This window comes from Haliotis cracherodii, unplaced genomic scaffold, assembly GCF_022045235.1.
Source record: "Haliotis cracherodii isolate W230 unplaced genomic scaffold, xgHalCrac1.p SCAF_13, whole genome shotgun sequence".
Classification (NCBI taxonomy): Eukaryota; Metazoa; Mollusca; class Gastropoda; order Lepetellida; family Haliotidae; genus Haliotis; species Haliotis cracherodii.
The window spans coordinates 20062226-20184121 of record NW_027266268.1 but is presented as its reverse complement, the minus strand read 5'-3'; the positions used below and the strand labels follow the sequence as shown (position 1 = coordinate 20184121).

General features: G+C 42.2%; 3 protein-coding genes across 3 annotated transcripts; 1 reads left to right on the top strand and 2 right to left on the bottom strand.

Annotated features, from left to right (window-relative positions):
- The first annotated feature begins 272 nt into the window (after window positions 1-272).
- Window positions 273-35565, top strand: LOC139459757 (syntaxin-binding protein 1-like). The gene is made up of 18 exons (XM_071241419.1): window positions 273-337; window positions 3010-3144; window positions 4804-4880; window positions 5151-5229; window positions 6113-6216; window positions 6475-6623; window positions 8458-8542; window positions 9575-9705; window positions 10123-10230; window positions 12737-12944; window positions 13735-13873; window positions 15661-15770; window positions 19675-19740; window positions 23017-23088; window positions 29546-29656; window positions 31344-31426; window positions 31954-32117; window positions 33375-35565. The coding sequence occupies exons 1-18, from the start codon at window positions 310-312 to the stop codon at window positions 33434-33436; spliced, it is 1911 nt and encodes a 636-aa protein (XP_071097520.1). The 5' UTR covers window positions 273-309; the 3' UTR covers window positions 33437-35565.
- Window positions 35566-44493: 8928 nt separating this feature from the next.
- LOC139458512 (fap1 adhesin-like) lies at window positions 44494-51970 on the bottom strand. The gene is made up of 6 exons (XM_071239948.1): window positions 51792-51970; window positions 49268-49459; window positions 49044-49151; window positions 48549-48956; window positions 46943-47074; window positions 44494-46465 (listed from the first exon to the last, which is right to left on the bottom strand). The coding sequence occupies exons 1-6, from the start codon at window positions 51968-51970 to the stop codon at window positions 44494-44496; spliced, it is 2991 nt and encodes a 996-aa protein (XP_071096049.1).
- Window positions 51971-56118: 4148 nt separating this feature from the next.
- On the bottom strand, window positions 56119-77637 carry LOC139458511 (repetin-like). Its single transcript, XM_071239946.1, has 4 exons — window positions 77577-77637; window positions 74692-75961; window positions 73441-74188; window positions 56119-56178 (listed from the first exon to the last, which is right to left on the bottom strand). Exons 1-4 carry the CDS (start codon window positions 77635-77637, stop codon window positions 56119-56121), a joined length of 2139 nt encoding a protein of 712 aa, XP_071096047.1.
- Window positions 77638-121896: the final 44259 nt, after the last annotated feature.

Below are 121896 nucleotides of genomic sequence, written 5' to 3'. Positions count from 1 at the left end.
AATACCTCGTGAAATAAGTATAGCCGGAAATATATTTCGTTTCGCATTATGTATTCCGTTCCCATTTATGGAAATATTCATCACCCCGAAACAAAATAGAAATATTTTGACAAAAATCATAGAACATATTATGGAATCGTTTTGAAATAAAAAGCATTATATTCGATACATTTAAGTTGGGTTTTAATTTGAATATTTCTTTCCCAGCGAGCACTTGCATTAGGCTCCAGACAAGGATAACCGAAACCGTTATAGATTTGCACGAGCAAGAAAACGCTGCGAGGAGCTTCACAGGGTTACTCATCCAAGATGGCGTTGAAGAGGGCAGTTCACGACAGTAAGAAATATGATAATGTCTATATATCGTGGCAGTTCAGTTAATCAAATGTGAAACTGTATATTCAGATTTCCCCATTACTACACTGTACAAAGCATCTTTGAAAATCCGTGTTTACACTCTCAGACTAAAATATTTTTGATCTGATTTGCTGTCACTGTAGATGATAAATATGCAGTACATTAACATATTGACACTGTATTTGACATTGGTCGAAAGAACTCCATTCGTATAACAGATTGAGTAAATGAATATACGTTTTTAACAATATGTCGAATAAATCACTGCCTGTCATACAAATTAGATGATCCATTCGAAATAATACGACCTCTTCTCCTGGTTACTGATTTTTTGACAGAAAATTAACATGCGATCGTATGATTTCTAGGTCATAAGGAAAACAAGAATATGGCCTCCTGTTGTGTTTGTTGGTTAGGCCAAACACATATATACAATCTATCTATATGTGTCTTTGGTTAGGCGATCAGGAATTGCATTGTACATTTAAGAAAGATGAACGCTTCATCATGTTCATGAAACAGGTTTATACAATTTTGTGTGCCACAACAAATACCTGAAAATGAACAGTGGTATGGATTGATAGAGTATTATGGCATTGATGTAATATTGCATTATTGATGTTGTCAATAAATAATCCCAATCAGCATGATCTGTGTAATGCCTTTTGCATAAATAAAATATATCTTATCAGCGGTAGAAACAGTTTTAGCCCACTAGTCCATATAATCAGCAGGGCAGTCAGGTAGTTTAGTGGTTATAGCGCCATGCTGAAGACCCTGGTTCGATTCCCAACATGGGTTCAATGTGTGAAGCCCATTTCTTGTGTCCCCCACCGTGATATGGCTGGAATATTGCTAAAAGCGGCGTAAAACCATGCTCACTCACTTAAAATCAGCTGATAATGATAACACAAAGCAAAACCATTGAAAAAGACAAATTTCTACTAGCCTTAAGGATACCTTAACTATTGGGTAGTTTGGCAAGGACTATTGGACAAGTGACAATTTCTAATGCTGCTCATTATCATGCAAAGTATTTGCAGGTAAACATGGTAAAGATTGATATGATCAGGATGATGATAATGAGAATGTTTAATAGGCGCTTTATTGCCCATAAACAGGTCTGGACCACTACCCTCTTGTATTATTTCGATAGGCTTGGAACACAATCATCACATACTACCATGTATATCTAAAAAATACCCCAAAGTTTTGTTTTCAGCACATTCAGTTTACAATTTATCGCGATATGATGTCATAGAATCCAGATAAACCAATCAAATCATTACCTCACTAGTGAATCAGGTCACCAGATGCCGTATTCAAACTTCGATGTACAATCCATTTTTGAAATGGGAGAAGTTTTAACGCAGGAAATAACATTAGAGATGTATGTAATACACTTTGCAATTTTGCCCTTTTGAAGTTTTTAGCTCTTAAAAGAGAAAATATGTCTGAAAGATTTCTGGTGCTCGTAACAGTGTCGCCACTTTGAAAAGACACCATGGGTTACCTCCCTTGCCTTGTGATTACAAGGTGTACAGTGATTTGAGTATAATTTCAGCGGTAGAAACATTTTTGGTCAACTAGTCCTTATAATGATAACATAAAGCAAAACCCTTAAAAATGGCAAATATCTCCTAGTCCTTATGATACATTAACTATTGGGCAGATTGGCAAGGACTACAGAACTAGTGCCAATTTCTAACCCTGGATATTAACTTACCTAGTAATTTGAAGGCATCACTGAAAACTCAAGGCAAATGTGCGAATAAAGACTTACACCCCTTTAAGGAGAGTTACCGTTCTTTTCGCACTTATCAAATAAACCTCAACACCAGCATGACCAGGTAATCTGAGCGCAGCATTGATTTTGCGTTCACCTTGAACATGTTGAAATCTGGCATTGCGTCCGGACCTGGTAAGAGACTTGATGAATTATTTTTTGTGTTCATTTACATGTCTGCAATGAACCATGGAAATAGCTGAATATATTTAGTTTAATTACTCAAAATCCTGATACAGATAAGTACATATTGCTTATACTATGAACCCTTAGTGTGTCTTGTCCAGAATAGTTAATGGCGACCATGATATAATGATATATTGCTGACAGCCTCTGTGGTTTAGTGCATAGTGTCTGCCTGGAGAGCGAAAAGTTGGTGGTTTGATCCCTGGCGGTGTCAGACGAAAAGACATTAAAATATGGTACTTCTTGTTACCCAGCCTGGCTCTCGGGATTCAGGGTATAAAACAAGAACTGATCAACTCAGAGTCAGGATACTGTATCTGAGTGGGATATTCATGTTTAACTGCGGCATGCTGTCTCAGCTCATTGGGCTAGCACTATAAAAGCATATTAGTCCGGACTAGATCAAGCAGACACACACGCATGTTGCTATAGAAGTTCAAATATTTTGAACGTGAGGTCACATCCTATTCCACCTGACCTGTTATAATAGTTACTGCAATGTAATACCTAATAACACTGAATAATTCATTGTTTGCATTTTACCATAACAGCCACTGACACACAAGTTGATATATCAAGGTTAATGGCTTATTTGTTGTGTATCTTCAAAATGCTAATGAACCTTGAATTAAAGTGATGTCATGTATCCATGGTAACTCTCTTTTCTGCTCCATTTTCAGAGATACTCAATGATGTGATCCTGTCTGTGAAGAAGACAGGATCGGACTGGAAGGTGCTGGTTGTGGACCAGCTGAGTATGCGCATGATCTCAGCATGTCTTAACATGACCGAGATCATGTCCAGTGGCATAACATGTATGTGGAACTTTGCGATGCAAATTGGTGAAATTGATTTGGAGTTATGACCTTTTATGACCAGATATGTATGTTTGATGACCAGATATATATATTCGATGGCCAGATATATATGTTTGATGAGCAGATATGCATGTTTGATGAGCAGATATGCATGTTTGATGAGCAGATATGCATGTTTGATGAGCAGATATATATGTTTGATGGGCAGATATATATGTTTGATGAGCAGATATATATGTTTGATGAGCAGATATATATGTTTGATGTGCAGATATGCATGTTTGATGAGCAGATAGGCATGTTTGATGAGCAGATATGCATGTTTGATGAGCATATATATATATATATATTTGATGAGCAGATATGTTAGTTTGATGAGCAGATTATGCATGTTTGATGAGCAGATATGTTTGTTTGATCAACACCTAAAGTTTTATATTAATTATTAACATGAATATTTCTGTCACACATACTGTTTTAGGTATTTTTGTTTTATTGTCTTTACATACTTCTGCCTAAAAAATAGGAGAGCATGAAAATATGCTGGTCAATGATTAACATTGCCTGTTGCTGGAGAGCAGGAATTTCAAACTCTGGCCTAGACCTACCGTATTCGACGTAATAAGCGCCCCGCTCTAATAAGCGCCCATGGCGATATTTGCTAATATATATGCTAGTGAACAATCCCAATTAGAAACCCTTCCGATTGATCAATGTACACAAGACTTATTGATTCGTGTATAATACTCACTCGTGTGTTATATGCACCCTTAATTGTGGGCAATTAAATTCTAGAAAATATATCTCTCGTGTATGATACGTACATACTTTTCTTTTGAATCATTTCAGACTGTCAGCATAAACCACTGTACGAAATTTAAAATTTTTCAACTCTGTTTTTGTTCTCACCAAAATTATATTCTAATAGGAGCCCACTATTTCCAATTTTGAGAGCGCCCCGGGCGCTTAATACGTCGAATACGGTACATCAGATTCACTTAGCAAAAGTTGATAAATTACTTTTTGTTGTTAAACCCCACACTCAGCAATTTTCCAGCTATATGACAGCGCTCTGTAAATAATCAAGTCTGGACCAAACAATCCAGTGACTGACAGCATGAGCATCGATCTATGCAATTGGGATATGATGACATGCATCAACCAAGTCAGCAAATCTGACCACCCGATCCCGTTGGTCGTCTCTTACAACAGGCATAGTTGCCTTTTACAGCAAACCTGGGTTGCTGAAGACCAATTCTATCCCAGATCTTCATGGGTCAATACAATTACTGAATGACACATGCTAATTGATGTGGATTTGTCCTATGGTATATTCTAGTAGTACATGTATCATGGTAATACAATGTCATTATCAGAATATATTCCATGACAGTCTGTAGCCATCTGGTAGTGGTTTTATGATACATCGATACAGTATTGTATCCCGATATGTGATACATGATACAATGTGATACAAAAAAATGCTTACATCATGTACATAACACAAAAAGATTTCTGAAATAAAAGTACTGTAACGGGATACGAATCATATTGCAGCCATAGTATCAGGATACGTACCGTATCACGACGCCACCATGTCGATACATCTCCACTGTCTGGAAATATGATGTAATTGTTTCTGGTTCTCCTTTACAGTGGTTGAAGATATCAACAAACGACGAGAACCATTGCCGAATTTGGAGGCTATATACCTTATAACTCCAACAGAAAAGGTTAGTTTGGGTGTATTTTGAATCAGCTTGTAATTAATTTTCCAATACACAACTAACACAGTTAATACCTGCAGAATTTTGAAATGTAGACTTTGAAGATGTTTCCGAATATTTGTGAAATATTAATATCCCTGCGTATTTGTGATTTGTAAGTGTTTCATGCAGAACTGGTAAAGTTGATTTGAAATGAAACTGTTGTTGTAGAATTGTAGCATCTTTTTATCTCTTAAAAAAACCCAATTACATGAGACTTTGTATTTTAATCCTCAGTCGGTGAAGGGTCTGATTCAAGACTTCCAGAATATCCACTCGACACAGTACGCTCTTGCGCATGTTTTCTTCACGGAAGGTACGTTACCATGGTTCCACAAGAGCAAGTATGATGCTCATAATTTGCCCTGAACAAAACATATTTAGTAAATTTATTGAATCACATTAATTAAGAATGTTAACAGAGCATCAGAAAGTGGTATTTTACAATTGATTTTTAATTCACCTTGACATTGAATTTGGTTGACTTTTTCGTGACCTGTCATTGTCAAGGCCAATAGAAGCCAAAAAGGAAATTATCAAAGCATCCAAAGATAATGTTTGGAACTGAGAAATGTTTCAAATGTTTCTATGCTAAAATATTAAGATGCGTCTATTACTGTACTTGAGAAATCTTTCATACTTAGAAACTCAAAATTATGATTTGACTTGTGAGTGAGTGGAGGCTGAAGTTAAACAGCCTGGTTTGTTGAAGTTTACTAGCGCCATTCATTAACATGCTGGAGTCCTTGTGCTTTGTATGAAATACAATTTCTGAAGTCCACTCACTGTATTCAATGCTTTTGTCAGGTGGCAATCTTACATTGGTTTCCTTTATGGACATAGGGGCATGAATGGCCATTTAAATTTGAATGTGCAGCGTTGCGTCCCATGGACATGCCAGGAACCTGTGATTGTGGGAATAGATTCCCCTTCACCCCTGTTATGTATCTAGGTTTGTCAGCACCTACCCACGCTTGTGGGTTTCATCAAGGTGGTAAACACCTGAGACCTGCATCACTTAGGTCTTTACTTCTACATGAGACTGACACGCCGTGATATAACTGGAATACTGTTCAGATCATTGTTAAATCTAACTCACTCACTTACAAAAGTAAATTTTTGACATACATCCCTGAATCTAATCGCAAAGAAAATGGAGCTGCAACAGTTCAGGTATGTAACTTGTGTTTTGTCTCCAGCATGTCCTGACGAGCTGTTCAACGAGTTGACTAAATCCAGTGCAAGCAAGAGAGTGAAGACTCTGAAGGAGATCAACATTGCTTTCCTCCCATATGAAGCACAGGTAATGAAACACTGACTCTAACAATGTAGTGAGGGAACTCCTAGAGATGTTTATATGGGGCGCAGGGCACCTAATAGCATAAAGAAGTTGTCATCCATAAAATGCCTCCTGTTAATTGTCACTTACCAACTCTTAAAATACCAAACAGTACATATCTCCTGCTATAGCTGAACATTGCAGACTTAAGCCTAAAACATGTAAACCAAACAAAGAAGCTCAGTGTTTGTCATGACTGGTCATACTGCTTCCTGGCTGCAGGTGTTTTCCCTGGACTCGCATGACACCTTCCAGTACTACTTCAACCCCCAGAGGACAGGTGGCAGGACCATGAACCTGGAGCGCTGTGCGGAGCAGATCGCCACGCTGTGTGCCACGCTGGGGGAGTACCCTGCTGTCAGATTTAGGAGGTGAGACATCAGTGTTCGAAATACATGTATGTGAAAGAAATAAGGTACATCTTATATCAGGCTTGTAGTTTCAAAGTTGTATGCGTCCTTTCGCCTGCAGTAAATTACGTGTCTATCGTGTCTCTGTATTGGTATAAGCTGCAGTCTCTTTTTAAAAACGGTGGCCTGTAGAGTTTTTTTGGGCCTGCAGTTTCTGCAGTCTGTGGGTCCTGATGGCAGCCTGGCATTTGTTTTGACTTTTTACACTGGAAGACCTTCATTCCTAAAAATGGTTATGTGTGCCACAGGGCACCCCTAGAGATGTTTATGTGGTCCACAGGGCACTCCTAGAGATGTTAATGTGTGTCACAGGGCACTCCTAGATATGTCTATGTGTGTCATAGGGCACCCCTAGAGATGTTTATGTGTGTCACAGGGCACTCCTAGAGATATTTATGTGTGTCACAGGGCACCCCTAGAGATGTTTATGTGTGCCACAGGGCACCCCTAGAGATGTTTATATGTGTCACAGGGCACCCCTAGAGATGTTTATGTGTGTCACAGGGAACCCCTAGAGATATTTATGTGTGTCACAGCGCACCCCTAGAGATGTTTATGTGTGTCACAGGGCACTCCTAGAGATATTTATGTTGTCCACAGGGCACCCCTAGAGATATTTATGTGGTCCACCAGGCACCCCTAGAGATATTTATGTGGTCCACCAGGCACTCCTAGAGATGTTTATGTGTGTCACAGGGCACCCCTAGAGATATTTATGTGTGTCACAGGGCACCCCTAGAGATGTTTATGTGTGCCACAGGGCACTCCTAGAGATGGTAATGTGTGTCACAGGGCACTCCTAGAGATGGTTATGTGTGTCACAGGGCACTCCTAGAGATGGTAATGTTCTCACAGGGCACTCCTAGAGATGTTTATGTGTGTCACAGGGCACTCCTAGAAATATCTATGTGGTCCACAGGGCACCCCTAGAGATATTTATGTGGTCCACCAGGCACCCCTAGAGATATTTATGTGTGCCACAGGGCACCCCTAGAGATGTTTATGTGTGTCACAGGGCACTCCTAGAGATATTTATGTGGTCCACAGGGCACCCCTAGAGATATTTATGTGGTCGACCAGGCACCCCTAGAGATATTTATGTGGTCCACAGGGCACCCCTAGAGATCCCAGCTTCTGCAGTCTGTGGGTCCTGATGGCAGCCTTGCAATTGTTTTGACTTATTACTCTGTAAGACATTCACAACAGGGAGTGGGTTGGCATTAGTCTGCTTGCCTGAGTTAATTTTATTGACTTTTAGGTGAAAATTCCAGTCTACTTCCTTCTGTATCACAACTCTGGCCAGTTAATATTTCAGGTTATTTTGCATCCCAGGAAGGCTTCTTGGGCAAAGCATTTACGCATCAGGTCACAGTGAACTGTAAAATGGCTGATGTGGTGTGTTGAGGATATTTGAGTGTGGGCGACAAATGCGAAAAAAATTGCCTATTGTCCTGATCATATGATATAATCATGATAATGTTTACTATATCGAAATAGATTCACTTTCTTCACAAATGAATTTTGGAAATTTTGAAACACGTGGGCAGCCCTTTTGTTAGAATGGAAAACTATTATTAAAAGTATCAAAAGTCGCTGTTTTTAAGCAGAAATAAATGTTATCGTTGACGGTGATTCTCAGGTGAAGCAAAGACTGCATACCAGTGACAGGAAATATTATGCTTCTCTTGTAAAACGTGAGTGACCAATGTTGAGTGTTGAGAATTACCACGGACAGAAGTATGTTGTAAAATGCTTGTGTTTTATGTTTTTGACAATGACAATTCTAATATTCCAGTGACTTTGATCGCAATGCTGAGTTTGCTCAGATGGTGCAGCAGAAGATTGATGGCTACAAGGCAGATGACATCACCATGGGGGAGGTTGGTCACAATATAACCGCTTTCTTACTTCACAGATTTAGTTTTTCAACTAGCTTGTATTTTACCGATTCTGATAACTACTTTCAGTCATGAAAAGCAGGATGCCCACAGTGGAACTAAAGTAGCCCAGCTACTTGTCCTCCCCAACATTCCAGTAAAAGTCTGCTCACCCACGTAGTCAGAAGGCCCGTACAGTCACAGCAGTGGTGGCAAATACTTAACACGTTTGTGACTAACTTGTTTCATTCCGGGATGTGCCGAATAGCGACTCGTGTCCCTCTCATGGCTATTTTTACGACTGGGTTCTGCCTTAGCACAAACGGGCATAGCTAAAAGAATTGTCAACTTGTGTAATGATTCATATATATTTCCCCCATATATCGAATATATTTCAGATGCTCTTGTAAACACATGGGAACTTACATTTGTATACGGTATGGTTGAACACATTTGACTGTGTCTTGGGTACATTTTTAAATGCAAGACATATGTAAAATAAAAAATTATTCCTGAGGGATTCTTTGACTGAAATACTTGAAGTCATATTCTCATTCTTATTGGTTTGTCATATTTTCTCACATAACATTCATTGATAGGGGGACGAGTCTTCTTGCTGGTTACGGAAAGGGCGAGTGGTGACGAATGTACATGACACTGCGCATTTACTTTCAGAAGGTTGCGCTATGTTGTGTGACAACACTTAGGACCTGTAAATCTTTGTTGTTTACCTGACCTTTCTCATTTGAATATGCGTTAACTGGAAATTCCTGCTTTTAATATCATGGAAGTTAGGTCACATGTTCAGCAGTTAAAGTTATGTTGTGAAGGTAGCAAGTTACATAAGCCCATACTGTAGCATGGCATTCTCAGTCTTGGTGTTATCGTTTGCTGATTAGATAGGAAGGGCTCCTCGTATTAATTTCTTGATGCATTTTAGGCCAGGGGTTGATACTTGTATTAATTTGGTGCCCTTTTTATTTCATGATTTTACAATAATTATCTTTGTTACTGATGACGTTGTATGTTAAACAGGGTATTGCCAAGGACAGGTCTGTCCTGTTGATTCTGGACCGAGGATTTGACCCCATCTCTCCTCTCCTGCATGAGCTGACCTTCCAGGCCATGGCCTATGACCTTCTGCCAATAGAAAATGATGTCTACAAGTGAGTGATCATTTGAAATCAAAACTTGAATCTGACAGTGATCAAATGTAATTTCACATTAATCTCAAGACAAGAAATGTTTTTTGTTTGTTTGTTTGTTGTTCAACACAGCACTCAGCAATATTACAGCTATATGACGGCGGACTGTAAATCATTGAGTCTGGACTAGACAACCAGTGATTGACATCATGAACATCAATCCACGCAGTCAGCAAGCCTAACCACCTGATCCTGTTAGTCGCCACTTACTACAAGCATAGTCTCCTTTTAAAGCAAGGAATATTGCTGAGTACAGCGTTAAACAACAAACAAACAAAACAAAAAAAGCCTCTGCCACATCACCCTTTGTTAAGCTGAATGAATAGATGCAAGATTTGTATCTATAAAGTATAAATACACATGGTCCACCTTCCACAGGTACGAAAACACTAGCGGCAGTGATGTCAATGAGAAAGAGGTTCTCCTGGACGACCATGATGAGCTCTGGCTGGAACTACGACATCAGCACATTGCTGTGGTGTCTCAGTGAGTAGATATATAATCATGTACAGTGGAACCCAGATACCCAGAAACCTCGAATACCGGACAATATTTAGATAAAACTAGATAAATACTATGTAAAATGCTTCTCTTATCCAGACATCAGGGTGCCGATGTACAAAGCGATCTTAGTGCTAAGGTGATTGTAACTCTCATACCTTAACACAGACTTACGACAGTCTTAGTGCTAAGGTTGTTTTGTACAACGTCACCCAGTACTTTAACACAGACTTACGACAGTCTTAGCGCTAAGGTTGTTTTGTACAACGTCACCCAGTACTTTAACACAGATTTACGACAGTCTTAGCGCTAAGGTTGTTTTGTACAACGTCACCCAGTACTTTAACACAGACTTACGACAGTCTTAGCGCTAAGGTTGTTTTGTACAACGTCACCCAGTACTTTAACACAGACTTACGACAGTCTTAGAGCTAAGGTTGTTTTGTACAACGTCACCCAGTACTTTAACACAGACTTACGACAGTCTTAGCGCTAAGGTTTTCTTTGTACAACGTCACCCAGTACTTTAACACAGACTTACGACAATCTTAGAGCTAAGGTTGTTTTGTACAACGTCATCCTGGTTTCTGGGTCTGGACAGTGAGTTTTAATTACCAACAGTGCAATATACACACTCTTGTTTCCCACTTACCAGACAGCGACCATGCTTGATGATGTTTGTTTTGCCTGTAATCACCAGGCATCCAACATCATAGGGGCAGGTAGCATGGGATCACTGTTTATTAGGTACACATCTTGATTGTTAGTTGGGCAGGCATTGTCATTTGACATTGAGGTGCATCTTCCCGAGGCAAAGGAGTTAACTGACTATAAAAGTCCAGTTTCCACCCTTGCCGAACGAGGCTGGAAATTCTATGCTCGATCGCAGCGTCACCATTGGCTATTACGAGTTATGTCTCTTCTGTGTCTCTTCTATTGACCAATCAGTTACCATCATTCATATCACTTTCATTGCTTCAAATAAAATGGTGGCGCCAGTCAAGATGATCTGATCAATAATCACGATCTACCTTGTAATAAAATGGGTCTTATCCTGCTTAATGCATCAGATCACTTGAGCACATTGATTAAAAACATGAAATGATTTGGAAAATATATGTCGACGCCCAGTTGACGTTGAAACTGATGTTGTTTATGAACTGGATGACTAGTTTGTTTTGGAATTTTGGACTATGCGTAGACTTGTTAGTCCAGCCAAAATGTAACTCCGGAATTGCAGCCTAGTTCGGCAAGGGTGGAAACTGGACTTATAAGGTCAGTCAATGCCCTTGCCTCAGGAAGATGAGTGAGGTGAGGTTTGAGATGATCCCATCAAATAGCATGCATGACAAAAGTTGATCGAGTGTCTGCGCATTGTATCACAGCCAACATTACAATTGCAGAAACGAAATGCAGTGACAGCTACGGAAAAGAAGGAAATCTGTCACTATGAAATAAAAATTCCCAAAGCCAGACTTGACTTTTTGAGTAAACACTTTGGTAACCAGTTTAGATAGAACATCGGAAAAAAACCCCATTTGGTGACATTTATGAAAATAGAAAATGGTTGACCCTATAGAAAGATATTTCTAGTAAAAATGTTTATGGTGAAAAACTGTTGATGACTTCTCCAACATAGACACGACTCAACTGGACATTCAATTGGTTGTGTCACTCACCAACCCACTGACTGTGACAACCCACTGACAACCCACTTACTGTGACAACCCACTGACTGTGACAACCCACTGACAACCCACTGACTTTGACAACCCACTGACTGTGACAACCCACTGACTGTGACAACCCACTGACAACCCACTTACTGTGACAACCCACTGACTGTGACAATCCACTGACAACCCACTTACTGTGACAACCCACTGACAACCCATTGACTGTGACAAACCACTGACTGTGACAACCCACTGACTGACAACCCACTGACTGTGACAACCCACTGACAACCTACTGACTATGACAACCCACTGACAACCCACTTACAGTGACAACCCACTGACAACCCACTGACTGTGACAACCCACTGACAACCCACTGACTGTGACAACCCACTGACTGTGACAACCCACTGACAACCCATTGCCTGTGACAACCCACTGACTGTGACAACCCACTGACTGTGACAACCCACTTACTGTGACAACCCACTGACAACCCACTTACTGTGAGAACCCACTGACAACCCACTGACTGACAACCCACTGACTGTGACAACCCACTGACAACCCATTGACTGTGACAACCCACCGACTATGACAACCCACCGACTATGACAACTCCCCAACTATGACAACCCACCGGCTATGACAACCCTGCGACTATGACAACCCACTGACAATGACAACCCACTGACCGTGACAACCCACTGACCGTGACAACCCCAGAAACAGTAGCAATGATAAAACTGTCATCATTGTCTCATGTAAACTTTCTAAACCTTTCTAATTGTCTTTATACGTTTTTTTTCCAGACAAGTTACTAAAAAACTAAAACGCTTTGCTGAGGATAAGCGTCTGACCACCCCGGACAAGGCGAACATCCGAGACCTGTCACAAATGTTGAAGAAGATGCCTCAGTACCAGAAGGAGCTGAGCAACTACTCCACACACCTCCATCTTGCTGAGGACTGCATGAGACAGTATCAGAAACATATAGACAAGCTGTGTAAAGTAGAACAGGTAAGACAGTGTTGGGAGTTGTGATAGTACTCCACACACCTCCATCTTGCTGAGGACTGCATGAGGCAGCATCAGAAACATATAGACAAGCTGTGTAAAGTAGAACAGGTAAGACAGTGTTGGGAGTTGTGATTGTACATGTGGTAGAGTCCTTTAGGACAATGACTAATATTTTCAGATATTGTTTTACCTTTGACACTGTAAAAAAACAACCATCACTGATGTTTAGAATCAGTCTGTGACTTCAGCCACTTGTCCCAAGCTAGTGTCCTGTAAAATTCTCTTGATCTAGTTAGCTTTGCTTGTAAAGGTCCATGCATTAACACAAAGGCTCGGTCTAGTTGACAAAATATTTTTGGCATGAACTCAAAGCACTACATCATTACCGCAGTCAATGGATCAGTGTGCACTTGATTGAGGGTGTCGACCCTCTTTTGGTACGCCAGATGACGAGCGTTATTAAGTGGTGTTCTGGATGACGCAGTGTAGTATATTGGAGGTCATGAAATGTATTTCTGGTAAGCAGATGCCAATATTTCAACGTTAAACTTTATTTTTTAGTCTTTTTTATTCCTTGCAATGCAATATTTAGCCCTAAGCTCATAAGCGTGCACTTTAAAGTCCCAGTAATAACTTGTATTGGTTATGTATGCTGATATGACTAAAGTGTTCTTAAATTGGATGCGAAGGCAAGTTTAGTGGTTTACCAAATGCCATTGGGGGCAGGTTGGCACCCTCTTGATTTTCATTCTCATCAAGGGACTCAGGGAGTACTCTTTGTAATTGTCAGGATCTTGCCATGGGAACTGATGCAGATGGAGAAAAGGTGAAGGATCATATGCGAAACATCGTCCCAATCCTACTGGACCAGAACATCACAGCCTATGACAAGATCAGGATTATCCTCCTTTACATCATTCACAAGGGAGGTGAGTCAGGTCGGGCGAGTCAAAAATAATAATCTCCTCGTTGTGGAAAGGTTCGTCACCATGTGTGTAAGTACTACTAACAATAATGGGCTAGCTCAGATGGGAAAGGCGTCGGCTCTTCACATTCAAGATCAGGATTTGAAGCTGTTAATGTATACACTGTGCTAAGCCCATTCTCAGTATCCCCTGTCCTGTTATTACCACAGAGCTCTAATGAGCATTATGAGGCCAGCTTTATATTGATAGACTCAGGGTAGAATGGGTTGCCATATATATTTTACCAGTCAACTCAATGGACTCGGTTGGAATAGGTCGCCATGTGGTAGCAGCCAACTTAGTGGACTTGGTTGGAATAGGTCGCCATGTGTATTGTAGCAGCCGACTCAATGGAATAGGTTGCCAATGGGACCCGTGAAGATCAGGGGTAGAATAGATCCTCAGCAACCCATGCTTTCCGTAAAAGGCGACTTTACTTTCGTAAGAGGCGACTGACGGGATAGGAGGGTCAGGCTCGCTGACTTGGTTCATGCTTGTCACCATATCCCAAATGAATGGATCGATGCTCATGATGTCAATCACTGGATTGTCTGGTTCAGACTTGATTATTTACAACTGCCAGAATATAAAGCTGGAATATTGCTGAGTACGGCATTGAACAACAAACAAACAAACAAACAAACAAAGGTCTCCAATGGACATCTTAATTGGGTAAATTGTCTATTGTCTGTAGTGCAATGGTGTCATTATGTCTTGTCTCCAACCTCAGTATTGTTGTCCTAATCAAGCATGATAAGTTTTGTGACAATATTTATATCTTATTTAACATGCGTGACTTCCGTTAAATAGATGCAGACATGCTCTATTGATTCAGTTGTACATGTCATATGACTTGAAATACGTATGAAAATGTCATTTGAATTTTGTGTGATGGTATCACAAGACTTGTGCAGTGTGCACGTCCGACTCTATGTATCACGTGACTTTGCTCTGACCGTCTTTCAATAGGTATCACGTGACTTTTATATATGAACATCCTACATTGTATGTATCATGTGACTTGATGTGACATGGTTTCACATGACATTGGCGTGTGACTGTGTGACACTGTACATATTTTGTCATATGACTTTGATGGGACAGTATCATGTGATTTTGACGTGTGACTGTACGACACTGTACTTGTGTCATATGACTTTGATGTGACATAGTATCACGTGGCTTTGACGTATGACAATACGACATTGTACCTGTGTCATATGACTTTGATGGGACAGTATCATGTGATTTTGATGTGTGACTGTACGACACTGTACTTGTGTCATATGACTTTGATGGGACAGTATCATGTGATTTTGATGTGTGACTGTACAACACTGTACCTGTGTCATATGACTTTTATGTGACACAGTATCATGTGACTTTGATGTGTGACTGTACAACACTGTACATATGTCATATGACTTTGATGTGACATAGTATCACTTGACTTTGATGTGTGACTGTACAACACTGTACATATGTCATATGACTTTGATGTGACATAGTTTCATATGACTTTGATGTGTGACTGTACTACACTGTACATATGTCATATGACTTTGATGTGACATAGTTTCATATGACTTTGACGAGTGACTGTACTACCCTGTACATATGTCATATGACTTTGATGTGACATAGTTTCATATGACTTTGACGAGTGACTGTACTACCCTGTACCTGTGTCATATGACTTTGATGTGACATAGTTTCATATGACTTTGACGTGTGACTGTACTACACTGTAGGTATCACGGAAGAGAACCTGGCCAAGCTGCTCCAGCATGCCCAGATTCCCATGGAGGAGAAGTGCATCGTCACCAACATGCAGAACCTCGGCATCCCCATCATACAAGATGTAAGTACTCTCTGCCTCTCTACTGCTCTACTCACCTCATGTCACATGGACACACATAGTATCACATCACAGACTTACCCGACTCACATAGACTTGCACATGACACACATGACTCGCATGATGCATGACACACATGTGACATGGACCCACATGACTCACATGGACACATGACACATGACACACGTCACATGGACCCACATGGACCCACATGACTGACATGACTCGCATGATGCATGACACACATGTGACTCACAGACTTGTACATGACCCACATGGACACATGGACCCACATGTCACATGGACCCATATGACTCATATGGACACACATTACCCACATGGACCCACATGACTCACATGGACTCACATGGACCCACATGACTCACATGGATTCATCACATGGACACATGACTCACATGGACCCACATTGACACATGTCACATGGACCAACATGACTCACATGGACCCACATGACTCACATAGGCCCACATGACTCACATGGACCCACATGACTCACATGGACCCACATGACTCAGATGGACACATGACTCACATGGACACACATGACTCACATGGACACACATGACTCACATGGACACATAGCACACGTCACATGGACCCACATGACTCATATGGACCCACATAGCTCATATGTACACATGTCACATGAACCCACATGACTCACAAGGAACCACATGGACTCACATGGACCCACATGACTCACATGGACCCACATGACACACATGTAACTCACAAACTTTCACATGACTCACATGGGCACATGACACACGTTACATGGACCTACATGACTCACATAAACTCACATGACTCACATGGACCCACATGACTCACATGGACCCACATGTCTCATATGGACACACATGACCCACATGGACCCGCATGGACCCGCATGGACCCACATGACTCACATGGACCCACATGGATTCATCACATGGACACATGACTCACATGGACCCACATTGACACATGTCACATGGAGCAACATGACTCACATGGACCGACATGACTCACATGGACACATGACTCACATGGACACACATGACTCACATGGACACATGACACACATGTCACATGGACCCACATGACTCACATGGACCCACATGACTCACATGGACACATGACTCACATGGACCGACATGACTCACATGGACACATGACTCACATGGACACATGACTCACATGGACACATGACATATGCCACATGGACACACATGACTCACATGGACACATGACACACATGTCACATGGACCCACATGACTCACATGGACCCACATGACTCACATGGACCCATATGACTCACATGGACACACATGACTCACATGGACACACATGACTCACATGGACACGTCACATGGACACATGACTCACATGGACACATGACACACAGACTTGCACATGACTCATGCATGACCCACATGACACACATGGACACACGGACACACAGACTTGCATCAAAATAGAGCTTGTTAGAATGTCATCCAGTTTCTAGAAAAGTCTTTGATCCTCACTTTTATTTTGAATGAAAACCTAGTTGATTACATTTGGCCTCATTTAGAATACTTTAAAGCCAATTCAGGCTGAGTAAGGTAAAAATACTTTTATGAATATATATTTTTTTGCACGATTTCGTGCGATATGTGAGGGAACAATTTGTTAATGCATGTAAGACTGCCTATGTGCATGTTATTTAAAATGGGATGAGACAAATGCATGGAGCACAAGGACCCAGACCCTAGCTATTATGGTTATTCCATTGCCCTCATACATACTGTTTACATTTCAACAACGTACACGGCTGTTGATGGGAACTATTCTGTGTTTGTTGTAAGTCCTGTGGGATTGCTATGTTACCACTACACACATTGAATCTGCTTACCAAACTCTCCCAGTGCCAGAACTGATAGACTAGAGTGGTCATCATTTCAGTAGGTTTTAGTATTATTCACTAAGCCTATTAGACAGGAATAACTCTCACTTAACTTGGGTTTCACTGACCTTGGGTATGAATGTTCAGTCTTGTGATTTTTTGAAGGATTAATTAACAGATATAGATTAAAACATATACGTTACTGGTGAAGTATTTGATATTTTGCATACATATAATATAATGATATACAATATCTTCTTATGTTATAATCCTGGTTATGTTAGAAAATGCTAACTAAAAATGAGTTCTTATGAACAAGAACCTGATTGTTCGTCCTCTCAATATTTGTACATCTTGCACACTTATCAAGCATTTTAAGATTTATGAAATACTCTAGCCTTTTGTGATCAATGTGATAATTTTTCATCAATTATTTATTTTCTTTGGCTATGCATATAATATGTAATATTCTATCTGATCATTTAGAAGAAAAAAACATAAAATTGTAGTTTTACTTTCTATGTTTAATGTCTTGTTTCTTATTCACAAGTTTTATATATGTAAGATTATATACTGAAATAAACTTTGTAAATTTCACTTTGAACTGTAACTTGTTGGTGATAAGTTTATCATGTCTGTAATAGAAACCTTTGAAAGCCGTTACTCCACTTGTAACCATGGTAACCCTATTGGAAATCATCATCATCAGTCATAAAACAAGCCATACCTTTTATCTGACAGAATAATTCATTTTAATCCACATAGCAGGATCATAAATATGTGTTAATGAAGCAAATGACATGGAATCACTAACAGTTTGTTTTTAGGAATGTGAAATAATTGGCAGTTAAGGATTTCTGATTACAGCTGGAGGTTAGCATATTACTTGTAACCATGGTAACACAATGTCAAATTATTTATACAAGGCTGGGGATAGAGAACATCATCTGTAGGTTGTGGATTAATAGAGTATTGTTGGAAATAGAAATAGTTGATATTTGGCCCTCACTTGTGATTATTTAAAGAAAGAAAATGATTAGAAAATAAAAACTTTGACACTAACTTGGCAGACCTGTGAAGATCTGGGTTAGAATAGGTTTTCAGTAACCCATGCTTGCCGTAAAAGGCGACTATGCTTGTCGTAAGAGGCGACTAACGGGATCGGGTGGTCAGGCTCGCTGACTTGGTTGATCGATGGCATCATATCGCAATTGCGTGGATTGATGCTCATGATGTCAATCACTGAATTGTCTGGTCCAGACTTGATTATTTACAGACCTCCGTCATATAGCTGGAATATTGCTGAGTGCGACGTAAAACAACAAACAAACAAACAAACAAAACTAACTTGCCAGTGACCTTAGACTGTTACTATGTAAATGCTGATAAGTTGTATGAGAGTTCATTTGTTCAGTTTTCATTTGTTTAAGACATCAGTAGATTGTTAACACTTTACTTACTTTAGTGATGCAGTAATAGTATGTACTTAACAAAGTAGCTACATAATCTGAAGATATTGTGATGCATTTTTGTGGGGTATGCAGGCCATTATCTAGGTTTGTCTGAATGTACTCCAGTATCTCCCTATCATCGCGATTATTTTCGACATTGATGTCTTTTAAACAGTATTTTTGGATTCCATAATTATTTTCCTAACCATTTTTATGCTTATATTAACTGCCAAAAATGCTAACTTATTTTGTTTTTCAGAAAATTTGAATTAATTTTTCTTATACCAAGGTCATTAAATGATTTAATGATTATTGACAGTAGCACAATCTTTGATGTTAAGGGGCTGTTTCATAAGTTTTCCAGATTTGTTCTTTATTTGAAAAACTAAAAGAAAACATTGACAACATAAAACCATATAAATTTTTTGTGATATAGCATCCTTTAATCTAGTTAAGATTATACAAATACCTGTGAAAAAACATAACTAGTCCGTAACTAATATTACCTGGAGACTCATTACACAGCCCCTTATGTGACCTTGACCTTGACCTTGACCTTACTACCAGGATGGCTCTGATGGAGGCAAAGGGCTCAAAGCTACCAGCCCACTAAATTTAGTCTTGTGTGGAGGGGTGTGTATTTTAACAATTTCTGGTTGGGTGTGTCTGTGGGAGAGGTGGACACGAGACTTGATATGTGGCGGCGGGAATTATCCATCACTGGACTTTGTTTTGTGTTACTCTCTAGCTTCTTTTGTTTTTCTTTTATCAAATCATTTGAGTCTCTGTTTTTACTTTTGTCCTAAGTTGCTTGGATTTAGGTGCAATGCAGCAGAGCTGTGGTTTATCCAGACAAGACAATAACATTTTTTATTGCTTCTATGCATGTTTATAGGTTTAAACCACAAACAAGCCAAAACATTTAACTAAATATTTGAAAAGTAAGAATATTGATGTGATAAATATCTCCACATAGAATTGTAGGTTATATACCTTGTATATCTCAGGGCCCGTGAAGATCCGGGGTAGAAAAGGTCTTCAGCAACCCATGCTTGTCGTAAAAGGCAAAATGCTTGTCGTAAGAGGCGACGGGATCGGGTGGTCAGACTCTCTGACTTGGTTGATGCATGTCATCGATCCCATTTGTTCATATTGTCAATCACTGGATTGTCTGGTCTAGATTTGATTACTGACAGACTGCTGTCACATAGCTGGAATATTGCTGAGTACGGCGTTAAACAACGAACAAACAAACAAAGTATATCTCAGTAGGGATTCCAGGCATGAGTTGGCCCCAGTTATTGATGCTTGTCATACAAGGTGACAAAGTGGATCGGGTGGTCAGTGACTTTGTGTATAATTGTACCCCAACAAAGTGGGATGTTGATCAAAGTATCCACCGTGAATATACGCTTTTTCACAGATTAAATTATTTTCAATCAGGATTCAATGAAGTGCGTTATGTTATGAATCAAATAGCAGTGATCCACATGTCTTTGTGATTTAGTCTTGTAAATTTGTTTAAGGACTATATCAGCAGATTTCACAATGTCTAAATAATTTAGTCTTGTTAATTACCGGTGGGTAAATAATCCTGCATGAATCTGGTCTGGGATATTGTCATAAGCTTTTTATTTTTGCCAAAGTTCTGCAAACTCTTTTGGAAATTTCTTGTTTTGATTTCATAGTTTTGCTTACCATTAAATCCTCCACTCTATCAAATCAATTTTAGCTCCCGCAAACTGAATGTTTGTGTGGGCCTGTGACTTGTTGTTCGACCGTCATCCACTCTTCAGTTTGATGCCCATACCAAAAGAGACCTGTGAAGATTCCGGGGTAGAATAGGTCTTCAGCAACCCATGCTTGCCGTAAAAGGTGACTATGCTTGTCGTAAAAGCGACTTACGGGATCGGGTGGCCAGGCTCGCTGACTTGGTTGATGCATGTCATCGATCCCAATTGCGTGGATCGATGCTCATGATATTAATCACTGGATTGTCTGGTCCAGACTCGATTATTTACAGACTGCTGTCATATGGCTGGAATATTGCTGAGTGCGGCTTTAAACAACACACCAACCAACTAACACCAAAAGACATTAAAAAATGGTACTTGTTGTTACCCTGTCTGGCGCTCGACATTTAGGGGCTAAAACAAGAACTGGTCGGCTCAGAGTCAGTATTCTGTGTCTTTGTGGGGTATTCATGTTAAACTGCAGCATGGTGTCTCAGTGAGCTAGCACTATAAATCGGCATCAGTCCAGACTAGTACTAGCAGCCACACACACACACACGGGCATGCACATCGCTCTATAAGTGCAATAATCTTGGACGCAATTTTACCCCACCTCACCTCATCCACTCTTCATGGGCCTTTACAATTCTCTGAAACTGTGTGGCAGCCATGTTGATATCCTACCTTGACATTTTACTCAATGCATCACTCTGTAAGTGGGTGAGTGAGTTGGGTTTGAACATGCTTTAAACATGCTTTAAATGGTATTCCAGTTACATCATGGCATGGCAGCTTGATTTGGGAGTAAAGCCCGAAGTGATGCAAGGGGTTAGACGTTTACCACTTTGGTGAAACCCATGAGCATGGGTATGGTGCTGACAAACCTAGAAACATAATCTGGGAAGCTTGGATTTGAACCCACGATAATAGATTTATGGTGTGCACCACAGTGGCCATATTGAAAATGTTGTTTAGCCCAGATACTAAGTCATTTGTACAGTTGCTTTATCCCGGAGATATTGCCAATACAACGTTAAAAAAAGAAATCAAATTCAATGGGACCAGCAGTTTACCCTTTTTGAGTGATAACATGTGTTTTACATTTCTATTTCACCGGGGTCAGTGGCATTGCCTAGTGGTTAAAGCGATCGCTCGCCATGCCAAAGAACCGGGTTCTATTTCCCACATGGGTGCAAGGTGTGAAGCCCATTTCTGGTGTACTGGAATGTTCCAAGTTGAAATAATTTCTGAATCATTTAGCATTTAGATAGTTAAACCACCCCTACCCAATAAGGTTTTCCTCTGTCAAACAAGATTCATTTTATCTTTATTAGTGAAAGTGTCATGAAAAAGAAGATGTTAACTTATTTTAATTTTGTATTTGGGGGCACGGGTGGGCCAGTCGTCTAAGGTTGAGCAATTCGATGTGCAGAGTTGCGTCCCTTGGGTACGCCAGAAACCAATGATTGTGGGTTCGAATCACGGTTCGCCCCGATTATGTTTCTAGGTTTGTCAGCACCATACCCGTGCTCATTGGTTTCACCGAAGTAGTAAACGTCTGAGACCTGCATCACATCGGGCTTTCCTCCTACATTAAGCTGACACGCCGTGATATGACTAGAATAATGTTAAAAGCAGCGTTAAACCAAACTCACTCACTCAAAATTTTGTATTTCAAATTCAAAATGTTGCAAATACCTTATATTAAGGTGAGCTACTGAGCTTTATGGCACCATTCCTGTGATAAATTATAACGTAATGTTTCTAACACTAAACAGCTATGCTCTGAGTTTCTATGTAGTATAAATGCTGTATGTTCAGACTGATGCTTCTCAGATCCATGTTTTGATATTTATTTAAATTACGTTCATCTCACTTTTAGAAATTATTATTGTCACATAGCATGCAGTTGGTCACTTAAATATCTTCTGTATTGTTTGTTTTTATGAATCAAAGGAAGCTTTGATACTGGCTTACAAAACTTACAAAACTTTCAACGATTCTGTTATTTTCTTTCTTCATGCACCATTCATTATAAAGGGGCAAGGAAAAAACTATAGCCGTCTAGACGAAAGTTCTTTTAGAATTCTGGAGGTAAATATACAAACAAACGAAGATTATTATTTCATTTACATACATTCTGTCTTTCTTTTCCTTCATGCCACTTATTATTAAGGGTCAAGGAAAAAACTATAGCCGTCTTATTCAAGACTGCTCTAGTTATGGGACGTTTCAGGGCGGTCTACAGGTGAGATGGAGCATAGCTGTGATAACGTTGCCCTCAAAACACTGAAACTCTGGAATTTGAATGGGCTTACGTTTTTGCAGCTAGATTTATTACTAGATCCTTGGTTTCTAGATTTGATTCTGTTCTTTCGACTGTGATGGTGAGGTACTGTGTGTAGCAGCACCTTTATTTCCGTTGGGTTTCGTTCCTCTCTCGGCTTTATGTTTTGGTTTATTTAGTTTCAGCAGTAGCAGAGATGAGGATTGTGTCTCAGACTGGCGCTTCGGGGTTGGCCATCAGGATGAGGGGATGACAGGTTAACTATCAGTTTTAGGGTCAGGAATAGGGGCCTGCTTGATTAATTGTCAGGATTAAGGGCTGACAGGTATCGAGATTAAGGTCTGACAGGTATCGGGATTAAGGTCTGACAGGTATCGGGATTAAGGTCTGACAGGTTTCGGGATTAAGGGCTGAAAGGTATCAGGATTAAAGGCTGACAGGTATCAGGATTAAGGGCTGACAGGTATCGGGATTAAGGGCTGAAAGGTATCGGGATTAAAGGCTGACAGGTATCAGGATTAAGGGCTGACAGGTATCGGGATTAAGGTCTGACAGGTATCGGGATTCAGGTCTGACAGGTATCGGCATTCAGGTCTGACAGGTATAGTGATTAAGGTCTGACAGGTATCGGGATTCAGGTCTGACAGGTATCTGGATTAAGGTCTGACAGGTTTCGGGATTAAGGGCTGAAAGGTATCAGGATTAAAGGCTGACAGGTATCAGGATTAAGGGCTGACAGGTATCGGGATTAAGGGCTGAAAGGTATCGGGATTAAAGGCTGACAGGTATCAGGATTAAGGGCTGACAGGTATCGGGATTAAGGTCTGACAGGTATCGGGATTAAGGTCTGACAGGTATCGGGATTAAGGGCTGACATGTATCGGGATTAAGGGCTGACAGGTATAGGGATTAAGGGCTGACAGGTATCGGGATTAAGGGCTGACAGGTATCGGGATTAAGGGCTGACAGGTATCAGGATTAAGGGCTGACAGGTATCGGGATTAAGGGCTGACAGTTATCAGGATTAGGGGCTGACAGGTATCAGGATTAAGGGCTTACAGTTAAGTGTCTATATTAAGTGCTTACAGTTCGGTATCAGGATTAAGGGCTTACAGTTAGGTATCAGAAATAAGGGCCTACAGTTAGGTGTCGGGATTAAGGGCTTACAGTTAGGTATGGGCATTAAGGGCTTACAGTTAGGTATCAGGATTAAGGGCTGACAGTCAGGTGTCAGGATTAAGGGCTTACAGTTAGGTGTCACAATTGCGGGCTTACAGTTAGGTATCAGGATTAACGACTGACAGTTTGGTATCAAAATTAAGAGCCGACAGGGATGTTGAAGTATCAGGATTAAGGAATGTCAGGCTGCTTGTGGGGATGACAGGCTACATTAAGGGGTGACAGTTAGGTATCAGGATTAAGGGCTTACAGTTAGGTATCAGGATTAAGGGCTTACAGTTAGGTGTTTACAGTTAATTGATTAACCATCAGGATTAAGGTTTAACCAGATTAATCACCAGGATTTACTGTTATGATTAAGGGTTAACTGGCTATTATTATTAAACTGAATCTCATGTTTAGGTTTTGCTTGTCTTAAAATATTAATATATATTTCTTAGCAATCAAAATGCTCCAAGTATCCCCTCTTCTACTATAGGACTATTTTTTTAAATATAGGAAATAATGATTTATTTACAAAACTTTAACCAATGTTTGGAAAAATGACAATCTTTTAAAACAATTTTGTTCTATTTCACAAACATTACATCAAGATTTCTAACTTAAATATTCACAAACATGTATATATATGACTTGAGGGATAGCTGTCTTAATCATGTTCATAACATAATGTTATCTTATTTTCAGGACAAAATAATATCCTTTGTCATTTTGTGGAACATTGCTAGATTTATGGTTTATACAAGAACCTGGTACAAAGGATAATTTAATTACAAAACATTTACTCAACATGAATCTGCTTCAAGGTGAATACACAATCTACAATAAAAGCCCCAATAATAATAAAGTTTTTGTGATTGAAGGCTGGCACTTATGTTTCATGTTTTTCAGGCCTTTGAAACTTCTACAAAATTTAGTGTCTGCACTCTTTTTAAACCTCAATTTCACACTTTTGTTACACATGGTTTCCATGACAATGAGATGACCAAAGATCCGGAATGAGATAATCCGAACTTGGATCCATTTTGAAAAATGTATCTTTCTTAATTTTGTTTGTTTAGTTTTGGAATTTTGAATTTCTATCTATTCATTATCTAGAAAGTGAAATATGACAATAACATTTGTTTGATTTGTAAAGGAATCTTCCCAGGAAATTAGCAGTACAAAAAGTTCTTTTTTTTAAATTCATTATGAATTTTATGCATGGTAGAAATATAAGTGAACTATTCTGTTAAAAAAGTTCTGTATCATTGTAAATTAGGTACTGATAGTGTGGATGTTAGCAGTCGATGGAAGCGGTTTGTTTGCAGTACTCTGTATGTTGTCATGGTAATAGGGTTGATAGTGTCGTCATGGTAACAGTAAAGTGGCGTCGTGGTAACAGACTGTTTTGTCATGCTACAGGATCTAGCCTCAGACTCATCTTTGCTATTTGCTGACCATCTGGCCGTGTTATTGTGCACGATTATGCATTGTTGCACTGCATGAGTGTGGAAGCATGCGTTGTCTGCACATCTGGTAATACACAAGTCACAATTGAAAAAATAACCGAGAAACTTCCAATGGTGCTGTGTTACTGGTGACATCATCTCAAATTATTACGGCTTTTGAAATGCAGTTTATAAAAATTGAATGTCATTGTTTGAAGACTTCTTACTTCATGCAATGGGTATGTTACTTGTATGAGAATGTCAGCATATTCACGTGTGGGATAGGGATATTGAAACAATCTTATGATTTTGCATGGGGCCTTTGATTTGCACTTATTGATGAAATGATTGTCCTTGAACTTTCCCTTTCACCTCTGAATTCTGTTTCCTGCACTTCACTATAACACAGAATGGATGTGTCCTGACCTTGGCGTTATAATGGAGATTTCTTTTTTCCACACTTCCTAGTCTGTGTTTTTGCATGAAGTTGATTATGGGCAGGATAGTCTCCAGTTTGATACACACATGACAAATCTTTATTATAAAAATATGTAAGAAATCCGCTGGTGTTGAATCTGTCATATTCTGTAACAGGAGGCACAGGTCGCCCAGTAGTCTGGGGTGCAGAGTTGCATCCCTTAGTCGTGCTAGGATTTGCTGATCATAGGTTCAATGCCTAGATTCACCCTGATCCCTTGGGTTGTCAGCACCATGCATGTAAATGTCTACGATCAGCCACACTTTGGGCTTTCTTCCCACGTGAAGCTGACAAGTCGTGATGTAGTTGAATACTGTTAAAAGCAATGTTAAGCTCTCTCACTGTCTCGGGGCCACGGGTTGCCCAGTCATCTAAGGCGCAGCGATTCGCTGTGCAGAGTTGCATCCCTTGGGCATGCCAGAAACCTATGAATGTGGGTTGGAATCCCGGTTCGCCCCGATTATGTTTCTAGGTTTGTCAGCACCATACCTGTGCTCGTGGGTTTCACCGAAGTGGTAAACGTCTCAGACCTGAATCACTTCGGGCTTTCCTCCCACATTAAGCTGACACGCCGCGATATAACTGGAATACTGTTAAAAGCGGCGTTAAACCCAACTCACTCACTCACTCACTCTCACTGTCTCACTCACTCACTAAGTGTCAAGTTGCACCACTGCCAGTGGAAGTGTCCATTCCGAGCTATGCTGCACATACTTCTCACAACATGTTTTTTGAGACTATATTTTAAGGACATGGTATGATATGGATCCTCTGTGGCCCACTGAAGCTGCTTTATTAAAAAAGTGAAACATACTTTCAGAAACTGTTACAATAAATGTTTTCAGGTGTGTAGTTAGTTGTACCTAGCTTCTGCTTATGACATTCCCCGATGTTAAGATATGGGTACAATGTTTCTGATTTTATAGGTGGACAGGAAATATTTGTTTAACATTAATTGTTTGACCAAAGCTGATATACGAAGGAAATGTAGGTTAAACAGTCCCAGGGTCCTGTTCCTCAAAGCGATCTTAGCGCTACGATGATCGTAAGCCTATGTTAGAGTATTGGACTTACGATCACCTTAGCACTAAGATCGCTTTGAGGAACGGGACCCAGATGTGGTTGCAGATGTTCCCAGGTTGCCATTCATTACTCAGCCCGTGAAGACTTCGAGGTAGAATAGGTCTTCAGCAACCCATGCTTGCCGTTACAGGCGACTATGCTTGTCGTAAAAAGTGACTAACGGGATCGGGTGGTCAGACTCGCTGACTTGGTTGATACATGTCATTGATCCCAATTGCGTGAATCGATGCTCACGATGTCAATCACTGTATTGTCTGGTCCCGACTCGATTATTTTACAGACCGCAGTCATATAGCTGGAATATTGCTGAGTGCGGCGTTAAGCAACAAACAAACAAACAAACAAACAAAAAAACCATTCATTTCTCTACTTGTAAATATCACAAGTCCCAAAAGTGTTACTGATAAACATGGCTGATATTTAGTCATTTGAACGTGATGATGTCGTTAATAACGATAATAACGATAATTACAATTTTGCCATTATGTTTAATTTTGACATTTCCTGTGCACCAGAAGGGCTCCTGTCATACCGTGCCCTTCATGTAAATGCATGTTACTGTCAGCGGAGAGAGTTCTGGTTACCATTTGTCAAAGAAAAATACTCTTTGAATCTTCTGGCCCATGGGAATTTGACGAGGAGAATTTGGTCCATTATGCATGTATTATGATCCATGTGGTGTGACTGATTTAACACAGCTATGAACACCCTGAAGCATGAGTTTGATGATAAACAAGCTGGTGTTTTTGAGTTATACACAACAGGGGTTACTGTGGTGTCTAGTTTGTAGGTCAAGACATTATTAAAACATCAAGAGTTGGTGCACTAGTCCTTTCAGTGAGTGGGGGGCATGGGTGGCACGGGTGGCCCAGTCGTCTAAGGCACTGCAATTCACTGTGCAGAGTTGCGTCCCTTGGGCACGCCAGAAACCTATGACTGTTGGTTCGAATCCCGGTTCGCCCCAATTATGTTTTGGTTTGTCAGCACCATACCTGTGCTCATGGGTTTCACCGAAGTGGTAAACGTCTAAGACCTGCATCACTTCGGGCTTTCCTCCCACATTAAGCTGACACGCCGTGATATAACTGGAATACTGTTAAAAGCGGCGTTAAACCCAACTCACTCACACACATTCAGTGAGTGTAGGACTAAGGAGAGTTTCGCACTGTAGGCCTGATCACATCACGTAAACTTTGGTAAAACGAGAACTGGTGGTCAGGCGATCTGACTTGGTTGATTTATGTCATCTTATCTCAATTACGTAGACCAATGCTCATTATGTAGATCAATGGATTGTCTGGTCCGGTTTACAGACCACCACCATATAGCTGGAATATTGCTGAATGCGGCATTAAACAGCAATCAAATAAAATGTAAGTTTTGATGAGACTAGGAAAGGCTCTGTTCCTTGATACTTATTACTAACTGAAAAGAGAACTATTTCATTTTGGAATATTGGTTGTGAAACTCGGACATTATTTCATTTCATATTTCTCTATCTGCACATTTTTCTCTTGTTTTTGAATAAATATTCTTTTTCAGACATGACCTAGTTTATTATATACCCGGTATTTATTTGCAATGTTTACATTAAATTTTGCCAGGGAAGTACTACAATAATGCTTTATACACCCATTTCATTTGTTATCACGACATGCCATATGATGCCTCCTGTGTCAAGGTCATCTCTTTATGTTAACCTTGACCTTGACCTAAACCCTTTTTAATCTGAATACACTCTTGATATTTCAACATTTAGCTGAAAATTGACTTGGCAGCATTGCTGAGTGCGGTGTTAAATAAAAAATACCCCAAAAAACAAACTAACATTGTAAGAAACACTTTTTCTTTTTCTTTTGACATTCCTTTACGGGGTCACTTAAAGTGTTTTTGTTTTTTCAAATGTTATTCACCTCCTCGTACCTTAGTTTTAGAAACATATGAAGTGTTAAAACAGCGTTACAAACTAACAGTTTTAGTCCACTAATCCTTATAATGATAACATATAGCAAAACCCTTAAAAATAGCAAAATTCTCCTTGTCCTTATCATACCATAACTATGAGGCAGTTTGGCAAGGACTATAGGACCAGTGCCAGTTTCTAATGATGGTTTACACAAAGAAGCCTTCAAAATCAGTCAAGGTTTCCCAGGGACCAGCAACATGATGGGTTCACTGCCGAGAGAATTGTTTTGTGTGAAGGCGTGAGAATGTGATGGTATGTTTATACCAAGGGTTGGTGTTGCAGGGCGGACGGCGCAAGGCCCAGCCCTACCAGCCGTACAACCGCAAGGAGAGGACAGCCGAACACTCGTACCAGCTGTCACGATGGACGCCATACCTCAAGGACATTTTAGAGGTAGGCACACAGAGTCAGGCCTAAAGTGGGATTTTGTGCCAGATAGCCCGAGCTCCTTCTGATCCAGACCCAAGTTTCTCATGTACGGGTGGCCCAGTCGTCTAAGTCGCCACGATTCGCTGTGCAGAGTTGCGTCCCTTGGACACACCAGAAACCAATGATTGTGGGTTCAAATCTCGGTTCGCCCCGGTTATGTTTCTAGGTTTGTCAGCACCATACCCGTAGTCGTGGGTTTCACCGAAGTGGTAGAGGTCTGTGACTTGCATCACTCTGGGCTTTCCTCCCACATTAAGCTGACACGCTGTGATATAACTGGAATAATGTTAAAAGCGGCGTTAAACCCAACTCACTCAATCATCTATTCCTGGAAGAGTCATAGGATTATGAAAACTTATACCGCCTGGATGCGCTATGTCCATGTGTTTGTCAAGCTGTTATTCTTAATGACCCCGCATGTACAACATGCTGAGGTTAGATGATTTGATTCAGACAAGAGGGGAGCCCTTGAGGAGGGCACTAATCTAAACATCAATTTTTCCCAAAGTCACCTAAAGTTATGATGCTGAATGATATGATTAGCCTTAGGAAGTAAAAAATCCATGTCACTATGACCTGTTTGATCTAAACTCCAAACATTGCTAACCAATGCTTATATATGCACAAGGTTCAGTTGTGGCCACAACCATCAGTGTGTGGAGCTTACAATGCCGGCAGTTTGGCAGAAGAATGATAAAATGTGGAACCTATATTATCATGATTATGAAATATACTTCTCAAAAGAAGTTAAGGAGCACCTGATTCTTTCATATTACTACATCATGCCATGTAATGTTAAAGAATCGGATGTTTTGCTTAGTATTACAGTTATTATGGAGCAGTTCTACAAATTTGATCATTATAATTGGGTGAGATAATAGTGTTCCATGAAAGCAAGGGGAGATTTTGACATAATATTTAATAAGTTCCTCATGGCTGTTCCTTTGACTGGCTGCTCCACCTCCGTGGTCTAGTGGTAGAGCTTCCTCCCAGAGAGCGGAAGGTCCGGGGTTCGATCCCCGGCCGCGTCATACCTTAAGACGTTAAAAGATGGTACTTGTTGTTACCCTGTCTGGCGCTCAGCATTAAGGGGCTAAAACAAGGACTGACAAGTCTGAGTGGGGTATTCATGTTAAACTGCAGCATGGTATCTCAATGCTAGCACTATAAATCGGCATCAGTCCGGAATAGTACAAGCAGCCACACAAACACACACACGTAAATGCACGTCACTATATACATGATATAAGTGCAATAATCTTGAATGCTACGTAAAACCCCATTTCACCTCACCACCTCCTTTGACTACAAGTGGTTTTGTAAATATGACCAGATTTACAAATGTCCATCTGTTCCACCATCCTTGACAGGCTAATGCCATGAAGGATGGGCAAGATTAAAAAAAAGTTACTTATCCTATGGACAGGCCACATTTTTCTTCCAAGTTCTGACAACTACCTACACTAGTTATGGAGATCTAGTTATAATTGCAACAGACAAAAATGATCCTTTGAACAGGGCTGGTAAGATTTTCATGTAGCCAGTCCTGAGGTCTGGGGAATGTTTTGACTGACAAGTTTGCAGCTCTAGTATAACCAGGTAAGATCATCACCTGGAGCAGATGTTCACACTGTTGTTACTGTTGCTATAGGATGCGATAGATGAGAAGCTGGACGGGAAACACTTCACCTTTCTGTCCGGGGGCGTGTCACGGTCTGCCATGTCTGCTCGAAGGTAATGTCTCCTCTTGCAACGCTTACAGAGAGTTGTCTTGTAAACAGCATTGAAACTGACCCTTATTGATTACAATGGTATTTAGGATGAGACTTCAATTAAGAATTGACTTAAGATGGATATATGCAAAGTGTGCATGTTATATTTTACATATACAGTGATCCCTCGCTACAACGCTACCTTGTAGGTCGTAGGTGGTAGATGACCAACAAAACAGTATACATGCTCTGCTCTGTATTATGCAAGAAATATTGAAATCAATTCTTATAAATAAAATAAATCAACAATAATAAATTCACAGACTGCTTATTTAATCATTAACACACTAAAGTGTATGCCACGATTCACTGACATCAATCTTTGCAGTAACGTAACACAAGCCTCCCAAAGTAGGCATGGCCAAATATTTTAGATTTATGGTAACAAAACCACAAAAAAATATTGCTTCATTGCTCAATTAAATGCCATGGAATCACATGCACTTTATTTGTAAATGGAAGACTCTATACTGGTTTCTTGTCTTCCAGTGTTCCAAGCGCGCGATATGGCCACTGGCACAAGGAGAAGGGTCAGTCAAGTGCTCGGAGCGGACCTCGACTCATGGTCTTCATCATGGGGGGGATGACGTACTCGGAGATGCGGTGTGCATACGAAGTCACACAGTCAGTCAAGAACTGGGAAGTCCTCATAGGTAAGTGAGAATGGCAATGCAGGAAGTCAATGGTTATGCTACAGATAATGGGCTCCCCTAAGCTTTGTATGAACCAAATTTTTCAAGAAACACACAATTGTAATTTTAATTTGGTATTTGTTATTTTAAATATCAATATCAAATAGACAACTTAAAGTGTTGTGATCGTATCATTTGGTGTACCGTCAGTTTTAAATGAGGTAACACAGTGTCTACTCACACAGACATCTTATATTGGTATGACTTCTTTGATAGGCATTTAGAAGTTGGAGTACTAAGTAAGGATAAGAATTTATGGATGAACAACTTCTTTATTACAATTGTAATTGTAATAAAGAAGTTGTTCATCCATAAATTCTTATCCTTACTTATATTGGTATGGTTCATGTTTAAGTTAGGAGAGGATACTTTCTCTCTCTCTTGAACGTACACACTCTCTCACCCGCTCACTGACTCTCACACATACACTCACTCTCTCACACACATTCACACATTCTGTCACCCACTAATTCACTCTCACTCACACACACACACTCTTTCTCTCAAACAAACACACACACACACACACTCTCCCACACCTACCCACAAACACACACCCACTTACTCACATACATAAACAAACACACACACACTCTCTCCCACACCTACCCACAAACACACACCCACTTACTCACATACATAAACAAACACACACACACACACACACACACTCTCCCACACCTACCCACAAACACACACCCACTTACTCACATACATAAACACACACACATACTGTCTCTCTCTCTCTCTCAAACAAACACACAGACACTCTCCCACACCTACCCACAAACACACACCCACTTACTCACATACATAAACACACACACACACTGTCTCTCTCTCTCTCTCAAACAAACACACACACACTCTCCCACACCTACCCACAAACACACACCCACTTACTCACATACATACCGTGTAAACACACTCACACACTGTCTCTCTCTCCCAAACAAACAAACACACACACACTCTTTCTCCCAAACAAACAAACACACACACACTCTCTCTCTCTCCCACAAACACACACGCACTTACTCTCTCACACACTCACTCTCTCACACATTGCCTTCATAGAGCTGGAATAGTACTGGGTGTAGCGTTAAAAAACAATCAAACCCACTCACTAACTCATACCAATCCTGCCATCAAGTCACCCACCCATCAACTCTCTCCCATTCATTCACCCACCACTCAATAATGCATCTTCACTCCCAGGTGCGACGAGTGTGTTGACCCCAGAAGGCTTCCTGAGTGACCTGCGTGACGTCAGCTGCTGAACCGTGCACCCAGTGACCCAGCTGGGACCGCACACCAGGACGTGTGCAAACTGAGGGACCACTAGCCACACTCTTCTAGGGCTCTAGCTGTTATATCCTGCCTGCAAGCATCAGTGGTGCTGTGTAGCTGTGTAGTACCCCAGGGCTACCGTTGGACATTGGCTAACTTCAGACGGGATAACATACATACACAGATTTACGGAACTGAAATGACATGTTTAAACAGTGAAATCTTCGTTAACTCATGCCTAAGAAGGAAGTGCTGTGACCCAGTTGTCTTAGGTGCAGGCTGAGCAGTTGTGTGCCTTAAGCCGGGAAATTTATGATCATGGGTTCGAATCCCAGATTCGCCCTGATTATTATTCTCGGTTTGTCAGCACCATGCCCGTGCTTGTGGGTGTCACCAGATTGGTTAACAGCTGACAAGCCATGATGTAACTGAAGTACAATTCAAAGCAGCATTAAACCCACTCACTCCCTCCTGAGTCTACATTGAAGGTGCAGTGAAACTCGTTAAAACATCTTTATGAAGTTGACATGTTTTGTTTCAGACTATGTTATCTGATGGTTCTGGTCAAATCCAAATATGTTGTGTAATGTAAAATTGAGATTGGCCCAGCCGTCTGAAGCGGCACCATTCACTGTGCAGAGTTGCGTCCCTTGAGCAAACCAGAAACCTATCATCTTTGGTTCGATATCCCGGTTCGCCCCGATTATGTTTCTAGGTTTGTCAGGACCATACCCATGTTTGTGGGTTTCACCAAAGTGGTAAACATTACTTCAGGCTTTCCTCCCACATCAAGCTGACATGCCGTGATATAACTGGAATACTGTTCAAAGCGGCTTTAAACCAAACTCATTCACTCACTCCTTGTCTCAGACTATGATGTCTGGATATATCCCACCCAGGTCCTTGAGGTATCGTATTTGACGTAATAAGTGCCCAGAGGTAACAGGGTTTCACTGTACAAGATGACAACCTGAGTAAGTCTCAGTGAGAAGAAAGTCTGAATTCCCAACCCAAAGATGTCGAAAACTGGAGTCCTGGATTAAAGACAACGGTTCACAAGCTTTATGTCACTGTAGCACAGGCAGAATAGCCAATGATTTCTTACTGTACTTTAACTCTAAAAGTCTTTGAAACATGCACTCTTCTCATTAATTCCAATTTCATATATTCATAATGTTTTACTCAATTTTTAAGGTAATTAGCACCTTAGTGTGTCCATTTATGTTTATGATGTACATATATTATCAATTTACACATTCCCATTTAATATGAACTTCAATATGTATTTTTTCTTATCATGATAACTTCACGCACCCTTAAAACTAGGCTGGGGTCAAGGAAGTCCAAGGCGCTGTCATTAACTGTGCAGAGTTGCGTCCCATGGCCATTCCAGAAACGTTTTATCGTGGGTTCAAATCCCGGTTCAAACTGATTCTGTTTCTAGGTTTGTGAGCACCATACTGTGCTCTGAGTTTCACAGACCTCTGTAAAACAAACCACAAGAAACAAACACGATCCAAGTGGGTATAGCCCTGGTTTTAAGGATTGCCATTCCATGCTGAAGTTGATACGGTAGAAAGTGTTATTATAAGCCAATATGTCCAAACTGTTTTGACTAGATGTCAACACATCCATCAAGTAATGGGTGGTGGGGTAGCCTACTGGTTGAAGCGTTTGCTCGTCAAGCCGAAGCCCCGGGTTCAATTCCCGACATGGGTACAATGTGTGAAGCCCATTTCTGGTATCCCCTGTCACTCACTTACTCCATCAAGTAAAATGGAACCCTGTTAGTCTGGATCCTGCTCCTTCAGGACAGTTGTAGTCATCTACATACATGTTAAGGGGTTACTGGAAGTTTGCTAATCGGAACAGTTCAACTGGAGAGGGTACAGTTCGGAGGTAACTGTTTTGAAATTTGAGGTAATCTCACTGTATTTGAAACCTCTTATTTTAATTTGGAAGTGAACGCCAGCAGGAATCACATATTCTTCAATGGCATGGTAGAATCCCTGATAATAGGGTTTGACTTACTTTGCATGTTGTGATGGGTTTTGCCTGGGAGTTAACATTCCCATCTTCTAGACAGACAGGATATTCTGATGTGTAGTAGGCATAGTAAGATGTCTATGAACATTTGATGTTAGGCCAGTTCAGAAATATTTTTGTTTCTCGTGACTTTTTCCAAATTGATGTTAGAGGGAGGGATGATTAATATTTTTTAATGTATTTTTGAGTAGTTACAAATCCATGTAAGTAAACATAACCTTTTGTTGACATGGAATTCGAGATGGACACAAGGGCAATGGAAGGCATGGAGAGTGCAATAAGTTAGAATCTCCTGCTTAAATGAAATTTCATTGGAAAATGTATTCTTAACAATGTTTGAGAAAGATGGGAATCTGAGAAACAAGAATATTTTTGAACAATTTTCTTCAAGAGACTGATCTACGGGCATAGAAGTGACAAGTAGCATGTTGTAGCTCCGATCAATTATTACCCAAAGCTTTTACTTCAGGTTCTGAAGTATTGTGTATCTATGGTAACTGTTTTCATGAATACAAAGTATTATTATTTTGTACGTTTACTGTCAGGTTGTTGAAGAATGTTATATCCAATTCCTTGATGTGATGAGTTGGCACAATGGCAGGTAGGTTGTTGCGAGTAGATAGTGCCGAGGTTGTATGTATTTGTTACATGTACAACATTGTACAACATTGTACAACAGCATTCTATCCTTGATTGTACGGTATATGTATACATGTATATTTAGTCCAGGCTGAGATAATGTCTCAATATATCCTGTGTAGGAGAAACTTTTTTCCCGTAGTATTTCACTTTTGATCAAGGAAGGAAAGACAAAATTGGTTTTAGATTTAAGGGAATATAATAACTTACTGTGATATAACTGAAAGACTGTTCAAAGCAGCGTTAAACCCAACTCTCTAACTCACTTACTATAAATATTTGTCTTTGACCGACATTTTACACTAAAGACAACAAAATTAGACAATTTTTGAAAGAATTCTGTTGTACACTGTAGAATATTTGTGTAGATAGGTATTCCATTATGTACTGACATGTGCAATACAATTTCTGTGATTCTAGTCTGATAAAGACTAACACCCTTACATGCAACTTGTGCTGACTTTGTTTTATGTAATTTGTTTCGAATGTTACCATGGTTACATTTAGGAGTACCGGTACATTATTATGGTGAAAATATGAACAGTACGAGTTTGTTCATCAGGACCATGTTTGTCTGTTTTTAGGTTATGTTTTATTTGTGATTGTATATATTGTTTTCACCCTAACAGGGTTCTCATGAAAATGAATTTTAGAAAAAAATTGAAGAGAATGAGAGTTCCTTTTTTTTCAGAGAAATGAGCATATTTCCCATTGTTTTGTTACATCATAGAAGATCACATTTCTTCTACTTCTTTCTCTTTATACACGTTTTGTCATTTTATTACTATTTGCCTACACATTTCTTACTGCAATCGAAAAAAATGAGTGTATGATCAAAGAATATTTGGGAAATTTTGGGCAAAAATGTAATTTATATTGTATAGGTTTTGTCAAACATTTCCAAAATATCCATTACCAAACAATATGGGGTTTTAAACTTGAGAAAACAGCTTCGGCTGATTTGGGCGTAGTCTATGACATGAAGAATGAAGCCAATGCGATCAGTGTTTTGTACGTTTGCTATTTATTCACTGCCATGCTAGGGTCTGTAAGTCCTGTCAGCATTTCACCAGTCCTATGCATGTCTGAAGTTGTACAGATTCAGTACTCTGTTAGAAGCTCAACTGTATATAATGTGTTGTCAAATATAAAACAGTGTCTTACACTTGCAGTCTTGTGTCATGTCTTGGTTGGGGTGGGGGTGTTGGTTTGTTGGTTTGTTTGTTGGTTTGTTGTTTAACGCCGCACTCAGCAATATTCCAGCTATGTGACGGCGGTCTCTAAAAAATCAAGTCTGGACCAGACAATCCTGTGATTGATATCATGAACATTGATCCACGCAATTGGGATCAAAGACATGCTTCAACCAAGTCACTGGATTGTCTGATCCAGACCGCCGTAATATAGCTGTAATATTGCTGAGTGCGGCGTTAAACAACCAAGTCAGCGAGCCTGACCACCCAATCCTGTTAGTCGCCACTTACGGTGGGTGTGTTGAGGGGGTTTGGTTTCTGGGGTTGTGCTGGGGGGGTGGGGGGGGGTGGGGGGTGGCAGGTGCCAAGGAGGCGAGGGCTCAGTTGCTGGGGTCCTAGTTGAGGGATTTGGGTTACTGTTGAGTGGCTGGGGTAGAAGACAAGAGGGTGTAATGTAACGCAACTTGGTAAGTGTGTAGTTTGTGGGCTCAAAAGTCACGGTTTTTTTCCTGATAATATAAATTTTGACCTTGTAACCATGCTCCTAAATTCACTGAAAATGCATTTCCTCTCACTGTAAACATCTCAGAAACCACTGATATTGAAACTTCACACCAATAAACCATCTGATTTTCAAATAGGGCCATTTCAGCTCAAAAGTTATGGTAATGCTCTTATGACAAAAGGCAGCTTTTTCATTGTGAACATCTCTGAAATTGCCAGAGTGAGGATGCTGAAGTTTGGCATGTGTGGTTCTCCTAATGAGGACTCATTAGTCTTTTACTGTTTTGAGATACAATTGGAGAATGTGTTTGCTTTAGAAACTTCTCCGCAGGTTTGCAACTAAACTTGTGCAATGTATAGCAACATTGTTCTTCAACATTACCATATTTTCTTGAGTACAATGCACAAAAACATTTGAGTGGCAATGCCGTCAGTAACTTTATTTCTTGTACAATGGCGTTCTCCGCAATATTTCAGCTATACGACGGTCTGGACAAGACAATCCAGTGACTGACATGAGCATCAACCAAGTCAGCGATCATTCCCCCCCCCTCCATCCTGTTGGTTGCCTAAGTGGTTGTTTACATTTTATATACTGTTTACTACATATCCTGGTGAGCTATAGTGCCGTTGTACTATTTTAATGTGCAATCTGAATCATGGCCAAATCCAAATGCGTCTTGAATAAGGTAAACCAGTGTTTGATAGCATGAGCACATCTTTAGGGCCTGACAAGCAACCAAGTCTAACAATGTAGCCACCTGATCTTTTACTCATTTGTTTAACGGGGCACTTGGCAATATTCCAGCTATTCGACGGCAGTCTCTAAATAGTCATGTCTGCCCCAGACAATCCAGTTATTGACATGAGCATCGCTCTACGCAATTGGGATACAATGACATGCACCTGCCAAGTTGGGAGTCTGACCACCTGATCCCGTTTTAGTCGCCTCTTACAAGCATAGTTGCTTTTTATGGCAAGCAGGGGTTGCTGAAGACCTATTTTAACCCAGATCCCGTTACTTGGGTCAAGCACCGACTACTTTGGCACCTGTTCCGACCCTAATTCCCAGGGCGTTCTCGGGTCTTGTATAACTTGACCATTCCATGGTGCCCCAGGGAACTCCATGATTCCTTGGCTATGTAACAGAGGTGAGGTGAAATGGGGTTTAACGTTGCATCCAAGATTATTGCACTTATATAGCAACGTGCATGCACGTGTGTGTGTGGCTCTTGGTACTAGTCCGGACTGATGCTGATATATAGTGCTAGCTCACTGAGATACCATGCCGCAGTTTAACATGAATACCCCTCTCAGACACAGTATACTGACTCCCAGCCGACCAGTCCTTGTTTTAGCCCCTAAATGCCGAGCGCCATACAGGGTAACAACAAATACCATCTTTTAACGTCTTTTGGTATGACGCGGTCGGGGATCGAACCCCGGACCTTCCGCTCTCTTGGCGGACGCTCTACCACAAAACTACAGAGGCGGTTCTATGTAACAGAAGTTATGAACACTTTCAACATGTAATTAAGTGTTTATTGCAAATATAAGATTGGTTCAAACAGAACAAGTGTAAAGTTGTCCCTTAATTATAAAATCAGATTTCAACAAGCCTGTTTTGTACATAAACATACAAATAAAATGTCCAACAAATCGTGAAATGATAAAATAAATTAAAATAACTCAACATTTTAAGTCCATCTTTGGACTGTCTTGTCCATTTCAAGTCCGACTTTTTGGACAGCTGAATGTAGCATTACATGAAATTGGCAAGAAAATAGAAAAAAAAAGTCTTTCGAATACAAATTAAAATGATTTTCATAGAATCAGAAATATACTTCCATAATATTACATTATCAGAGTTGATGTAAATGGAAAGAAAGCCATCACGTTGAAACAGTTCTTACAAACTGAGGGCAAAGTGTCGAGGCAAGGACCAGCGCAAGTCAATCCTACGCTTGCGTGTCGGCTCCACGAAGGCACCAAACAGTGGCCACACAGAGAAAGGGTTATCCTTGGCTCTGAACAGCTTGCGGACTTTTCCAAAAACATCTGGAGCAGATTCTTTCGGATCCTTGTCTTCAACATTTGGTGTGCTCGATGCTGGAACTTGGGTTTTGCTTCTTGGTTTCCGGGCTCCATTGGGCGAGGATCTGGCTCCCACTTTATGAGTTTTGGCAGCACGTCTTGCAAGAGGCGAATCTTTAGTGACGTAGATGGTCGTGTTGGGGTGATCTGGACTCTCAATTGGAATCAGGAATGGGCCCCTGTCCCTCTCGTAAGGGCACTGTCGTCGGATGTGCCCAATATGTTTGCAGTAGAGGCACATAGACTCCCTGTCTCGCAGGGTAATAAGACATTCGTGTGTTTGGACTTCAATCCGGTGGGGCAGTTTGCAGAGTTGAAACCAATTCATCTCAACCAGAACGTTCCGAACAACTCGCGGCTTGCGGCGTTTGTAGTCGACCTTCTCTCTCGTTATCTTCACCACCTTGTCAACGTATTCTTTCAGCGCATGGGCGACGAGTGTGTCGGGGACTCGCGGAGGAAGGCGATGGATGCGGAGCGCGTACTGAGCCCCCTGGTGGGGCGAGACGCTGTAGCGAGAACCCTCCGAACTGAACGGGGATAACTTTGACAGTTCCTCCAGGGCCGACTTGTCGTTGAAAGTTAATGCCCATTTCTGTATCATGGACGTACGGACAAATGCTTCGACGCTCTTATGGAGATTCTTACTCTCCAAATACCGGAACACACATTCCTTGTCGAATTTTCCTTCAATGCAAAGGATGTCAGCAGTACGGCTTAGTAATTCTTTGTTGAAAAATTCTTCAGGTATTGCGCTAACGTAAATGATGCTTTGTTCAGACATGTTGCAAGATTTCATCAATTAACAGTAGCAATGTTCATCAGAAAACTCACCACGTGTGCTGTCCACGTGCTCTCTCGTGCCGACTCGACTGACGACTGAGGACAAAATGCCTCTTCGCGCGTGCGCGAATGACACAATCGTGTGAAAATCGTGCAAAGTCTTCCTGCGCTCGTCTGCGGTTCAGAGTTCAAAACGGCTCTTGTCTTTTGTTGTCTTTCTTTTCTTATAAATATTTTGTAATCATTTTAAGTATTTCATTATCTTATTCACCAACACAACATTTTACAAGCATTTGTTTTGGAGAACTATCTGTTTGAGTCATTTCAGTAACTGAAATTGAGGTGAAGGTTAAAAGAACGTTACTCGAAATTCGATGAAGTCCCTAACACCAAATACCACCTCTGTTGCCCCACACAAACAGTAAACTGTATATCAACCTAGAGGTTATGGTAATCCTAAAAGTATGCCAGTTTCACACGTCGTGTTTATGACGTCGTGGGTGCCGCTGCACAAAACAACCTTTGCTCTACGACTGTCGTAAGTCTATGTTAAGGTATGGAGGTTATAATCACTTTAGTAGTACACACTTTAGTGCCAAGATCCTTTGTACAACGCCACCATCAACTAGACTGCAAATGGAGCAGGGACCGTGATATAGGTCAAAGGGCTGCGAAGACCTACGAACTCACTCACATTCGGGTACCAGCTTGGCGTATGATTATTCGTTTGCTCTCTGTACCGACGTTTGACTAATATTTTAGAAATATTTGAGCTAACATACATTTATATTTTATTTCATCACAAAATAGTATATCCAGAGTTGATGTGATATATTCCAACATGATAAGTGTGAAATCTCAAATAACATTGGCCCAGTCGTCGAAAGCGCCGCGATTCGATGTGCAGAGTTGCGTCCCTTGGGTACGCCAGAAACCTATGATTGTGGGTTCGAATCCCGGTTCGCTCCAATTTTGTTTCTAGGTTTGTCAGCACCATACCCGTGCTCGTGGGTTTCACCGAAATGGCAAACGTCTGAAACCTGCATCACTTCAGGCTTTCCTCCCACACTGACTGGAATAATGTTAAAAGCGGCGTTAAACCAAACTCACTCACTCACACACTACCATTGCTTTGTAGTTATGTGTACATTATGTATTATATAAAATACAAGCCTCGGTTATTTGTAACTTTTTGTATCAATGAGTCTTGATATATTTGATCTGGGAAGCACTTGGATGAGATTCTCTGTTGTGACTCGGACCACATCCTCCATTGTACGATCCCGATCACACCATTCTCGTGTATTTATTTGTTTGTTTGTTGTTTAACACCGCACCCAGCGATAGTCCAGCAATATGACAGGGTCTGTAATTCTCAATTCTTGACCAGATAATCCCGTGATTGATATCAAGCGCATGGATTCACGCAATTGGGATACGATGACATGCATCAACAAAGTCAGCGAGCCTGGCCACCCGATCCCGTCAGTCGCCTCTTACGACAAGCATAGTCGCCTCTTACGGCAAACATGGGTTGTTGAAGACCTATTCTACCCCGGATCTTCACAGGTGTATATGTTTACGAACCACGATCAAATAGTGTTGGTACCTGTCGTTCGCGAAAAGGTGAGAGTATCCTACCCCACCGGTGGCACCCGTCACAAACACATGCAAGGGCGAGTCAAGTATTCACCTGAACAAACACTTACATATGGTGCAAGTCAAAATAGGAAATGGCATCATTTTGGTCACCGATGTGTCAAATTTAGAATGTCCTCCTCGTGTCTACCATAAACGTTCTGAAAACTAAAGCCTTGAATGTTGTAACCCTGGTCAAACAGCTTTTGAGCAAAGTAACGTCAAGATATGTAATAAGTAATATGAGTACAATTAACAGTTTTTGTTGGGCGCAAATACACCTTTTTTGGTCGGAGATCGCCTATATTCTTAAAATAGTGCCACGTCACTTAAGCTCATCTAGATATGTAGTCAACACTTAATAAACGCTGCTGTCAGTATTGGTGTTCAGATGTTCAAACGTGTTGAATCCCACAACAAACTAAACAAATACCAAATTTGAGTCCATTTTGTGTAAAACCTGACGAGTACTAGCCATAAATAGCTTTTTAACTCTGTCTGCAATTCTAGCTATATACGTACCACTAAGTACACATACATTAAATTTGATTACATTTTGAAAGAAAATGTTTTACTAATTACCATAAAATGTTTCAGCTTTCAGTATGGTCAAAAGGGCGAAGGTCAAATCAAAGTTAAATTGAGAATATAGTGAAAGACGGAACATCCATGTAGAGCCCCAATACAAACTACTCATGAACCAAATTCTATTCCAGTGTGAACAAAAATGACTAAGTAATACACTCTAAATCTATGTGTTATTATATTTCTGTACTGTGGAAGCACGTGTCTGATTTTAACGTGTAGTGTTCTGAATCTTTACAGACGTTCTAAAAGTGTTACATCGTCAGAACACGTTGAAACGTTATAAATATGTTTGTAGAACACACCTGTTCTGGGCCGAGAACATCAACGTTCAGAATATTTTCAGAACACATGGACGCGTTCTAAAAGTGTTATATTCATGTGTTCTGTCTAGTGTTCAGTAGAAGAACACTTGGGTTAAGAGTGTAGCCATGTATACATTTTTTTTCAATGTGTGAAAATCCGATTCAAACCATTTGAATTTAGGTGCCATCATTCGTGGGAAAAATCACCTGACGCTTCAGCATCTTCCGTCAACTTTTTCTTTTATATTAGGTACAATGTTTACAGTGCGAGAATGTTTTTCCAATTTGATCAAAAATGAGTAATGAACACAAATAGGTTTTTCAATATGGCTTCCGTGGCCATATTGAAAATCGGATACGTCGGACGACGGGTGAGTCAAGTGAGCGAAAATCCATTTCCTTATCCCTTGTGTCACTAGGCTTACATTGCTCCTTGTGTTACTGACTTATTTGTTGTGGGGGCCATGTGGTTAAAGCGTTCGCGTTCGATTCCTCACACTGAAGGGGCACGGGTGGCCCAGTCGTCTAAGGCGCCGCGATTCGCTGTGCAGAGTTGCGTCCCTCGGGCACGCCTTAAACCTATGATTGTGGGTTCGAATCTCGGTTCGCCCCGATTATGTTTCTAGGTTTGTCAGCACGATACCCGTGCTCGTGGGTTTCACCGAAGTGGTAAACGTCTGGGACCTGCATCACTTCGGGCTTTCATCCCACATTAAGCTGACACGCCGTGATGTAACTGGAATAGTGTTAAATGCGGCGTTAAACCCAACACACTCACTCACTGACTCACTCGAAAAATAGCAGACGACAGAAATCAAACATAGAGTTATTCCCCCTTGATCTGTTTTATTCGGAAAATATCGTAAAATTCCGGAGAATGGCGTCTAACATAATTAATTCGAGATACAAAATTTGGGTTGGTATGTGGCAAATGTAATGTCAACAGTTCGGCAGTTCTAGCGAGGAACTTAAGGATATTCTTTACATGTTAGCGGGATACATTGAAAATAATAGAATGGGTCTCAGCCAACCAGAATCCGACATTCATGTCTTCATGTCATCCGTGTCTTTCTCGAACAGCCTGTCTAGGGCCGAAAGTCCCATAGTTTATTGTTGACTCCAACACGGTTAGTTATTGAATTAATGTGGCTACTTTATATAGCGAATAATATAGTCTTTCTTTTCTAGGACATGAAATTGAAATTTGCACAGTTACGACTGATCTCGTTTCCGTCGACACAATAAATGAAGCAACCCGAATTACAGACCGCATACACCTGAGTGGCACCCCCGACAGGACAGGAGTACACGCAGTTGAAGGGGTCCGTTGTGGTTGCCGATGTTGTCGGCGATGTTGTTTTTGACGTCGTTGCTGAGGTTGTTATGGACGTTGTTGCGGAGGTAGTTTTGGACGTCGTTGGTGAAGTCGTGGCTGAGGTGGTTGAAGACGTAGTAGGTGATGTGGTTGCAGAGGTTGTAACTGACGTTGTAGGTGACGTCGTAGGTGACGTGGTTGCTGAAGTTGTTAAAGACGTTGTAGGTGAAGTTGTAGGTGACGTGGTAGGTGAAGTCGTAGCAGAGGTAGTAGCAGAGGTTGTTATTGACGTTGTAGGCGAAGTCGTAGGTGACGTGGTAGCAGAGGTAGTAGCTGATGTGGTTGCAGAGGTTGTTACTGACGTTGTTGGTGAAGTCGTAGCTGACGTGGTTGCAGAGGTAGTAGCTGATGTGGTAGCAGAGGTTGTTATTGACGTTGTAGGTGAAGTCGTAGGTGACGTGGTTACTGAAGTTGTTATAGACGTTGTAGGTGAAGTTGTAGGTGACGTGGTAGGTGAAGTCGTAGGTGACGTAGTAGCAGAGGTTGTTATTGACGTTGTAGGTGAAGTCGTAGGTGAAGTGGTAGCAGATGTAGTAGCTGATGTGGTAGCAGAGGTTGTTATTGACGTTGTTGGTGAAGTCGTAGGTGACGTGGTTGCAGAGGTAGTAGCTGATGTGGTTGCAGAGGTTGTTATTGACGTTGTAGGTGAAGTCGTAGGTGACGTGGTTGCTGAAGTTGTAGGTGATGTTGTTGCAGAGGTTGTAACAGACGTTGTAGGTGAAGTCGTCGGTGACGTGGTAGCAGAGGTTGTAGGTGATGTGGTAACAGAGGTTGTTATTGACGTTGTGGGTGAAGTCGTAGGTGATGTGGTAGCAGACGTAGTAGCTGATGTGGTTGCAGAGGTTGTTATTGACGTTGTTGGTGAAGTCGTAGGTGACGTGGTAGCAGAGGTTGTAGGTGATGTGGTAGCAGAGGTTGTTATTGACGTTGTAGGTGAAGTCGTAGGTGACGTGGTTGCTGAAGTTGTAGGTGACGTGGTAGGTGAAGTCGTAGGAGATGTAGTAGCAGAGGTTGTTATTGACGTTGTAGGTGAAGTCGTAGGTGACGTGGTAGCAGAGGTTGTTATTGACGTTGTAGGTGAAGTCGTAAGTGACGTGGTAGCAGAGGTTGTTATTGACGTTGTAGGTGAAGTCGTAGGTGACGTGGTAGCAGAGGTTGTTATTGACGTTGTAGGTGAAGTCGTAGGTGACGTGGTAGCAGAGGTAGTAGCTGATGTGGTAGCAGAGGTTGTTATTGACGTTGTAGGTGAAGTCGTAGGTGACGTGGTAGCAGAGGTAGTAGCTGATGTGGTAGCAGAGGTTGTAACTGACGTTGTGGGTGAAGTCGTTGGTGACGTGGTTGCAGACGTAGTAGGTGACGTGGTAGCAGAGGTTGTTATAGACGTTGTAGGTGAAGTCGTAGGTGATGTGGTAGCAGAAGTTGTTATAGATGTTGTAGGTGAAGTCGTAGGTGATGTGGTAGCAGACGTAGTAGGTGACGTGGTAGCAGAGGTTGTTATTGACGTTGTGGGTGAAGTCGTAGGTGACGTGGTTGCAGACGTAGTAGGTGACGTGGTAGCAGAGGTTGTTATAGACGTTGTTGGTGAAGTCGTAGGTGATGTGGTAGCAGAAGTTGTTATAGATGTTGTAGGTGAAGTCGTAGGTGATGTGGTAGCAGAGGTTGTTATTGACGTTGTAGGTGAAGTCGTAGGTGACGTGGTAGCAGAGGTTGTTATTGATGTTGTAGGTGAAGTTGTAGGTGACGTGGTTGCTGAAGTTGTAGGTGATGTGGTAGCAGAGGTTGTTATAGACGTCGTAGGTGAAGTCGTAGGTGACGTGGTAGCAGATGTTGTAATTGATGTGGTGGGAGACGTAGTAGCTGTAGAAGAGAAACATGCAACACTTAGCACCAGACAATCAACTATTTCAAACACTGAACGAGTGGATGGAGTGAGTATTGTTGTACGCCGCTTTCAGAGTGAGTGAGTGAGTGAGTATGGGTTTACGCCGCTTTTATCAATATTCCAGCAATATCACGGCGACACCAGAAATGGGCTTCACACATTGTACCCATGTCGGGAATCGAACCCGGGTCTGCCGCTTTCAGAAATATTCCAGAGATATCATGATGGGGATTCACTCATTGTACCCATATACAGAATCGAACCCCGCACGCCTCTTATCACTCGGCTACAAGTACACCCAGGGTCCACTTGCACCAGCGATCTTAGCTCTAAGATGATCGTAACTCCCATACTTTAACATAGGCTTACAATAGTTGTAGCGCTAAGATCGCTTTGTGCAAGTGGGTCCAGGATGGTTCGAAGCTGGTTGATAATGTTGTTTCCCTGCTTACCGCTTGTGGTAGCTGATGTTGTTGCAGAGGTGGTCGCTGAAGTGGTCGCAGATGTTGTCCTGGATGTAGTAGCTGACGTGGTTGCTGAAGTCGTCACGGATGTAGTAGCTGATGTTGTTGGCGACGTGGTAGCTGATAATGTGTAAGAAAATACATTTAATTCCTATGAGGGATTACGCTTTGGCGGTGGGGAGTTTAGTTTATCCCTGATTTTAACTGTCAGGTCAGAATCGGACCTCCGTAACCTATGTTTGTCGTAAGAGGTGACTGTCTGGAACAGGGAAGTCACTCCCGGTGACGTTCCTGATATCAACGCCGTAGTGGGACGTTGCTCGTAATATCAATCACTGAATTGTCTGATCCAACTCGATTATTTACTGGCCGACGTCGACATATAGCTTGAATATTGTGCAGCGTTAAACAACAGACAAACGAACGAACGAATAAACGAACAAATAAACGAACGAACGAACGAACAAGCAAGCAACTGTATTTCAGTGAAATGAAAGTGTGCGAGAACGCCCCAAGTTAAGCAGGTCGTTGATTTGATAAAACCAGACATACGTGGATATAGTGAAAGACCAAGGTTCATCAGCAAGGCAAATCGATCAGCGGATCCTGATACATAAAAGGGACAAAACTCCTTTGAGTCTATACACGTATTTTGAAATCTATCAGTTTACAAAATGATATGTTTTTAATCATTCTTGATAATTCAAACACTCACGGCTAGTTGTAACAGATGTGGTTGCCGACGTTGTGGGTGAGGTTGTTGCTGACGTTGTTGCAGATGTGGTAGCTGAAGTAAAGAGAAGGCGATATCGTGAACATGTTTGTTGGAAACGCCGCCCAATGCGTTCCGAAATGTTTAAACTGCAACGTTACTACCCTTGGAAGAGGTCCCCTGCCATCTTCCACTGCCGAGGGGGCGGTCGGGTAGCCTAGTGGTTAAAGCGTTCGCTCGTCACGCCGAAGACCCAGGTTCGATTCTTGACATGGGTACAATGTGTGAAGCCCATTCCTGGTGTCCCCCGCCGTGATATTGCTGGAATATTGCTAAAAGCGGCGTAATACTCACTCACTCACTCCAGTACAGAGATTCTTAAGGAGGAAAACTTCAAACATTCTTTGTGTTAGGTATTCATTGCTAATAAGGGCCTATTGTTTTGGTTGACTGATATTGATGTGGTCGGTAGGTCGAAAGAAATAAAATACATGTACCCGAATTTTTATTTGTTCCGGCAGGTAATAAAAAACCGAAATCTGGTTAGGGTTATTATAAATATTTTTTTAAAGTAAATCTGACAGCGGTGCTTCAAAGTCGCTTTTATTGTCAATGAGGTCATTACCATCGTCGGTAGAAAAAAAACCCTTTCTGATTTATGTTTTTTCTGAATTGTCGATTTTTAAGATTGTCGAATCCGTAAACCAAGCGTAAGACATGAAGTACAAAGAACATAAAAACAACAATCTGAAAACCACACCAACTCACCTTTGACTAAAACACAAACAAAACTAAGTCCAAACATCAAGATCTAAGCTGGACCATATCATATCCTGGTTAATGATTAATGACGGATATCCAATAGAATGAGGTAGTAATTACCACTTGTAGTTGCAGACGTTGTTGCAGAGGTTGTGGCTGATGTTGTGGCAGAGGTTGTGGCTGAGGTTGTGGCAGAGGTTGTGGCAGAGGTTGTGGCTGAGGTTGTGGCTGAGGTTGTTGCAGAGGTTGTGGCTGAGGTTGTGGCAGACGTTGTTGCAGAGGTTGTGGCTGAGGTTGTGGCTGAGGTTGTGGCCGAGGTTGTGGCTGATGTTGTGGCAGACGTTGTTGCAGAGGTTGTGGCTGATGTAGTGGCAGACGTTGTTGCTGAGGTTGTGGCTGAGGTTGTGGCTGAGGTTGTGGCAGAGGTTGTGGCTGAGGTTGTGGCAGAGGTTGTAGCAGAGGTTGTGGCCGAGGTTGTAGGAGAGGTGGTTGCTGAGGTTGTCTGTGAGGTTGTTATCGATGTTGTGGCTGATGGCGATATGAAATCACAGTATTAAAAGAGCTTTTTTTATACATGTGTGCATGTTTGTTTAAGAAATGAATGTATGTACTTACGACTTGTCGTTGCAGATGTTGTCTTTGAAGTTGTTTGGGATGTAGTTACTGAGGTTGTTGGGGACGTTGTTGCTGAAGTTGTTGAGGATGTCGTTGCTGAGGTAGTTGCTTAAGAAGAGGAAGAATCATCATCATTACAATGGCAATGCTAGGTTGTTTACTGACGTCTAGTTCAGTCCCGAAAAACAACAAAAAACAAGAAGGGTCGATTAGCTACTCACGACTAGTTGTTGCTGATGTGGTAGCCGAGGTCGTTGCTGATGTGGTAGCCGAGGTTGTTGCTGATGTTGTGGCAGATGTCGTTGCAGACGTGGTCGCTGAAGTAGTCACCGAGGTTGTTGGCGAAGTTGTGGCTGATGTGGTAGGTGAAGTGGTGGCCGAGGTTGTTGCTGATGTAGTAGGTGAGGTTGTAGTTTCTGGAATGTGGAAAAATATTAATGACTCTGCTGTCGTATTCCCAGAGACACACGTGATAGAGCGTGACTCTTCAATTCGCAGCGCAGGGTTGCGTCCCTTAACTTTTCCAGGATCCACTGACCGTCCATTCGAATCATAGGTTCATCCTGTTTTTGATCCTTACTCATCACATATTCCTACTTATTGACTTCAACAAACTGGTATACGTTCAAGACTTTCGGCGTTAAACCCAAACTCACTCACTCACTATACGCCGCAGTCTGTAAGCTACACTTGCCGTGGGATGCACGCCCAATGACCTTGTATATTCGTCACCCTTTATGCTCTTACAGGGGGCACGGGTGGCCCAGTCGTCTAAGGCGCCGCGATTCGCTTTGCAGAGTTGCATCCCTTGGGCTCGCCAGAAACCTATGATTGTGGGTTCGAATCCCGCTTCAGCCCAATTTTGTTTCTAGGTTTGTCAGCACCATACCCGTGCTCGTGGGTTTCACCGAAGTGGTAAACGTCTGAGACCTGCATCACTTGGGGCTTTCCTCCCACATTAAGCTGACACGCCGTGATATAACTGGAATACTGTTAAAAGCGGCGTTAAACCCAACTCACTCACGCACTCATTCACTATGCTCCTACAGGGCAGTTAACCCCACTTCTGATGTCGTTATCCGAGCAACCGTGAAGACCCGGGTTAGAATATGTCTTCAGCAACCCTTGCTTGCCGTCACAGGCGATTATGCTTGTGACAGGCGATTATGCGTGTCGTAAGAGGCGACTTAAAGGGATCGAGTGATCAGGCTCACTAACTTGGTTGATGCATGTCATCGTATCCCAATTACGTAGATCGATGCTCATGATGTCAATCACTGGATTGTCTGGTCCAGACTCGATTATTTACAGACCTCCGTCATATAGTTTGAATATTGCTGAGTGCGACAATAAACAACAATCAACCAACTAAACAAACGTTATCCGTCGGATTACAGGACGAAGCTTATCTCCCTTCCCACCTACACTTTTCACATGCTACCGTTTAAATTTCTTACAACTCCGGGGGCACGGGTGGCCCAGTCGTCTAAGGCGCCGCAATTCGCTGTGCAAAGTTTCGTCCCTTGAGCATGCCAGAAACCTATGATTGTGGGTTCCAATCCCGGTTCGCCCCGATTATGTTTCTAGATTTGTCAGCACCATACCCGTGCTCGTGGGTTTCACCGAAGTGGTAAACGTCTAAGACCTGCATCACTTGGGGCTTTCCTCCCACATTAAGCTGACACGCCGCGATATAACTGGAATACTGTTAAAAGCGGCGTTAAACCCAACTCACTCACTCACTCATTAGAGTAACAAAGTAAAGTATAAAAATCATACTCACGACTAGTTGTCACAGACGTTGTTGGGGATGTAACGGCAACAGCGACAGCTAATGGTGACGCATTTCTGTTTAAACACATGAATTAATTGTTTACAGACAACGATTATCCAAATTACACAGTCATACAGACAATACCTCAGTTTGACTACAATGTCTCGACCTAGACTTAGACCAAGAGGCCCCAGCAGAGATAATAAGATTTTCTTAGCCCTACGACTGTCGTAAGTCAGTGTTAAGGTATGGTACTTACGATCATCGTAACACTAAGATGGCTTTATGAAACAAGGCCCTGGGTCGCAATCCATAAAAAGTTACGATCTATCGTAATAATATAGTTCATCATAGGCTTACGAATGTGACCCGTGAAGACCCGGGTTAGAAATGTTCTCCAGCAACCCATGTTTATCGTAAGAGGCAAATAATGGGATTGGGTGGTCAGGCTCGCTGTCTTGGTTGATGCATGTCATGGTATTCCAATTGAGGAGGTCGATACTCATGATGTTAATCACTGGGTTGTCTGGTCCAGACTCGATTATTAACAGACAGCCGTCATATAGCTGGAATATTGCTGAGTGCGGCGTTAAACATCAAACAAACAAACAAGCGAACGAATGTGGCAGTGCAACTTTGCAGATGACATGGACCACTTTGCACAAGGCGATCTTACGCTGTGACCGTAATGACTCCCTTACATAAACATAGATTTACGACAGTCGTAGAGTTACGCTCGCTTTGTGTAGCATGTCCATGAACTATCATTTAGTCCGGGACTGACATTTAGTCCCAGAAATAAAGTCATTTTTTATATATGTGCAAAAACGCAAAAAAATATGCAAATGGAGCCAAGAACAATAATACTTCGCGGAGCTGAGCCAATCTAGACTTGCCAAATCATTCTAGACTTGTGTTGGATTTATTTGGTTATTTATTTTCTAGGGTCTGGAGAAAAACTTGGGATGACGTACTCGCAGTTGTTGACGGAGTTGTAGTCGCACTGACCCTTCCTAGCGTTGTACAGCAATGGGCGGCAGTCCACGCTCATGCTGTTTCCATCGCCACAGATGTAGAACTTCCGGCAGGGGTCCGAGCAGTCTGGGTAATATCCTCGTGGTTTCCCTGCACACCCGTCTTGTGTACACGACATGATATCTGTCAACAGTCGTAGTCATGGTAACCCAAATTGACACAGTGAAACTTCGTTAGTCCAGACCCCGTTAATATAACCTTGCTTATAGGAACGCCGTCATCTATACACGGGATCGGGTGATCAGACTCGCTGACTTGGTTGATGCATGTCATCGTGTTACCATTATGGAAACCCCCGATCGATGCTCCTGATGTCAGTCCCTGGATTGTCTGGTCCAGACTCGATCATTTACAGACCACCGTCATATAGCAGGAATATTGCTGAGTGCGGCGTTAAACAACAAACAAACAGACAATCTGCTGTAGCTGGCGCAGGTGTTGCCCTTTGTCACCATGTTAATAATGCATGTAAGGTTACAGGGAGTTAGGGGTATTTTTCAAACTATCACAATATTACCGAAATAATACCTATTTTTCAAATGTATGGCATTAGTGTTTCTAACTATCGCAATACTATAGCAATAGTTGGAATGCCCTCAATAGCAACCCTTATTTACGACTGCCCCAAGGTCTTGATACGACTTCTTCTTTGATAGGCATTTAGAAGTTGGAGTACTAAGTAAGGATAAGAATTTATGGATGAACAACTTCTTTCTTTTATTAATTGTAATAAAGAAGTTGTTCATCCATAATTTCTTATCCTTACTCTTTATACGGCATTAAGCTATCTTTAATATGTTTGTTGTGCTCAGGGTCGTTCAAACTTTCAACACCGATACAGCAAACTTTGCATATGCATGTATACTATATATATGGATAATTTTTTTTAAAGAACACCCGCTTGTTTCAAATTGTGATAGTGAATCGGTCCTGGCATGAGGCAGGCTTTTCTTCCGCCCGCAGCCAGCATCTGAAGCTGAGCATCGAGGTGTGAAACACACGAGAAAAAAAGGCAATTTGCATCATACTGTGGAATTTGCAGTGCTCCATCTATTGGGCCACGGTGCCATTTCAGTAATTCGAGAGAGTAGCTTTAAAGTTCAATGGGGTTTATCAAATTGAACGATGTAATGTACTTTTTAGTATCGCGGCAGAAGGCTTAGCTGACGTAGTTGTAGAAGTTGCAGAGGTTGTTGCTGACGTTGTGGCTGATGTTGAAGCTGAGGTTGTAGGGGTTGTAGTTGAAGTAGTAGGAGAGGTCGTAGCCGTAGTAGTTGCTGACGTTGTGGCAGATGTTGTAGCTGAGGTTGTTGGCGGGGTTGTAGCTGAGGTAGTAGGGGAGGTAGTAACCGTAGTTGCTGACGTTGTGGCAGATGTTGTAGCTGAAGTAGTAGTAGGGGATGTGGTAGCAGAGGTAGTTGCTGATGTTGTAGCTGAGGTTGTTGGCGGGGTTGTAGCTGAGGTAGTAGGGGAGGTAGTAACCGTAGTTGCTGATGTTGTGGCAGATGTTGTAGCTGAGGTTGTTGGCGGGGTTGTAGCTGAGGTAGTAGGGGAGGTAGTAACCGTGGTTGCTGACGTTGTGGCAGATGTTGTAGCTGAGGTTGTTGGCGGGGTTGTAGCTGAGGTAGTAGGGGAGGTAGTAACCGTGGTTGCTGACGTTGTGGCAGATGTTGTAGCTGAGGTTGTTGGCGGGGTTGTAGCTGAGGTAGTAGGGGAGGTAGTAACCGTAGTTGCTGATGTTATGGCTGAAGTGGTAGTTGGGGATGTTGTAGCAGAGGTAGTTGCTGGTGTTGTTACAGAAGTAGTAGGAGGCGTCGCTAGAGATGTTGTAGGTGATGTTGTTCTGGACGATGTTGTAGTTGCCGACGTGATAATTACTGCAGCTTCATTTAGTCGGGCTACAGGTCCTTGTAATGTTGTCCTAGGAAATCAAATGTTCATTGCATTGCATCAACAGAGACCTAATATTAATACTAAGTCAACATCAATACATGTGGATAAATTAAAACATCGGTCTACATTTCTTTATCAAACCAGGGGGGCACAGGCGCAACAGTGGCCCTGTGTCCCATAGCCTAGTCTGTCATACAGACCCTGAAACAAATATATCCATACAAGTACGCCAGTCTATAATATTTGGCAAGTCTAGATTACTACATTATCTGAAAATGAAGATAATCTTTAGGCTCATTTTTATTATATTATATTACTAGAATTTAACAACTGTTTTTCATCTGTAAAATAGGTTCATTTCAGAGACTAGATGTTAGTCTATCCATAGCCATGCACAGCCAGATTCATGGGTTCCCGAGTATATCCCTTGGTCTCTGAGAACCAAACCTGAACTCGTAGGATTCCCCCAAAGCTTTGTTTTTTCGAAAATCCCTTTACAGTTACAAGATGCCAGCTCACTGTACAGCCTAAAAGACGTTGTACGCTACTTTATACGCTACTATTTCGTAAATCAAGACATGATATGCCCGGCTGCCTTGGGATTCCTGGTTGGAATCCCCGGAGGCGTTGATCGTTACTCACTATATCGATCACTGGAGCGCGGCGTTTAAACCCCCCGCCAACCCAGAAATAATAATAATAATAATAATAATGATGATGATGATAATAATAATAATAATACTCATCATCATCATCATCATCATCATCATCATATGCCGGCCCCACAGCGGCAACGTGACAATACCATGACGTCAGTACTTACGCGCATTTCGGCACATTCTTTGGCCAATCACAGTTCGCTGTGACGTAATTGTAGACGAGAGGTTCTGGACACGTGAACACCGACATGTTTTCGTAGCAGACGACGTACTTCCTGCAGTCGCCGCAGAAGCCGTAGTAGCCCTTGTCGCGACCGACACAGGTACTTGTGCAGACGTCATACACAGCTGCAATGGATGATAAATCTGACAATTTGTTAAAGTTTATGAATGATGGAAACTAAAAAACACACCAAAAACAAAACCTTGAAATGAACCTATGTATGACAGCCATGGAGATCTGGAGGATTACCTTGTTATCCAGAGCCCGTTCCACAAAGCGATCTTAGCTCTAAGATTGTCGTAAGTAAGCATAGTCTCATCTCCCTGAGGCAAGGGAGCTAACTGACTCTAAAAGTCCAGATTCCACTTGACTTTTATAGTCAGTTAACTCCCTTGCCTCGGGAAGACGTGATAATGTTAGCACTATGTTTCCCGCTCCACAAAGCGACCTTAGCACTATGACATCATGGGAGCTGCGATCGTTTATAGCGCTAAGATATATAGCGTTACAGCGCTCTGTGAAAAATGGCACGTTCGCTTGTCAGGGGGCGGTCGGGTAGCCTAGTGGTTAAAGCGTTCGCTCGTCACGAAGAAGACCCGAGTTCGATTCCCAACATGGGTACAATGTGTGAAGCCCATTTCTGGTGTCCCCCGCCGTGATATTGCTGGATTATTGCTAAAAGCGGCGTAAAACCGAAATATTCACTCACTCGCTCGTCAGACCGAACGCCTTGGTTCGATTCTAAACATGTATTCAGTATATGACGCTAATGATCAGTGGCCACTATCTTTATATAGTGACACCCAATCACTAAATTTTGTTTGTTCCACTGTTTTATGAAAATTAGTTACGTGCCTAAAGGGAACGTGTTTATACATTGCCTAGCTGAAGACAGGTTTGTGTGTTTGATATAACAAACAAATAATATGTTGTAAAAACACAACCACTGTTGAACTTGGGCTAAAATTGCTCTTAGTTGAAACATTGGTGTAATAGTAAAGCCTATATGTGTAGGATAAAACGCGTCCGTGGATTTTTATGACATTTTTAGGGTTTTAAATCCCATAAAACCCCCAGGGGAAGTGTTTGGTTTTACTTATAAACCTAAAGAAAAATCTGAAACAACATTCATCTTTGATTTTCGGTTTCCAAAACGTCCATGAACCTTGGTAAACGGACGTAAAATATCCATTGCCGGTGTCCAGGTACCGGATACAAAGATTCTCAAAAACATTGTGATTCACCAGCGCCTCTGTGGCCTGTTGGCATTGCACATGTTGGGGATTGTATGAGATATAAAGACAATGACAGGACACTGGGATGACGTCACTGGACATATATGCACAACTTGTTAACCTCCGAGCAGGTTATTTGCCATCTGGCCACATACCGGAATTACTGCGCCGTACCGCCATCTGGACCGCTAGTTGAACTGTATTACTTGTTGTCTGACTAGTCGTCCGACTTGTAGCAGTAGTTGCAGTTGTAGGACTAGTTGTAGTCGTAGTTGGTGTAGCAGTAGTTGACGTAGTTGCAGATGTAGACATTGGGCTGGCAATAAAAATAACGACGATTAAAGAATCTATTTGCATTAATTACAAAGGTTGAATTCGCGATGCAGAGTTGTGTCCCTTAGACATGCCAGGATTTCATGATTCGTACTGCTCCCGATCCCTGATGTTATCAATCGCCAGCTGAAACACTAACACAGTTTCTACGTATCTCAGGGCTATACATAATGTCCGTTTACATACCAACACCACTCAACAACTTTATGAGAGGGTAATGGGTGTATCAAGCCACCAAATCAAGACAATCTTGACTCCAACAAATTTCATCTCATCATAGGTGTTAACCAAATGCTGCGATTGACTGATAAAAGAGGATAGGCTCAAAGCAGAGAAGAAATCGACACTTCTTTATTAGAAGCCTCGTCAGGATATCTTTGGGCGTAGGTTTTATCTATTCAGCTTTAAAAACAGTTTGAAGAATGTCTGATCTTTGCAAGAATACAAACCACTTAAGTTTATACAATAACCTCTTGCAGTTACAGGGTTACGGAAACGGTCAAGGGTGATCTAAAATACATGTAGTCTAGGATGATCAAGGGTGATCTAAAACACATGTAGTCTAGGATGGTCAAGGGTGATCTAAAATACATTTAGTCTAGGATGGTAAAGGTTGATCTGAAATACATTTAGTCTAAGATGGTCAAGGGTGATCTATAATACATTTAGTCTAAGATGGTCAAGGGTGATCTAAAATAAATTTAGTCTAAGATGGTCAAGGGTGATCTAAAATACATGTAGTCTAGGATGGTCAAAGGTGATCTAAAATACATGTAGTCTAGGATTGTCAAGGGTGATCTAAAATACATGTAGTCTAGCATGGTCAAGGGTGATCTAAAATACATTTAGTCTAGGATGGTCAAGGTTGATCTAAAATACATGTAGTATAGGATGGTCAAGGGTGATCTAAAATAGATGTAGTTTAGGATGGTCAAGGGTGATCTAAAATCCATGTAGTCTAGGATGGTCAAGGGTGATCTAAAATAATTTAATCTAGGATGTTCGAAGGTGATCTATAATACATTTAATCTAGGATGGTCAAGGGTGATCTAAAATACATGTAGTCTAGGATGGTCAAGGGTGATCTAAAATACATTTAGTCTAGGATGGTCAAGGGTGATCTAAAATACATGTAATCTAGGATGGTCAAGGGTGATCTAAAATATATGTAATCTAGGATGGTCAAGGTTGATCTAAAATCCATGTAGTCTAGGATGGTCAAGGGTGATCTAAAATAATTTAATCTAGGATGTTCGAAGGTGATCTATAATACATGTAATCTAGGATGGTCAAGGGTGATCTAAAATACATGTAGTCTAGGATGGTCAAGGGTGATCTAAAATACATTTGGTCTAGGATGGTCAAGGGTGATCTAAAATACATGTAATCTAGGATGGTCAAGGGTGATCTAAAATAATTTAATCTAGGATGTTCAAGGGTGATCTATAATGCATTTAATCTAGGATGGTCAAGGGTTATCTAAAATACATGTAGTCTAGGATGGTCAAGTGTGATCTAAAATACATTTGGTCTAGGATGGTCAAGGGTGATCTAAAATACATGTATTCTAGGATGGTCAAAGGTGATCTAAAATACATTTAATCTAGGATGTTCAAGGGTGATCTAAAATACATGTAGTCTAGGATGGTCAAGGGTGATCTAAAATACATGTAGTTTAGGATGGTCAAGGGTGATCTATAATACATGTAGTCTAGGATGGTCAAGGGTTATCTAAAATACATGTGGTCTAGGATGGCCAAGGGTGATCTAAAATACATTTGGTATAGGATGGCCAAGGGTGATCTAAAATACATGTAGTTCAGGATGGTCAAGGGTGATCTAAAATACATGTAGTCAAGGATGGTCAAGGGTGATCTAAAATACATGTAGTCTAGGATGGTCAAGGGTGATCTAAAATACATGTAGTCAAGGATGGTCAAGGGTGATCTAAAATACATGTAGTCTAGGATGGTAAAGGGTGATCTAAAATACATGTAGTCTAGGATGTTCAAGGGTGATCTAAAATAAATTTAGTCTAGGATGGTCAAGGGTGATCTAAAATACATGTAGTCTAGGATGGCCAAGGGTGATCTAAAATACATGTAGTCTAGGATTGTCAAGGGTGATCTAAAATACATGTAGTCTAGCATGGTCAAGGGTGATCTAAAATACATTTAGTCTAGGATGGTCAAGGGTGATCTAAAATACATGTAGTATAGGATGGTCAAGGTTGATCTAAAATACATGTAGTTTAGGATGGTCAAGGGTGATCTAAAATACATGTAGTCTAGGATGGTCAAGGGTGATCTATAATACATGTAGTTTAGGATGGTCAAGGGTGATCTAAAATACATGTAATCTAGGATGGTCAAGGGTGATCTAAAATAATTTGATCTAGGATGTTCAAGGGTGATCTATAATACATTTAATCTAGGATGGTCAAGGGTTATCTAAAATACATGTAGTGTAGGATGGTCAAGTGTGATCTAAAATACATTTGGTCTAGGATGGTCAAGGGTGATCTAAAATACATGTATTCTAGGATGGTCAAAGGTGATCTAAAATACATTTAATCTAGGATGTTCAAGGGTGATCTAAAATACATGTAGTCTAGCATGGTCAAGGGTGATCTAAAATACATTTGGTCAAAGATGGTCAAGGTTGATATATAATACATGTAGTCTAGGATGGTCAAGGGTGATCTAAAATACATGTAGTCTAGGATGGTCAAGGGTGATCTAAAATACATGTAGTCTAAGATGGCCAAGGGTGATCTAAAATACATGTAGTTCAGGATGGTCAAGGGTGATCTAAAATACATGTAGTCTAGGATGGTCATGGGTGATCTAAAATACATGTAGTCTAGGATGGTCTAGGGTGATCTAAAATACATGTATTCAAAGATGGTCAAGGTTGATCTAAAATACATGTAGTCTAGGATGGTCAAGGGTGATCTAAAATACATGTAGTCTAGGATGGTCAAGGGTGATCTATAATACATGTAGTTTAGGATGGTCAAGGGTGATCTAAAATACATGTAGTCTAGGATGGTCAAGGGTGATCTAAAATACATGTAGTCTAGGATGGCCAAGGGTGATCTAAAATACATGTAGTTTAGGATGGTCAAGGGTGATCTAAACTACATGTGGCCTAGGATGGCCATGGGTGATTGAAGCTAGAAATGTCTCGTGTGATCTAGGATACTCTAGAAGGGTCTAAGGTGGTCGAGGGTGATCTAGGCTACTCTAGGAGGGCCTAAGATGGTCAAGGGTGATCTAGTATATTCTAGGATTTAAGGTAGAATTGTCCAGCTTGTCCAGTGTTATCTAGATGATCTAGGGTAGAATTGTCTGGTGTGATCTAGGTAATCCAGGATATAATTGTCTAGTGTGATCTAGGGTAGCAATGTCTAGTTTGATCTAGATAATTTAAGACAGAACTGTTTTGTGCGATCTACGTGGTCTGTGGTACAATCGTCTATTGTGATCTAGGTGATCTAGGGCAGGGTTGTCTCGTGCGATCTAGGGTAGCAATGACTAGTATGATCTAGGGTAGAATTGTCGAGGGTGGTCTAGGTGGTCTGGGGTAGGCTAGAGTGATGGTGCAGATTCATGGTTCATGTCAGTAAATAGATCCTGCATCACTTCCCCGTACATGCTCCTCATACAGTTAATGTCAGCAGGTAATGTGGAGTTTATAGTGCCCCGAGGTGGGCTGATGTAAAGATGGTATTCACGGTAACAAATAGTTTTATTTGTCAGATGTTTACATTTTATCAGATCTGTGACATATAGCCCCAATACATAGTTTACATTAAAGTCCAGACGTTTGGTGATAAACTATGCACTCTGTGCATAAAACTGAAGCATGAAACAGTTTGAAAAGCTTTGCATGTTTACAGATACCGTGTCACCCTAAAAATCTAATATGGCCGCCGTTTCAAATCTGAACGAGCCCCAATACTCCGCCAATCATCAGATAGATCCCCTCAAGTGGCGACACCCTTACCGGGGGAGAGAAAATGTGGGTGGTCGTTTCATGTATCACATAGATTAAACAAAATAGTAATATGTTACCGAAAATGCTGGTTTTACAAAATAATTAATTCGTTCACTGGACATGCTTGGTATGCAAACAACAATTATTCTAAGAGCGTTTATAAACTACGAATCATCAGATATTAGGGACCGACTATATGACACTCGGTGAGGAGGAAACTGGGAATTTGTACTGAGACCCATATATTGAGATATTCGTTCAGCTAAAGCTGCCAAACCAGTTATTTGTTTCATTAAAGCTATAAGCCAAAACATTATTTTAAAATAATATATTAGTTATATCATCAAAAATATATTGCAACTGTGTAATTTTAATGCCAGACAATTCATTTTTTGGATTAAATCCCACCCCTTCACAAATAATAAATGGTCGGCATGAATGTGTTTTTGTGTGTCCTGCCTGAGATATTTGAAAAGAGCTTTCAAACTGAAAACCCAAACGGGTATGTCTTTGTCCTCAGGTTTTGAAAATATATGGTTGAATGGACATGTCAGATGGTCTGAAAAATAACGTGTTTCGGGTAAAACTAATTTTCAGAGTAAAAATATATGTTTTAAAGCTCTGACTGCAAAAATAGTCTGTCTCAAACACAGACCAAGAGTGGATGGATGGATGGATGGATTAATGGATGGATGGATGGATGGATGGGTGGATAGATGGATGGATGGATGGATGGATGGATGCAATTCTGCTTCACTTACTCGCAGACTAAGAGTTCATTCGACCAATCACACACTCCGATCCGGGCGTTGTAGAGCGTCGACGGGCTACACATGAAGTCAAAAGCGACTTGGTCCTTGCAAATAACGAAATGAGAACAGGAAGTACAGTTGCCATAGTAACCGTCTTCAGAACTGTCGCATGTCCGCGTGCACATTTGGTGTATTATCATTGAGTCTGTCAAAATAGAAAATTACATTTCACATTCAAATATGTATGTGTATATATCAGACAATCTAACATGTCCATTAAACCATATATGAAACAAGGTGATTATCAATTTATTTTATTACATGTAGAATCGCTTATATTAATAATTGTTCAGCAATGGTAGTTAGAGTCTAGTTTACAGTACAGGGCAAAAGTACCCCCCCCCCCCCCCCCCCCCCCCCGAGCGCCTCGCTTTATTCCTCGCCTGCCGCAACCACCTTGTATGGAAGATTCATCATATCTTCACACAGTATCGTGTCGAATTAGATGAATCGAGTACTAGTATATTGAGAGTTATTGAACATAATCTCCCTTTAATGGAATTTATAGTAGAAATCACGCGACTTTTCCCCATCCAATACCGACTTTTTGGTGAAGTGTCGTATGGTGTTTTGTTTTGTGTTGTATGGTGTCGTGTGGTGCACATCTTCCCGAGGCAAGAGAGTTAACTGACTTTAAAAGACCAGTTTCCATCCTTGCCGAACTTGGCTGGAATTCCTGGGCTCGATCGTAGCGCCACTAGTGGTTATTACGAGTTATGTTCCTTCTATGCCTCTCTTATGGACCAATCAAATATCACTCTCGTATCACTTGCATTTGCTTCAAACAAAATGGCGGCGCACAGTCAAGACGATCTGATCGATAATCAAGATTAATATTGTGATAAAACGGGTCTTACATCGCGAAGTGCATCAAATCACCTGAGCACCTCCATTAAAAACGTGAAAAGATTTGGAAAATATCTGTTGACAACGAGTTGGTGGTGCAAATGCTTTGCAAATCCTGCAATCGACAGTTTACGAACCAGATTTCGATTTCATTGCGCGATTTTGTTTTGACTATGCATAGACTCATTAGTCCAGCCAAAGCTTGACACCATAATACCAGCCTAGTTCGGCACGGGTGGAAACTGGACTTTTATATTAGTCAATTAACTCACTTGCCTCGGGAAGATGTATGGCGCTGTGTGTTGTGTTGTTTGATGTCGTGTGGAGCTGTGTGGTGGTGTCGTATGGCGCTGTGTGTTGTGTTGTTTGATGTCGTGTGGAGCTGTGTGGTGGTGTCGTATGGTGCTGTGTGTTGTGTTGTTTGATGTCTAGTGTAGCTGTGTGGTGGTGTCGTATGGTGCTGTGTGTTGTGTTGTTTGATGTCTAGTGTAGCTGTGTGGTGGTGTCGTATGGTGCTGTGTGTTGTGTTGTTTGATGTCGTGTGGAGCTGTGTTGTGTTGTGTGGTGCAGTGTTGTGTTGTGTGGTGCGGTGTTGTGTTGTTTGATGTCATGTGGAGCTGTGTGGTGGTGTCGTATGGTGCTGTGTGTTGTGTTGTTTGATGTCGTGTGTAGCTGTGTGGTGGTGTCGTATGGTGCTGTGTGTTGTGTTGTTTGATGTTGTGTGTAGCTGTGTGGTGGTGTCGTATGGTGTTGTGTGTTGTGTTGTTTGATGTCATGTGGAGCTGTGTGGTGGTGTCGTATGGTGTTGTGTGTTGTGTTGTTTGATGTCATGTGGAGCTGTGTGGTGGTGTCGTATGGTGCTGTGTGTTGTGTTGTTTGATGTCATGTGGAGCTGTGTGGTGGTGTCGTATGGTGCTGTGTGTTGTGTTGTTTGATGTCGTGTGTAGCTGTGTGGTGGTGTCGTATGGTGTTGTGTGTTGTGTTGTTTGATGTCATGTGGAGCTGTGTGGTGGTGTCGTATGGTGCTGTGTGTTGTGTTGTTTGATGTCGTGTGTAGCTGTGTGGTGGTGTCGTATGGTGTTGTGTGTTGTGTTGTTTGATGTCATGTGGAGCTGTGTGGTGGTGTCGTATGGTGTTGTGTGTTGTGTTGTTTGATGTCATGTGTAGCTGTGTGGTGGTGTCGTATGGTGCTGTGTTTTGTGTTGTTTGATGTCGTGTGTAGCTGTGTGGTGGTGTCGTATGGTGCTGTGTGTTGTGTTGTTTGATGTCATGTGGAGCTGTGTGGTGGTGTCGTATGGTGTTGGTGTGTGGTGTCATTTTGTGTCATGTGATTCTGTGTGATGGTGTGGTGTGGTGTCATGTGATTCTGTGTGATGGTGTCGTGTGGTGTCGTGTGATTCTGTGTGATGGTGTGGTGTGGTGTTATGTGATTCTGTGTGATGGTGCGGTGTGGTGTCATGTGATTCTGTGTGTTGGTGTCGTGTGGTGTCATGTAATTCTGTGTGATGGTGTGGTGTGGTGTCATGTGAGTCTGTGTGATGGTGTGGTGTGGTGTCATGTGATTCTATGTGGTGGTGTGGTGTGATGTCATGTGATTCTGTGTGATGGTGTCGTGTGGTGTCATGCGATTCTGTGTGGTGGTGTGGTGTGGTGTCATGTGATTCTGTATGATGGTGTCGTGTGGTGTGGTGTCATGTGATTCTGTGTGATGGTGTGGTGTGGTGTCATGTGATTCTGTATGATGGTGTCGTATGGTGTCATGTGATTCTGTGTGTTGGTGTCGTGTGGTGTTATGTGATTCTGTGTGTTGGTGTCGTGTGGTGTCATGTGATTCTGTGTGATGGTGTGGTGTGGTGTCATGTGATTCTGTGTGATGGTGTGGTGTGGTGTCATGTGATTCTGTGTGGTGGTGTGGTGTGGTGTCATGTGATTCTGTGTGATGGTGTGGTGTGGTGTCATGTGAGTCTGTGTGATGGTGTGGTGTGGTGTCATGTGATTCTGTGTGGTGGTGTGGTGTGGTGTCATGTGATTCTGTGTGATGGTGTGGTGTGGTGTGATGTTATGTGATTCTATGTGGTGGTGTGGTGTGGTGTCATGTGATTCTGTGTGGTGGTGTGGTGTGGTGTCATGTGATTCTGTGTGATGGTGTGGTGTGGTGTTATGTGAGTCTGTGTGATGGTGTGGTGTGGTGTGGTGTGGTGTCATGTGATTTTGTGTGGTGGTGTGGTGTGGTGTGGTGTGGTGTGGTGTGGTGTGGTGTGGTGTGGTGTGGGGTCATGTGATTCTGTGTGGTGGTGTGGTGTTATGTGATTCTATGTGATGGTGTCGTGTGGTGTCATGTGATTCTGTGTGTTGGTGTGTCGTTGTGTAGTGCTGCAAGTGTTTAAACATACTGACCTTGGCCGGACACGTGCACGGATATACTCGCAATCGAAAGAAACACCGATACAATCCGGGCAACAGTTAAAACTGCCATTGCTGTAAACAAAGAAAACAGGGTTTTTTAAATTTCTAATCTCCTTGGTGTATTTTCATGGGTAAATGATAATTAATGAAAGAAAAACAATTACTTGTACAGAAACCAAAATATTTATAGTTTTAAAACCCACTAGCATGCGCATGGTGCTGACAAACCTATAAACATAATCAGGGCGAACCGGGGGATTCGAACAATATGTATTCGGAGCTAATGAACACAAGAGTGTGTAAGTTGAAGCCTACTTGATATTAAGTGGGGAATCGATCGACCAAACTGTCGACACATTTCAATTGTCCATTGTCCGACGTTTATGTATCGATGATAAGTAAAAATATCAATGGCTACCATTGATGTTACGCTACACTTTCGATATTATCGATACACATCTCCAAATTAATAAATACCGTTGATCAATAACAATTTCCTTTCGTGTTTATCCACAGTTCCACTTGTTGAAGAGATATGCGAGTACCCATTCAGAATATTTCATTTTCTGTCAGATAATCATGTCCAGAAAAACAAGAACGGCTATGTTAAGGTGAAGGTTGTTTGTCTGTTGTTTAACGCCGCACTCAGCAATATCCCATCTTTATGGCGGCGGTCTGGTTGTTTGTCTGTTGTTTAACGCCGCACTCAGCAATATCCCATCTATATGGCGGCGGTCTGGTTGTTTGTTGTTTAACGCCGCACTCAGCAATATCCCATCTTTATGACGGCGGTCTGGTTGTTTGTTGTTTAACGCCGCACTCAGCAATATCCCATCTTATGGCGGCGGTCTGGTTGTTTGTTGTTTAACGCCGCACTCAGCAATATCCCATCTTTATGACGGCGGTCTGGTTGTTTGTTGTTTAACGCCGCACTCAGCAATATCCCATCTATATGACGGCGGTCTGGTTGTTTGTTGTTTAACGCCGCACTCAGCAAGATACGATGACATACATCAATCAATTCAGCGAGCCTGACCACCCGATCCCGTTGGTCGCCCCTTACGACAATCATAGACGCCTTTTACAGCAATCATGGGTTGCTGAGGATAAATTCTAACCCGTATCTTCCTTGGGTAAGGTGATGGTGACCATATTATCCCAATGCTATTGAGCAGCAGCATTACAATATTTTTTTTTCAAATTTTAAATTATAGTAAATATGCTCACGAAAGTCGTCCCAGCTAACACACACTAAGTGTCAGCGTCAAGAACAAGGCTGATATTTTCATAATACAAGACAGGCCCGTCATGTTTCACCCGCCATGGATAACAACGACCAGCCTCTCGATTGTGGCGGGGATGATGTCAGGGAGGATGTCAGTGTCTGGTTTAACGCCGCTTTTAGCAATATGTCAGCCAAGACACGGCGGGGGACACCGAGAATGGGCATCACTTGAAAACTTAAGAACGTGACGGTTATGTAGTCTGAGTTTGGTTTAACACCGCTTTGAACTGTATTTCAGTTTCGCCATGGCCTGTTAGTGTACTGTGGGAACAAATCTCAATTTAAGCATGTCTAAGACCTTTGCAACTTTGATAAAACCTAGCACGGATATGGTGGATATGGCAGAAATATAATCAGGGCGAACAAGGATTCGAACCCATTATGCATTTTGTAACACCTGGTGTGTGTTGTTAGTTGATATGGTTAACATTTAGTGGGAAGCCAAGAATGGGCGTCACCAATAAATATTTTAACCCATGTGGGGAATTGAATCCAGGCCTTTGGTAGATGCCGAGGCTCTGAACACGAGGCTACCGAACCGCCATGAGTGAATGAGTGAGCTCGGGTTTATGCCCTGTTTAGCAATATTGGGACACCAAGAATTGGCCATACACATTGCACCCTTGCTTGGATTCGAACTCAGGCCTCCGCTACTTGGCAACGCTTTACCACTAGGGTACCCCTCCGCCGAGAAAGACTATACATGTTCAGAAAAATAGCCCTCAACCTTTTTCACTTTGTTCAAGTTCAAAATAAAAACATGAAAGGGTCTTTTTCCATGTTCGATAACGTTTAAAGTGAGTGAGTGAATGTGTTTGATTTAACGTCGCTTTTAACAGTATTTCACTTACATTAAGGCGTGTCAGCTGAATGTGGGAGAAGCCCGAAGATGACTTTGCAAGGGGAGTTTATTTGACTTAGTTGTTGCTGTTGATTATATTTTTATTACGTATTCAAGTGTTTTTGTTTTAGAAGATACTTTTGGTAGATTACATAATTGGTTGACTCCGTGTGTATGCATGTATTACTTACGCATTGAAAACAGTGCTTGTCTTATGCCTTTAATGTTGTTATTTTGTTTGTCAGTAGTCCTAAAGGAACTTTTGTAGAGATCACTTCATTACTAAATTTCATTAAAACAAGTTATACTTCTTTGCACTTTGTTTAGTTTTGAAGTAAGTGTTACAGTGCTTCGACCCCTTGTGTGAGTTGTTCTAAAGAAAACTTTGTAGAGATCACTTCATTTCTAAATTCGATGATAACGAGGTGTATTAATGAGAACTTTGTTAAGTTTTTAAGTAAGTGCTACAGTGCTTCAAACCCTTGTGTGAGTTGTTCTAAAGGAAACTGTGTAGAGATCACTTCATTTCTAAATTCCATGATAACGAGGTGTATTAATGAGAACTTTGTTTAGTTTTTAAGTAAGTGCCACAGTGCTTCAAACCCTTGTGTGAGTTGTTCTAAAGGAAACTGTAGAGATCACTTCATTTCTAAATTCGATGATAACGAGGTGTATTAATGAGAATTTTGTTTAGTTTTTAAGTAAGTGCCACAGTGCTTCAAACCCTTGTGTGAGTTGTTCTAAAGGAAACTGTAGAGATCACTTCATTTCTAAATTCGATGATAACGAGGTGTATTAATGAGAATTTTGTTTAGTTTTTAAGTAAGTGCCACAGTGCTTCAAACCCTTGTGTGAGTTGTTCTAAAGGAAACTGTAGAGATCACTTCATTTCTAAATTCGATGATAACGAGGTGTATTAATGAGAATTTTGTTTAGTTTTTAAGTAAGTGCCACAGTGCTTCAAACCCTTGTGTGAGTTGTTCTAAAGGAAACTTTGTAGAGATCACTTCATTTCTAAATTCGATGATAACGAGGTGTATTAATGAGAATTTTGTTTAGTTTTTAAGTAAGTGCCACAGTGCTTCAAACCCTTGTGTGAGTTGTTCTAAAGGAAACTGTAGAGATCACTTCATTTCTAAATTCGATGATAACGAGGTGTATTAATGAGAATTTTGTTTAGTTTTTAAGTAAGTGCCACAGTGCTTCAAACCCTTGTGTGAGTTGTTCTAAAGGAAACTGTAGAGATCACTTCATTTCTAAATTCGATGATAACGAGGTGTATTAATGAGAATTTTGTTTAGTTTTTAAGTAAGTGCCACAGTGCTTCAAACCCTTGTGTGAGTTGTTCTAAAGGAAACTGTAGAGATCACTTCATTTCTAAATTCGATGATAACGAGGTGTATTAATGAGAATTTTGTTTAGTTTTTAAGTAAGTGCCACAGTGCTTCAAACCCTTGTGTGAGTTGTTCTAAAGGAAACTTTGTAGAGATCACTTCATTTCTAAATTCGATGATAACGAGGTGTATTAATGAGAACTTTGTTTAGTTTTTAAGTAAGTGCCACAGTGCTTCAAACCCTTGTGTGAGTTGTTCTAAAGGAAACTGTAGAGATCACTTCATTTCTAAATTCGATGATAACGAGGTGTATTAATGAGAATTTTGTTTAGTTTTTAAGTAAGTGCCACAGTGCTTCAAACCCTTGTGTGAGTTGTTCTAAAGGAAACTGTAGAGATCACTTCATTTCTAAATTCGATGATAACGAGGTGTATTAATGAGAATTTTGTTTAGTTTTTAAGTAAGTGCCACAGTGCTTCAAACCCTTGTGTGAGTTGTTCTAAAGGAAACTGTAGAGATCACTTCATTTCTACATTCGATGATAACGAGGTGTATTAATGAGAATTTTGTTTAGTTTTTAAGTAAGTGCCACAGTGCTTCAAACCCTTGTGTGAGTTGTTCTAAAGGAAACTGTAGAGATCACTTCATTTCTCTGGATGTATCAATGAGAACTTTGTTTAGCTTTTAAGGAAGTGTTGCAGTGATCACACCCTGAATGTCGGTACATTTTTATGAAAAGTTTCAATTGCGTTAATCGTGCGGTGTTGATTAGTTACTTGAAACTGTGACATTAAAGAAACAATTCTACCGTCGAGTATAATTCGAGAATCCCAACAAAGTGTTTTTCAACAATCTCAGTACCGGCTTCGTTCCTTATAAAATACACCCATGTTTCCCAGAGCTAACGGTTTCTATGATAATATTTACAAATAAAAATGTGAACATTTTGCTCTATATTTTAGACACGGTTTTCAGTTGACATCCTCAGCAACACCTGGAGAGTCAGCACAACAGGCTATAAAACATTACAATTCTTAAAATTATTTAATTTACGAGAACATTCAAACATTAAAAATTTATCTGAGCAATCAAATAATCATTAGACTTTGATATAAATTCATGATTCCCCCCGCCCCTCCTTACCGTTAGACAGCTATAGTCCTGCAGACACCGGGTCCATGTAAGTCTCTGATGGGCCAGATCCTCCTTGTATCTACCCTAGGCCCGGGGGTAGGGTTCGACATATTTACAATTCTACACACATATAGCCCTGGGCCTCTCTCCTCGTTATCTGAAAACCGTACAAACTACACAGTATTGCACTTTGGGACAAATGTTCGGAGGGATATTTATAAGGGATGAACTTGAAACATATATAGTATTGAAAGTTCTTGTACTAAAAGACCTCGATGTTTTGTTTCAGTTTGTTCTGTTATTGAGAAGTTCGTTATGCAGTTGATCGCTGTGAATCACTGTTTTCCATTACCATTTTGTCATCAGGTATTGTCGGTAATATAAAAATTATATTGACATGATATAAATGTTATATACGCCTCAGGCCAGTGGAAACGCCTCTGTTCAGGGTCACGTTTCTCAAAGCTTGCCGTAGCTGTAGGTGAGTCGTGTGGCCTATACTTCTACCCTGATTTAAGACTACGTAGCGCTACGTTTGCTTTGTGAAACGGGACTCGGAAAGGGAAGGGCTTCATTGCCATTATCCATGGGAAAAGTTTGTCCAACATTCAAGGCATTTGTAAAGTTTTCAAACAGTTACATGGTAGACATGTGGAGAACATTTACAAATTTGAAGCATCAATGACTTAAATGATGTCCGAGCCATATCTCTTTTTGACTTGTATCATATCTTCCCGTGTTTTTTCAGGTAAACAATTAACTTGTCTTTGCACGTGTTTGTGGGTGGCCCATTCGAAACTCGCTGTGCATAGTTGCGTCCCTTGGATGTGCCAGAAACCAATGATTGTGGGTTTCGCCGAAGTGGTAAACGTCTAAGACCTGCATCACTTCGGGCTTTCCTCCTACATTAAGCTGACATGCCGTGATATAACTGGAATACTGTTAAAAGCGGCGTTAAACACAACTCACTAACTCACTCTATTATGGGTTTGACGGTCTATATATTTATATAGTACCGAACTCGGGGATCGTAGTATAGCGACACCCCGTTTTTTCCGGCGGTTAACTGAACATGTTACAGACTAGTTTAGCCCGGATGCTACAGGCCCGGGTTCGATTCCCTACATCGGTCCACGTGAAGACTATGTCTGTGTCACCTGACGTGATATCGCTGAAATATGTCTAAAAGCATCGTCAAACCAAACACACTCACTTACACGGCTTGTCCATTGTGACAGAACTGCCCCGAAAGCTGGGTTAGCTCTCAATAAAAAAGCACTTGCTTCAAAACCTTCAGTATCATCCTAATTCTTTCTGCACGGCCTTCTCCGGCGTTAATGTCAACATCGGTGTTGATTTCTGGAGGATTTATATCACAAAAACACTTTCTACACAAACTTTTATCATTCAGTTTGGTTTATTTCGTAAGTGTAGGCCATCGGTCCATAGTTTCATTTGTATTACAATGGACGCAATCTACGCATATATTTTTTTTTTATTGTTCTGACAACAATGTAATACGAAGTGACAGCCCTTGATAGATATTGCTAGCTAGACGTTTTATTAATTTGTAACCAGTTGTAGATATAATGATATAAAATTTTCGTTTGGTCGAATATTCACAATATTTCTTTGGAAAGTGACCCACCCGTTACTTGTTATAACCGGTGCAAACAAAATATGATACTCATCCTCCACATACCCAGCATTACAAACACGACATAATCTTCTGTTACGTGGAATATTACCGTATCTCCCAGTTTCAACACATCTAAACCGAGCAAGCGTCACAGCTAAGATACAGCTCTGTACCAAACTATGCCTTGAATTGAAAATAAGAGAAAGATTTTCTACCCTTTTCAAGAACACTATGCCAATCTAATCCAACATTTAGTAATGTTAGTACAAATGATATTACGGAACACACGGTGTTAATATACAGATTTCTGTTTCAGAAGGACCCCTCCCCTCTGTTAGTCCTCGAGGAATTCGGTTTAGTGAGTGTCTGTTATACTGAGTATCCCACCCTGTCCTAACTGAAGACCCTCGTCATCCACCAAGACGGACACACATAGCACTCCTGAAAAACGCAATAAACTGATAATGACGGGTGTTTCTATTTTCCGGATGAATTAAATAGTTGCTCCTGTTTGATATGCAACGTATACTCTCACAAGAGGCGCTATCAGTTTCTTCTAAAAGGCTCGGCCCGTGTAGTTGTTTTAGGCCTGTGATAGCATCAGCCCCGGGGCGGGGTTCGAGCACAACTGTGTTCTGCCGCTGGGCATATGTTCATTATTCATTTAGCACTGTGGGAGACGGAAATACACTCTGTTTATTTGAGTTGCCTTATTGTCTAATTGTGTGAGTTGCCTTGTTGTCTGTGTTGCCTTGTTGCCTGTGTTGCCTTGTTTGTCTGCGTTGTCTGTGTTGTCTAGTTGTCTGTGTTGCCTTGTTGCCTGTGTTGCCTTGTTTGTCTGCGTTGTCTGTGTTGTCTAGTTGTCTGTGTTGCCTTGTTGTGTGAGTTGCCTTGTTGCCTGTGTTGCCTTGTTGTGTGAGTTGCCTTGTTGCCTGTGTTGCCTTGTTGTCTGTGTTGCCTTGTTGTGTGAGTTGCCTTGTTGCCTGTGTTGCCTTGTTGTGTGAGTTGCCTTGTTGTCTTTATTGCCTTGTTGTCTAATTGTGTGAGTTGCCTTGTTGCCTGTGTTGCCTTGTTGTGTGAGTTGCCTTGTTGTCTTTATTGCCTTGTTGTGTGAGTTGCCTTGTTGTCTAATTGTGTGAGTTGCCTTGTTGTCTGTGTTGCCTTGTTGTGTGAGTTGCCTTGTTGCCTGTGTTGCCTTGTTGTCTGTGTTGCCTTGTTGTGTGAGTTGCCTTGTTGTCTGTGTTGACCTTGTTGTGTGAGTTGCCTTGTTGTCTGTGTTGCCTTGTTGTGTGAGTTGCCTTGTTGTCTTTATTGCCTTGTTGTCTAATTGTGTGAGTTGCCTTGTTGCCTGTGTTGACCTTGTTTGTCTGCGTTGTCTGTGTTGCCTAGTTGTGTGAGTTGCCTTGTTGCCTGTGTTGCCTTGTTGTCTGTGTTGCCTTGTTGTCTAATTGTGTGAGTTGCCTTGTTGCCTGTGTTGACCTTGTTTGTCTGCGTTGTCTGTGTTGCCTTGTTGTGTGAGTTGCCTTGTTGTCTGTGTTGCCTTGTTGCCTGTGTTGCCTTGTTTGTCTGCGTTGTCTGTGTTGCCTTGTTGTGTGAGTTGCCTTGTTGTCTTTATTGCCTTGTTGTCTAATTGTGTGAGTTGCCTTGTTGCCTGTGTTGACCTTGTTTGTCTGCGTTGTCTGTGTTGCCTAGTTGTGTGAGTTGCCTTGTTGCCTGTGTTGCCTTGTTGTCTGTGTTGCCTTGTTGTCTAATTGTGTGAGTTGCCTTGTTGCCTGTGTTGACCTTGTTTGTCTGCGTTGTCTGTGTTGCCTTGTTGTGTGAGTTGCCTTGTTGCCTGTGTTGCCTTGTTGTCTGTGTTGCCTTGTTGTGTGAGTTGCCTTGTTGTCTGTGTTGACCTTGTTGTGTGAGTTGCCTTGTTGTCTGTGTTGCCTTGTTGTGTGAGTTGCCTTGTTGTCTTTATTGCCTTGTTGTCTAATTGTGTGAGTTGCCTTGTTGCCTGTGTTGACCTTGTTTGTCTGCGTTGTCTGTGTTGCCTAGTTGTGTGAGTTGCCTTGTTGCCTGTGTTGCCTTGTTGTCTGTGTTGCCTTGTTGTCTAATTGTGTGAGTTGCCTTGTTGCCTGTGTTGCCTTGTTTGTCTGCGTTGTCTGTGTTGCCTTGTTGTCTGTGTTGCCTTGTTGTGTGTGTTGCCTTGTTGTGTGAGTTGCCTTGTTGTGTGAGTTGCCTTGTTGTCTGTGTTGCCTTGTTGCCTGTGTTGCCTTGTTTGTCTGCGTTGTCTGTGTTGCCTTGTTGTCTGTGTTGCCTTGTTTGTCTGCGTTGTCTGAGTTGCCTTTTTGTGTGAGTTGCCTTGTTGTCTGTGTTACCTTGTTGTCTGTGTTACCTTGTTGTGTGTGTTACCTTGTTGTGTGTGTTGCCTTGTTGCCTGCGTTGTCTGTGTTGCCTTGTTGTCTGTGTTGCCTTGTTTGTCTGCGTTGTCTGTGTTGCCTTGTTTGTCTGCGTTGTCTGTGTTGCCTTGTTGTGTGAGTTGCCTTGTTGTCTGTGTTGACCTTGTTGTGTGTGTTACCTTGTTGTGTGTGTTGCCTTGTTGCCTGCGTTGTCTGTGTTGCCTTGTTGTCTGTGTTGCCTTGTTTGTCTGCGTTGTCTGTGTTGCCTTGTTTGTCTGCGTTGTCTGTGTTGCCTTGTTGTGTGAGTTGCCTTGTTGTCTGTGTTGACCTTGTTGTGTGAGTTGCCTTGTTGTCTAATTGTGTGAGTTGTCTGTGTTGTCTGTGTTGCCTTGTTGTGTGTGTTGCCTTGTTGTCTGTGTTGCCTTGTTGTCTGTGTTGACCTTGTTGTCTGTGTTGCCTTGTTGTCTAATTGTGTGAGTTGTCTGTGTTGTCTGTGTTGCCTTGTTGTCTGTGTTGCCTTTTTGTGTGAGTTGCCTTGTTGTCTGTGTTGCCTTGTTGTGTGAGTTGCCTTGTTGTCTGTGTTGCCTTGTTGCCTGTGTTGACCTTGTTTGTCTGCGTTGTCTGTGTTGCCTTGTTGTGTGAGTTGCCTTGTTGTCTTGATTGCCTTGTTGCCTGTGTTGCCTTGTTTGTCTGCGTTGCCTTGTTGTCTGTGTTGCCTTGTTGCCTGTGTTGCCTTGTTGCCTGTGTTGACCTTGTTTGTCTGCGTTGTCTGTGTTGACCTTGTTGTGTGAGTTGCCTTGTTGTCTTGATTGCCTTGTTGCCTGTGTTGCCTTGTTGTCTGTGTTGCCTTGTTGTCTGTGTTGCCTTGTTGCCTGTGTTGACCTTGTTTGTCTGCGTTGTCTGTGTTGACCTTGTTGTGTGAGTTGCCTTGTTGTCTTGATTGCCTTGTTGCCTGTGTTGCCTTGTTTGTCTGCGTTGTCTGTGTTGCCTTGTTTGTCTGCGTTGTCTGTGTTGCCTTGTTGTGTGAGTTGCCTTGTTGTCTGTGTTGACCTTGTTGTGTGAGTTGCCTTGTTGTCTTGATTGCCTTGTTGCCTGTGTTGCCTTGTTTGTCTGCGTTGTCTGTGTTGCCTTGTTGTGTAGTTGCCTTGTTGTCTGTGTTGACCTTGTTGTGTGAGTTGCCTTGTTGTCTTGATTGCCTTGTTGCCTGTGTTGCCTTGTTTGTCTGCGTTGTCTGTGTTGCCTTGTTGTGTAGTTGCCTTGTTGTCTGTGTTGACCTTGTTGTGTGAGTTGCCTTGTTGTGTGAGTTGCCTTGTTGCCTGTGTTGCCTTGTTGTCTAATTGTGTGAGTTGCCTTTTTGTGTGAGTTGCCTTGTTGCCTGTGTTGCCTTGTTGTGTGAGTTGCCTTGTTGTCTGTGTTGCCTTGTTGTGTGAGTTGCCTTGTTGTCTGTGTTGCCTTGTTGCCTGTGTTGCCTTGTTGTCTAATTGTGTGAGTTGCCTTTTTGTGTGAGTTGCCTTGTTGCCTGTGTTGCCTTGTTGTGTGAGTTGCCTTGTTGTCTGTGTTGCCTTGTTGTCTTTATTGCCTTGTTGCCTGTGTTGCCTTGTTGCCTGTGTTGCCTTGTTGCCTGTGTTGCCTTGTTTGTGTGCGTTGTCTGTGTTGTCTAGTTGTGTGAGTTGCCTTGTTGTCTGTGTTGCCTTGTTGTGTGAGTTGCCTTGTTGTCTGTGTTGACCTTGTTGTGTGAGTTGCCTTGTTGTCTTGATTGCCTTGTTGCCTGTGTTGCCTTGTTGTCTAATTGTGTGAGTTGCCTTGTTGTCTGTGTTGCCTTGTTGTCTGTGTTGCCTTGTTTGTCTGCGTTGTCTGTGTTGCCTTGTTGTGTGAGTTGCCTTGTTGTCTTGATTGCCTTGTTGCCTGTGTTGCCTTGTTGTCTAATTGTGTGAGTTGCCTTGTTGTCTGTGTTGCCTTGTTGTCTGTGTTGCCTTGTTTGTCTGCGTTGTCTGTGTTGCCTTGTTGTGTAGTTGCCTTGTTGTCTGTGTTGCCTTGTTGCCTGTGTTGCCTTGTTTGTCTGCGTTGTCTGTGTTGCCTTGTTGTGTAGTTGCCTTGTTGTCTGCGTTGTCTGTGTTGACCTTGTTGTGTAGTTGCCTTGTTGTCTGCGTTGTCTGTGTTGACCTTGTTGTGTGAGTTGCCTTGTTGTGTGAGTTGCCTTGTTGCCTGTGTTGCCTTGTTGTCTAATTGTGTGAGTTGCCTTGTTGTCTGTGTTGCCTTGTTTGTCTGCGTTGTCTGTGTTGCCTTGTTGTGTAGTTGCCTTGTTGTCTGTGTTGCCTTGTTGCCTGTGTTGCCTTGTTTGTCTGCGTTGTCTGTGTTGCCTTGTTGTGTAGTTGCCTTGTTGTCTGCGTTGCCTTGTTTGTCTGCGTTGTCTGTGTTGCCTTGTTGTGTAGTTGCCTTGTTGTCTGTGTTGCCTTGTTGCCTGTGTTGCCTTGTTTGTCTGCGTTGTCTGTGTTGCCTTGTTGTGTAGTTGCCTTGTTGTCTGCGTTGTCTGTGTTGACCTTGTTGTGTAGTTGCCTTGTTGTCTGCGTTGTCTGTGTTGACCTTGTTGTGTGAGTTGCCTTGTTGTGTGAGTTGCCTTGTTGCCTGTGTTGCCTTGTTGTCTAATTGTGTGAGTTGCCTTGTTGTCTGTGTTGCCTTGTTTGTCTGCGTTGTCTGTGTTGCCTTGTTGTGTAGTTGCCTTGTTGTCTGTGTTGCCTTGTTGCCTGTGTTGCCTTGTTTGTCTGCGTTGTCTGTGTTGCCTTGTTGTGTAGTTGCCTTGTTGTCTGTGTTGCCTTGTTGCCTGTGTTGCCTTGTTTGTCTGCGTTGTCTGTGTTGCCTTGTTGTGTAGTTGCCTTGTTGTCTGTGTTGCCTTGTTGCCTGTGTTGCCTTGTTTGTCTGCGTTGTCTGTGTTGCCTTGTTGTGTAGTTGCCTTGTTGTCTGCGTTGTCTGTGTTGACCTTGTTGTGTAGTTGCCTTGTTGTCTGCGTTGTCTGTGTTGACCTTGTTGTGTGAGTTGCCTTGTTGTGTGAGTTGCCTTGTTGCCTGTGTTGCCTTGTTTGTCTGCGTTGCCTGTGTTGACCTTGTTGTGTAGTTGCCTTGTTGTGTGTGTTGCCTTGTTGTCTTTATTGCCTTGTTGTCTGTGTTATCTTGTTTGTCTGCGTCTGCGTACAATGTGTGAAATCCATTTCTCGTGCCCCCCGCCGTGATATTGCTGGAATATTGCTAAATGTGGCTTAAAACCATACTCACTCACTCACTTGTTTTGATAACGAGTACATTATCAGGACATGCTTACCCTTTTCGCGAACACTACGGCCCGTTTGCACAAAGCAACTGCCGTGAATCTATATTTCTCAAAGCTTTCTGAGGATCACATCTTTAATGCAACATGAAACTATGATATGAAATCATAACGGAAAAAAAGCCTGTCCACAATGATTAGGTGACCCTCTGGAGCCTAACTACCACACTAAGAAGTTAAAGGCATGCTGTGATGGACACCATATGCACGTGATGCACGTGATGCATGATAACCACAGTTGCCATTGTTGTGACTGTTTGTCATTGGACCCTTGCACCCCGTTGTTTTAAAGCCTGACCAGCGTTGACTACAATTAGAGAAAAAAGACATACTCCTCAACATCAACGATGTCGTTAAACAGATGCGTAGGGATGCTTGAAACTAGGGCAACACAACACCACGTTGCCAACGTACTTGGTGTGAGTCAAAGCGTGGTGACCGCCTCCGTGGTCTAGTGGTAGAGCGTCCGCCCGGAGAGCGGAAGGTCAGGGTTCGATCCCAAAAGACGTTAAAAGATGGTACTTGTTGTTACCCTGTCTGGCGCTCGGCATTGAGGAGCTAAAACAAGGACTGGTCGGCTCGGAGTCAGTATACTGTGTCTGAGTAGGGTATTCATGTTAAACTGCGGCATGGTATCTCAGTGAGCTAGCACTATAAATCGGCATCAGTCCGGACTAGTACAAGCAGCCACACAAACACACACACGCACATGCACGTCGCTATATAAGTGCAATAATCTTGGACGCGACGTTATACCCCATTTCACCTCACCTCATCTCACCTCAAAGCGTGGTCTGCAGTGCATGGAATCGGTGTCAGTCTCGTGGTTCAGCTACCCAGCGACATGGAGGTTGTCATGAACATTCAATCACACAGCGAGATGACTGGTTTCTCTTGCTCTGGGCAAGACGTAATCTTTTGGTGACGGCAACCAAGCTCAGAAATGAACTGCGGAACGCCACTGCAGTAAATATTTCAACTCAGACAGTCCGTAGTCGCCTGCGGTCAACAAGAGCATGTCCCTGTTACCCAGCGTCACAGGCAAGCACGTTTGGATTGGGCGAGAGATCATGTCAGTTGGACAATCAATGATTGGACATCCATACTCTTTACAGACGAGTTACGGTACTGTTCATCGAAGTGCCGGCTGTGGCGTCGAGCAGGAGAGCGATTTCAGGATGCTTACGTAGCCGAGCAGGACAGATGGGGAGGTGGCTCATTAATGGTTTGGGGTGGAATCAGCCTGGCTGGGAGAACTGATCTCCATGTGTTAGTGAGGGTCACGATGACAGGGATTCGATCTTGTATGTGAACCTTGAGCAAGAGACAATCGTCCGTATAGAGTGGCCAGCTCGTTCAACAGACCTCAGTCCGATCGAATACCTTTGGAACATGTGTCCATCTCACGGCTTCCTGTGAGAACTAGGAATTGCTCTCCCCCCATAGTGGAACAATCTTCCCTTGGCATCCACCAGACGCTTAATTGAAACATGAGACGGCCGTGTCAGGCTGTCATCTCATCTCGTGGATCACATGCTCGCTATTGACAGTTGCAATGCTCAATGACTTGTCCCGTTATTTGGAGATTTATTGCTTGCTGTCGTGATAACTTTTTAAGGCAGTCTCAACTTTCCGGTTGGTTACATTTTGCTTTGGCATTGTCTTCAACACATTTCAAACATTACCTTTTAATTTAATATTTATCTGCACGATTTTGTCCATGGTTATTTGTAATTTTTTTTCATATTCGGAAAATGTGATCCTTAGCAAACTTTGAACAGTATATGCTGAAGCTTGGGAATTACGATCGCTGAGATCGCTGTGGGCAAGCAAGCTCTGGAATTATCGCTGATTTTCAGTGAAGCTTTCATATAATTTTCATAACTGTTTTGGCTAGACTGATTGTTCTCTGGTTTTATATATTTGATAAAGAGAACGTTATCAGAAACACTGTGTTTAATTACACGTGGCCTGCACATTTGTTGTTTATTCTGCTGCGATAAAGATAGAATATTGCTAAAATACCACGGAAGAAACAATCCACTCAATGTGACTAATTTGCATACAAATTACTGACCAAACACACGGGGTCGAGAAAAAACTCTCTATGTAGGCTCTCGACAAAAAACAACAAACGGTTGGTCAAATAGTAGCAAATGTAGAAATAGTAGCAGTTTGCGGTAGAAGTAGCAATAGTAGTAAAAGTACGTAGTCGCATCAGCAGTAACAGTAGTACTGTAGTATTAGTATAGGTAGCAGTACTATAGCATCTGTAGCAATACCAGCAATCGTGATGTGGGAGTAGACGTGTCAGCAGTAACACTAGCAGCAGCAGTAGTAGAGGTAGTAGTAGTAGAAGAAAGAGGGGAAGTAGCAGTAGTGACAACAGCAGTAGCAGTAGTGGTAGCAGTATTAGCAACTGTAACAGCATCAATATTAGCAATAGTGGTTGTATATCTAGTAATTGTAGTAGTTGTAGTTGCAGTAGTATTAGTTGTAGTTGTAGTAGTATTAGAAGTAGTAGTAGTTACAGTAGTATCAGTAGCAGTTGCAGTAGTAGCATTACTAGGACTAGTAGTAGTAGTGTCTCTCTAAACAGAAGGGCCACCCTAGAGTCCCTTTATTCATGTCTCTCTGAACAAAAGGATCACCCCAGAAAGTGTACACTACATTAATATGACCATATTACCGCAGGAGTCGCTTTTACTATCTCTCTAAACAGAGGGACCACTCTAGAGTTCCTTTAACCATGTCTCTGTAAACAAAAGTATCACTCAAGGAAAGTGTACACTACATTAATAAGTTGATACTACCGCACGAGTCCCATGAACCATGTCTCTTTAAAGAGAAGGGCCGTCCTAGAGTTCCTTGAACCATGTCTCTCTAAACAGAAGGGCCATCCAAGAATCCCTTTAACCATGTCTCTCTAAACAGAAGGGCCACCCTTGAACCATGTCTCTCTAAAGAGAAGGGCCCCCAAGAATCCCTTTAACCATGTCTCTCTAAACAGAAGGACCACCCAAGAATCCCATGAACCATGTCTCTCTAAAGAGAAGGACCACCATAGAGTCCCTTGAACCATGTCTCTCTAAAGAGAAGGGCCACCCAAGAATCCCTTTAACCATGTCTCTCTAAACAGACGGACCACCCAAGAATCCCCTTAACCATGTCTCTCTAAACAGAAGGGCCGCCCTTAAACCATGTCTCTCTAAACGGAAGGGCCACCCAAGAATCCCTTAAACCATGTCTCTCTAAACAGAAGGACTACCCAAGAATCCCCTGAACCATGTCTCTCTAAACAGAAGGGCCCCAAGAATCCCCTTAACCACGTCTCTCTAAACGGAAGGGCCGCCCTTGAACCATGTCTCTCTAAACAGAAGGACCACCAAAGAATCCCTTGAACCATGTCTCTCTTAACAAAATGACCACTCTAGAGTTCCTTTAACCATGTCTCTGTGAACAAAAGGACCACCCTAGAATCCCTTTAACCATGTCTCTGTGAACAAAAGGACCACCATAGAATCCCCCTAACCATGTCTCTGTGAACAAAAGGACCACCCTAGAATCCCTCTAACCATGTCTCTGTGAACAAAAGGACCAACCCTAGGAAAGTGTACACTACATCACAATGCTGATACTACCCCACGAGTCCCCTGAACCATTACGTGTGTAAAAAGAATTTTAATGTATGAGATGCCTTTGTTTGTCTTTTTAAATACTAGACGGCACGAATGTGGCTGTATGCGGTTAAGCTCAAAGAAAACGCAAACGAGAAAATCTTTCTGTGATAAACAAACACTTTTATTGAAAAACAACTAACACTGGAACATCAAAAAGATTTGACATGAAACTTTGAATAAGACATTGGTGCATGTTTCACAACTCGAGTCTCATGCATTCGTCTCTGAAATAAACGCGCGTTATCAATTCAAAAAGTCAATGAGTTGTTTCTAAGCAATTTTCCAACAATATCACATGGGTTTGTACCCACGTGGGGAATTGACCCCATGCCTTCGGGTGACGAGCAACCGACCGCCAATAATTCTAAGAAATAAGACAATAAGACATCTTATGAATAACAAACTGCTTTTCAGTTAACTTCAAAGCCATTATAGCCTTCTTCGGCTCAGCTATGTGGAAAACAGCAGGCCTTTGTAAATCCTTCACTCAGTTTCAAGATCTGCCGACCCAAAACATGTATAACTATAGAATAACATAACAAATGTTATAACATTTTAGATGAGCCGTAAAAGGTGACTATGCTTGTCGTAGAAGGCGACTAACGGGATCGGGTGGTAAGGCTCGCTGACTTGGTTGATGCATGTCATCGATCCCAAATTGCGTGGATAGATGCTCATGATGTCAATCACTGGATTGTCTGGTCCAGACTCGATTATTTACAGACCGCCGTCATATAGCTGGAATATTGCTGAGTGCGGCGTTAAACAATAAACCAACCAACCAATCGAATGAGTCAACGAGTCAAGTCACTGAATCAGTCTCAGAGTCAAACACCGAGTCAGTCAATAATTCAGCGAAAATGAAATGTCCCAACCACCTGTGTCTCACCTTCCGGTGAAGCGTGATAAAAAAGAAAGCTAAGTTGAGACGTTTTACGGCCATTCAAATAGTGGCGTCTACCCTGTGGAAGCTTTTAATCTTCAGGGACCTACTCACATCCCCTTAGACAATGTAAAAAAGCATCCATTAATTTAGGGAAATCAGAAAAAGGAAAAGGAAAATGTGTTGTTTCATAGGGGAAACACTATGTTGTATAATAAGGGAATATATTCGATGTCATAAGGGAAACTATGCCTTGTGTGATTAGGGAAGCTATGTGTTGACACAGGGGAACAATGCCTTGTGTGATAAGGGAAGCTATGTGTTGACACAGAGAACAATGACGTGTGTTATAAGGGAAGCTATGTGTTGACACAGGGGAACAATGACTTGTATGATAAGGGAAGCTATGTGTTGACACAGAGGAACAATGATTTGTGTGATTAGGGAAGCTATGTGTTGACACAGGGGAACAATGACTTGTATGATAAGGGAAGCTATGTGTTGACACAGGGGAACAATGACTTGTGTTATAAGGGAAGCTATGTGTTGACACAGGGAAACTATGCCTTGTGTGATAAGGGAAGCTATGTGTTGACACAGGGAAACTATGCCTTGTGTGATTAGGGGAGCTGTAGGTTGACACAGGGGAACAATGACTTGTGTGATAAGGGAAACCATGTGTTGACACAGGGGAACAATGACTTGTGTGATTAGGGAAGCTATGTGCTGACACAGGGGAACAATGACTTGTGTGATAAGGGAAGCTATGTGTTGACACAGGGGAACAATGACTTGTGTGATTAGGGAAGCTATGTGTTGACACAGGGGAACAATGACTTGTGTGATTAGGGAAGCTATGTGTTGACACAGGGAAACTATGCCTTGTGTGATAAGGGAAGCTATGTGTTGACACAGGGGAACAATGACTTGTGTGATTAGGGAAGCTATGTGTTGACACAGGGGAACAATGACTTGTGTGATAAGGGAAGCTATGTGTTGACACAGGGGAACAATGACTTGTGTGATAAGGGAAGCTATGTGTTGACACAGGGGAACTATGACTTGTGTGATTAGGGAAGCTATGTGTTGACACAGGGAAACTATGCCTTGTGTGATAAGTTAAGCTATGTGTTGACACAGGGGAACAATGACTTGTGTGATAAGGGAAGCTATGTGTTGACACAGGGGAACAATGACTTGTGTGATTAGGGAAGCTATGTGTTGACACAGGGGAACAATGGTTTGTCGATCGACACAAAACATTACAAGATAATATGTTGTTTCATCGGGGAAAGATCACATTATTTTATAGCCAACACACAGCCGCAGCGTGTGCGTAAACACTAACGACATGAAGGTTGTACATCTAATTTTGTTACTGAGACATTTTTTGTTGTTGTTCAACGCCGCACTTTGCAATATTCAGCGGTATCACGTTAGCTTTGTGTGTATACCCTCAGGGAGAAGAGAATGAAAAGCGAGTGCACACTGATCCCTTAACAGTGATAATATTGTAGGGGGGCACGGGTGGCCCAGTCGTCTAAGGCGCCGCGATTCGCTGTGCAGAGTTGCGTCCCTTGGAGACGCCAGAAACCTATGATTGTGGTTCGCCCCGATTATGTTTCTAGGTTTGTCAGCACCATACCCGTGCTCGTGGGTTTCACCGAATTGGTAAACGTCTGAGACCTGCATCACTTTGGGCTTTCCTCCCACATAAGCTGACACGCCGTGATATAACTTGAATACTGTTAAAAGCGGCGTAAAACCCAACTCACTCACTCACTAATATTGTAGCGCCATCTGAATGGAATCTAGCGCATTGTATATGGACGTATTACTATTACCTTATACGTGGAGTGCAGTGGGGTAGCCTAGTGGTTAAAGCGTTCGCTAGTCACTCCGAGGGCCCAGGTTCGATCCCCTACATGGGTTCAATGTGTGAAGCCCATGTCTAGTGTGAAACTTTGCTAAAAGCGGCGTAAAATCATACTCATTCACTACTCTTAATATGGAAGAACAGGCGGACTTATCGCTTCGACAAGTGTATTTTCTTAATCTTGTGGGTACAGTTGAAATAAATACCACTCGTAGGGTAATTTTAACCGTAAACACGTTTTTCAGAAGATACATATTTCCATATAATAATAAGTGCATTTATAATGCGCCAGATAACACCAAGTGGATGCTCATAGCGCTACACTATTATTACCCCGGGCAATGGATCAGTCGGCACTCGAGTTTCATTCTCAGCTCCCTGGGGAGTATACAACCCAAGCTGCCGGTGAGGCGCTAGAAGGTTATCAGCCACATTACCTTCTCATCCTACCGGATACCCACTCACTGCCAATTATTTCCTCTTGTCGCGAGAACCAATAACTTCACTAAACAAAGGTATAATGTTCACGTTTATTCTGCGTGCATAGTCGTCATTCATAAGCTTAGGATGGAGTATTTAATTAATTTAGGATAACTACGCTATTAATGGCAAAGAACAATGAAGAACGAAGCGTGGTTTATTTCACGATAAAACATTGTTCTATCCTGACGTCATTTCTGGAGTTTTGAACACGCGCTCGCAACTTGAATACGTCGTATATTGGGCGACGTTATATTTGAGCGGGGAGTATCTAGTGAGTTGTTCCTCATAGATATAGATGGGCATCGCAGATAAACTCGTTGGCCGAACGATCTCATCCACAAGTGGGAAGGATATCTCAATCGGTATTGGGAGAAAAGGTACAGGTAATCGACGTGAGGATTGTGTCATATGCGGGAAATACCTACCTTTGCATGAAATGGACTTGTCCGACATTACCGAGGTCGGATTCTATTCAGGGTGTCATCATTATTAAAACAGGGGTAAATATATTAAAGCTTGTACATTACTTCATCATCCTTAAAAAGGCTGTACAAAATGTTCATATCTCATTTAAGAAATAAACGACTCCTGGTCGCTGTTTATCGTACAATAAAACTCTGCAGGGAGAATAAACCACGAGGAACGCAGCTCCGAGTTGTTTATTCTCCCTGCAATGTTTTATTGCTTGATCAACAACTCCCACTCCTCGTTTTTTATTAAGTAAAACAGGGGCGGTCGGGTAGCCTAGTGGTTAAAGCGTTAGCTCGTCATGCCGAAGACCCGGGTTCGACTCCCGACATGGGTACAATGTGTGAAGCCCATTTCTGGTGTCCCCCGCCGTGATATTGCTGGAATATTGCTAAAAGCGGCGTAAAACCATACTCACTCACTCAATCACTATTAAGTAAAACAGCTACGTGAACACACTTCTATATGTTGATGCCCGTTATGCATCCAAATACTTATTTCTACCCTTTTGAGATCCCTTGATACACTGTACTTCACAACTAAAATCAGGAAATAATTAGTTCACAAAAGAGAAAACATACCGTTGTCGGGTGCTCCACAATGCATGTACAAGCTATCGTACCGTATGAACACACGATGCCATTTAGAAAGTGGTCAAGTGTAACAAATGTTATATTTAGGACAACACTTTCTGAGCAAAGTACAGATTCTCGTACTTTTGTGGGTTGAGTCCCGTCCGGGGTTCAAACCCACACTGCCAGAGTGAGGCACCTAATCGCCAGCAAACAAAGTCAGGGATCTAGCCTCGGTGGCTGTGTGGGTTACATCGCTGTCTTTGTGTGCTGGCGTTTTTCCCAAGACCTGGTAGAATATAAGATTACCGTAAAATGCACGGTTCTAAGTTTTGAGTAGTACACAATTCATCTTCAACGAAACATGTTTGTAAAGCAAACAGGAAAAAATACGCCTACGAGGAAAAGTAGATTGAAACGAATGATAATAATTTAGAAAGGATAGGTCACAGCAAAGAGAATACCAGACCACTTTCGCTCTCCATGCACGTAGTCAGTTTTTAAATTGGCTAAGCTATTTCACGAATGTATGAACATAGAGAAGACGTAAATACATAAATCGTATCCGCTATCTCCTCCGAAAATACTAATGATGCCCGACTATTTCAGAGACGGCCTGTAAATAGTCGAGTCTGGACCAGACAATCCAGTGATTTACATCATGAACATCGATCCACGCAATTGAAAATCGATGACATGCATCAACCAATTCAGCGAGCCTGACCACCCGATCTCGTTTTTCGCCTTTTACGACAAGCATAGTCGCATTTTACGACAATCATGGGTTGCTGAGGACCTATTCTACCCCGGATCTTCACGGGTCTCCTTGCATTTGCAAAACACGATACTATGATTGGTCAGTCAGGGGTTTGAAATCACACCTTCTTTTCAAAAAAGATGATTTAGCAACCCATACTTGTCGCAAGAGATGACTAACGGGATCGGGCGGTCTGAGTCGCTGACTTGGTTGAGGCATGTCATCGATCCAAATTTCGTGTATCAATGCTCTTGATATTAATCACTGGATTGTCTGGTCCAGACTCGATTATTTACAGACTGCCGTCATATAGATGGAATATTGCTGAGTGCGGCGTTAAACAAGAAACCAACCAACAAAAAGTCATAATCTTCATAACCGTCCCCTGCTTGGGCTGAAAAGTTACATAACAGTCAATACTTTCTTGTGGATATTACACATTTTTTAAAATCAGGTAATATTCAAACACTAGTTCTTCTTTCTCCATCATTGTCGATATTTATTTGATTCAGTTTCAAAACGGCTGCATTGATATTAAATGCCATACAAATACAATGTTCGACAGTTGGAATGATCGCAAAGATAAAAAGTTGGAAACAGTTACGGCAGACAGTTGTCAATTTGTTTGAGTGTATAAAGCTGCACCCATCGGTCTGTAAACAATCGATACTGCACCAAAGAGTCCAGTGATCGACACAATGAGAAACGATCTACCCAACTGTGATATTTGACAGGCAAATCAGCAAGTCTGACTACCCGATCCCGTTAGTCGCCTCTTACGTCAAGCATGTTTTGCTGAAGGCCAATTTTAACCCGGATCTTCACATGGGAAGAAAAGCATAAGTTGTTGAAGACCAATTCCTACCCGGATCTTCACAGGGGAACTGTCGATTAGAAGCGAGGTTACAGTTTCTTTGGAAAAGGATATCCGTATTTTGTGGCCCCGTTTGACAGTTGTGTTGAAAACATGTCACTACATGTGGTGTTGTTTAACCGTAACATTTACGAATGTATTCATGTTTAATATGATCCATCCACGCACCATGCTATAGTATAGATTATCAAGAGCAATTGGTTTTAATCACCTTAGTTTCATTAATACAGCAAATGTGTCTCTTTCACTTTGAGGTGTTGAATTGAAATGAAATGGGGTTTAATTTTGCGTTCAAGATGATTACACTTATATAGCGTCGTGCCTGCACACCGACCAGCCCTTAGGCAGTGTAACAACAAGTACACCATTTTTTAGGTATTTTGGTATGATACGGCCGGGGATCGAACCACCGTCCTTCCGCTCTCCGCTATCCACTAGACCACTTTCACTGTGAATTTCTTATTCACCAGATTAGAATATGTTTCAACAAAGAGTTTAATAAAGTATACCTTACAATACCGACGAATATCTTTCATCCATGTACTCAACAGTAGTGATAGGTTTCCAAATCACAACACAGCATATTATTTCTGTTTTAAAGCCCACGCTACTATAACTGCATCAGAGAAAACCATATAAACACAGCGATAGAATTTGTAGATTGTTTCAATTTTATGAGAGATTTTTTTTATGAAAACATGTTTACGTTATCTTCATCTGACTTTTTAAAAATTCATTACTGTTTTCATGTTTTTGTTGGTTGTATCTAACAACTGATCAGGACATGACGTAATGTTGATAGTTCCATACCAGTCAGTTTAGTATCAGCCAGGTTGTGTTCGGCAGACGGATGCCTTGAAGGCAGGAACGGGGAGTTTCTTGAAAAAGACAAGTCTTTGAACTTTATAGCCTATCATTTGAACATTCCCGGATATGGGAATCTGTTTAAGGTTACGTGTTGCCTGGAGTCGCTACTTTGTAAAGAGGTCTTCGAAGACTTGAGTAACTTTTGGATGTTTATACTGGATCGGACATCTTTACCCATATTAAGGTACATGATCTTAGCCTATTGTTTTCACCTAAAGAAATATATGGGATCGCTTTAGTTTTGAAAAAGAGTGAGAATGTTTGGTTTAACGCCGTTTCGACCAGTAATAATGCAATATGGTGCCAGCTTCGTTGGGCAGGAAAACCCCATATGATGGCGGTCTTTGACCGCTACCTCTTTGGGGAAACCAAACAAAAGGGTAAGGTGGCGACCAACTAGGGATCATAATCGATTCCTTTCCCGACTGTGCCAAAGCAAAAATGAATATATGTACAGTTATGCAAACAATAGATTGTTCTATGCTGAACAATATGGAAGGGATCGGGAATAAGTTTGGGATTTCTTTTTGTAGTTTTGAGCACACACTATGACAAAGATAGTCATGATCCCTCATGTTTTTTTTTCAGTACACGTAGTGAAGAGGTCATGGTTTTGTTCAGTACATATTATGAAGAGGTCATGTTTTTTTTTGTTCAGTACATTTAATGAAGAGGTCATGTTTTTGTTCAGAACATATAATGACGAGGTCATGTTTTTTTGTTCAGTCCATATAATGTAGAGGTCATATTTTTGTTCAGTTCATATAATGAAGAGGTCATGTTTTTGTTCAGTACATATAATGAAGAGGTCGTGTTTTTGTTCAGTTCATATAATGAAGAGGTCATGTTTTTGTTCAGTACATTTAATGAAGAGGTCATGTTTTTGTTCAGAACATATAATGAAGAGGTCATGTTTTTGTTCAGTCCATATAATGAAGAGGTCATGTTTTTTTTGTTCAGTACATTTAATGAAGAGGTCATGTTTTTGTTCAGAACATATAATGACGAGGTCATGTTTTTTTGTTCAGTCCATATAATGAAGAGGTCATGTTTTTGTTCAGTTCATATAATGAAGAGGTCATGTTTTTGTTCAGTTATGAAGTAATTGCTTAACAGCTTACAAAAATTTGAAACGTCTTTTCATTGCTTACAACATTATTTCAACACATTACATCGCTTTTGTAGTCCAGATGTAGACTTGGACAAAAACATGACTTAGTCGGCAACAACAGCAGAAATTGATTTATTCCGGGTGTAACTGTGCATCTGAATTACAAGAGGATTCTACTGTATCTGCTCATTCATAATAAATATAGAAAAAAAGGACTTAAAAAACATCCTTGGTGTACACAAACCTTACATTTCTGAGAAGAAAATATTAATCTAACATTTGATTCACCAAATCGTAAATGGATCTGATGCAAGCTAATGTTTCAAGCGATGTACCTTTCTGCTACCAAACTGGCAATAATTTTGATATACTATGCAAAACATGTAGGGGATATTTTGCTTTTAGGTGATCGAGTGAATTGGGTTTAAAGCCGCTTTTAACAGTATTCCAGTTATATCGCCGCGTGTCAGCTTCCTGTGGGATGACAGCCCGAAGTGATGCAGGTCTAAGACCGTTACCATTTCGGTGAAGCCCACGAGCACGGGTATGGTGCTGACAAACCTATAAACATAATCTGGGCGAACCGGGATTCGAACCCACAATCATAGGTTTCTGGCGTGCCCAAGGGACGCAACTCTGCACAGCAAATCGCGGCGCCTTAGACGACTGGGCCACCCATGCCCCCGATTTCAGGTGAAACTGGAGGAAAATACACTAATGTCAAACAATGAAAGTAAGTGATTTAGATGTCAAGGACATTTCCGCAGAAATCAAGCTCCAAAACACAATAGTGTGAAAGTCACGAAGCATGTGACTCCGGACAGCACGTGCTAGGGGTGGTATGCCAAATTTACCATTGCCTCTCAGACTCGGTTGTGAGCAGATGCATATTCTTTTTTTGGAACCAAACGCTCAAAGACACTTTATCAAACACATTTAATCAGTGAAAGAAGAAACAGCATTGATCGTGCGACGGTTGCAACGTGGAGCACGTTTACGTGCCATAGGCATGTGACGTGTGAGCACACGTCAGAATAGTGCTGATCAAACGCTGAATGTTTCTCGATCTGTCTTCAGAAAAGTGTGGGTACGATACCAACAAGCACATAACGTCGATGATCGATTCTGCTCTGATACCACTGAGATACTATGCCGCAGTTTAACATGAATACCCCACTCCCCTTAAGAAGCCCCTTAATGCCGAGTTCAAGACAGGGTAACAACAAGTACCTTTTTGAATGACGCAGTCTGTGATCGGATCACCTACTTATCAGTTGTCCATGGAGGCGGTCAAACTCAATATAGAGTTGCTAGCAATTAGCATAGCAAAGTGTGTTAATTACAAATGTTTGATTAGGAGCGATAAAAACATTCCACAATAATAAGAAACCTTTACTAACACACCATTCACTGAGTGACTGGTTGACGGAACAACTCATTCACTGAGTGACTGGTTGACGGAACAACTCATTCACTGAGTGACTGGTTGATTGAACACACAATTCACTGACTGACTGGTTGATTGAACACACCATTCACTGACTAACTGGTTGATTGAACAACTCATTCACTGACTGGCTGGTTGATTGAACAACTCATTCACTGACTGACTGGTTGACTGAACAACCCATTCACTGATTGACTGGTTGACTGAACAACCCATTCACTGATTGACTGGTAGACTGAACAACTCATTCACCTCATTCACCGACTGACTGGTTGATTGAACAACTCATTCACTGACTGACCGACCCACTCATTCACTGACTTACTGACCCACTCATTCACTGACTGACTGACACACTCATTCACTGACTGACTAACTGACCCACTCATTCACTGACTAACTGACCTACTCATTCACTGACTGACTGACACACTCATTCACTGACTGACTAACTGACCCACTCATTCACTGACTAACTGACCCACTCATTCACTGACTGACTGACCCACTCATTCACTGGCTAACTGACCGACCCACTCATTCACTGACTGACTGACCCTCTCATTCTCTGACTGTCTGACCCACTCATTCACTGGCTAACTGACTGACCAATCATTCACCTATAATATCGTGTACGTTGAAAACCTTATTAATTATTTTATGGACATCACTCTAGCGCAATATGACATATGACTGATCATGAAAGAATTTTACTCAGTGTATAACGAGATGCTGTCAGTCTGCATCGACAAAGTCAACTATATGACAAAGTCTTTGGTATAAAGAGGACATAATACGTACTGATAGCGTCGGAAACTATAACCTTCAGATACACGGGAGATGTTCGTCCTAAAGAACATATATTTGAGAAGTTTTGCGTTTTTAAAGTATATATACAAAGTAAAAGAAAACCCCAAACAATCAAACTTAGCTTAAATAACAAATCTGTTAAGAGCAAACGAAAATAACCATAATCCCAAGTCTAAATACCCATGCCCAACCCACACAAAAATAATACAAAAATATAAACCGGTAATAAGATTTCCAAATTTAAATAAAAAATTATACAACACAAGAAAATTACCCAGATTGCCATGAAAGTTAAAGAAACCCCCCAAAACACAAAACACAAGAAACACATGTAATTATTTTCCACGACAACGCAGCCATGAAAATTTTCGTATGGATGTACAGCGTAAAAGGAAAATGACATTTATTATGACGAAGAGATAAGCGCACCACCCAGGGGCCTACTATAGAAATAACTGCTCGTGGATACAGCTCCCAGTCTTTTCTCACCACCCCCACAGGGTGGATATTCTTAGCTACAGCAGAGAAATGTGAAGTAAAGTCAAGTCCACGGCTCAATACACATTTAATTTTGAAATTAACGCTTCTGTTTACCTGTCATTAATGACATCTGATGAAGTCATCCGTATATTTGTACATATACATATGCAAGTATGGACATAGGATCGGAATTGGGTGTTTTACTTGAAGTCTTATTTTGATAATATGAGTTTTTTCAATTTTCAATTTTCGTCAGGTATTTTCGACAGTCCAGATCATTTCCCACAACAGCAGTGTTCAACGCTTTGGCCATCTACGGGAATACCTGTTCTCCTAGACTGTGGGTAAGTTGAACCAGATAGATGGCTTGTTGTGCTTCTACACATCTAACAAAAGGGTTTTATTGACTGTGATGAACCAGAAAGACGGCTTCTTTTGCTTCTACACATCTAACAAAAGGGTTTTATTGACTGTGTTGAACCAGAAAGACGGCTTCTTGTGCTTCTACACATCTAACAAAAGGGTTTTGCTGACAGTGTTGAACCAGACGGTTTCTTGTGCTTCTACACATCTACCAAAAGGGTTTTGTTGACAGTGTTGAACCAGAAAGACGGCTTCTTGTACTTCTACACATCTACCAAAAGGGTTTTATTGACTGTGTTGATCCAGAAAGACGGCTTCTTGTGCTTCTACACATCTAACAAAAGGGTTTTGCTGACAGTGTTGAACCAGACGGTTTCTTGTGCTTCTACACATCTACCAAAAGGGTTTTGTTGACAGTGTTGAACCAGAAAGACGGCTTCTTGTACTTCTACACATCTCACAAAAGGGTTTTATTGACTGTGTTGATCCAGAAAGACGGCTTCTTGTGCTTCTACACATCTAACAAAAGGGTTTTGTTGACTGTGTTGAACCAGAGAGACGGCTTCTTGTGCTTCTACACATCTACCAAAAGGGTTTTGTTGACAGTGTTGAACCAGAAAGACGGCTTCTTGTGCTTTTTACATATCTAACAAAAGGGTTTTGTTGACTGTGTTGAACCAGAAGGACGGCTTCTTGTGCTTCTACTCATCTAACAAAAGGGTTTTATTGACTGTGTTGAACCAGAAAGACGGCTTTTTGTGCTTCTACACATCTAACAAAAGGGTTTTATTGACTGTGATGAACCAGAAAGACGGCTTTTTGTGCTTCTACAAATCTAACAAAAGGGTTTTATTGACAGTGTTGAACCACAAAGACGGCTTCTTGTACTTCTACACATCTACCAAAAGGGTTTTGTTGACTGTGTTGAACCAGAAAGACGGCTTTTGTGCTTCTACACATCTAAGAAAAGGGTTTTATTGACTGTGTTGAACCAGAAAGACGGCTTTTTGTGCTTCTACACATCTACCAAAAGGGTTTTGTTGACTGTGTTGAACCAGAAAGACGGCTTTTGTGCTTCTACACATCTAAGAAAAGGGTTTTATTGACTGTGTTGAACCAGAAAGACGGCTTTTTGAGCTTCTACACATCTACCAAAAGGGTTTTGTTGACTGTGTTGAACCAGAAAGACGGCTTCTTGTGCTTCTACACATCTACCAAAAGGGTTTTGTTGACAGTGTTGAACCAGAAAGTCGGCTTCTTGTGCTTCAACACATCTAACGAAAGGGTTTTGTTGACTGTGTTGCAATGTACGGTTTATATTTTCTGTTGTCGCTGAGTATGAAACTTAAAGATGAAATAGTATATTTATCTGAAAATATAAAATGCTATTTATGTATTTGATGATGACACTTTGTATTTATCGTGAAGAAATATAACTGATGCCTCATTCGAGTGAAATATCACTCTGCGGTGGAAGTACTTTCAGTCTACCTAAATCAAACACTCAGAAAAACACACAAGAAATATCATCTTTGAGAGACATTTAGAAGTTGCAGTACCAAATAAGGATAAGATATATGGATGAACAACTTCTGTATTACAAATCGGTGTAGGTTCTAACACCGTTATCAAGCAAGTGATGAACAGAGTATGGTTGACAAGTATATATACAGGTAGGAGGCAGTGTTTACACAGTAGGGGGCGGTCGGGTGGTTAAAGCGTTCGCTCGTCACGCCCGACATGGCTACAATGTGTGAAGCCCATTATTGGTGTCCCCCGCCATGATATTGCTGGAATATTGCTAAAAGCGGCGTAAAACCTCACTCACTTCTTAACATTTAGAGTATTAATCTTGCACCATTCGAAAATTTTGAAATTTGGGAGCGAATATCAATTTCAGACTGCTTTATGAATCCGCACAGCGCATCTGCAAACCTAACGGATAAACAATTGTTAGAATTACTGATACAGTCATTTGTGTCTAAAATAAATAAAATAGGAGAGAGCACACAACCTTGAGCTGCACCTGTAGATGTAAAGGCTACAGATGATTTGATACCGTTTACAGTCACAAATTGTTGTCTCTTTACAAGAAAAGATCATATCTTTATAATATTTGCTGAATTAACAGACATGTTAGATAATTGTTGCAGAAGCAGATGAGGTTGTATGGAATCAAAAGCTGAGGAGAAGTCAACAAACAAGATTCCTTTAAATGATTTGGAAGTTTCAAGATGGGTCAAACTGATGTTTATGGTCGGCTGTACAACGCTGGGCAGTTACAAAACCGATCCTCGGAAACAGATGTTTTCCAAGTTCGAAGCCATTTAGCTATTTAGCCCGTATACTGAGTCACATGCAAGGTACACAGTCACGATCACTTAAAACAAAATCAAAGAAAGGTTGTCATCAAATTACGCCATAATAATGTATTGACTGTTTTTACGACTGTTTTATTCAAGAAACAGGTACATTGACTGTTATATGGCCTTGGGGTGTATGTAATCTAGGTTTGAATCAGATGTACAAGACGGTTGGCGGGGTGAATGAGTCAGTCGTGCATATATTCCGCGTGGGGCGCCACAAGAGTACGCCATGTATATATAATTAACATGGTGTCTTTATCTTGCATGTACCAAAGGCATAAAGTTTTACAATCTAACGAGGTTATTATGGTCACTCCTAGGTATCGGCGCCATGATTGTGACGTCATCAAATACTTGGGGGAGACAACTCTTGTATTAACGTTATGATGTCCACTGATATATATATATATAATGTTCGAGGGACCTGAGTGAGTGAGTGAGTGAGTGAGGTTTTACGCCGCTTTTAGCAATATTCCAGCGATATCACGGCGGGGGACACCAGAAATGGGCTTCACACATTGTACCCATGTCGGGAATCGAACCTGGGTCTTCGGCGTGACAAGCGAACGCTTTAACCACGAGGCTACCCGACCGCCCCTCGAGGGACCTGAAGTGGTGCATACGATGCAATGCTTGAGAATAACAGATTCATTTACAGCATCATTTAATATTAATTCAAGTTTTTGTCTGTATTAAGAAATGTGTAGAAATATTCTGAAGAACACAATTCGTTCTCTTGGTGAATGAGTTCATGAGTATTTTACAAGAGGGGCATTATTCAAAACACTAAACCAATATGTAGTGACTGCAGGATCTGGTACGTGTTGCCTGTGTGGACTACGTTCAAATTCCATACATGTGGGATGGTTAGATTCGGTGACATGGTCGACAGCGTGGTAGTTTGCTCATAATGTCAGCCACTCGTGATACCCAGGCGTACGATGTACGCAATAAACCCAGTCGCCTCGTACGACACAGATTCCTCGTTACCTATTCTAACCTGGATTTATGAACTTATTAAAAATAAATAATAAGCATCACGTTAATAATGAGAGAGTAGTCTTTTCTGGTATATTGATCATACTCGTGTGTGAAAATGACATGGATATTAATTGTTGGGCAAAAGAAAGTATACACCCATGTTTGATGGTGGTTAACCTGAAACAAACAAGAAATGGTTATTCGATGGGGATGTATTCATGCGGGTATCATAGCTACGTATGGACCTTAGGTTTGCAGTGTTTCGGGATTGTTTTCAGACTAATAACCTTGTGTAACAAATGTTATATTTGGGATAACACTTTCTTAGTAAAGTACAGATTCTCGTACTTTTTGGGTTGAGTCCCATCCGGGATTCGAACCAACGCTGCCAGAGCGAGGCACCAATTCGCCAGCACACAAAGTCAACGATCTAACCCACTCAGCTCCCGAGGCTTCCACCTTGTGATAACGTTTGTAATGTTTTGGTCCAATCAAGTGTATACTTTCTTTTGTCCGGCAGTGCATTTGATGACATTAAATGTGGACAGAAAGTACAAAATACATGATAGTTTGGCTGTAAGCTTTATTCCAGAAGTATGCCAGGAAATAAAGGATGAGATGTATTCTCTTCACTGATATTGTGAATGGGTAGTAATCATGTTTCGACACCATATGAATTACGATATATGTTTCAGACCAGCAAACGAGTTCCTATCTCACTAAGGTACCTCTTGCTGTTTATCTCAATTTCGCACTTGGTAGTACTATTGAATTATTAGAATAGGCCCCAGAAACCCTTGCTTGTCGAAAGAGGAGACTAAATATATTTGGTGGTGTGGCTCGCTGACAAGGATGATTGGTGTCATCGCACCCTGTTGACGTGGGAGGTTGCTGCTAATATCAACCACTGGTTTGTCGAGTCCAGACTTGACCCTAAAATCTGACCCTTTCTTACAGAATGGGGAAACCGAAGGCAGGCTGGCCGCAAGCTCTTCCCTTGGTTTTCGTCCTTGTTGTTCTTCTGACTGGAATACATCTCACCAAGGGTCAAAGTAAATACACGGGCACACATATACTGTGAATCATGAAATTAATGCGAGCAATGCGAATCTCCTTTGACCACATGTCAAGCCGCTGGAGTATTTTTCGTGATGATATCATACAATCGAAGTACCATCACCCCATACAATTTGTTTTTCATGAAATTGTTTAAATTGTGAAAAGTTTAAAGTTTTGCTGTTATAGTTTGCTGATTAGTTTTTTTAAAGTTTAAAGGCAAGGCTACTTGCATTTATTTCATGACGCATTTTAGGAGTTAGTCGACACTCGCATTATATTGATGGCGCATTAATTTTATTATTTACAGAAATGCATTTGCCGTAGAATTTATTTAAATCCCATTTTAATATTTTATACAAAAATACTGTCATTATGACCTAACTCCCCGACACGTGAAGATCCGTGTTAGACTTGGTCTTCAGTAGCCCATGCTTGTCGTAAGAGGCGACTGAAGGGGTCGGGTGATCAGGCATCGGTGGATGCATGTCGTCGTATCCCACTTGCGTGGAGAGATGCTCATGACATCAATCACTGGATTGTCTTGTCCAGACTCGATTATTTACAGACTGTCGTCATTCAGCTGAAATATAGCTGAGTGTAGCGATAGACAACAAAGAATGTACAAAGTCTGGTCCCCACACACTTACATGAATCTATGTATGCCCATTGATTTGTTTGTTTGTTTGTTGTTTAACGCCGCACTCAGCAATATTCCAGCTATATGACGGCGGTCTGTAAATAATCTAGTCTGGACCAGACAATCCAGTGATTTACATCATGAGCATCCATCCATGCAATTGGGATGGGATGACATGCATCAACCAAGTCAGCGAGCCTGACCACCCGATCCCGTTAGTCGCCTTTTACGACAAGCATAGTCGCCTTTTACGGCAAGCATGGGTTGCTGAAGACCTATTCTACCCCGGATCTTCACGGGTCGTATGCCCATTGAAGTTCCCCAGCTGTGGTACAGAAGCGTTTTCTCAGTACCCTTTGTATGGCATCAAATCCGACTAATATAGGAATATGGGGGCAACAATGAGTGACCAGGCTCGTTCCAAATGCCACAAATGTCCCCGTGTATTTTCGGGTTACATTTGACTTGCCTTTGCATGTGTTTGTAACGGGTCGCACCTGTCGGGAAGGAAACGCTCACTCTTTCACGAACACCTGTAACATCACTATTTGTCAGTGATTCAGAAACACATGCTTATGAATCAGTCGTAATCGTACAAGCAGAGATGTTTTATGATTAAGTAAAGCGTTTTGTCGCTATTATTTATCGTTGATATCAAACCACTTTTAAAATTTGTCCTGACTCGATTTTGCACAAGTTGCCATGCTGTGGCTGAAATATTGCTGACTGCGGCGTTAAACATGATTCATTCACTCACTCACCATTCGTGCAAGGTATCTATTTGTAGTAATTGAACGATTTTTTTTTTTACGAATTCAGTTTTTCACAAGTGTATTACTAGCTGCACTGGAGAAGACACTGGTTACTATGGGAACTGTGATTCCTGTACTGGCTTCATTGTGTGTGTTCACGGTACGCTGATGAAGATGCCGTGCCCCAGCGGACTGTTCTACAACTTTAACTCAGGCTCGTGCACGTATGAGTCACAAGCGACATGCAGGTACAAGTGTTTCAGAAGAGTGAGTGAGTGAGTTGAGTTTAACGCCGCTTTTAACAGTATTCCAGTTATATCGCGGCGTGTCAGCTTAATGTGGGGGGAACGCCCGAAGTGATGCAGGTCTCAGACGTTTACCACTTTGATGAAACCCACGAGCACGGGTATGGTGCTGACAAACCTAGACACATAATCGGGGCGACCCGGGATTCGAACCCACAATCATAGGTTTCTGGCGTTCCCCCGAATTGCGGCGCCTTAGACGACTGGGCCATCCATGCCCCTTTGTTTCAGAAGTGTCGAGGTACGAGGGCCCTTTTGCTGACTGGAGATGTCAAATACTAAACTTACTGAAATATTGTTTTGAAAATTATTGGACATGGTCATAATACTAGTATTACAAATGACAACGAGCTTTTTTCTTGCGTTTTCATCTTTTGACATACTGAAGAATATATACATGAACATGACTAAAAAGAAGTCCATTGTCAAAGCTGAATGTGTTGTGCCGTCTTTTACCAAAACTGCAGGGTACAAGAGAGTTTTCACATGAAAATTGGATTTTACCAAAAATGACAAACATTATCAAAACCGTACTAGGCTGAGTGAGTGAGTGAGAGAGTTTGGTTTTACGCCGCTTTTAGCAATATTCCAGCAATATCACGGTGAGGGACACCAGAAATTGGCTTCACACATTGCACCCATGTCGGGAATCGAACCCGGGTCTTCAGCGTGACGAGCGAACGCTTTAACCACGAGGCTACCCGACCGCCCCCGTACTAGGCTGAACACAGTCACCGAATTTTAAGGTCCAAAACACAACTATGAAAATGTATCAAATACACCACCACCGAAAAACTATTTCTCGTTTGTTTCATTTTTAGCCACTATCCAAAATGGCGGTATACTTCCTTTTGTCCGACAGTTTATACTCCCAAGAAAATCTGCTTGATTCAAAGACTTGCTTTTGTTAAAAAAGTTTCTTAAATGTCCTCTCGCTATATTTATTGTTGTTATTTTTCGATACCATACACGTTTTGAAAGATATTTTAAACATTGTCGTTCATATGAACTCATTTGATAAATTTCAATTCGTTTCTAAATGTTTAGGGCGGTCGGGTAGCCTAGCGGTTAAAGCGTTCGCTCATCACGCCGAAGACCCGGGTTCGATTCCCGACATGGGTACAATGTGTGAAGCCCATTTCTGTTGTCCCCCGCCGTGATATTGCTGGAATATTGCTAAAAGCGGCGTAAAACCATACTCACTCACTCTAAATGTTAACCCATTTCTTAAATTATGCAGATCTTGTAAAAAGGTCCAAAACCTTATCGAATTCTTTGAATAAAACATTAGTTGTTGATACGAGGATGATTATAACAAAGGTCCTGCAATAGTAGACGTAATTTGTGAGTGAGTGAGAGGCTTTATCAAGGCGTGTCAGCTTACTGTGGGAGGAAAGCCCGAAGTGATAAAAGTCCTCGACGTCTACCACTTTGGTGAATTTCACGAGCACGGGTATGGTGCTGACAAACGTAAAAAATAACCTGAGACGACAAGGCAACCCGTGTCCAGTACACAAAGCCAAGAGTGTGACAAAGTTTACTTGTTCCATCACTGGGGTTTATAAAGTCCTAGTCACAATCGACACTGCAGAAATCGCTATTTTATGTTGCAGCCAAATAACCAGCCCTACGACGCAGGCCACGACACCCAGTCTCAATGGTAAGTACGGCAACCCCCTTAAAGGGGCACAAGGATCGGTATAAATGGCAGTCCCAGCTGATTTGTGTCCTGTCATTGAAACACATCTTTAACTGTCTACGTTGCACCTCAATATCACATCAGTGGTTGTTGTCAGAGATACAATTCATCAATTTTATACATGACACTAATTACAATGTCTACAAACTGAACAGGCATTAGGGTCGTTCCACAAAGCTATCTTAGCGCTAAGACGATCGTAGCTCCCATACCTTAACGCAGACTTGCGACAGTCGTAGCGGTAAGACGATCGTAACTGTCATACCTTAACATAGACTTGCGACAGTCGTAGCGCTAAGACGATCGCAACTGCCATTCCTTAACACAGACTTGCGACAGTCGTAGCGCAAAGACGATCTCAACTGCCATACCTTAACACAGACTTGCGACAATCGTAGCGCTAAGACGATCGTAACTGCCATACCTTAACACAGACTTGCGACAGTCGTAGCGCTAAGACGATCTCAACTCCCATCCTTTAACATTTACGCTTTTTATCAGAGGTGACACGCCCTACCTTTTTGATTGCGTTACCCTACACACTGTGTGATATTTCCAGGTAGTCAGTAGGGAAGCCACCGCTACTGAACCACGTTGCACTAAGCGATCGTTGAGCTATGGCTGTCGAAGATCTGTACAGAGCGACGTTAAACGCAACTCACTCACTCTATATTAAGATAGACGTAAACAATCACCACCAAGCCAGCCTGGCTAAGTCTCGATTATTTACAGGCCGAAGTAATTAAATTGCAATATTGTTGATTGTGGCGTTTAGCAGCATTCACTCACCCCTTCACTATCTGCAGCCTTCACGTCGTGTACAAGCACCTGCGTGGGCAAGGAGGACGGGTACTACCCGAGCTGTACAGACTGCGCCCAGTACAGCATATGCCGCAACAACAACATGGAACAGCACCAGTGTCCGGGTGGACAGTGGTTTGACGCATCGAGGGGAGTCTGCGACCAGTCCGCCAGCGTATCCTGCAGGTAAAACCAGTCTGTAAAGGTTTGCTAATAGCAGAACTGAAAAAGATTAGTATAAAACTAGACGTAGTGATGCGGATACAAACACATAGATCCCTTAAATAATATTAATATAATAACATAATATTGAATTAAGATATACGAAAGACACGCTCAATACTAAAAAGAACTGCATCTCCAGATGGTTTATTATGGATGCTGTTTATGTTGTATTTATACATGAGGCATACGTTTATGCATGATATGTTTGTGCATACCACAGATTGTTTATTTACGTATACCACAGATTGTGTATTTATGCAGAACTGCATCTCCAGATGGTTTATTATGGATGCTGTTTATGTTGTATTTATACATGCGGCATACGTTTATGCATGATATGTTTATGCATACCACAGATTGTTTATTTACGTATACCACAGATTGTGTATTTATGCATACCACAGATTGAGTATTTATGCACACCACAGATTGTGTATTTATGCATACCACAGATTGTGTATTAATGCATACCACAGATTGTTTATTTACGTATACCACAGATTGTTTATTTATGCATACCACAGATTGAGTATTTATGCATACCACAGATTGTGTATTTATGCATACCACAGATTGTGTATTTATGCATACCACAGATTGAGTATTTATGCATACCACAGATTGTTTATTTATGCATAACAAAGATTATGTATTTATGCACACGACAGATTGTGTATTTATGCATACCACAGATTGTGTATTTATGCATACCACAGATTGTGTATTTTTGCATACCACAGATTATGTATTTATGCATACCACATATTGTGTATTTATGCATACCACGGACTGTGTATTTATGCATACCACAGATTGTGTATTTATGCATACCACAGATTATGTATTTATGCATACCACATTTTGTGTATTTATGCATGTAACAGATTGTTAATTATGCATATCACAGATTGTTTATTTCTGCATACCACGGATTGTTTATTTACGCATACCGCAGATTGTTTATTTTTGCATACAACAGATTGTTTATTCTTGCATATCACAGACTATTTATTTACGCATATCACAGATTGTTTATTTACGCATACACCATATCATTTTTTATGCGTACCCCAAGATTGTTTATTTATGCATATCACAGATTGTTTATATTTGCATAAGACAGATTGTATATTTATGCATACTGCAGATTGTTTATTTGTGATTGCTGCTTCTTAATTATTACACATGCGTTCCTCAGACGTGTGTCTATCATTCAAGACGTGAACACATTCGAGAGAATGTACTTTGCTTACGTCTCTGAGATGAAGCATTGTAGTTTTCAGGTTTTCAAAAACGAACGAATACAGTTAATATATTAGTTGGACTATATTATTCCTGAACATATTTATCTAAGCGCAGAATACAATGAATGCAATTATTTTACGAGCGCATTTTTTGGTTACCAACCATTTTCTCTATTTCCCTTTCAGTGTCACCCCGGTCACTCTCCCGACCACACTGCAGGCACTCTTAGGTGAGTTCCTGGTGCCATTGTTGTTTTGACGATATCGTAATAAATGTTGTTAGACGACAATGGCAACAATGTTGTTAGGCGACATTGACATCACTGAGGACACATATTGATACGCTAGCCATACAAGAGTGATGTTTGTCCAGCTTCACACGAGGTTAACATAAACGTTGTTAGACATGGCAGAGTGTTGTTAGACGAGATGGCTAAAATGTTGCTAGTCGACAAGGCCAAAATGTTGCTAGTCGACAAGGCCAAAATGTTGTTAGACGACACGGCTAAATGCTGTTAGACGACAAGGCTAAAATTTTGTTAGACGACATAGCCAAACTGTTGTTAGTTGACAAGACCAAATTGTTGTTAGATGACACGGCTTAAATGTTGTTAGACTACATGGACAAGAGAGCTGTTGGAAGACAATCGCGAGAGGCTTTAAGTGTATGCTATCGTAGATTGAATAAACCTTTGTTCTAATTTGAAACTCAATATGTGAAATGTGAGTTTATACGTCCAGATCTCCGTGACTGACTGTTATACAAATATTTAAAGATTCTCGTGACGTCGGTTGACTGAAATGTACGAAACTACCAAGAAGTCTGAAAACGCATAATGTTTATCGACATTGCTAACGCGATAAGGTAATCAATATTTTTCGTAGCAAAAAATACCTAATCAAAGTTATCAAACATTATACATTCGCAGTGAAAACTCTCATTACGTTACAATTCCAGAGGATTTTAAGCATGATTCGATTACTTTGATTGAACAGTCATTATCTATTTTTTATATTACTGAATTCCTGTTAAAATTTGCATTGAACATAAAACTTGGACGTGTTATTGTAGGAACTAATATGTTTCAGGGCATGTTGTCCTTTTCGTAAAAATGATGTTTTTTTTCCAGCACATACAACATGTCTGACTGGGGACTGTAAGGGTCAAGTCGATGGCTACTACCCTGATTGTACATCGCCCTGTAAAATATACTTCCTCTGTGTCGATGGGGATGCTTTCGCTTTCGACTGCAAGGAGCTGTTCTATATGAAGAGCCAGGGCCAGTGCGGCAGTACCCCTGCTGCAGGATGCAGGTACGTGGAGCAGTAGGTTTCGTTCACGTCCACTTGGGACCCGGGTTAGAATAGGCTCCCTGGATTCTATTTTATGTTGTAAAGGTCACACTGCTGGATCGAGCGGTCAGTGTTGCTGTGTGTCATTGTGATTGGGACGTTTCTCATCATGTATCATTTCCTTCGTGGATCGGATGGCCAGGATTGGCCAGGCTCGGTTAACTGTGCGTCATCGTGCATGCCTCAATCACTGGTGTGACTGACCCGGACTCGCTTCTTTACATGCCACAGTCATATAGCTGGAAGTGTGCTGACTACAGCATCTCAAACAGTTTCTAACTCAAACATTTACTAACTCAGTTACTAACACAAACATTTACTAACTCAGTTACTAACTCTTACATTCACTAACTCAGTTACAAACTCAAACATTTACTAACTCAGTTACTAACTCAAACATTTACTAACTCAGTTACTAACTCATACATTCACTAAGTCAGTTACAAACTCAAACATTTACTAACTCAGTTACTAACTCATACATTCACTAACTCAGTTACAAACTCAAACATTTACTAACTCAGTTACTAACTCAAACATTCACTAACTCAGTTACTAACTCAAACATTTACTAACTCAAACATTCACCAACTAAAACATTTACTAGCTCAAACATTTACCAGCTGAAACATTTACTGACTCAGTTACTAACTCACATATTCATCAACTCAAACATTTACTAACTCAAACATTTACTAGCTCAAATATTCACTAGCACAAACATTTACTAGCTCAAACGATGGCTAATTCAAATCTTCACTGACTCTAACATTTACGAACACTATTAATTACTTGGTTTACGAATCCATTCAAGACTTCACAAATTTGAAATGAAGGTTAGTTCCCCACCCATCGAAATTGTTAATGAATTTCACCAACTGAAGAAAACCCTTAAAAGTAGGTCAAGTGGGGTCGGAGATTACCGTGTATCTACAGTTATTCTATCTGTTCGCATTTTCTTTATTTTAATTAAGCGATTAAACTTTTACAAGGTAGCTTATTTATTTATTTTATTTTGAAATAAAGTTTAAGATAAATTACTGAACATTATTTTTTGCTATAACTTTCAAAATCTGAAAACAAATATTGACCGATTGTGTTTTCATTAATGTTTATTTTAAAGTCCAGCCACATCTGTAACAACATCTGTCACAACTTCACCGACGACCTCTGCCACAACCTCTGCAACGACATCCGGAACAACGTCTCCAACAACATCCCCAACAACGTCTGCTACAACCCAGTCGCTATTACCAATAAGTAAGCAAACGTTTCAAGAAGTGTATGTCCACCGCATCATATAAACGTCTATATGAATTCTGTTCTCATTTGTGTCTGTCCATTTAACACTAAATGTCTTCCCAGAATCCCAGACGTGCGCCTCGAGCTGTGTGGGGAGGGCTACCGGGTACTACCCTGACTGTACGGACCCCTGCAAGGTGTTCCGCATCTGTCACGCTGGGCAGGAGTTTGTGACCAACTGTGACCCCTTGTTCTACAACTTTGTTGACGGGGAGTGTGACCATTTCCCCACACCTGGATGCAGGTATGTACTGATATTTGTCCCTGAATTTAATAAATTTAAATTTGAATTACCGTCATATTACCCAGTTTCCGTTGTCAACATCTTACTAAGGTGTGAACATCAGTCAGATGTGAAATGTTCAAATGGTGTTTCTATACATCCTAATAGTTCAGTCACCTTCAAACGTTTTTATTTAAAAATTATGAAATTTTATCACGGGCGGATCCGAACACTATGTAACTAAATGTCTTGTTTAAGTGAGGCGACAACGTCAGCAACAAGTGCGACAACATCAGCAACCACTTCGACATCCACGAGTCGTAAGTATTCCTTGTTAGTAATGTTGGTGTAATAGGTGTGTTACGAGATGATTATTATCAAATTGAAACGCAAAGGATAACCAGAAACCGGTACGTACATAACTAAATTCGGAAATCAGTTAATGACCACATAAGATCTACAAGATCCCAGAATATGAAACACAGGTTTACATTATCAAACACACGTTTAGGTTTACAGTAGATAATGGCAATACAATGGGACAAATAAGTGTCACTGTATAATGACAATACAATGGAACAAATATGTGTCATGGTATAATGGCAATACACTGGGACAGTCCTCTAGAAACTGCCCCATCCCGAAACTTCTCGATGGATTAAGCTGCACATGTTTGTCAACAACCAATTGAAGTTATTTGAAATCAACCTATAAAAATCTGGTCACTTATCGACATTTTACCAGCGCTTTAATCATTTGCTGCCACTGACAGTCACTTAAAAAAACAACAACTTACAACAATCTCCACTGCATCATAACAGGTATATCATGTACTTTATCGATGTTTGGTTTAACGGAAGTAATTATTTATGCAAACAATTGCATGCTTCGGGAAATTGCAGAATATCATTACCGAATAAATAAAAATAAACCATCGAGCGATATCCAAACGTTGGATGACATAAAGTAACACACATGTGTTTTAAATAACAACTATTTACGTCGGATATGTAGAAAATCCACGTGACCCTAAATTTAGCATGTTTGGCTGAGACTCGTTTGGGGGAATAAAGCAGCGGTTGCAATGCTCGTTCGATGTCTACTTTTTAAGTGCGTACATCACGAAGAGAAGACAATAAGTACTTTCGAATGCTGAGTGAGTTTCTTTACTGCTCAAGATAATTTTTATCGAGTTTATAAACACAACCACTGTGGTATAAGGATCATAATGTTCGTGATTTCTGCTGCTTAATGACCTCAAATGTCTGATGTTGAGTGATCGTATCGACGGTACACTGTGACCAGAAACTTTTACAACTGCCTAAACAAGGCCAGCAAGACCTCCTGATCATATATGCTAGTGCTCTTTTCTCGGATCTCCACATTCACTGTAGTCTGGCTAACGTCTTCGTTTTACAAACAAACCTTCTTTACCATACCGATCGACCGGAAATCCGGGTTTGAATTCATCTTCAGTGAATGTGACGGTTGCTCAGGCTCGCTGACTTGGTTGATGCATGTCATCGTATCCTTATTGCTTAGAGCAATGCTCATGGTGCCAATCACTGGATTGTCTGGTCCAGATTCGATTATTTACAGACCGCCGTTATACAGCAGCGTTAAACAATAAACAAACATACTAAGATCAGGTTTTGTCGATATGTTCGTCTGGATGTCTCCGTATCAGATAGGCAGTTGATGTTGAGTGACAAAAATGGACATTTTTAAGTTGTATCACGGCGACCTGCAACTGAGCCACCACTGACTGAAACCGTAATTATCCACCCCATCGGTGTGAGATGACAAGAAATCAGAAATACTACCCAGCCTGACAACCCGATATACTTTGTTGTGAGTGAGTTAATATTTAACGTCACATCGGCAATATTTCAGCCATACCGTGACGAGAATTAATACATTATTTAACACCTATATCTAAACTTGATAAAAACCTGTCATCGAAGGATGGTACAATAACTAGAATATCACAGAGTCTATCTAAAACTAGTTGACGAACATTTAAAAGCAGAAAGAATTAACAACACAATATAAAAATGGGCTAGAGATCGTCAGTTACTAAAGGGATATCACCATACCAGGGACCATGGGGACTTACAGTGCCTTTGCTTCCTGCATGGACCCTGGCTGGATTTATATCATCCCTTCAGTTACTGGCGATATTTTACCAGTTAAGCCGAATATAAAAATGACGAAAATTCTACTTATTAAAATTCTGCATGCATATACATACTTCGAATGATGTGGGACTTACATACCCTCTTAGGGGGACAATAATTTTACGCTCCTTCAACACCCCTCGAGGGTACAGCCACTACTATGTAGTGCCCTCACGACAAGCATTGAGTAAGGGAAACTATTCCTCCCCGGAATCTTTACACAGATAAAATACTAATTGAGTTGGTCGACAGTGAAACTAGGGTCGTCATTACGATGTAATCAACAAGCGAACAGCTACTTCAGTGACACTTTCTCCTACTTCAGGTACAACATCCGTTACTACATCTGCAACCACATCGGTCACAACTTCTCCTACAACCTCTATCACAACATCACTAAGCACTTCGTCAACTACATCAGCGACTACGTCAGTAACTACTTCTCCTACCACCTCGGCTACGACATCAGCTACTACCTCGCCAACCACATCGGCGACGACATCTGTAACAACGTCTCCTACCACATCCGTCACAACCAGTGGTAAGTAGAGGCCTTTAATTCATGTATATTACAGAGCTTAAAGTAATAACTAAATGGGAATATTATTTTTTTGTGTGTGTGGATAAGTGAATAAGATCTACCGAGTATGCCAGGTGTGTTCAAAATGATTTGTTTCATGCAGCCATTTTGTCCAAAAAAATGAGCACGACGTCAAATTTAATAATTATCGCTACTATCCACGCCAGCGACTACCTCGCCTACTACATCCCCAACTACGTCAGCTACTACTTCTCCAACAACCTCACCAACCACTCCGCAAACTACATCAGCTACCACCTCGCCAACCACTTCGCCAACTACATCAGCGACCACCTCGCCAACTACATCAGCTACCACCTCGCCAACCACATCAGCGACCACTTCGCCAACCACATCAGCGACCACCTCGCGAACCACTTCGCCAACTACATCAGCTACCACCTCGCCAACCACTTCGCCAACTACATCAGCTACCACCTCGCCAACCACTTCGCCAACTACATCAGCTACCACCTCGCCAACTACATCAGCTACCACCTCGCCAACTACATCAGCTACCACCTCGCCAACCACATCCCCAACCACATCGTCGACCACTTCTCCAACCACTTCACCAACCACATCAGCGACCACCTCACCAACCACTTCGCGAACTACATCAGCGACAACTTCTCCAACCACTTTGCCAACCACATCAGCTACCACGTCGCCTACCACTTCGCCAACTATCTCAGCTTCTACGTCAGTAACTACATCAGCGACCACATCTGCAACAACGTCAGTAACCACTTCTCCTACCACATCAGCAACCACATCGGCAACAACATCAGTCACAACCAGCGGTGAGTGCATGCCTACACATCAATTGTAGATCTTGTAGAAAGTTATCCTATGTGAATAGATTAATCTTTAACGAAATGTTCCGTGCTCTCGTCAACATCCTCTTTAGCTCCAACCCCTTCTTCTACTTCAGCCACCACGTCTCCAACTACATCGGCAACAACGTCTGCTACAACTCAAGGACCACCAATAAGTAAGAAACTCTTCTGGCCCATCATGTGATTGTCTGGTTTGTTTACAGAACTCTGTGGGCAGGAGTACTCCTGTGCGGTGTCAGTCAACAAACACTTGCTTTTTTAAGCAGATTGTGCGAGTGGCGGGTACTACCTGTAGGGCAGGACATGTTTACTCCTTCGTTGACAGTTGGTGTCACTGATTTCAGTGAATCATTCATTTAATGTTGACGGCTATTTTGTCTTTTACACCCAATGGAATCTGTTGGGGCAAATAATCGAGACAGATTATTCTCTGACGTTGATGTTTTATATTTACATTAGTGATGCACCCGTGAAGATCCGGGTTAGAATAGGTCTTCAGCAACCCATGCTTGCCGTAAAAGGCGACTATGCTTGTTGTATGAGGCGACTAACGGGATCGGGTGGTCAGGCTCGGTGACTTGGTTAATGCATGTCATCATATCCCAATTGCATGGATCGAGACTCGATTATTTACAGACCGCCGTCATATAGCTGGAATATGTCTGAGTGCGGCGTTAAACAACAAAACAGTTTACAGTGCAGAACCCCTTGTAACAACAGGAGTAAACAACTTAAAATTAAATGAGAGTTTGTTAACCAACTGTTCTACACTTAATGACAATATCTCAAATTATGGTAACGAGTTGGTATGGACAGATTAATAACTTTCATGTCATCCAAAACGAATTGTTGCGTGCGGATTTATATCTATTTTACAGCAAACGGTCTGTATTATTAACATAGATTTTCTTTGAATGGACACTCTAATAGATAATGAAATGAGTTTCCCACCCCTGCATTCCCGCTCTGTTGCCGTGTAATAAAACTCACTCGTCTTTCAGCCATGTACGTCCATTGTCAATATTTCACGGGTTTGCACAGCGACCGGGTGTATTCATGGAGGATGGAATGGGGTAGTGTATACAAGACCGTGAAGTCATGTAAACTTAATGTGTCTAAATCTCTTCCCAGAATCCCAGACGTGCGCCTCGAGCGGTGGGGGAGGGCTACCGGGTACTACCCTGACTGTACGGACCCCTGCAAGGTGTTCCGCATCTGTCACGCTGGACAGGGGATTGTGACCAACTGTGACCCCTTGTTCTACAACTTTGTTGACGGGGAGTGTGACCTGCTCCCCACACCTGGATGCAGGTATAGTAAACTACGGTTATAACGAACTCAAAGGGAGCACTAAGGTTAGTTCGTTATAACCGTAGTTCGTTATAAGCGTATATACAGCAAATGTACCGGACCAAAAAGCAGTTCGTTATAAGCGTGTTCGTTATAAACGTATATTGTTTTCAGCAATTATACTTTGATTCGGATAAAACGAATATTAACTTCAGGGATAACAGGATGTGAGTGAGCAAAGAAGCAGTGGCCATTCAGGAGATATACACTCCGTGTTCTCACCATAGAGGGGGCGGTCGGGTAGCCTAGTGGTTAAAGCGTTCGCTCGCCACGCCGAAGACCCGCGTTCGATTCCCGACATGGGTACAATGTGTGAAGCCAATTTCTGGTGTCCCCCGCCGTGATATTGCTGGAATATTGCTAAAAGCGGCGTAAAACCGAACTCACTCACTCACTCACTCACTCACTCACTATGGAGCAATGTTACAGTACCTGTAGATGTAACCGCCTAAATTGAATTTGTGGAACCCAGGCGAGCGAGTCTGCACGTTTGCTGTTTCATTCCTTCTCGGCTGTGGTTTCAAAGGGTAGTTTGGACAATGAATATGCATGAATTTCGCTAAATGTCCTGTGCATGACAATACACGTAATCAGAAAGGGGATTCCATCGACATTAATTTTGGGATTCCCCGACATTACGTAATATTGACAGTAGCAGGTGACCTCGCCTTGGTGAACACTGCCAAGCTGGCTGTCGTTCATTTCCCTTAATCCTTTAGTAATAGAAGCAGTCCGCTTCAGTGGGCATGGCTTAATTTTTTTACATGCATTGGGAAATAAAATGCAATAACACGTGACCAATTTAGCTAATAAGAATGCAGGAATTACAATGAACATAACGAAAATTTATGTATTTATAATCATTTCATATTCCAGAGATGTAACAACGTCAATGACAACAAGCGAGACAACATCGGTGACCACTTCCACCACTACGAGTCGTAAGTCTCTCATAAACATCACGATTGTCTGTGTTTTGTTGTCCATGTTAAGGATTGTATCACCAAGGTCCGATCATTGTATATTCTGCTATTATCTGCTACATGTCAAATAACATTGAGTTTAAATCTAAAAAAAACATGTCTAAAATGCAACTTTATTTCAGCAACAACCTCTCCTACTACATCAGCCACTACATCAGTAACCACATCGCCTACCACGTCGGCAACCACATCGGCAACAACGTCTCCCACAACCTCGCCCACTACTTCACCTACCACATCAGCCACAACTTCGCCAACAATTTCGGTGACTACTTCAGCGACCACGTCTGCAACTACATCGCCAACCACGTCAGCAACAACTAGTGGTCAGTAAAAGCTTCCAACACTTCTGTAAAGTCAACACCTGTTTAAAGGTTAACGTGTGGCAAAACCAGAATATTGTCCTTCATGTCAATAAGCACCTCTGCAACTATATTTCAGCAACAACCTCTCCTACTACATCAGCCACTACATCAGTAACCACATCGCCTACCACGTCGGCAACTACATCGGCAACAACGTCTCCCACAACCTCGCCCACCACTTCACCTACCACATCAGCCACAACTTCGCCAACAACCTCGGTGACTACTTCAGCGACCACGTCTGCAACTACATCACCAACCACGTCGCCTACCACGTCAGCAACAACTAGTGGTCAGTAAAAGCTTCCAACACTTATGTAAAGTCAACACCTGTTTAAAGGTTTAACGTGTGGCCAGACCAGAACATTGTCCTTCATGTCAATAAGCACCTTTGCAACTATATTTCAGCAACAACCTCTCCTACTACATCAGCCACTACATCAGTAACCACATCGCCTACCACGTCGGCAACCACATCGGCAACAACGTCTCCCACAACCTCGCCCACCACTTCACCTACCACATCAGCCACAACTTCGCCAACAACCTCGGTGACTACTTCAGCGACCACGTCTTCAACTACATCGCCAACCACGTCGCCTACCACGTCAGCAACAACTAGTGGTCAGTAAAAGCTTCCAACACTTCTGTAAAGTCAACTCCTGTTTAAAGGTTTAACGTGTGGCAAGACCAGAACATTGTCCTTCATGTCAATAAGCACCTTTGCAACTATATTTCAGCAACAACCTCTCCTACTACATCAGCCACTACATCAGTAACCACATCGCCTACCACGTCGGCAACCACATCGGCAACAACGTCTCCCACAACCTCGCCCACCACTTCACCTACCACATCAGCCACAACTTCGCCAACAACCTCGGTGACTACTTCAGCGACCACGTCTGCAACTACATCGCCAACCACGTCGCCTACCACGTCAGCAACAACTAGTGGTCAGTAAAAGCTTCCAACACTTCTGTAAAGTCAACACCTGTTTAAAGGTTTAACGTGTGGCCAGACCAGAACATTGTCCTTCATGTCAATAAGCGCCTCTGCAACTATATTTCAGCAACAACCTCTCCTACTACATCAGCCACTACATCAGTAACCACATCGCCTACCACGTCGGCAACCACATCGGCAACAACGTCTCCCACAACCTCGCCCACCTCTTCACCTACCACATCAGCCACAACTTCACCAACAACCTCGGTGACTACTTCAGCGACCACGTCTGAAACTACATCGCCAACCACGTCGCCTACCACGTCAGCAACAACTAGTGGTCAGTAAAAGCTTCAAACACTTCTGTAAAGTCAACACCTGTTTAAAGGTTTAACGTGTGGCAAGACCAGAACATTGTCCTTCATGTCAATAAGCACCTCTGCAACTATATTTCAGCAACAACCTCTCCTACTACATCAGCCACTACATCAGTAACCACATCGCCTACCACGTCGGTAACCACATCGGCAACAACGTCTCCAACAACCTCGCCCACCACTTCACCTACCACATCAGCCACAACTTCGCCAACAACCTCGGTGACTACTTCAGCGACCACGTCTGAAACTACATCGCCAACCACGTCGCCTACCACGTCAGCAACAACTAATGGTCAGTAAAAGCTTCCAACACTTCTGTAAAGTCAACACCTGTTTAAAGGTTTAACGTGTGGCAAGACCAGAACATTGTCCTTCATGTCAATAAGCACCTCTGCAACTATATTTCAGCAACAACCTCTCCTACTACATCAGCCACTACATCAGTAACCACATCGCCTACCACGTCGGCAACCACATCGGCAACAACGTCTCCCACAACCTCGCCCACCACTTCACCTACCACATCAGCCACAACTTCGCCAACAACCTCGGTGACTACTTCAGCGACCACGTCTGCAACTACATCGCCAACCACGTCGCCTACCACGTCAGCAACAACTAGTGGTCAGTAAAAGCTTCCAACACTTCTGTAAAGTCAACACCTCTTAAAGGTTAACGTGTGGCCAGACCAGAACATTGCCCTTCATGTCAATAAGCACCTCTGCAACTATATTTCAGCAACAACCTCTCCTACTACATCAGCCACTACATCAGTAACCACATCGCCTACCACGTCGGCAACCACATCGGCAACAACGTCTCCCACAACCTCGCCCACCACTTCACCTACCACATCAGCCACAACTTCGCCAACAACTTCGGTGACTACTTCAGCGACCACGTCTGCAACTACATCGCCAACCACGTCGCCTACCACGTCAGCAACAACTAGTGGTCAGTAAAAGCTTCCAACACTTCTGTAAAGTCAACGCCTCTTAAAGGTTAACGTGTGGCAAGACCAGAACATTGTCCTTCATGTCAATAAGCACCTCTGCAACTATATTTCAGCAACAACCTCTCCTACTACATCAGCCACTACATCAGTAACCACATCGCCTACCACGTCGGCAACCACATCGGCAACAACGTCTCCCACAACCTCGCCCACCACTTCACCTACCACATCAGCCACAACTTCGCCAACAACCTCGGTGACTACTTCAGCGACCACGTCTGCAACTACATCGCCAACCACGTCGCCTACCACGTCAGCAACAACTAGTGGTCAGTAAAAGCTTCCAACACTTCTGTAAAGTCAACACCTCTTAAAGGTTAACGTGTGGTAAGACCAGAACATTGTCCTTCATGTCAATAAGCACCTCTGCAACTATATTTCAGCAACAACCTCTCCTACTACATCAGCCACTACATCAGTAACCACATCGCCTACCACGTCGGCAACCACATCGGCAACAACGTCTCCCACAACCTCGCCCACCACTTCACCTACCACATCAGCCACAACTTCGCCAACAACCTCGGTGACTACTTCAGCGACCACGTCTGCAACTACATCGCCAACCACGTCGCCTACCACGTCAGCAACAACTAGTGGTCAGTAAAAGCTTCCAACACTTCTGTAAAGTCAACTCCTGTTTAAAGGTTTAACGTGTGGCAAGACCAGAACATTGTCCTTCATGTCAATAAGCACCTCTGCAACTATATTTCAGCAACAACCTCTCCTACTACATCAGCCACTACATCAGTAACCACATCGCCTACCACGTCGGCAACCACATCGGCAACAACGTCTCCCACAACCTCGCCCACCACTTCACCTACCACATCAGCCACAACTTCGCCAACAACCTCGGTGACTACTTCAGCGACCACGTCTGCAACTACATCGCCAACCACGTCGCCTACCACGTCAGCAACAACTAGTGGTCAGTAAAAGCTTCCAACACTTCTGTAAAGTCAACACCTCTTAAAGGTTAACGTGTGGCCAGACCAGAACATTGCCCTTCATGTCAATAAGCACCTCTGCAACTATATTTCAGCAACAACCTCTCCTACTACATCAGCCACTACATCAGTAACCACATCGCCTACCACGTCGGCAACCACATCGGCAACAACGTCTCCCACAACCTCGCCCACCACTTCACCTACCACATCAGCCACAACTTCGCCAACAACTTCGGTGACTACTTCAGCGACCACGTCTGCAACTACATCGCCAACCACGTCGCCTACCACGTCAGCAACAACTAGTGGTCAGTAAAAGCTTCCAACACTTCTGTAAAGTCAACGCCTCTTAAAGGTTAACGTGTGGCAAGACCAGAACATTGTCCTTCATGTCAATAAGCACCTCTGCAACTATATTTCAGCAACAACCTCTCCTACTACATCAGCCACTACATCAGTAACCACATCGCCTACCACGTCGGCAACCACATCGGCAACAACGTCTCCCACAACCTCGCCCACCACTTCACCTACCACATCAGCCACAACTTCGCCAACAACCTCGGTGACTACTTCAGCGACCACGTCTGCAACTACATCGCCAACCACGTCGCCTACCACGTCAGCAACAACTAGTGGTCAGTAAAAGCTTCCAACACTTCTGTAAAGTCAACACCTCTTAAAGGTTAACGTGTGGTAAGACCAGAACATTGTCCTTCATGTCAATAAGCACCTCTGCAACTATATTTCAGCAACAACCTCTCCTACTACATCAGCCACTACATCAGTAACCACATCGCCTACCACGTCGGCAACCACATCGGCAACAACGTCTCCCACAACCTCGCCCACCACTTCACCTACCACATCAGCCACAACTTCGCCAACAACCTCGGTGACTACTTCAGCGACCACGTCTGCAACTACATCGCCAACCACGTCGCCTACCACGTCAGCAACAACTAGTGGTCAGTAAAAGCTTCCAACACTTCTGTAAAGTCAACGCCTCTTAAAGGTTAACGTGTGACAAGACCAGAACATTGTCCTTCATGTCAATAAGCACCTCTGCAACTATATTTCAGCAACAACCTCTCCTACTACATCAGCCACTACATCAGTAACCACATCGCCTACCACGTCGGCAACCACATCGGCAACAACGTCTCCCACAACCTCGCCCACCACTTCACCTACCACATCAGCCACAACTTCGCCAACAACCTCGGTGACTACTTCAGCGACCACGTCTGCAACTACATCGCCAACCACGTCGCCTACCACGTCAGCAACAACTAGTGGTCAGTAAAAGCTTGAAAACACTTCTGTAAAGTCAACTCCTGTTTAAAGGTTTAACGTGTGGCAAGACCAGAACATTGTCCTTCATGTCAATAAGCACCTCTGCAACTATATTTCAGCAACAACCACTCCTACTACATCAGCCACTACATCAGTAACCACATCGCCTACCACGTCGGCAACCACATCGGCAACAACGTCTCCCACAACCTCGCCCACCACTTCACCTACCACATCAGCCACAACTTCGCCAACAACCTCGGTGACTACTTCAGCGACCACGTCTTCAACTACATCGCCAACCACGTCGCCTACCACGTCAGCAACAACTAGTGGTCAGTAAAAGCTTCCAACACTTCTGTAAAGTCAACACCTGTTTAAAGGTTTAACGTGTGGCAAGACCAGAACATTGTCCTTCATGTCAATAAGCGCCTCTGCAACTATATTTCAGCAACAACCTCTCCTACTACACCAGCCACTACATCAGTAACCACATCGCCTACCACGTCGGCAACCACATCGGCAACCACATCGGCAACCACATCGGCAACCACATCGGCAACAACGTCTCCCACAACTTCGCCCACCACTTCACCTACCACATCGGCCACAACTTCGCCAACAACCTCGGTGACTACTTCAGCGACCACGTCTGCAACTACATCGCCAACCACGTCGCCTACCACGTCAGCAACAACTAGTGGTCAGTAAAAGCTTCCAACACTTCTGTAAAGTCAACGCCTCTTAAAGGTTAACGTGTGGCAAGACCAGAACATTGTCCTTCATGTCAATAAGCACCTCTGCAACTATATTTCAGCAACAACCTCTCCTACTACATCAGCCACTACATCAGTAACCACATCGCCTACCACGTCGGCAACCACATCGGCAACAACGTCTCCCACAACCTCGCCCACCACTTCACCTACCACATCAGCCACAACTTCGCCAACAACCTCGGTGACTACTTCAGCGACCACGTCTGCAACTACATCGCCAACCACGTCGCCTACCACGTCAGCAACAACTAGTGGTCAGTAAAAGCTTCCAACACTTCTGTAAAGTCAACACCTCTTAAAGGTTAACGTGTGGTAAGACCAGAACATTGTCCTTCATGTCAATAAGCACCTCTGCAACTATATTTCAGCAACAACCTCTCCTACTACATCAGCCACTACATCAGTAACCACATCGCCTACCACGTCGGCAACCACATCGGCAACAACGTCTCCCACAACCTCGCCCACCACTTCACCTACCACATCAGCCACAACTTCGCCAACAACCTCGGTGACTACTTCAGCGACCACGTCTGCAACTACATCGCCAACCACGTCGCCTACCACGTCAGCAACAACTAGTGGTCAGTAAAAGCTTCCAACACTTCTGTAAAGTCAACGCCTCTTAAAGGTTAACGTGTGACAAGACCAGAACATTGTCCTTCATGTCAATAAGCACCTCTGCAACTATATTTCAGCAACAACCTCTCCTACTACATCAGCCACTACATCAGTAACCACATCGCCTACCACGTCGGCAACCACATCGGCAACAACGTCTCCCACAACCTCGCCCACCACTTCACCTACCACATCAGCCACAACTTCGCCAACAACCTCGGTGACTACTTCAGCGACCACGTCTGCAACTACATCGCCAACCACGTCGCCTACCACGTCAGCAACAACTAGTGGTCAGTAAAAGCTTGAAAACACTTCTGTAAAGTCAACACCTCTTAAAGGTTAACGTGTGGTAAGACCAGAACATTGTCCTTCATGTCAATAAGCACCTCTGCAACTATATTTCAGCAACAACCTCTCCTACTACATCAGCCACTACATCAGTAACCACATCGCCTACCACGTCGGCAACCACATCGGCAACAACGTCTCCCACAACCTCGCCCACCACTTCACCTACCACATCAGCCACAACTTCGCCAACAACCTCGGTGACTACTTCAGCGACCACGTCTGCAACTACATCGCCAACCACGTCGCCTACCACGTCAGCAACAACTAGTGGTCAGTAAAAGCTTCCAACACTTCTGTAAAGTCAACGCCTCTTAAAGGTTAACGTGTGACAAGACCAGAACATTGTCCTTCATGTCAATAAGCACCTCTGCAACTATATTTCAGCAACAACCTCTCCTACTACATCAGCCACTACATCAGTAACCACATCGCCTACCACGTCGGCAACCACATCGGCAACAACGTCTCCCACAACCTCGCCCACCACTTCACCTACCACATCAGCCACAACTTCGCCAACAACCTCGGTGACTACTTCAGCGACCACGTCTGCAACTACATCGCCAACCACGTCGCCTACCACGTCAGCAACAACTAGTGGTCAGTAAAAGCTTGAAAACACTTCTGTAAAGTCAACTCCTGTTTAAAGGTTTAACGTGTGGCAAGACCAGAACATTGTCCTTCATGTCAATAAGCACCTTTGCAACTATATTTCAGCAAAAACCACTCCTACTACATCAGCCACTACATCAGTAACCACATCGCCTACCACGTCGGCAACCACATCGGCAACAACGTCTCCCACAACCTCGCCCACCACTTCACCTACCACATCAGCCACAACTTCGCCAACAACCTCGGTGACTACTTCAGCGACCACGTCTTCAACTACATCGCCAACCACGTCGCCTACCACGTCAGCAACAACTAGTGGTCAGTAAAAGCTTCCAACACTTCTGTAAAGTCAACACCTGTTTAAAGGTTTAACGTGTGGCAAGACCAGAACATTGTCCTTCATGTCAATAAGCGCCTCTGCAACTATATTTCAGCAACAACCTCTCCTACTACACCAGCCACTACATCAGTAACCACATCGCCTACCACGTCGGCAACCACATCAGCAACCACATCGGCAACCACATCGGCAACCACATCGGCAACAACGTCTCCCACAACTTCGCCCACCACTTCACCTACCACATCAGCCACAACTTCGCCAACAACCTCGGTGACTACTTCAGCGACCACGTCTGCAACTACATCGCCAACCACGTCGCCTACCACGTCAGCAACAACTAGTGGTCAGTAAAAGCTTGAAAACACTTCTGTAAAGTCAACACCTGTTTAAAGGTTAACGTATGGCAAGACCAGAACATTGTCCTTCATCTCAATAAGCACTTCTGCAACTATATTTCAGCAACAACCTCTCCTACTACATCAGCCACTACATCAGTAACCACATCGCCTACCACGTCGGCAACCACATCGGCAACAACGTCTCCCACAACCTCGCCCACCACTTCACCTACCACATCAGCCACAACTTCGCCAACAACCTCGGTGACTACTTCAGCGACCACGTCTGCAACTACATCGCCAACCACGTCGCCTACCACGTCAGCAACAACTAGTGGTCAGTAAAAGCTTCCAACACTTCTGTAAAGTCAACACCTGTTTAAAGGTTAACGTATGGCAAGACCAGAACATTGTCCTTCATCTCAATAAGCACCTCTGCAACTATATTTCAGCAACAACCTCTCCTACTACATCAGCCACTACATCAGTAACCACATCGCCTACCACGTCGGCAACCACATCGGCAACAACGTCTCCCACAACCTCGCCCACCACTTCACCTACCACATCAGCCACAACTTCGCCAACAACCTCGGTGACTACTTCAGCGACCACGTCTGCAACTACATCGCCAACCACGTCGCCTACCACGTCAGCAACAACTAGTGGTCAGTAAAAGCTTCCAACACTTCTGTAAAGTCAACACCTGTTTAAAGGTTTAACGTGTGGCAAGACCAGAACATTGTCCTTCATGTCAATAAGCACCTCTGCAACTATATTTTAGCAACAACCTCTCCTACTACATCAGCCACTACATCAGTAACCACATCGCCTACCACGTCGGCAACCACATCGGCAACAACGTCTCCCACAACCTCGCCCACCACTTCACCTACCACATCAGCCACAACTTCGCCAACAACCTCGGTGACTACTTCAGCGACCACGTCTGCAACTACATCGCCAACCACGTCGCCTACCACGTCAGCAACAACTAGTGGTCAGTAAAAGCTTGAAAACACTTCTGTAAAGTCAACTCCTGTTTAAAGGTTTAACGTGTGGCAAGACCAGAACATTGTCCTTCATGTCAATAAGCACCTCTGCAACTATATTTCAGCAACAACCTCTCCTACTACATCAGCCACTACATCAGTAACCACATCGCCTACCACGTCGGCAACCACATCGGCAACAACGTCTCCCACAACCTCGCCCACCACTTCACCTACCACATCATCCACAACTTCACCAACAACCTCGGTGACTACTTCAGCGACCACGTCTTCAACTACATCGCCAACCACGTCGCCTACCACGTCAGCAACAACTAGTGGTCAGTAAAAGCTTCCAACACTTCTGTAAAGTCAACTCCTGTTTAAAGGTTTAACGTGTGGCAAGACCAGAACATTGTCCTCCATGTCAATAAGCACTTCTGCAACTATATTTCAGCAACAACCTCTCCTACTACATCAGCCACTACATCAGTAACCACATCGCCTACCACGTCGGCAACCACATCGGCAACAACGTCTCCCACAACCTCGCCCACCACTTCACCTACCACATCAGCCACAACTTCGCCAACAACCTCGGTGACTACTTCAGCGACCACGTCTGCAACTACATCGCCAACCACGTCGCCTACCACGTCAGCAACAACTAGTGGTCAGTAAAAGCTTCAAACACTTCTGTAAAGTCAACACCTGTTTAAAGGTTTAACGTGTGGCAAGACCAGAACATTGTCCTTCATGTCAATAAGCACCTCTGCAACTATATTTCAGCAACAACCTCTCCTACTACATCAGCCACTACATCAGTAACCACATCGCCTACCACGTCGGTAACCACATCGGCAACAACGTCTCCAACAACCTCGCCCACCACTTCACCTACCACATCAGCCACAACTTCGCCAACAACCTCGGTGACTACTTCAGCGACCACGTCTGAAACTACATCGCCAACCACGTCGCCTACCACGTCAGCAACAACTAATGGTCAGTAAAAGCTTCCAACACTTCTGTAAAGTCAACACCTGTTTAAAGGTTTAACGTGTGGCAAGACCAGAACATTGTCCTTCATGTCAATAAGCACCTCTGCAACTATATTTCAGCAACAACCTCTCCTACTACATCAGCCACTACATCAGTAACCACATCGCCTACCACGTCGGCAACCACATCGGCAACAACGTCTCCCACAACCTCGCCCACCACTTCACCTACCACATCAGCCACAACTTCGCCAACAACCTCGGTGACTACTTCAGCGACCACGTCTGCAACTACATCGCCAACCACGTCGCCTACCACGTCAGCAACAACTAGTGGTCAGTAAAAGCTTCCAAAACTTCTGTAAAGTCAACACCTCTTAAAGGTTAACGTGTGGCCAGACCAGAACATTGCCCTTCATTTCAATAAGCACCTCTGCAACTATATTTCAGCAACAACCTCTCCTACTACATCAGCCACTACATCAGTAACCACATCGCCTACCACGTCGGCAACCACATCGGCAACAACGTCTCCCACAACCTCGCCCACCACTTCACCTACCACATCAGCCACAACTTCGCCAACAACTTCGGTGACTACTTCAGCGACCACGTCTGCAACTACATCGCCAACCACGTCGCCTACCACGTCAGCAACAACTAGTGGTCAGTAAAAGCTTCCAACACTTCTGTAAAGTCAACGCCTCTTAAAGGTTAACGTGTGGCAAGACCAGAACATTGTCCTTCATGTCAATAAGCACCTCTGCAACTATATTTCAGCAACAACCTCTCCTACTACATCAGCCACTACATCAGTAACCACATCGCCTACCACGTCGGCAACCACATCGGCAACAACGTCTCCCACAACCTCGCCCACCACTTCACCTACCACATCAGCCACAACTTCGCCAACAACCTCGGTGACTACTTCAGCGACCACGTCTGCAACTACATCGCCAACCACGTCGCCTACCACGTCAGCAACAACTAGTGGTCAGTAAAAGCTTCCAACACTTCTGTAAAGTCAACACCTCTTAAAGGTTAACGTGTGGTAAGACCAGAACATTGTCCTTCATGTCAATAAGCACCTCTGCAACTATATTTCAGCAACAACCTCTCCTACTACATCAGCCACTACATCAGTAACCACATCGCCTACCACGTCGGCAACCACATCGGCAACAACGTCTCCCACAACCTCGCCCACCACTTCACCTACCACAGCAGCCACAACTTCGCCAACAACCTCGGTGACTACTTCAGCGACCACGTCTGCAACTACATCGCCAACCACGTCGCCTACCACGTCAGCAACAACTAGTGGTCAGTAAAAGCTTGAAAACACTTCTGTAAAGTCAACGCCTCTTAAAGGTTAACGTGTGACAAGACCAGAACATTGTCCTTCATGTCAATAAGCACCTCTGCAACTATATTTCAGCAACAACCTCTCCTACTACATCAGCCACTACATCAGTAACCACATCGCCTACCACGTCGGCAACCACATCGGCAACAACGTCTCCCACAACCTCGCCCACCACTTCACCTACCACATCAGCCACAACTTCGCCAACAACCTCGGTGATTACTTCAGCGACCACGTCTGCAACTACATCGCCAACCACGTCGCCTACCACGTCAGCAACAACTAGTGGTCAGTAAAAGCTTGAAAACACTTCTGTAAAGTCAACTCCTGTTTAAAGGTTTAACGTGTGGCAAGACCAGAACATTGTCCTTCATGTCAATAAGCACCTCTGCAACTATATTTCAGCAACAACCACTCCTACTACATCAGCCACTACATCAGTAACCACATCGCCTACCACGTCGGCAACCACATCGGCAACAACGTCTCCCACAACCTCGCCCACCACTTCACCTACCACATCAGCCACAACTTCGCCAACAACCTCGGTGACTACTTCAGCGACCACGTCTTCAACTACATCGCCAACCACGTCGCCTACCACGTCAGCAACAACTAGTGGTCAGTAAAAGCTTCCAACACTTCTGTAAAGTCAACACCTGTTTAAAGGTTTAACGTGTGGCAAGACCAGAACATTGTCCTTCATGTCAATAAGCGCCTCTGCAACTATATTTCAGCAACAACCTCTCCTACTACACCAGCCACTACATCAGTAACCACATCGCCT

What these genes read in the sequence shown, in the direction of transcription:
- LOC139459757 (XM_071241419.1), top strand. Translation starts at nt 310, where the DNA reads ATGGCGTTGAAGAGGGCAGTTCACGACA. An exon ending in GCATCCCCATCATACAAGAT is followed by an intron (nt 15,771 to 19,674) that starts GTAAGTACTCTC and finishes CCTTACTACCAG; the next exon opens with GATGGCTCTGATGGAGGCAA. An exon ending in ATTTAGTCTTGTGTGGAGGG is followed by an intron (nt 19,741 to 23,016) that starts GTGTGTATTTTA and finishes CTTATTATTAAG; the next exon opens with GGTCAAGGAAAAAACTATAG.
- LOC139458512 (XM_071239948.1), bottom strand. Translation starts at nt 51,970, where the DNA reads ATGTCGTGTACACAAGACGGGTGTGCAGGGAAACCACGAGGATATTAC. An exon ending in TACCACATCAGCAACAACTA is followed by an intron (nt 49,152 to 49,267) that starts GTCGTGAGTAGC and finishes CCTCTTCTTAAG; the next exon opens with CAACTACCTCAGCAACGACA. An exon ending in AACGTCTGCAACTACAAGTG is followed by an intron (nt 47,075 to 48,548) that starts GTAATTACTACC and finishes ACACATTATCAG; the next exon opens with CTACCACGTCGCCAACAACA.
- LOC139458511 (XM_071239946.1), bottom strand. Translation starts at nt 77,637, where the DNA reads ATGGGGGGAGAGCAATTCCTAGTTCTCACAGGAAGCCGTGAGATGGAC. An exon ending in GATGGACACATGTTCCAAAG is followed by an intron (nt 75,962 to 77,576) that starts GTATTCGATCGG and finishes AGGTCAACACAG; the next exon opens with GCAACGCAGACAAACAAGGC. An exon ending in AAGGCAACACAGACAACAAG is followed by an intron (nt 56,179 to 73,440) that starts GCAACTCACACA and finishes TTTTATTGCCAG; the next exon opens with CCCAATGTCTACATCTGCAA.